Source organism: Moschus berezovskii, chromosome X (assembly GCF_049115385.1).
Source record: "Moschus berezovskii isolate FMDL1 chromosome X, NW_MosBer_1.0, whole genome shotgun sequence".
Lineage (NCBI taxonomy): Eukaryota > Metazoa > Chordata > Mammalia > Artiodactyla > Moschidae > Moschus > Moschus berezovskii.
In genome coordinates this window covers 145,407,916-145,547,808 of record NC_142488.1, presented here as the reverse complement: position 1 = coordinate 145,547,808, position 139,893 = coordinate 145,407,916, and the positions used below count along the sequence as shown (strand labels likewise).

Sequence of the window (139,893 nt, the reverse complement as noted above, 5' to 3'; positions counted from 1 at the left end):
TGGCAGATTACTACAGCAAAACCCAAAGCCTTACCATATACACAAAGCACTATTTAGAAGATGTAATTTAAAAATGCCCCATTCACCACACAAATCCAAAAATTACCTAAGAAGTCTAACAAAATATATAATATCTTAATAGAGGCTACAACACAAATTTGTAGAGAGATATGGGTAAAAAAAAAAAACTCAAATAGTCTCAAATAAAGTCTCTAGCAGTATACCATATTCATTTCTGGGGGAAAACTGTTATAAAGATGTCAAGTCTGCTTAAATTATTTATAGATTTAGTGCTTTACCTGTAGCTCTCAAGATGGTGGTGAAGTGTAGGCTGCTGTCTTCTGTTCCCAAAATCTACCCTGACAAACTAAAGAAGAGAAAATGAAGCAAATGAAAAGCGCAATATCGACCGCAAAAGCTAAACAACAAAACATGAGAAGCCTGTGTAAGAGACTGAATTCTGAGTTGAACAGGATAATAAAATAAAATGCAGGAGGATAGAGTGGGGGAGTTTCTGGTAGCAACAGTGTGAGAGATTCCTGCCCCGTCATCACAGGGTCAACAGCCGCCAGGCCCTGCAAGCTCTGTACTGCCCTTCAGGCGCATCCTGCAGCCCAACACATGGGGCTTCTCACAACAGTTTGCCTCCCAGATGAAAATCTGAGGCTGCGGGACTTGGGCATCTTCACAGGATCACGTGCTAGTGAGGGCTGAAGTGGGCTCAGAGCCCCGGTCTCAGTTCCTCTGGAGCCCCCGCCCTTCCCACCCACCCCAAGCCGTGGCCCATCCTTCCAACTTCTCACACCTTCCTCTTCTCAGTACTACACGATGCCTCTGAGGTGACAAAAAGCAAGCCTGCGGAAGGAAGGGGACAAAGAGAATCAGCAGCACTGTGGAGCTGCTCTGTGGTTTGCTGAGAACTGACTCTGCTGGGGGACAGCATCTCTGTTCAGGCCCAGTGCTTCTATGTGAGGGTGGCGCCCAGTCCCTGCTGCTGCCATGGGGCCTCCTGCTCAATGGAGCCTGCAGGCTGACCAGTTCCTCGCTGCTGCCCCTTCTGAAGGCTGCCCTGGAGGATCTCCTGTTCTTCCCTACAGAGAGCATTCCGACTCCCTGCAGAAGTACTCTGGCTTTCCCAGCCCTCACTCCAGGAGCCCTCCAACACCTACATTCCCTTGGATTTGGATAATAGCCTTTAGACAACTACTTTGCCAACAAAGGTCCGTCTAGTCAAGGCTATGGTTTTTCCAGTGGTCATGTATGGATGTGAGAGTTGGACTGTGAAGAAAGCTGAGGGCCAAATAATTGATGCTTTTGAACTGTGGTGCTGGAGAAGACCCTTGAGAGTCCCTTGGACTGCAAGAAGATCCAACCAGTCCATTCTAAAGGAGATGAGTCCTGGGTGTTCATTGGAAGGACTGATGCTAAAGCTGAAACTGCAATACTTTGGCCACCTCATGCGACGAGTTGACTCACTGGAAAAGAGTCTGATGCTGGGAAGGATTGGGGGCGGGAGGAGAAGGGGATGACAGAGAATGAGATGGCTGGATGGCATCACCGACTCAATGGAGATGAGTTTGAGTGAACTCCGGGAGTTGGTGATGGACAGGGAGGCCTGGCGTGCTGTGACTCATGGGGTTGCAAAGGGTCGGACACGCCTGAGCGACTGAACTGAACTGAACTGAATCCTTCTGGGCAAATTCAACACATTCTCCAAATGGTTTCCTGTTGGGTGTGTGAGTATTCTGATGTGCCAAACAATCAGCAGGTTTTTTGGATATAAACCTAAAGTTAAAGAGAGGGATTTTTATACCTCCCTGACATTTGCACAGCCTTGTCTAACTCAATGAAACTTTGCCATGCCATGTGGGGCCACCCACGATGGGCAGAATGTGGTCCACTGGAGAAGGGAATGGCAAACCACTTTAGTATCCTTGCCTTGAGAACCCCATGAACAGTCAGAAAAGGCAAAATGATAGGATACTGAAAGAGGAACTCCCCAGGTTGGTATGTGCCCAATATGCTACTGGAGATCAGTGGAGAAATAACTCCAGAAAGAATGAAGGGATGGAGCCAGACTAAAAACAATACCCAGTTGTGGATGGGACTGGTGATAGAAGCAAGGTCCAATGAATGTAAAAATCAATGTTGCATAGAAACCTGGAATGTTAGGTCCATGAATCAAGGCAAATTGGAAGTGGTCAAACAGGAGATGGCAAGAGTGAACGTCGACATTCTAGGAATCAGCTAACTAAAATGGACTGGAATGGGTGAATTTAACTCAGATGACCATTATATCTACTACTGTGGGCAGGAATCCCTCAGAAGAAATGGAGTAGCCATTATGGTCAACAAAAGAGTCCAAAACGCAGTACTTGGATGCAATTTCATAAATGACAGCATGATCTCTGTTCGTTTCCAAGGCAAACCATTCAATATCACAGTAATCCAAGCCTATGCCCCAACCAGTAACGCTGAAGAAGCTGAAGTTGAACGGTTATATGAAGACCTAAAAGACCTTGTAGAACTAACACCCTAAAAAGATGTCCTTTTCATTATAGGGGACTGGAATGCAAAAATAGGAAGTCAAAAAAGCACTTGGAGTAACAGGCAAATTTGGCCTTGGAATACCGAATGAGGCAGGGCAAAGACTAATAGAGTTTTGCCAAGAGAACACACTGGTCATAGCAAACACCCTCTTCCAACAACACAAGAGAAGACTCTACACATGGACATCACCAGATGGTCAACACCGAAATCAGATTGATTATATTCTTTGCAGCCAAAAACGGGGAAGCTCTATACGGTCAGCAAAGACAAGCCTGGACGCTGACTGTGGATCAGATCATGAACAGCTTATTGCCAAATTCAGAATTAAATGAAGAAAGTAGGGAAAACCACTAGACCATTCATGTGACCTAAATCAAATCCCTTATGATTATACAGTGGAAGTGAGAAGTAGATTTAATGGGCTAGATCTGATAGACAGAGTGCCTGATGAACTATGGGCTGAGGTTCGTGACATTGTATAGGAGACAGGGATCAAGACCATCCCCATGGAAAAGAAATGCAAAAAATCAAAATGCCTGTCTGAGGAGACCTTACAAATAGCTGTGAAAAGATGACAAGCGAAAAGCAAAGGAGAAAAGGAAAGATATAAGCATCTGAATACAGAGTTCCAAAGAATAGCAAAGAGAGATAAGAAAGCCTTCCTCAGTGATCAATGCAAAGAAATAGAGGAAAACAACAGAATGGGAAAGACTAGAGATCTCTTCAAGAAAATTAGAGATACCAAGGGAACATTTCATGCAAAGATGGGCTCGATAAAGGACAGAAATTGTATGGACCTAACAGAAGCAGAAGATATTAAAAAGAGGTGGCAAGAATACACAGAAGAACTGTACAAGAAAGATCTTCACGACCAAGATAATTACGATGGTGTGATCACTCACCTAGAGCCAGACATCCTGGAATGTGAAGTCAAGTGGTCCTTAGGAAGTATCACTATGAACAAAGCGAGTGGAGGTGATGGAATTCCAGTTGAGCTATTTCAAATCCTGAAAGATGATGCTGTGAAAGTGCTGCACTCATTATGCCAGCAAATTTGGAAAACTCAGCAGTGGCCACAAGACTGGAAAACGTCAGTTTGCATTCCAGTCCGAAAGAAAGGCAATGCCAAAGAATGCTCAAACTACCGCACAATTGCACTCATCTCACATGCTAGTAAAGTAATGCTCAAAATTCTCCAAGCCAGGCTTCAGCAATACGTGAATCGTGAACTTCCAGATGTTCAAGCTGGTTTTAGAAAAGGTAGAGGAACCAGAGATCAAATTGCCAAAATCTTCTGCATCATGGAAAGAGCAAGAGAGTTCCAGAAAAACATCTGTTTGTGCTTCATTGACTATGTCAATGCCTTTTACTGTGCAGATCACAATAAACTGTGGAAAATTCTGAAAGAAATGGGAATACCAGACCACCTGACCTACCTCCTGAGAAACCTATATGCTGGTCAGGAAGCAACAGCTAGAACTGGACATGGAACAACAGACTGGTTCCAAATAGGAAAAGGAGTACATCAAGGCTGTATATTGTCACCCTGCTTATTTAACTTATATGCAGAGTACATCATTAGAAACGCTGGGTTGGAAGAAGCACAAACTGGAATCAAGATTGCCGGGAGAAATGCCAATAACCTCAGATATGCAGATGACACCATCCTTTTCTCAGAAAGTGAAGAGGAACTAAAGAGCCTCTTGATGAAAGTGAAAGAGGAGAGAGAAAAAGTTGGCTTAAAGCTCAACATTCAGAAAACTAAGATCATGGCATCTGGTTCTATCACTTCACAGGAAGTAGATGGGAAACAGTGGAAACAGTGGCTGACTTTATTTTTGGGGGCTTCAAAATCACTGCAGATGGTGAATGCAGCTATAAAATTAAAAGACACTTACTCCTTGGAAGGAAAGTTATGAGTAACCTAGGTAGCATATTAAAAAGCAGAGATATTACTTTGTCAACAAAGTTCCAAGTCAAGGCTATGGTTTTTCCAGTGGTCACATATGGATGTGAGAGTTGGACTATGAAGAAAGCTGATTGCCAAAGAATTGATGCTTTTGAACTGTGGTGTTGGAGAAGACTCGTGAGAGTCTCTTGGACTGCAAAGAGATCCAACCAGTCCATCCTAAGGGAGATCAGTCCTGGATGTTCATTGGAAGGACTGATACTGAAGCTGAAACTCCAATACTTTGGCCACATCATGCGAAGAGTTGACTCATTGGAAAAGACCCTGATGCTGGAAGGGTTTGGGGGCAGGAATAGAAGGGGACGACAGAGGAAGAGATGGCTGGATGGTGTCACCAACTCGATGGCATGAGTTTGGGTAAACACTGGGAGTTGATGATAGACAGGGAGGTCTGGCATGCTGTGATTCATGGGGTTGCAAAGAGTCAAACATGACTGAGGGACTGAACTGAACTGAATAATGAGTAATGTTGAGCATCTTTTTCTGTGTTTTTTAGCCATGTGTATGTCTTCTTTGGAGAAATGTCTGTTTAGTTCTTTTTCCCACTTTTTGATTGTGTTGTTTGTTTTTCTCGTATTGAGTTGTATGAGCTGCTTGTATATACTGGAAATTAATCCTTTGTCGATTGTTTCATTTGCTATTATTTTCTCCCATTCTGAGGATTGTCATTTCTCTGTGTCTATACCTTCCTTTGCTGTGCAAAAGATTTTAAGTTTAATCTGGTCCCGCTTGTTTATTTTCGTTTTTATTTCCATTACTCTAGGAGGTGGAACATAGATGATCTTGCTTTGATTTATGTCATTGAGTGTTCTGCCCATGTTTTACTCTAAGAGTTTTACAGTTTCTGGTCTTACGTTTAGGTCTTTAATCCATTTTTAGTTTCTCTTTGTGTATGGTGTTAAGAAGTGTTTTAACTTCATCTTTTACATGTAGCTGTCCAGTTTTCCCAGCACCATTCATTTTCCCCATTGTATATCTGTTGGGGTCCTTTAATGGACCAGAACCTGGTGGTCCAGAGTCGAGGATAAGAAAGTGAAAGAGAGCAGGAGGGAGGGAGGGAGAGAGAAAGAAAGAAAGAAAGGAAGAAAGAAAGACATGGGGACCCAAGCTCTGATGGAGCAAGGGTGCTTTATTAGCAGAAATGCAGGCTTGTATATCTTTAGTAAGATGATTACTCAGCTATTACACAGGATGAAATTTTATCAATAGCCACAATATGGACGGTCTAATACATACAAGGTCGCTGACATTGAAAAGAGTCACTGCATGTCTCATCCCATGACCTCAGTCCTGAGAACTGCGTGCAGCTTTACTCATTCTTGGAATGGGAACTGATAAGGAACAGAGAACCCTTGAGAAATAGAAAACAGCATGCAGGAATCCTCCTGTTTAATGTTCCCTGACATATATTCTTGCCTCTTTGTCAAAAATAAGGTATCCATAGGTGCGTGGGCTTATTTCTGGGCTTTCTGTCTTGTTCCATTGGTCTATGTTTCTGTTTTTGTGCCAGTATCATACTGTCTTAATGATTATAGCTTTGTAGTAGAACCTGAAGTCAGGAAGGTTGATTCCTCAAGCTCCATTCTTCTTTCTCAAGACTGCTTTGGCTATTCGAGGTCTTTTGTGTTTCCATATGAATTGTGAAATTTTTTGTTCTAATTCTGTGAAAAATGTCATTGGTAATTTGATAGGGATTGCTTTAAATCTGTAGATCGCATTTGGTAGGGTAGTCATTTTCACAATATTGATTCTTCCTATGCAGGAACATGGAATATCGCTCCATCTGTATGTCATCTTTGGTTTCTTTCATTAGTGTCTTATTATTTTCTGTGTACAGTTCGTTTGAGGTCTCCTTAGGTAAGTTTATTCCTAGATACTTAATTCTTTTTGCTGCAGTGGTGAATGGGATTGATTCCTTAATTGCTTTTTCTGATTTTTCATTGTTAGTATATAGAAATGCAAGTGATTTTTGTGTATTGATTTTGTATCCTGCAACTTAGCTAAATTTACTGATTAGCTCTAGTAATTTTCTGATACTATCTTTAGGGTTTTCTATGTACAGTATCATGTCGTCTTCAAAGAGAGAGCTTTGCTTCTTCTTTTCTGATCTGGAATCCTCTTATTTCTTTTTCTTCTCTGATTGCTATAGCTAGGACTTCCAGAACTATGTTGAACAATAGTGGTGAAAGTGGACACCCTAGTCTTATTCCTGATCTTTGGAGAAATGCTTACAGTTTTTCACCATTGAGAATAATGTTTGCTGTTGGCTTATCATATATGGCCTTTACTATGTTGAGATAGGTTTTTCAGGGTTATTAATATGCAAACTAAAAGGCAGAAACAGTAGAAAAGCATTATCTCTGCCCTCTTGTTAGAGATTGAAATTTTATGAGGACTATCTTTTGTCTTGGCAGAATATTATTCTAAATACATACCCAACAGTAACTATGACGAGTCATAAATTCTCTAGTAAATGCTCCAGAAAACAGGCACAAAATTCTGTCATCCCATCTTTCTTTTTCTTCTTACAGAGGATCTCTGCTGCCTTGAAATAAAAATGAAAAAGTGAAGCAGAAAGTAAAGCAGCCTCCTGCAAAGGCCTTCTTTACTGTCTCCTCCTCTAGCATTTTCCCTCTCATACCTGGTCCTGTGATGGTTGGTAATTCTTTGTGGAATTTTAGGATGTAAGCATCAACAGAAATGTTGGGTTTCCACTTGTTTTGTCCCTTCCCAGACTGCTTTCAATCCTTCCCGAAAATGCTTGGCTAGCAGACACTGGGCTACCTGATGACCACCAGTGTGTATGGTGAACTTGCATTCATTTTTAGGTTTATGTCTTGTGGTAGTGGTGCTGGGTTCTAGAAGGAGACCAATTTGTACTAAAATTGGGTTCACTAATGAAACAGCAACACTTTACATTGTGGTGTACATCAACATTAATGCCACTAGGTTATTGGCGCATGGCAGGCCACTCCAGTACTCTTGCCTGGAAAATCCCATGGATGGAGGAGCCTGGTAGGCTGCAGTCCGTGGGGTCGCTACGAGTCAGACATGACCGAGTGACTTCACTTTCACTTCTCACTTTCACACATTGGAGAAGGAAATGGCAACCCACTCCAGTGTTCTTGCCTGGAGAATCCCAGGGACGGGGGAGCCTGGTGGGCTTCCGTCTATGGGGTCACACAGAGTCGGACACGACTGAAGTGACTTAGCAGCAGCAGCAGCAGCAGCAGGTTATTGGCGCAGCTTGTATCTCTTCATCTGTGGTCTGTATGTATACACTCACATTTAGAAATTTAGGCTCAACCCAAGTGCCATGGGTCTTAGAAATTTTGTCATTAGGGTACCTATTTTGAAGAGGAGAACATAACAACCCCCTCCAGTATTATTTTTTTAATATATGTTATTCATGTTAACATACAATGGTTTTATTACTGTCATCTTTACATGAATAAATAATATTTTGATTTCTCATTTTCTTTTTTTTCTTTCTTAATTTATTTTAATTAGAGGCTAATTACTTTACAATATTGTATTGGTTTTGCCATACATTGACATGAATCCGCCCCAGGTGTACATGTGTTCTTCATCTTGAACCCCCCTCCCACCTCCCTCCCCATATCATCCCTCTGGGTCATCTCAGTGTACCAGGCCCGAGCATCCTGTATCTTGCATTGAACCTGGACTGGCGATTCATTTCACATATGATAATATACATGTTTCAATGACATTCTCTTAAATCATCCCACCCTCACCCTCTCCCACAGAGTCCAAAAGACTGTTCTATACATCTGTGTCTCTTTTGCTGTCTCGTATACAAAGTTATCATTATCATCTTTCTAAATTCCATATATATGCATTAATATACTGTATTGGTGTTTTTCTTTCTGGCTTACTCCCCTCTGTATAATAGACTCCAGTTTCATCCACCTCATTAGAACTGATTCAAATGTATTCTTTTTAATGGCTCAGTAGTACTCCATTGTGTATATGTACCACATCTTTCTTATCCATTCGTCTGCAGATGGACATCTAGGTTGCTTCCATGTCCTGGCTATTATAAACAGTGCTGTGATGAACATTGGAATACATGTGACTCTTTCAATTCTGGTTTCTCACTCCAGTATTCTTGCCTGGAGAATCCCGTGGACAGAGGAGCCTGGCGGGCTACTGTTCAAAGGGTCGCACAGTCAGACACGACTGAAACAACTTGGCAGGCACACATGTACCTATTTTGAAAATCTGATGACACCTATGTCTCTTTCATCAACGAAGTATGCAGGAATTTTTCTGTGATTTCAGGAAGTTCCCAGCCCTTTTTGAATATCTGTTGCTCAGACTGAAGAGTAATAATGATATCCTCTCACAAGCCTGTGCTCCTGACTGTGCCTTCATTTTTCTAGGTACTTTACACTTACTCTCTCATGTTTTCTTCACAGGGATCTAATGAGACAGGCTGTTCCTCATTTTGCAAATGATGGAACTGAGGCCAACCCAGTAGCTCGTTCAGCTTCCGCCAGTGCTTCCAAGTCTTTCCTATGATTTCATGGACTCGTGAGTTTATCTTCTCTTCTGATGTCTACACCATCAACAGAGGTCTAAAAACTATCTTGTCCATACAGCCTGAGAGGAACTATTAAGACTTTAAAAACATTAAGACCTGTTGATCCTCTGAGTCTCCCTTGAAAATAAACATGACATTCCATTGTTACCATTGTGCATGGTATCTGCAAACATATTTCAGATTGGCATATTCGAAAAGTAAAACAGTATCAGCTTTTATCTGAAATCATAAGACTACAGTTGCCTGTAATGCCCACCACACAGAGAATAACACTGTAAGTGAGGGGGAACTTGCATGGTATTTAGAATGAATGACATCAGCCAAAGAGGAGTCAAGGATAACAAATATGCATGTAACTTAGTGGACCATAACCAAAACTGGCTCATCCTGAATTGAGTAGAGTCACATTCTTTCAACCTTGACAATGCAGGTTTTGACATTTCATCAGGAATAAAAAGGAACTTTATGACTAACAGCTTTTCCTACTTCTAAATCAATAGACATAAAACAGTACCTGCAGATGAAAGATTTCATTAGCAGCTCTGCTTATAAATTCTTACCCCTGCAAGCATCTCCTCCTTAAGATCTCTTTTCCCTCCTAAGAGACCAGGTCAAAGGGAGAGAACCAGAGGAGTGTCACATTCTAATTTTCTAAGAAAGTTCTTCATTGCTGCTCTTATCAACATTACTACCACTTTTAAGTCAAGGTATTTAGAAATAAAGATTGATCTGTCATAGTGTTTCTCTTAGTTAGGGCTTGACTTCAGACTTTAGAGAAACTAATTGAGGGGATGGCCCAGAAGACATTCACAAAGTTGGTGTGCTTGTAAGAATGTGTCCAAGTTTCTTGTTACTGTCCTATCATACACACACTTGCATGTGTGTATGGGTGGAGATATTTTTTATTCTTTTTCTTTCCTTCTTTTTTTTTTGACTTCATGACTTGCAGTCAGCCTAAGTTTTAGTTCCCAGACCAGGCATCAAGCCTGGGCACTTGGCAGTGAAAGCATGGTGTCCTGTTTAGGACTTCATGGAGATAATTTTGATTAAGTGGCCATTGTGGAATTTTTTAAGTTAGATCAGTTTTAAACATAAAATAGATGAGATTTATTAATGACATATATATATATTACTGTTTGCTTGGTGTTTTCATAGGCATTATTTACCCTAGCCTTCATAACCACCCCACAGACCAGTTTTTATTATTCCCTGTTTTATGGATTAGGAAACAGGCTGAAATAGGCGAAGTGCTTTTGGAAGGTTACAGAGTTAATTAATCAATAAATGTGGCACATGGCCTAGGATTTTGATTCCAGGTTCAATGTTTGTTCTCCTCCCCCACAGCGGTATTCAGAGTAGAGAGGATGAGGAAGTTATGTTTCAGTAGTTGGCAGTAAAGTAGGTGCTTCAGGAATAATGTGTCTAAAGATTTTGGGTTTGTCTAGAGAGGGGATTAGGTGGGGAAAGTTTGTGAAAATTGGGTGTAGACCACCGTTGTTCACCAGGTCATGCGGCTTCCCTGGGCCTCACATGGGATTGATCAACAACCGTATGGAGAGCTATCGGGGACCAGCCTCGATATGGCCCAGGGTATCCTCAGGATGAACGGCGTCGGCGTCAGAGAGAGAGAGAGAAGGAAAGAGAGAGAGAGAGAGACAGGGGCTGATGATTCCTTGGTTTACGCAGGAAACCAATAAAACCCCAGCACGGGGTTTGCTCTGTTTACGTAGGTCGCAGGTGCCCTCTCGAATCACTGGAGGTACGCCACCAGGGCCCCTCCTCGAGTGGGTCTTAGAAGCCCAGGCAGATAAGTAAACGCAGAGGGCCCAGCGCTCCAAGGATCTCAACCAGAAAAAGGAGAATAGAGAAAAGGACGGAAAAAGAGAAAGAACGACACGGGGAGACCAAGCTTCAGTGAGCAAGGCCCCAAAACTTTATTTTTCAGTGCTGCTTTTATACCCTAAGTTGTGCACATAAAAAATAGAGAAAGAGAGGTATAGAGTCACGCCAAAATCACGCGGGGTCAGCAGTCTTGACCCTTATCAGGATCAGGGCTCATTTTTGTATGTCTCATGATATGCAAAAGTTTTGGGTGGTTTACATCATCTTCTGGCCAGGTGGCCTGCTAACAGTTTATGGCCCTGTCTCCTAACAAAGGTTAGTTAGCTAGAAAAAGTCTTATATTCTTTTAAGGTGATTTTCCTAAAGTCAGGTGCTAGACATATGACAAAGTTACATTCCTATAAGGCACAGGTGTAGTGAGCTACAAGAAAGGAATTTATTAACTTAAGATCTGATGTGGTTAAATCAAAGGCTACTACTTATATTCTCTATATGTGATTAATATATTTCCAAGGATACAATAGATAGAGGAAACTTTGCAGCAAGCATTGATTCAACAATGAAATCTTTTTTAGTACTATTCTATTGATTTTAACTTCTTCAACAGATTTCTGTATTTTAGAATATTAGGCTTTCTGTCCTTGCATGGATGGGAGGCTATAAACAGTCACACTCATAGTTGTAAGAGCCCGGACAAACTTGTCATGCAAGTTAGAAAGCTATCAGAGGGGCTTGGATTGGAACACTCCTATTAAGCCGAGGAGAACTTTTTAACTACAGCTCTGAATTAATGTTTTCAGAGAAAGGTGGTTGGGGGGAAGCCCCCGTAAGTATTAGAGGACTTGATAAGAGGTGTAAGATAGTAAGGCAGTCAGACTCTGGTTTTCTTTGGAGTAGATGCTCAGGTAAGTCCAGGGGGTTCCTCGAGTCCTGATTAGCCTTTGCCCGTCAGGCCTCTTCCCCAATTGACCTTTGCCACTGGTAGGATTCCCTCGCTGGCTCCCGGCAGAGAGCTGTAATTTAGGAGGTATTTCTCTGGGTTAGATTCTACATGAAGAGCTTGCCTAATCTTCTCAACAAACTGGTAGTCTTAATAATACATAGAACAGATCATGGAGTCTCAGAGAGGCCAAGCAATTTAAAGACTCTAGAAGGTGGAATAATCTGGGTACAAACTCAGGCCCATCTGATTCCAAAGCATGGGTCCTCTGTTCCACCACCCAGATACCTCTAGTAGCCACCTTTGTGGAAAACCCTAGTTATGTGTCAGTCTGAAATTGGTCTTAACTCAGCAAAGGTAGTTGGGAAGTGGGAGGGCAGAATGCTTTCTTTAGCTTTTTCATATCTCCCTACTTTCTTTCTTTTTTCCTTTCTTTCTTCCTCCTTCTATTCTTTCTATCTTCTTTTTTTTTCTTTTTTTTCCAGCCATGCAGCATGGCTTCTGAGATCTCAGTTCCTTGAGTAGGCATGGAAACTGCATCCCCTTTTCTGGGAGTTTGGAGCCATAACCACTGTACCACCAGGAAAGTCCCTCCCTCCTTTCTTATTATAAGAGACAATTTTTTTTCTGACCGTTTTTTGGTCTTAGGACACCTTTACACCTTTAATTTATTGAGAGTCTTGAAGAGCTTTTCTTTTCCTGAGGGTCATGCCTGTACTTTTACTATTTTAAAACTGAAAAGAGCAAAATAAAAAAAAAACAGTATTAATTCATTTATTAAACGGATTATATGTTAATAGAAATATGTTTTATGAAACATAATGGTTTTCCAAAACAAAACAAAGTTTAGTGAAGAGAATGGCCTTGTTTATATTTTTATTAGTTTCTGTGATGTTTGGCTTAGTAGAAGCTGCTGGAATCTCTTCTCTGTTCCTGCATTCTCTCTGTTGCAGTGTCATGTGGCCATAGCCTCTGAAAACACCAGTGTTTCTCTTGAGAAAATGACAACGAAAAAGACAAATAGCATTTTGAGATTATTAAGAGGATAGTTTTCACCTTATGAAAGTCCTATGAGGGTCTTGAGGATTCCCAGAGTTCCCCAGGCAACTCTTTGAGAACTGCTGCTCTATATAAACACCCAAGTATTCACTAGGGCCAGTGAAAAGACCCAATGTTTGGGTCAGATGAAATATTGCAGGTCACTGAATCCAACCATGCATACTGATGCTACAATCATCTTTCTTCCCTGCTGATCTGAACATGCCACCATCTGGAGTCGATTTATAGCCTCCAACACTCCGGGGGTAATGTATTTTCCTGACACCTTCTAGACTCTGCATCTGCTAAGACCTCTGACTGACTTTCCTCAACCTAGGATGACAGTGTTTGGCTGCTCAGAGTTTTGCTCATTCATTTGTTCATCCACCCAGCATTCATTCATGTGTGCATTGTGTAACATAGCATCTATGATGGGCCAGGCACTGCAATGGACAGTAGAGGGAAATACAAAAATTAGTCATCTCTGCCCTCTGAGGTTTTATAACCTCATCTAGGTCTTATATGCACAAGTGGCCTAGTGGTAAAGTACCTGCATGCCAGTGTAGGATATCTAAGAGACATGGGTCCAATCCCTGGGCTGGGACGATCCCCAGGAGAAGAGCATGGCAACACACTCCAATATTCTTGTCTAGAGAATCACATGGGCAGAGGAGACTGGTGGGCTACAGTCCATGGGGTCGCAAAGATTGGATATGACTGAAGCAACTTAGCATGCATGCATGCAATTCAAATACAAGATTAACTGAGATAAGAAAGATGGTAAAAGTTGATGCATAGTTGTCGGTAAACTCTGAGATTTACCTGAGGAAGAATTAATCCCAATGGGCAGAGCTTGCAAGTTCTCCAGGAAGGGTAATGTTGAATCTGTGCAAGGACAAGTAGATTTCCATAAGCAGAAAGCGGAGATGGGACAAGACTGGCTCAGCTTCCTTGCTGTCTGTTGGTCAAGTTAGGTCTCCTATTGCCTTCTCCTTGTGTCTTCTTGGACATTTGACCACAAAGAATTTTTTTTAACCGGTATCCTCAATACTCAAGGGCCTGGTAAACGTGCATACCTGACCTAAAAAACGAAATTTCTGGCATGATACCAGTTAATGGCATATGAAAAGGCATGAACAGATAGGTTTTGTTTCAAGATTATGAGTGTGCAGAATAGAAGACAAACTTACAAGGACAGGCACCCACCCTAATCAGCTGGTCTCTGGTTGGAGCCACCAATGCAGATAGTATAAGAAAAAAACAAGTCATTCCCAAGGGGAATATTTGCATGATGCACAGCATGTGATATACTACACAAATAATAGCCCAGCATCACACAGGTTTGTCATGAACCCTCTGATGGCAGATAGTCTTATTTGTGATTGTTTAAAACTAAAATAAAATGAGCAAGGCTAAACATTTTTAGGTTTGAAACATGTTTCATTATTTTGTGACTTTGATCTCAATTGCATATTCATTCCATAAGAAAACAGAAAAGTAGTATTAGTATCAAGCACACACTTCTGTGTGACATTCTCAGCAGAGGCAGGGTGAGCAGTCCTGTGTTTCAAGTGCAAGCTCCGCCTCTGATCTCCCACTTCAGCCTTGGTCCTTGAGAAGGTCCCATTCAATGCATCTTGATCATATATGTTAAAGTATTAGCAGGCTTGAATAGAGAAGCAAAACTGTATTCAGATTTTCTATTTCGAATAGCTGGTTAAGAAATGCAAAACATCTTAAATGGAGGAAAAATTAAAACAAGGGATGTTGGGAAGGGATGGGCACCAAGGAGGACTCATCAAAGTCTTGGTAGCTGTGGGGTTAGGAGACTCTATGGCGTATAACAGACATGATGTATATTTATGGGGAGATAAGTAGGTACACAGGGAGGGGGAAAATACAAGGGGAAGCCCAGTTGATAGATGCTTTCCTTGCCATTCTGGATAATCATATGGACCACAAAAATGAAAGGAGTAAAACCAAGGGAGTCATTGCTTCAAATTCCATAAAACAAGGACTGGAAAGTAGCATGGTGTGTGTGTTCCAAGGGCCCAGTGTAGCAAGGGGTGGACTGTCTCTGCTCCTCTCTGTGCTGTGAGCACTCCACCCCAGTTCCATAATTTGCAATCAGATAGTTGGACCCCAGCATCACCATCACTCCTGTCCTTTCTCTTGTGCTCCAGCCCATCCTTTGTTCTTTCTGGTCAGATTTTCACTGGGTGGGGTTGGGGTGGGGAGCTCCTAGTTTAATGAGTTTAGCTGCTGTGTAAACAAAACTCTCAAATCAGCTCCCCCTACCTCCTATCATTTCTAAATCCAGGGCCATTTTTTGAACAAGTAGTGTGTTTTCATGTTAAAAACAAAACACAACAAAATGTTATACTTGAACAAATTCTCCCTTCTTTCCTTTCCTCATGTAGCCAATTCCAACCACTTGCAAGAAACTTCACGTTTCTTCACACACATGCAATAGAAATATAAATTTCCTTTTTTCCATTTTAATTCATAAAGGAGAATAATTTTCAGTTTTCTGAACCATGTGTTTTGGTAATTTATTAGTATGTAGTGTGCATGCATGTTAAGTCACTTGTCTTGTCCAACTCTTTGCAATCCTTTCGAGTGTAGCCTCTGTCTGTCCATGGGAATCTCCAGGCAAGAATACTGGAATGGGTTGCCATGCCCTCCTCCAGGGGATGTTCCTGACCCAGGGATCAAACTTGCATCTGTGTGTAACAAATATCTCTAAATTCAGTGGCTTAAAACAATTGGTTGCTAACTCTTATAGCTGGGTATGTTGGTTGGGCTCAGCTGTTAGTTCTTGCTTTGGCTTCTCACTGTGGTTACGGTCAGGCGTGGGCTATTTCAGGAGTCACGGGAAGGCTTGACTGGATGGGAGGTTCCAAACGGCTTCCAAATGGCTGGGAGTTATGCTGATTGTTGGATGGGAGCTCAGTTGCCAGAGCACTTCTGTATAGACTGGGCTGCTCACAAGAAGCTGGTCTCTGAGTGGGAGCATCCCAAGAGAGTAGAAAGTGAAAGTTACCAGGTCAATGAAGGGCAACTTACAGAACTGGCACTGTTATGTCTGCTGGATTCTATTGTACAAAGTGGTCTCAGGGCTAGCCCAGGTTCAAGGAGATGGAGAAAGAAACCCTGTTCGCTTCATGGGAGAGTAGCAAGATTGTGTTGCAGAAGATCTTGAGTTCAGGAGATACTGTGTTGGTCATCTTGGCAAAATACAATCCGTATCACCATCTGAAGTAACTTTCTACTCCTCCTAACACATGTCCAAGGCCTGAGGAGCTTTCTTTTATAATGTCTAACATCTAACCTCTCCCTGTTTCCACTGACCCCACTCATTCAAACCCACATCCTTTTGTAGATAGGTAAAAGCCAGAGTTTACCTAACTACATCTATTTCTGCTTTATTGACTATGCCAAAGCCTTTGACTGTGTGGATCACAATAAACTGTGGAAAATTCTGAAAGAGATGGGAATACCAGACCACCTGACCTGCCTCTTGAGAAATCTATATGCATGTAAAGAAGCAACAGTTAGAACTGGACATGGAAGAACAGACTGGTTCCAAACAGGAAAAGGAGTGTGTCAAGACTGTATATTGTCACCCTGCTTATTTAACTTTTATTCAGAGTACATCATGAGAAAGGCTTGGCTGAATGAAGCACAAGCTGGAATCAAGATTGCAGGGAGAAATATCAATAACCTCAGATATGCAGATGACACCACCCTTATGGCAGAAAGTGAAGAAGAACTAAAGAGCCTCTTGATGAAAGTGAAAGTGGAGAGTGAAAAAGTTAGCTTAAAGCTCAACATTCAGAAAACTAAGATCATGGCATCTGGTCCCATCACTTCATGGTAAATAGATGGGGAAACAGTGGAAACAATGGCTGACTTTATTTTGGGGGGGCTCCAAATCACGTCAGATGGTGACTGGTGCCATGAAATTAAAAGACGCTGGCTCCTTGGAAGAAAAGTTATGACCAACCTAGACAGCATATTATAAAGCAGAGACATTACTTTGTCAACAAATGTCTGTCTAGTCATGTATGTCCAGTAGTCATGTATGGATGTGAGAGTTAGACTATAAAGAAAGCTGAGCCGCAAAGAATTCATGCTTTTGAACTGTGGTGTTTGAAGAAGACTCTTGAGAGTCGATTTGACAGCAAGGAGATCCAACCAGTCCATCCTAAAGGAGATCAGTCCTGGAAGTTTATTGGAAGGACTGATGTTGAAGCTAAAACTCCAATACTTTGGCCACCTGATGCGAGCTGACTCGACTTAAAAGACCCTGATGCTGGGAAAGATTGAGGGCAGGAGGAGAAGGTGATGGCAGAGGATGAGATAGTTGGATGGCATAACAGACTCAATAGACGTGACTTTGAGTAAACTCTGGGAGTTGGTGATGGACAGGGAGGCCTGGTGTGCTATAGTTCATGGGGTTGCAAAGAGTCAGATACGACTGAGAGACTGAACTGAACTGAAATGCCAGAGTTACCTTCCTGGTATTCCACTTTCTTCACTGCAAATAGGCAATGAAACTTTCTTAATATTGGTATTTACATAAACTTTAGCTTTAATGATGTCACTCTCCTAAGTAAAAATCAGATCTCTTTTCCACAGTAGTTTTGTTTGACCTGTGCAAATTTAGCATATAAAGGATTTGCCTTTTTTTTTTTTTTGGTTTTAACTTCAACTTTGCAAAGTCAGGAGATCCAGATTAAACTCCTTGTGAAAATCTACGTCCTCATATGTAGAAAAATTGGATTCTTTGGCTAATATGTTCGAGATATTGAACAAAGGGAAAATACTTTCAGGATTTTGTGGGATTTAATGGACAATAGGGATAATGGATAAATAAGACAGATAGACTGATGGATGGCAACACTGGAGGGCTAGAAAGCAGACAGAGCAAGGGGCAGATGAGAAGGGCTACAATTTCAAATCATATGGTCATGGATGACCTCACTGAAATAGACACATTTCAGTTAAAACACTTAAGGAGTAGAGGAAGGGTAACGTGGAATTCTAGAACTTTGCTTTCCAATAGAGTAGCCCACAACCATATGTGACTATCTTAACTTGTATTAATTAAAATTAAAGAAAATGTGAAATTCACTTTTTTCAGGCACAGTAGCCACATTTCCAGGGCTCAAAAGTCACCTAGTGGCTACAGAGCAGATAAAGAACATTTCCACCATTACAGAGAGTTCTACTAGACAACATTTCAGAGGTTGTGTATTCCGTGCAGAGGGGACAGCAAGTGCGAAGGTCCTGGGGTGTGTGGGACATTGCTTAATATGAGCTAGACAGTGGCTCTGCTCTTCTGCTGACACATCCTTACTGTGTGTCTTATACCATAGCTAAATGGCAGTTGTCATTTAGTGCCTTACCCCAAGCCCACTTTCCAAAGGTCTTTGTTGACGTTAAGTTTTTTACTTTTGGTCAATGTCACAGAATCTCTGGGGCAAGTGCAAAACTCCCTGGTCTTGCATTGAGAAACTCTGTGAAAGAGCATGAAGTCCAAGGATGTGGACCAGGAGTCAGAATGTGTGTATTCTGTTTTAGAGCAGAGTAGGTTCATGCTGTCATTCAAAGGGTCTTCTCAGCAGTGACATGGCACAAGCATCAACTCACTGGAGAGACTGTAGGGCACAAGTGTCCTGGACTGCCTTTACTGGACCAGGACCAAAGGTCTAGTGGACTTAGTTGGTATTTCAGGATGAAATCTGGAGTATGACATTTTTTTTTTTTTCCTTTAGTCACTAAGTCATGTCCTACTCTTGTGACCCCATGGACTGTAGCCTGCCAGGCTCCTTTGTCTGAGGGATTCTCCAGGCAAGAATACTGGAGTGGATTGCCATTTCCTTCTCCAGGGGATCTTCCTGACGCAGGAATTGAACCTGGGTCTCCTGCATTGCAGGCAGATTCTTTACCAACTGAGATATGAGGAAAGCCCATGACATGAGGGCTCAAGAAGATGCCTAATTACCAGTGAGAGCAGGAGTATTTGAATATTATATAAGCTGGTACACTTTTATATGGTCCATACAAGTGGAATTTCAGCCTTGAATAAATATATGTAATAGGTATTTGGAAACTGTAATGTCTGATAAGTGTTTACTGCAGGGCCCTTTCCAGTAAACACACACAGCTTTCAGTGACAGGATGTAAGGTGTCCAATATGTCACCAGCATCTATTCTGATATTTTGTCCTCCTCCATCACACGATCCTCCTCTCCCACCAGTAGGACACATTCAGGGCCCAATAGGTTCTGTGTCCTACCACCCTGGCATTTTTCTCATGTTTTTTCTTCTTACTTGAAGAACTCGCATCCTCTTTTCTGCCTGATTAACTCTTCTGCCCTCAGCTGGAGGGCGCACCTCAGATTCCCTTCATTGACTTTTCTTTGCCCGTCTCAGGCCAGAAGCATTTCCCTGCTCCTGTGAGCTGCAGTGCTCAGTATTCACACTCACTTGACAATTATCAATACTACAACACAATATCTATGTGTATCTAGTCCTGGGTCATCTTAAGTTTGAACAAACTCTGGGAAATAGTGACGGATAGGGAAGCCTACCGTGCTGCAGTCCATGGGGGTCACAGAGTCAGGCACGACTTAGTGACTGAACAACAACCACAAATCTTAAGATCCTTGAAGGCAGGGGTCCTAGGTCATTCTTCCTTGCATGGCCATATTTCCATATATATTTGCCAAGCGTCTGCCATATGAGGGCTGAGGGAACAGTGGTTAACCAGCAAAGCGCCCTGATCCCCTGTAATCCTTGGTTGTCAACGTTATTGTTTCTAATGTGAGTAAGCTTATTCAGTTCTTGCAGGTCTTAGGCAAAAATAGGGGCCCTGCATCCTACTGACACTGTAAAATCACTGGCTGCCCCTTGCTGAAGACAGAGTGATCTGGGCCGTGAAGATTCACAGCCATCTGGACGTTAAGGCCCTGTTGTAAGAGTCTTCCTGCCAGGGCTCCACTATTCCTGCCTCCTGGAATGGTGTGAACAATGATTCACAGCACGGTAGATCTTTAGGCTTTACCAAGCACATTCATCACATGCATCAGGCTTTCAGGGAAGGTCAGGTTCCAACTTGTTTACAGAGAATCACCTCCAGGTCACCAGATTTGCATCTATTTTGCCCAGCATCTGTCATAATGAACAAAAGTTTTAGAATTTAATGATGAATGTGCTAAAGAGAGGACAGCATGGGGGCAATTCTAGTTCAGTGGTGTTTGACTTGTAGCAGAATATAGAACCTATTTTGAAGTTCTGTGAAAACCATTTCTGGGAATAGTGATTACGATTTGGGGCCAGGCTGGGAAGGGAAGAAAAAAAAAAAAAAACCCTTGTGCTCCCAGGCCGGGTGGTGGTCCCCACTTCCTATCTCACCTGTTCGAAGTTCAGGCCGACCCTGGCATACAGGAAGAGGGGGTGAAGCTGGACGTTTTAGGCTAAAAAGAGTAGACGATGGGCCCAGTCCACAGGCAGAGGCGTGCTGCAGCGAGGGCGGGACCGGGCGCACGCGGGCGGGGAGGGGCGGGGGCGGGGCGCTTGCCAATGGACACCCCGACCCTGATCCGCCATCTCGCCCTTTTGCTGCGCGGTGAAGGCGCGGACGGCGCGCGGAGGCGAGCGCGAGCGCGAGCGCGGGGAAGAGCAGCAGGCGCCACACCCGGCGTCGGGGCAAGAGGAAGGCCGTGGGCTCCCTCAAAATGCAGCCGCCTGGCGAGAGCCCGGCCCATGCCGCGCTGGCGGCCATGGCCGCAGCCCCAGTGCGCGCTAGCAGGGGCGGCAGCAGCTGCCGGTGCCTCCGCGGCCATGGCTGTGGGACCTGCCGGCGCTGCTGCGGAGCGGGCTCGCCCTGCAGAGGAAGCGCGGCGCCGCGGACCGGGTGAGTGGCGGGTCCTGCGCGGCCGGAGTGGGTGTGGGAGGCGCACGTGGATCCCGCGCCCACCCTCAGGGCGGCCGAGGGGGGCATCTGGAAGTTGGGGAGGTGCCGGGGGTGGAGCCCTCGTGCTGGCTTCGGCAGAAGAGGGGCTTGGGAAGTTGGGGTCGTGGCGTGCACCACGCGGAGCGGCGGTTTTCCTCACCGCTAGATGCACTTGACTTAGCCTAAGAGCGCCTGGATGCTCCCATTTTGAAGGTTTTCTTTTTACCTTGCTTAGAGTTTCCTTCGTTGTGCAAAAGCTTTTAAGTTTACTTAGATCCCATTTGTTTATTTTTGCTTTTATTTCCATTACTCCAGGAGGTGGGTCATAGAGGATCCTGCTGTGATTAATGTCAGAGAGTGTTTTGCTTATGTTTTCCTCTAGGAGTTTTATAGTTTCTGGTCTTGCATTTGATCTTTAATCCGTTTTGAGTTTATTTTTGTGTATGGTATTACAAAGTGTTCTAGTTTCATTCTTTTACAAGTGTTTTTCCCACTTGCTGGGACCAGTTTTTCCTGCACCACTTGGTAAAAAGATTGTCTTTTCTCCATTGTATATTCTTGCCTCCCTTGTCAAATATAAGGTGTCCATAAGTGTGTGGATTTATCTCTGGGCTTTCTATTTTGTTCAATTAATCTGTTTCTGTCTTTATGCCAGTACCATACTGTCATAATGACTGTAGCTTTGTAGTACAGTTTGAAGTCAGGTAGGTTGATTCCTCCAGTTCCATTCTTCTTTCTCAAGATTGCTTTGGCCATTCGAGGTTTTTTATTTTCTATACAAACTGTGAACTTACTTGTTCTAGTTCTCTGAAAAATACCATTGGTAGCTTGATCATTTTTTTTTGTTTTGTTTTGTTTAATTGGGGGGAGATTGTGAAATTTTCCAGCATTGGAAACCCATAATTTTCAACTGTTTTCTCTCTTTTGGCTCTGGAACCACCTTTGTGATTGTAGAACCTTCCCACCAAAGGAGTTGGAAAGGGTTTGAAAGAAAGAGAAAACTGGGTGAAATATGTGTTAGTTTGTTCAAGATACCATAACAAAATACCATAGACCTGGTTGCTTCCATAACAGGAACGCATTTTTTCACAGTTTTGGAGGCTGAGAAGTGCAAGATCAAGGTGTCAGCATATCTAGTTTCTGGTGAGAACTTTCTTCCTGGCTGGTATATAGCCACCTTCCGTCTATGTCCTGACGTGACCATTCCTTGGTTCCTGTGGAGGAAAAGAGATCTCCCTCTCTCTCTTTTTTCTTTTTTTAAACTGAAATATATTTGACAAACAACATGATGTTAGTTTCAGGTGTACCACATACTGATTGGTATTTGCGTACGTTGGAAAATGATGGCTGTATGTCTAGATACCATCTGTTCCCATATGAAGTTATTATAGTATTATTGACCATATTCCTTATGCTGTATATGACATCCTCATGGCTTATTTATTTTATAATTGCAGGCTTATACCTCTTAAGCTTGTTCACCTGTTTTGTGCCACCCCAATCACTTGTTTATTCTCTGTATCTTTGTCTAATTTCATTTTGTCTTGGTTTTAGATTCCACATGTAAGTGAGATCATTCATTATGTCTTTCTCTAACATTTCACTTAACATAATACCCTCTATATCCATCCATATTGTCACCAATGGTAAGAACTCATTTTTTTAATGGCCGAGTAATCGTTCATTATATGTATATACCCCATCTTCTTCATCCATTCAGCCATCAGTGGAGACTTCACTTACTTTCATATCTTGGCTATTGTAATAGTGTGGCAGTGAACGTAGGGGTGCATATATCTTTTCCAATTAGGGCTTCTGTTTACTTTGGCTAAATACCCACATGTGAAATTGCTGGATCATATGGTAGTTCTATTGTTAATTTTTTGAGGGACCTCCATACTGTTTTCCATAGTGGCTGTGCCTATTATAACCTTAATCAAGAGTATGGGAGGATTCCCTTTTCTCTATATCCCCACCAGCACTTGTTGTTTGTTGTCTTTTTGATGATAGTCATTCTGACAGGTGTGAGGTGATATCTAATCGTGGTTTTGAATTGTCTTTCCCTGATGATCAGTGATGTTGAGCATCTTTCCTTATGCCTGTTGGCCATCTGCATATCTTCTTTGAAAAAATATCCCTTCAGGTCCTCTGCCCATTTTTTAAAATGGAATTATTTTTGTTTTTGATGTTGAGTTGTATGCGTCTTTTGCATAGTTTAGATTGACTCCTTGTTGGGTATATCATGTGCAAATCATTTACATACTCCCATTCAGTAAGATGCCTTTTCAATTTTTTGATATATTCTTTCACTTTGAAAAAGCCTTTAGGTTGATGTAGTCCCTTTTGCTTATTTTTTCTTTTGTTTCCCTTGCCTGAGGAGTCAGATCCAAAAAAGTATTGCTAAGACTGATTGCAGAGTGTGCTGCCTGTTTTTTTCTAGGAGTTTTATGGTTTCAGATAATATGTTTGTAAGTCCTTAATCTGTTTTGAGTTTGTTTTTGTATATGGTGTGAGAAAGTGGTCCAGTTTGATTCTTTTGCCTGGGGCTTTCTAGTTTTCCCAACACCATTTATTGAAGAGGCTCTCTTTACCCGGTTGTATATTCCTCCTTTGTTATAGATTAATGCACCATATAAGTATGTGTTTCTTTGTGAGTTCCCTATTCTCTTTTTGTGCCAGTACCATACTGTTTTGATATAGGTACTGGCATCTGTGTGTCTGTTTTTGTACCAGTACCAGACGGTTTTGATGACTGTAACTTTGTGATATACATTGTTTGAAATCAAGTTGTGTGATACCTGAAGCTTTGTTCTCTCTCTTAAAACTGCTTTGACTATTTGGAGTCTGTTGTGTTTTCATATACATTTAAACATTTTTTGTTCTGATTTTTTGATCTCTCTCCCTTTTCTTATAAGGCTACTAATTCCATCATGGAGACACCACCCTCATGACCTAGTCTCACCCTTAGTACCTCCCACAGGCCCTTCATATACCATCATCTTGATGCTTATGGCTTCAACATATTAATTTTGGGGGAACACAAATATTCAGTCCATAACAGAAGTGTTTGAAGGAAAGAGAAAAAAACTAGCAGTATGTATCAATCCAGTGGGTGACTTGTAAACACCTGGGGTCATGTGGTTAGCCCCTTGGTTAGGGCAGTGAAACCAATGCAAGTAAATCATGGCTAAGCTCTTTCTGTGGACCTTCAGTTTTGTATGTCATGAGCTGTACTTCCAGATTACAGGTGAGTGATTATAGGGACAAGTTAGCACAGATTCATTACCACTGGTAAGAAAGTAGCTTTGTGCATTACACAAGTTGGTAGGAAAGTTTGCAACTTCTGTATTGACCAAGATCTGATTTAGGAAATCTGTGTGGCCTTACCTCCTTGGGCTCTCACAGATCTTACCCATCTGACATCAACTGTCATCAGACAAGCTCTTTGTGAGTTGTGTTGCCCAACCCAGGTACCTTGTAGTCTGTCTCTTACTGGAAAAAAGTAAGCTGACATTCGGTTTTTACTATAGAACTCCTGGTTCCTTGGTTCAGTCACTTATTGTCATATTGAATTCAGAAAGCAAGCTGATGAAGACTCTTTGCACCTCCTTAGGCTAAGTGGAATGACTAGATTTTTCTTTAGGGGAGGACCTTAATTACCTCCTAACAAAATCACTGGTAAGATAAGACACAGATTGAGTTTACACCAAAACCATTTAATGGTTTTCTTTTAAACTTTGAGTTGTGGACATTATGAGAGAATAATATAATTTCTTCCTACCTTTAGCAGCTATTAACATTGCAACCAATTTTGTTTCACTTATTTCTCTTTTCCCCACTTTTCTTTTGTGGGGGACTGGTATATTTTAAAATCCTAAATATTATGTCATCTCACTCATTAGTGTTTCAGTTTACATCTCTGATAAGGACGTTGTTCCTTAAAAAAAGTTGCATGCCTTTCTTGCTTAAAATTTTTATAATAATTCCTTAACATAATTCCCATATTTAATTTTTCTCAGAGATGTCTTTTCACTTATGATTGGTTGCAACCAGGAATTAAGGTCCACACATTGTATTTGGTTATTAGGTTTTCAAATCTATTTTATTTTATAACAGCCCCTCCCCCTGCTTTCTTTTTTCATGCTTTTGATGCAATGGAGATAACAGGTCATTTGTCAGGTAGAATGTCCACTTCTGGGGTAATTTCTTACTTGTGATGTTGTCTGATTTGTTCATTTATTTTCCATGTTTCCTGTAATCTGGCAGTGAGATTTAGCAGCTTGATTAGATTCAGACTTAAGAGTGAGCATTCTTGGTAGGTGTTACGGTGTATAATATGTTGCATCGCTTTCCTAAAGACGTGATGCCTGAATGTGTCCCTCTTTGAGATACCAAGAGTAATTGGTGGGTTCGGATGGGAACCCATCCCATCCAAACTTTCTAACGTTCACTTAGTGATTGTAGCACCCTTGATTGTTGTAACCTAGGTCCATTTCCTTAGAGGTTGCAAAATGATGATATAAATCTATGATTCCTCTTGGATTTACCAGTTGGAATTCTGTCATAAAGAATTTAGTATCAAAAAGAAAAAAAAATTACCCTCATGAACTACTTGGGTCTTCTGGAAAAAAAGATTGTATTGGAAGGACAGGGGAAAGGCTTGGTTTTTTTTCCCTTTTATCAATTTTCTGAGTTATAATTTAATACCTTAACAACCAGTGAGTTTTTTTTTTTCTTTTTCAAGTATCAATATGATCTTGTAGATCTTAATGTATTTGTTTCAATCCATTGAAGGCAGTATTCTTTTTGATGCTCAGTTTATGTTCATCTCCTGTGTACTGCGTACAAGGCCCTAGTAGTCTCTGATACCTTTCTTGCTTTCCAGCACAAGTTGTTCTAAGTGTATCTTATTCTATTTATTACTCCAGACTCCAAATCAGCCATTTCCCCAAGGAGTTCTGATTATTTTTTCTAAAAACCAGTCATATCCCCCAACTTCTGCCTGTCTTAGTGGTTGAATTTTTTAACTTTCTTTTTAAGCCTTTCATCTTAAGTTTTTGTTTCATTTAAAATTCTTCTCGTCAGGCTCTTTTTAAGACTTATTTTCTCCCTCTAATGATATAACTGGTAGCTACATTTCCTCTTTCTATATATACTGTCAGAGTGCTGGGGCTGCCTTATTTGGGGCTTTGGCTGCCCAAAATTAGGTTATTGTTTTTCAGTGTTCCCCCACTTTCTTCATCTCCATGAAATCTGTTTCATTTACCTCAGTCAGAATGATTCACTGGTTGTGCCAGTTTGACTGTTCATCCAAGTCTTCCTGTGATCCTCAACGTTTGGATCAGTCTTCTCTGCCTTGACTTCTTCCCTTCATTTACCCTTCACTCAGGCATGGTCTCAGTGGTTCTTCAGACTTAAGAAACTGGAAGTTCTTTCTTTTTCATTTACAACCTGTACCCTGATGCATGCCTGTGTGTTCAGTCATGTCCCAGCTCTTTGCGAACACATTGACTGTAGCCTGCCAGGCTCTTCTGTTCATGGGGTTTCCCAGGTAGGAATACCAGAGTGGGTATTTGCCATTTCCTTCTCCAGGGGATCATCCCAACACAGGGATCAAATGCCACCCTGATGAGTCCCTCTTATAGAAGAACGAGGCTGCCCATTTCCTGTGTCTGAGTTGGAATGCTTCAGGCCTGGCTTGACACCCTCCTCTGCTGGAAATAGGACTGTGTTGATTGAGAAACACATTCTGCTCCAGGTTATACCAGTATGGCCAACATATATTTTATATGCATATCTCATAGGCAAAGCACATAATTTTTTTCCTTGTATTTAAATTAATATCAGTGCTAACACTTCATAGCACTTAATTATGTGCCTTGCAGATTCTGGTATAAACTTCTTCTCACTACAAGCCTCTGTGTTAGATGCTATTATTTGCATTCTACAGATGAGGAAAGGGCTTCCTAGGTGGTGGTGCAGTGTGACGAATCTGCATGCAATACAAGAGGTGTGGGTTCAATACCTGCGTTGGGAAGATTCCTAGGGAGGAAGACATGACAACCCACTCCTGTATTCCTGCCTAGAAAACACCATAGACAGAGGAGCCTGGTGGGATAAAGTCCATGGGGTCGAAAAGAATCAGACACAACTGAGTGCACATGTGCACGTGTGCCCGTGTGCATGCACACACACGTATACACTCACAGATGAGGATACTGAAACCTAGAGGTAATTTGCCTAAGATCACTGGGTGGGTGGGAAGAAGGATGTTTGAACCCCACCAGTCTGGTTCCAGAGTCCATGTTCTGAATTGACTCTCAAATGCACTGAGGACCAAGGGTCTCTTTTTCCTAAATGTCCATTGTTGTTGTTGTTCAGTCACTCAGTCATGTCCAACTCTTTGTGACCCCATGGACTGCAGCATGCCAGGCTTCCCTATCCTTCACCATCTCCCTGAGTTTTCTCAAACTTATGTCCATTGATTTGGTGATGCCATCCAATCATTTCGTCCTCTGTTGTCCCCTTTTCTGACTTCAATGTTTCCCAGCATCAGGGTCTTTTCCAATGAATGCCCATAGCCTTTATAGTACCTGCTGGTATGATCTTACCCCTCTTGTGAGTGGTCAGTACATGCTGTTGATAATGCCTCACATTAACTTTTCTTTCATCAGAGCACACAGGGGTTTGTGATCCTCCTTCTGGGACTGAGGTGGAGAGGTCGGGGTCTAGGTGGGAGGGGAAATGCTGTGGTTATAGGTGTGTATGGTAGCTAATAGTCACAAAGATGAAAGGTTGCATTCAGTGTGTCCTACGGAGAAGGCAATGGCAAGCCACTCCAGTACTCTTGCCTGGAAAATCCCATGGATGGAGGAGCCTGGTAGGCTGCAGTCCGTGGGTTCGCTAAGGGTCGGAAACAACTGAGCGACTTCACTTTCACACATTGGAGAAGGAAATGGCAACCCACTCCAGTGTTCTTGCCTGGAGAATCCCAGGGACCGGGGAGCCTGGTGGGCTTCCGTCTATGGGGTCACACAGAGTCGGACACGACTGAAATGACTTAGCAGCAGCAGCAGCAGCAAGCAAAAAACACCCAGGCCCATCTTCATCAATCCAAAAATGTTTGTGAATTTATCCTCCTTACTCTTTTCTTATCTGCTTGTGGTAGCCTGTCAGAAGATAAACGAGGGAGGTGTGCATCTTCCAGGAAAGTTGAGTCAGATGAGATATGACAGCATCTGTTGGTCTTATTTAAGAAACACTGACTTTAGGCCAGGTCCAACTTGAATTGCAGGGCCATTACTCTCTATCCTCGCATGTTATTTTCTGATTTCTTGAAGCCTCATTTTCTTCCACTGTTGTGAGATGCACTGTGGGTCAGGTTTATCCGAGAATAGAGACAATGTCTGGGAAGCTTTACGCACCTTGGAGCTTAAATGTTTCCTTCCCCAGCTGGATGCCTATTCTAAACAAATGGACTTTCATAGACATATTTATGGAAACCTAGGCATAAAAAATTTTGCTCTTGTATGCAGGGTCAGTTTCCAAGATTTTAAAAATCGTGGTGCCCTAACATAGAGTGAATATTTTAGGTAGTGTCTAAATACTGGTACCATAACAAAACAGTCTGAGTTTCACACTTGCACTGTCTTAAAAGTACTTGGCAGTAATTGGTAACTTGTGCAGCTAAAAATAGATGGAAATGTGGGGGGAAAAGTCACTGGGGATGACTCTGAGTGCTTATGACTTATTTACTTATTTTGCCTCAATGTTGCATTTGTCAGCAAAGTAATGTCTCTGCTTTTTAATATGCTGTCTAGATTGGTCATAACTTTTCTTCCAAGGAGCAAGTGTCTTTTAATTTCATGGTTGCAGTCACCATCTGAAACAATCTGTGATTTTGAAGCCCCAAAAAATACAGTTTCTCACTGTTTCCATTGTTTCCCCATCTATTTGCCATGAAGAGATGGGACTGGATGGCACGATCTTCATTTTTTGAATGTTGAGTTTTAAGCCAACTTTTTCACTCTCCTCTTTCACTATCAAGAGGCTCTTTAGTTCTTCTTCGCTTTCTGCCATAAGGGTGATGTCAGCTACATCTCTGAGGTTATTGATATTTCTCCCAGCAATCTTCATTCCAGCTTGTGCTTCATCCATCCCAGTGTTTCTCATGATGTACTCTGCATATAATTTAAATGAGCAGGGTGACAATATGCAGTCTTGACGTACTCCTTTCCCTATGTGGAACCAATCCATTTCTAACTGTTGCTTCCTGACCTGCATACAGGTTTCTCAAGAGGCATGTCAGAGTTTCACAGTTGCACTGTCTTAAATGGACTTGGCAGGGATTGGTAACTTGTGAGCTAAACATAGATGGAAATGTGGGAGAAAATTCACTGGGGATGACTTCAAGTGCTTGTGACTTATTATTATTATTATTATTATTTTTGTCTCATTGTTGCATAACAACCCTGGTTAGGAATTCTGATCATTCTAGTAACAATTGAGGAGTAATTTGTGAGAGGTTATAAGATTTTATGGGAAAACAAAGTAGTTAAAACCAATGGCTTCCCCCCCCCCCCATGGTTAATTATGGTTATGATAAATCAAGTGGGTATGGGAAAGGGAAAGTTCAGAGACAACATTGTGGATTCTGGCACATCTTTACCAGATTGAAACTTCAGTAGTCCTCTAAAAGGAGAAGGTATTTTCAATTGTGACAAAATTACCATCTACAGAGGTTTAATAGTCTTCCATGATCACCCAGCTAAGAAATAGTACAGGCAGAGTGGGGCCTAGGACTATCTGATTCCAATATCTGTGGCCTTCCACAAAACCATAATGTCTTAAGTGTGTGTGTGTGTGTGTGTGCACGCGCATACACATGTGCTCAGTCGGTGGGTCATGAACAACTCTTTGTGACCCCATGGACTGTAGCTTTGCCAGGCTCCTCTGTCCATGGGATTTTCCAGGCAAGAATACTGGAGTGGGTTGCCATTTCCTCCTCGGGGGGAATCTTTCCTACCCACGGATCAAGCCTATGTCTCCTGAATTGGCAGGTGGATTCTTTACCACTGAGCCACTGTACCCTGTTGTTTAAGACATGGACGTAATTATAACATGTGGAGCACTGAAACAGTGGCTGCCCCAAGGAACTCCAGTGGTACCATCCCTTAGTGTGTGGTATTTATATAAAACAAGGGGTGTCCTAGACATTTCAAGTTTAGTGCAAAACATAACTTATTTTCTTTTCGATGTCTTAAGTAAATGGCTTCCAGGATCAGTAATTATTCACCGGCAAGATTTGGATGGCTTAAGCAGCACCTGTCAGTCTTCACCCTGCAATGCTAGCCATTGTTGAAGAAACAGGACAGTTTCAGTTCAGTTTAGTCGCTCAGTTGTGTCCGACTCTTAGCGACCCCATGAACCACAGCACACCAGGCCTCCCTGTCCATCACCAACTCCCGGAGTTCACTCAAACTCATGTCCATCGAGTCGGTGATGCCATCCAGCCACCTCATTCTCTGTCTTCCCCATCTCCTCCTACCCCGAATCGCTCCCAGCATCAGAGACTTTTCCAGTGAGTCAACTCGTCGCATGAGGTGGCCAAAGTATTGCAGTTTCAGCTTAGCATCAGTCCTTCCAATGAACACCCAGGATTGATCTCCTCTAGAATGGACTGGTTGGATCTCCTTGCAGTCCAAGGGACTCTCAAGAGTTCTCCAGCACCACAGTTCAAAAGCATCAATTCTTTGGCGATCAGCTTTCTTCACAGTCCAACTCTCACATCCATACATGACCACTGGAAAAACCATAGCCTTGACTAGACGGACCTTGGTTGGCAAAGTAATGTCCCTGCTCTTTAATATGCTATCTAGGCTGGTCATAACTTTCCTTCCAAGGAGCAAGCGTCTTTTAATTTCATGGCTGCAATCAGCATCCGCAGTGATTTTGGAGCCCAAAAAAATAAAGTCTGACACGGTTTCCACTGTTTCCCCATCTATTTCCCAAGAAGTGATGGGACCAGATGCGATGATCTTCGTTTTCTGAATGTTTAGGATGACTCATTCCAGAAGCCTTTGCTCTGGAGATTTGGAAACTGACTGACTGCATATTGCAAATGAACTTGTATATTTATATAAAGAAAGTAGATTCCTTTACTGGAAGAAGAGGTAGAATGAATTTCTGACAAACCAGGAATTGCATTTCTGATGGTGACTTGTTTGATATTTAAGAAATTTCAGATTATGAAGGGGAAACTGCATACCTATGAAAGTAAAAGAATCCATTTACAGTTGAATCAAGTCATTGAGAATACACAAGTGTCTTTTAGTAAAATTAAGCTTTGGCCTGTTTATCTTTTAATGTATGTGGTTACCTGAAACAAATAGCTCTCAACTTTTTTTTTTCCCTAATGCCAGGCTTTTTCTGGAATCAGATGGCACCCTAGAAAAATGCATGTGCAGGCATAATTTTGCACCCCTTTTCACAGGGCTTGTGGATGTTCTGAAGCCTGGGTCACCACACACCCCTAGTTAAAAGGCCCTTCTAGCAGCAGCAGCACCACAAGTGGGTTTGATGACAAGGATACAGTTGCTGTGATGTCCATTGTAGAGTCCATGTGATGTCATATATAGTGGATGTGATGTCATATCTTTTGGGGTGATGTCATGAATACAGTGGATGTGATGTCATTTAGTGGACATGATGTCATATATAGAGGGTGTGATGTCATGAATACAGTGTAATGGTGTCATAAATAAAGTGGTGTGATGCCATAAAATGGCATGATATGATATCATATACAGTGCATGTGATGTCATACATATAATGGGGGTGATGACTAGATACAGTGCATATGATACCAGATTTTGTGTGTGTAATGTCAGATAAGTGGTTGTGTTCTCATACACACAGTGTGTGTGATGTCATATATAGTGGATATGTCATAAACATAGTGGGTGTGATATCACAGATAAACTGGCTGTGATGTCATATGTATGGTGGATGTCCTGAATAGAGTGGATGTGATGTCATCAATACAGTGGTGTAATATCATAAAGACTGGATATGATGTCATATATAGTTCATAGGATGTCATACCTAATTGGGTGCGATGTCATACATAAATTGGGTGTTTTATCATTGATACAGTGGGTTTGATGACACAGATACAGTGGATGCAATGTCAGATATACTGGGGGGTGATGTCATCAATACTGTGGTTGATGTCATAAAGAGTTAATGCGATGTCATGTATAGGGCATGTCATGTTATATATATATACCCTGTGTGATGTCATAAAGAGTGTGGGTGTGATGTCATCAATAGAACGGGTGTGATGACACAGATACACTGACTGTGATGTTATATGTATAATGGATGTGATGTCATATGCAGTGGATGTGATGTCATATGCAGTGTGTGTGATGTCATGAATACGGTGGATTTGGTGTCATAAATACAGTGTTGTGATGTCATAAATACAGTGTTGTGATATCATAAAGAGTAGATGTGATGTCTTATATAGTGCATATGATGTCATATATATAGTGGGTTGATGTGATACCTACAGTGGATGTGATGTCAGATATAGCAGGTGTGATATCAGATATAGTGGTTGTGTTGTCATACAGTGTATATGATGTCACATATAGTGGATATGATGTCATAAACATAGTTGGTGTGATGTCATAGATGCAGTGTGTGTGATGTCACATGTATAGTCGATGTGATTCATAATCAGTGGAAATGATATCATATAGAGTGGATGTGATGTCATAAATACAGTGGTGTGATATCCTAAAGAGTGGGTGTGATGTAATATATAATGCATAGGCGATCATGCATATAGTGGGTATGATGTCATACATACATTGTGTGTGATATCATCAATATAGTGGCTTTGATGACACAGATTCAGTGAATTTTATGTCAGATATAGTGGGTTTGATGTCATAGATACTGTCATTTGATGTCATAAAGAGTGAATGTGATGTCATGTATAGTGCATGTCACGTTTTACATACACACAGTCTGATGTCATACAGAGTGAGTGTGATCTCATCAATAGAGTGGGTGTGATGACACAGATACACTGGCTGTGATGTCACATCTATAGAGGATGTGATGCCATATGCACTGGATGTGATGGCATATATAGTGGGTGTGATATCATGAATATAGTGGATGTGATATCATAAATATAGTGGATGTGATATAAATACAGTGGTGTGATGTCATAAAGTATAGATGTGATGTCATATATAGTGCATATGATATCATACATTCTGTGTATGTGATACATGTATGTGTGATATACATACAGTGGGTGTGATAACACATATACATTGGATATGATGTCAAATATAGTGGTTGAGTTGTCATATATGTCAAGGCTTTATATTGTCACCCTGTTTATTTAACTTATATGCAGAGTAGAGCATGAGAAACGCTGGGCTGGATGAAGCAAAAGCTGGAATCAGCATTGCTGGGGGAAATATCAATAACCTCAGATATGCAGATGACACCACCCTTATGGCAGAAAGTGAAGAAGAACTAAAGAGCCTCTTGATGAAAGTGAAAGAGGAGAGTGAAAAAGTTGGCTTAAAGCTCAACATTCAGAAAACCAAGATCATGGCATCCGGTCCCATCAGTTCATGGCAACTAGATGGGGAAACAGTGGAAACAGTGACGGACTTTATATTTCTGGGCTCCAAAATCACTGCAGATGATGACTGCAGCCATGAAATTAAAAGACACTTACTCCTTGAAAGGAAAGTTATGAGCAACCTAAAGATGATGCTGTGAAAGTGCTGCACTCAATATGCCAGCAAATTTGGAAAACTCAACAGTGGCCACAGGACTGGAAAAGGTCAGTCTTCATTCCAATCCCAAAGAAAGGCAATGCCAAAGAATGCTCAAACTACCGCACAATTGCACTCATCTCACACGGCAATAAATTCATGCTCAAAATTCTCCAAGCCAGGCTTCGGCAATACTTGAACCACGAACTTCCAGATGTTCATGCTGGTTTTAGAAAAGGCAGAGGAACCAGAGATCCAATTGCCAACATCCGCTGGATCATGGAAAAAGCAAGAGAGTCCCAGAAAAGCATCTATTGCTGCTTTATTGATTATGCCAAAGCCTTGGACTGTGTGGATCTCAACAAACTGTGGAAAATTCTGAAACAGATGGGAATACCAGTCCACCTGACTTGCCTCTTGAGAAACCTGTATGCAGGTCAGGAAACAACAGTTAGAACTGGACATGGAACAACAGACTGGTTCCAAATAGGAAAAGGAGTATGTCAAGGCTGTATATTGTCACCCTGCTTATTTAACATAAATGCAGTGTACATCATGAGGAACGCTGGACTGGAAGAAGCACAAGCTGGAATCAAGATTGCTGGGAGAAATATCAATAACCTCAGATATGCAGATGACACCACCCTTATGGCAGGAAGGGAAGAGGAACTAAAAAGCCTCTTGATGAAAGTGAAAGAGGAGAGTGAAAAGGTTGGTTGAAGCTTAAAATTCAGAAAACTAAGATCATGGTATCTGGTCCCATCACTTCATGGGAAATAGATGGGGAAACAGTGGAAACAGTGTCAGACTTTATTTTTTTGGGCTCCAAAATCACTGTGGATGCTGATTGCAGGCATGAAATTAAAAGACGCTTACTCCTTGGAAGGAAAGTTATGACCAACCTAGATAGCATGTTAAAAAGCAGAGACATTACTTTGCCAGCCAAGGTCCGTCTAGTCAAGGCTATGGTTTTTCCCGTGGCCATTGAGAGTTGGACTGTGAAGGAAGCTTAGCACCGAAGAATTGATGCTTTTGAACTGTGGTGCTGGAGAAGACTCTTGAGAGTCCCTTGGACTGCAAGGAGATCCAACCAGTCCATCCTAAAGGAGATCAATCCTGGATGTTCATTGGAAGGACTGATGTTGAAGCTGAAACACCAATCATTTGGCCACCTGATGCAAAGAGCTGACTCATTTGAAAAGACACTGATCCTGGGAAATATTGAGAACAGGAGCAGAAGGAAATGACAAAGGATGAGATAGTTGGATGGCATGAGTTTGGGTGAACTCCAGGAATTTGTGATGGACAGGGAGAACTGGTGTGCTGCAGTCCATGGGGTCGCAAAGAGTCGGATACTACTGAGCGAACCTGGACTGGTGATTTGTTTCACATATGATAATATACATGTTTCAGTGCCATTCTCCCAAATTGTCCCACCCTCACCTATCTGACCGAGTCCAAAAGAATGTTCTATATACCTGTGTCTCCTCTGCTGTCTTGTATACAGGGTTATCATTACCATCTTTCTAAATTCCATATATATGCGTTAGTATACTGTATCGGTGTTTTTCTTTCTGGCTTACTTCACTTTGTAAAATAGGCTTCAGTTTCATCCACCTCATTAGAACTGATTCAAATGTATTCTTTTTAATGGCTGAGTAATACTCCATTGTGTATATTTACCAAAGCTTTCTTATCCATTTGTCTGCAGATAAAAGCTTCTGCACAGCAAAGGAAACTATAAGCAAAGTGAAAAGACAGCCTTTAGAATGGGAGAAAATAATAGCAAATGAAACAACTGGCAAAGAATTAATCTCCAAAATATACAAGCAGCTCCTGCAGCTCAATTCCAAAAAATAACTCAATCAAAAAAATGGGCCAAAGAACTAAACAGACATTTCTCCAAGGAAGACATTCAGATGGCTAGCAAACACATGAAAAAATGCTCAACATCCCTCATATTCAGTTAACTTAGTAGTAACGTTTTGGAAGTTACAAGTAAAGTTATTGTCAAATCTTATTATTTGTGAACTGTCTGCGTCAGAATAAAGAAAAGTAGAAAACCATAGTGCCAGCATCTATTTTATGAGAAAAGAAGGCTGAACACATTGGTATATGCATGCCTTCTAAAGAAGGATAAGGTTTGTGACAGGTAGAGGAAAGTAAACCGGAAGACATGAACCTAAACATGCAACAAGGTTTTACCTTCGTGTTTGCAAAGAAGCAGTATTTTCACCAGTAGTGAACTGTCCACAAAGTATAGTATGGACAAATATTTAATGGTCCCAAAAGAAAGAATCAATGTGTCATAAAGAACTGCTAAGGGAGAGTCCTGGGAAGGGATGAAGGTCAGAGAGGCAAAGCCTTGGCTGCCCAAAAGTAGCCTTCTGCTCAGTTTACAAACATGCCTGCAGTTAAACTGGCATGAATCCAAAACAAATTGTACTTTCTGTGTGAAGATGACAAAACAGAGAGGAAATTATACCAACATGTGAACAAAGCAGGAGGAAGCAGCAGCAGCTTGCTAGCTCCTATGTGGACTGTGCAGTCCCGCTCAAAGAAATCAGCCAACTACAAGAAAGAGGAACTACCACTGGTGGCGGTTAAGCAAACCATGGTTCCAGGAAATTGAGTCATTACCTTTATTCTTGAGCATAGATGTAATGGCAGGCTCACTTTTTCTAAGCAGCTTAGGGTGCTGCTGCTACTGCCAGGTAATCCTCCGAGGCTTCCAAAGAACTAAGTTACACACTCCGAATTGAAAACTCTGGAGAGATCAGCATGCGGCCATGCTTACCAGCAGCAAAATGGCGACCCAGCTGGTGTCATGGGGTTAACATTGCTTTTGTTACCTCTGACGCTACCAGCCTATTTCCCAAGCACAGTCTCTTCTGCCCTACAGAGCACGTGTAGTCCAAACCAACTGACTTCCTGGTTGAAGGGGAAAAGAAGGCTAGGAAAGGCAAACAAAGGAATAAATGTTGAAAAATTACAATAGGTTTAAATTTTTTTTTTAATTAAAATATAAGAGGTGGTCCTAAGATGGCAGAGGAATGGGACAAGGAGACCAATTTCTCCCCCACAAATTCATCGAAAGAACATTTGAATGCTGAGCAAATTCGATACAACAACTTTTGAAGGCTAGCAGAGGACACCAGGCACCCAGAAGGGCAGCCCATTGTATTCGAAAGGAGGTAGGACAAATAAAAGATAAAAAGAGAGACAAAAGAGTTAGGGATGGAGATCCATCCTGGGGAGGAAGTCGTACAAGAGAAGTTTCCAAATACCAGGAAACGCTCTCACCATCAGGTCTGTGAGGAGTTTTGGAATCTCAGAGGGCAAAATAACTGGGAGGAAAAATAAATAAAACCCACAGATTACGTGCCTAATGGCAACTCCCAGCAGAGAAGTAGCCCAGATGCTCAGTCACAGAAGTAGCCCAGACGCATCTGCCACCAGCAAGCCAGTGCTGAACAGGGAGCCGCGGGCTGCATTGCTTAGGGCAAGGACTGGGCCTGAATGCCCTCAGGGCATTCTGAGGGAGTTAACATGAGAAAGCAACTTAAATTGTGGGATAACCAGAAAACCAGAGGAAAAAACGAACTTTCCCACAAAAAGCCCTGACCGAAGGCACTGCTGGGCCCGCTCACAGAACAAAGGACTGAGTGAATACCAGAGGAGAGCTAGCCAGCTGCAGACCAGCCCATTCCCCACTGGAGACAGAGAGGCAGGTGAGAGGCAGCCAGAGGCAAAAAGGGGCAATCTTGGCCCTAGAGATGGCATCCTGTACCAAACTGTGAGCAGGCTCCAAGTTGCTAACCAAGTCTTCCTGGGATCCTGGATGGGTGACATCTGCTGGGAGGGTCACAGCCAGAGATCAGCTCCTCAGAAGAGGCACACAGCACACCTGAGATGGTGCTCCCGCTGCACACCCAGCAAACCTAGCACTTGGGACATGGAGGTGATAAGACACACCACACCTAGGGAGAGTGTGCTTGCCAAGCACCTGATAGCCTGAGTTTCTTGGACCTGGGAAGGGCACAAAACGCAGGCCCAACTGAATCTGTGCTTTGTGGAGTACCCGAGAACCTGAACCTGAGCGGCTTTGACCTGGAAAGTGCACACAACCCAGAGCCCACTTTAGACAGTTCTCCTGCAGAGCAACCTGGAGCCTGAGCAGTGTAGACTGGGAAGGTACACATGCCATGAGCGGGGGCAAACCCAGTGTGGCCGAGACACTGCGAGCACTCCCCACACATGCCAGTGATATTTGTTTGCAGTGTTCCTCCCTCCCCACAGCATGACTGAACAAGTAAGCCTAAATAAGTGACCACTTTCGCCCCTTTGTGTCAGGGCAGAAATTAGACACTGAAGAGACTTGCAAAACAGAAGAAGCCAAATTAAACAGAAGGATCCACTTTGGAAATGACAGGTGCAACAGATTAAAACCCTGTATTTAGCACCATCTACATTGGAAGGGGCATATAGATCTTGAGAAGCATAAGCTGGAACAAGGAACTATCTGAAACTGAACTGAACTCACACTGCCTGCAAAACTCCAGAGAAATTCCTAGAAATTGTTTTACTATTATAATTTTTTTTAATTTTTATTTTTTTAATTTTTAAGTCCTCTATTACTCCTTTACTTTTCATTTTCATAAACTACTATTTCCTTTCAAATAACAAGACCCTATTTTTAAAGCTAGCTTCATATATATCTTTTATAATTTTTGTGATTTTTTTTAATATTGTATTTTTCAGAGTCCAACCTCTACTCTAGATTTTAAATTTTTGCTTTTTGGTATTTGTTATCAATTTTGTACCTTTAAGAATCCAATCTACAGTACCCATTTTTACTTAGGAGTGTGATTACTGGCTTGATTGCCCTCTCCACCTTTTGAATCTCCTTTTTCTCCCCTAGGTCACCTCTATCTCCTACTTCCTCCTTCTCTTCTCTACCCAACCCTGTGAATCTCCTTGGGTATTCTGGGCTGTGGAGAAGACTTAGGGAACTGATTATGGCTAGATATGTCTCTCTCCTTTTGACCACACCCCTTCTCCTGGTCACCTCTGTCTCCCTTCAACCTCTTCTCTTCTCTATGTAACTTTGTGAACCTCTCTGGGTGTTCCAGGCTGTGGAGAGCACATAGGGAATTGATTACTGGCTAGCTTTTTCTCTTCCCTTTTGATCCCCCCTATTCTCTTCCTGGTCACCTGTATCTCCCTCCTCCCTCTTCTCTTCACCATGTAACTCAGCAAACCTTTCTGGGTGTCCCTCATTGTGGAGAGTCTCAATTCTCCATCAACCCAGATGTTTTATCATTGGTGCTGTATGGATGGAGAAGTCTTGAGGCTACTGTAAGAATAAGATTGAAAACCAGAGGCAGGATGCTTACGTCCAAAACGTGAGAACACCAGAGAACTCCTGACTCCAGGGAATATTAATCGATAAGAGCTCAGCCAAAAGCCTCCATACCTACACTGAAACCAAGCTCCACCCAAGAGCCAACAATTTCCAGAGCAAGACATAGCAAACAAATTGTCCAGCAACGCAGGAGCATAGCCCTGAGCTTTACTATACAGGCTTCCCAAAGTCACACCAAACCCACAGACATCTCAAAACTCACTACTGGACACTTCATTGCACTTCAGAGAGAAGAAATCCAGCTCCACCCACCAGAACATCAACGCAAGCTTCCCTAAACAGGAAACCTTGACAAGCCACTCGTCCAACCCCACCCACAGGGAGGAACCTCCACAATAAAGAGGAACCACAAACTGCCAGAATACAGAAAGGGCACCCCAAACACAGCAGTCAAAATAAAATGAAAAGGCAGAGAAATACTCAGCAGGTAAAGGAACATAATAAATTCATACCAAACCAAAGAGGAGGAGATAGGGAGTGTACCTGAAAAAAATTTCAGAATAATGATAATGAAGATGATCCAAAATCTTGAAAGCAAAATGGAGTTACAGATAAATAGCCTAGAGACAAGGATTGAGAAGATGCAAGAAAAGGTTAACAAGGACCTTGAAGAAATAAAAAAGAGTCAATATATAATGAATAATGCAATAAATGAGGTAAAAAAACACTCTGGAGGGAACCAACAGTAGAATAACGGAGGAAGAAGCTAGGATAAGTGAGGTAGAAGATAGAGTGGTGGAAATGAATGAAGCAGAGAGGGAAAAAAGAATTAAAAGAAATAAGGACAAATTCAGAGAACTCTGGGAAAATGTCTAACACCTCAACATTCAAATCATAGGAATCCCAGAAGATGAAGACAAAATGAAAGGCCATGAGATAATAGTTGAAAACGTCCCTAAAAAGGGGAAGGAAATAGTCACCCAAGTCCAAGAAACCCAGAGAGTTCATACTGGATAAACCCAAGGCAAAACACCCCAAGACACATATTAATCAAATTAACAACGATCAAACACAAAGAACAAATATTAAAAGCAGCAAGAGAAAAACAACAAATAACACACAAGGGGATTCCCATAAGGATAACAGCTGATCTTTCAATAGAAACTCTTCAGGGCAGAAGGGAATGGCAGGACATACTTAAAGTGATGAAAGAGAAAAACCTACAGCCCAGATTACTGTACCCAGCAAGGATCTCATTCAAATATGAAGGAGTAATCAAAAGCTTTACAGACAAGCAAAAGCTGAGAGAATTCAGCATCACCAAACCAGCTCTCCAACAAATGCTAAAGGATCTTATCTAGACAGAAAACACAGAAAAGGTGTATAAACTTGAACCCAAAATACAAAGTAAAAACTTGAACCCAAAAAACAAAGTAAATGGCAATAGGGTCATACTTATCAATTACCTTTAATGTAAATGGGTTGAATGCCCCAACCAAAAGACAGAGACTGGCTGAATGGATACATAAATAAAACCACTATATATGTTGTCGGCCAGACCAACCTCAAAATTCAGGACACATACAGACAAAGTGAAGGGCTGGTAAAAAATATTCCACACAAATAGAGACCACAAGAAAGCAGGAGTAGCAATACTCATCTCAGATAAAATAAACTTTAAAATAAAGGCTGTGAAAAGAGACAAAGAAGGACAGTACATAATGATCAAATATCAATCCAAGAAGAAGATATAACAGTTATAAATATATATTCACCCAACATAGGAGCACCACATTATGCAAGGCAAATGCTAACAAGTGGGAAAGGGGAAACTAACAATAACACAGTAATAGTGGGAGCCTTTAATACCCCAGTCACACTTATGGATAGATCAGCTAAACAGAAAATTAACAAGGAAACGCAAACTTTAAATGATACAATGGACCTGTTAGACCTAATTGATATCTATAGGACGTTTTACCCCAAAATAATGAATTTCACCATTTTCTCAAGTGCACATGGAAGCTTCTCCAGGATAGGTCACATCCTGGGACATAAATTGAGCCTTAGTAAATTCAAAAAAATTGAAATCATTCCAAGCATCTTTTCTGACTACAATGCAGTAAGATTAGATCTCAATTACAGCACGCCAGGCCTCCCTGTTCATCACCAACTCCCAGAGATCACTGAAACTCATGTCCATCAAGTTGGTGATGCCTTCCAGCCATCTCATTCCCTGTCGTCCCCTTCTCCTCCTGCCCCCAATCCCTCCCAGCATCAGTCTTTTCCAGTGAGTCAACTCGTCGCATGAGGTGGCCAAAGTATTGGAGTTTCAGCTTTAGCATCAGTCCTTCCAATGAACACCCAGGATTGATCTCCTTTAGAATGGACTGGTTGGATCTCCTTGCAGTCCAAGGGACTCTCAAGAGTCTTCTTCAACACCACAGTTCAAAAACATCAATTCTTTGGCGATCAGCTTTCTTCACAGTCCAACTCTGACATCCATACATGACCACTGGAAAAACCATAGCCTTGACTAGACCGACCTTGGTGATGGACAGGGAAGTCTGGCGTGCTGTGATTCACAGGGTGGCAAAGAGTCTAACACGACTGAACTGAACGACTGAACTGAACTGAATAGGAGAAATGGCAGAGGAATCATAGATCAAATTGCCAACATTTTCTGGATCGTTGATAAAGCAAGAGAGTTCCAGAAAAACATCTATATCTGCTTTATTGACTATGCCAAAGCCTTTGATTCTGTGGATCACAAGAAACTGTGGAAAATTCTGAAAGAAATGGGAATACCAGACCATCTGACCTGCTTCTTGAGAAACCTGTATGCAGGTCAGGAAGCAACAGTTAGAACTGAACATGGAACAACAGACTGGTTCCAAATAGGAAAAGGAGTACGTCAAGGCTGCATATTGTCACCCTGCTTATTTAACTTATATGCAGAATACATCATGAGAAAGTTGGGCTGGAAGAAGCACAAGCTGGAATCAAGATTGCTGGAAGAAATATCAATAACCTCAGATATTCAGATGACATGAGCCTCTTGATGAAAGTGAAAGAGGAGACGGAAAAAGTTGACTTAAAGCTCAATATTCAGAAAATTAAATTCATGGCATCTGGTCCCATCACTTCATGACAAATAGATGGGGAAACAGTAGAAACAGTGGCTGCCTTTATTTTGGGGGGATCCAAAATCACTGAAGATTGTGATTGCAGCCATGAAATGAAAAGACGCTTACTCCTTGGAAGGAAAACTATGACCAACTTAGAGAGCATATTAAAAAGCAGAGACACCACTTTGTCAACAAAGCTCCGTCTAGTCAAGGCTATGATTTTTCCAATAGTCATGTATGGATGTGACAGTTGGATTATAAAGAAAGCTGAGCACAGAAGAATTTATGCTTTTGAACTGTGGTGTTGGAGAAGACTCTTGAGAGTCCCTTGGACTGCAAGGAGATCCAACCAGTCCATCCTAAAAGAGATCAGTCCTGGGTGTTCATTGGAAGGATTACATCGATGTTCAAGCTGAAACTCCAATATTTTGGCCACCTGATGTGAAGGGCTGACTCATTTGAAAAGACTTTGATGTTGGGAAAGATTGAAGGCAGGAGAAGAAGGAGACAACAGAGGATGAGATGCTTGGATAGAATCACCGCCTCAATGGATATGACTTTGGGTGAACTTTGCGAGATGGTGATGGACAGGGAGGCCTGGCATGCTGCGGTTCATGAGGTGGCAAAGAGTCGGACATGACTGAGTGACTGAACGGAACTGAATATGAGAAAAATTATTAAAAATTCTAACATGTGAAGGCTGAACAACACGCTGCTGAATAACCAACAGATCGGAAGAAATAAAAAAAGAAATCAAAATATGCATAGAAATGAATGAAAATGAAAACACAACAACCCAAAATCTATGGGACACTGTAAAAGCAGTGCTAAGGAGAAGGTTCGTAGCAATACAGGCTTACCTCAAGAAACAAGAACAAAGTCAAATAAATAATCTAACTTTACACGTGAAGCAACTAGAAAAGGAAGAAATGAAGGACCCCAATGTTAGTAGAAGGAAAGAAATCTTAAAAATTAGGGCAGAAATAAATGCAAAACAAACAAAAGAGACCATAGCAAAAATCAGCAAAGCTAAAACCTTGTTCTTGATTAGATCAATAATATTGAGAAACCATTAGCCAGACTCATCAAGAAGCAAAGGGAAAAGAATCAAATGAAAAAAATTAGAAATGAAAATCCAGAAATCACAACAGACAACACAGAAATAGAAATGTCCACAAGAGACTACTATCAGCAACTGTATGCCAATGAAATGGACAACTTGAATGAAATGGACAGATTCTTAGAAAAGTACCTTTTTCCAAAACTGAACCAGGAACAAATAGAAAATCTTAACAGACCCATCACAAGCACAGAAATCGAAACTGTAATCAGAAATCTTCCAGCAAACAAAAGCTCAGGTCCAGATGGCTTCACAGCTGAATTCTACCAAAAAGTTAGAGAAGAGCTAACACCTATCCTACTCCAACTCTTCCAGAAAATTGCAGAGGAAGGTAAACTTCCAAACTCATTCTATGAGGCCACCATCACCCTAATACCAAAACCTGACAAAGATGCCACAAAAATGAAAAGTACAGGCCAATATCAATGATGAACATAGATGCAAAAATCCTTAACAAAATTCTAGCAAACAAAATCCAACAACACATTAAAAGATCAAACATCATGACCAAGTGCGCTTTATCCCAGGGATGCAAGGATTCTTCAATATCCGCAAATCAATCAATGTAATACACCACATTAACAAATTGAAAAATAAAACCATATGATTATCTCAATAGATGCAGAGAAAACCTTTGACAAAATTCAACATCAGTTTATGATAAAAAAACCTCCAGAAAGCCAGAATAGAAGGAACATTCCTCAACATAATAAAAGCTATATATGGCAAACCGACAGCAATCATTATCCTCAATGATGAAAAATTGAAAGTGTTTCCCCTAAAGTCAGGAACAAGACAAGCGTGCCCACTCTCACCACTACTATTCAACACAGTTTGGAAGTGTTCGCCACAGCAGAGCAGGAAAAGAAATAAAAGGAATGTAGATTGGAAAAGAAGAAGTAAAACTGTCACTTTCTGCAGATGACATGTTCCTTTACATAGAAAGCACTAAAAACTCCACCTGAAAATTACTAGAGCTAATCAATGAATGTAGTAAAATTGCAGGAAATAAAATTAACACGCAGAAATCCCTTACATCCTTATACACTAACAATGAGAAACTAGAAAGATAAATTAAGGAAACAGTTCCACTCACAATGGCAACGAAAAGAATAAAATACTTAGGAATATGTCTACCTAAACAAAGAAAGACCTATATATGGCAAACTAGAAAACAATGATGAAAGACATCAAAGAAGAAACAAATAGATGGAGAAATATACCATGTTTGTGGATTGGAAGAATCAATATAGTGAAAATGAGTATTATACACAAGGCAATCTATAGCTTGAATGCAATCCCTATCAAGCTACCAATGGTATTTTTCACAGAACTAGAACAAATTTTTTCACAATTTGTATGGAAATACAAAAAACCTCGAATATCCAAAGCAATCTTGACAAAGAAGAATGCAACTGGAGGAATCAACCTGCCTAACTTCAGGCTCTACTACAAAGCTACAGTCATCAAGACAGTATTGTACTGGCATAAAGACAGAAATATAGCGGAATGGAACGAAATGGAAAGCCCAGAGATAAATCCACACACCTATGGACAACTTATGTTTGACAAAGTAGGCAAAAATATACAATGGAGAAAAGACAATCTCTTTCACAAGTGGCGCTGGGAAAACTGGTCAACCACTTGGAAAAGAATGAAACTAGAACACTTTCTATCACCATACACAAAAATAAACTCGAAATGGATTAAAGATCTAAATGTAAGACAAGAAACTATAAAACTCCTAGAGGAAAACAAGAAAAACAGTCTCCGACATAAACCACAGCAGGATCCTCTATGACCCATCTGCCAGAATAATGGAAATAAAAGCAAAAATAAGCAAATGGGACCTAATTAAACTTAAAAAGATTTTGCACAATGATGGAAACTATAAGCAAGGTTAAAAGAGAGCCTTCACAATGGAAGAAAATAATATCAAACAAAGCAACTGACAAAGAATTAATCTCAAAAATATACAAGCAACTCCTGCAGCTCAACTCCAGAAAAATAAATGACCCAATCAAAAAGTGAACCAAAGAACTAAACTGACATTTCTCCAAAGAAGACATACAAATGGCTAACAAACACATGAAAAGATTCTCAACATCACTCATTATCAGAGAAATGCAAATCAAAACCACAATGAGGTACCATCTCACACTGGTCAGAATAGCTGCCTGCAAAAGTCTACAAACAAAAAATGCTGGAGAGGGTGTGGAGAAAACAGAATGCTCTTACACGGTTGGTGGGAATGCAAACTAGTACAGCCACTAAGGAGAACAGTGTGGAGATTCCTTTAAAAGCTGGAAATAGAACTGCCATAAGACCCAGCAATCCCACTGCTGGGCATACACACCTAGGAAACCAGAACTTAAAGAGACACGTGTTCCCCAATGTTCATCACAGAACTGTTTATGATAGCCAGGACATGGAAGCAACCTAGATGTCCATCAGCAGATGAACAAATAAGAAAGCTGTGGTACTGATACACAATGGAATATTACTTAGCCATTAAAAAGAATACTTTGAATCAGTTCTAATGAGGTGGATAAAACTGGAGCCTATTATACCGAGTGAAGTAAGCCAGAAAGAAGAACACCAATACAGTATACTAACACATTTATATAGATTTTAGAAAGATGGTAACGATAACCCTATATGCAAGACAGCAAAAGAGGCACAGATGTATAGAATAGTCTTTTGGACTCTGTGGGAGAAGGCGAGTGTGGGGATGATTTGAGAGAATCGCATTGATACATGTATATTTTCGTATGTGAAACAGATTACCAGTCCAGTTTTGATGCATGAGACGGGGTGCTCAGGGCTGGTGCACTCAATGACCCCGAGGGATGGGATGGGATGGGGAGGGAGGTGGGAGGGGTGTTCAGGATGGGGAACACATGGCTGATTCATGTCAATGTATGGCAAAACCACTCCAAAATTGTAAAGTATTAGGCTCCAATTAAAATAAATAAATTAAAAAGAAAAAGAATACTGGAGTGGGTTATCATTCCCTCTTCCAGAGGATTTTCCTGATCCAGGGACCGAACCCAAGTCTCCTGCATCTCCTGCATGTCCAGGTGGATTCTTTACCTCTGTGACACCTCGGAAGCCCCATGAATTAGATTAGTGCCCTTACAAAAGAGATTCTGTAGAGCTCCTTCACTCTTTCTGGCCATATAACGATACATAGAGAAGTTGGTGGTCTTCCCATCGGAGGAAATCACCCCAGGTCTCCTGCATTGCAGGTGGATTCTTTACCATGTGAGTCACCAAGGAAATCCACAAAGAAAAGCTGGGAACCTGCAACCAAGAAGAGAATTTTAACCAGAACCCAATCATGTTGGTACCCTGATCTCAGACCTCAAGCCTCCTGGACTAGGAGAGAGAAATTTCTGTTGATTATAAACCATTCAGTTTATCGTATTTTGTTGTAGCAGTACTAAGATGGGAAAATATTCATATCAAAGAAATTTCCTCATTATTGATTAATATTGCAATGATAAACTAGAATGTATACTTATAAAACTTAAGAATTGTGTTTTTTAAAAATAAACAAGAGGAAAAATAAGAATAAAGAACACACACACACAGACACAAAAGCCTGCTAGGATTGGTACCACCCTTTTCAGGAATTTCATATCCTTTCCTGCTTTTCTGTCTGTGAAAATCTTGTCCTTCCTCTGAGGCCCAGGCATCAATCACTTCCCTAACTCTTTTCTTGAATTCATGTTCCCACCCCAACCACAAGAGTTATTTCTCCTATGGCTATAGGAAGAAAGATATGAGGATTTCATATCTCTGCTGCAAATGTCACTAAGCTTCACTGTTATCCAAAGTGAGAATGGAAGCCCACTTCTTTCCAGAAGGCCTCTTGCTGAGAGATTTCGGCACCTGCTTTCAATTTGTTAGTTGTAAAAACAGAAGGTGGAACTCCCCTAGGCTTGACTACCTTGGATGTTAACTCATCTACACTCTACCTGGTGTGTGGACCACATAGCCTTTGGGTCCCTTAGCTGGACTGCATGGTCACAGTGCACAGTGCTTAGGAAAGATGATCTAATGCTAGCACTGTCCTTCCCATGGGAAAGATCATTTAGGAGGGGTTTTGAGGCTTTGTGGTGTGCACAGTGTTATGCAGCAGTCCATGATGTTGCCCTCCCCACTGTGACGGCTAGTTTTATGTGCCAACTTGACTGGTCATGGAGCGTCCAAATTAAACATTATTTCTGGTTGTATCTGTGAGGGTGTTTCTGGTTGAGATGAGCATTTGAATTGGTGACTTAGTAAAATAGAAGGTCTTCCCCAAAGTGGGTAGGCATCATCCAATCCGTTGAGGGCCAAAATAGAAATAAAAGCAGAGAAAGGAAGAATTCTTCCCTTTTATCCCTGTCTCACTGCATGAGATAGAATACTTCCCCTCATTTTCTCCTTTTCTTCAACTAGGATTCACACCACCAGTCCCCCCTGGTTCACAGGCCTTCAGACTGGGACTGAATTACACCACTGGCTTTCCTGGCTTTATACCTTGTAGGAAGGACATTGTGGAATTTCACAGCCTCCATAAATAAGGAACTAAACTCAAGATAAACCTCCTTTAAACCTCCTTTATATATATATGGGCTTCCCTCATAGCTCAGTTGGTAAAGAATATGCCTGCAATGGAAGATACCCAGGTTTGATTCCTGGGTCAGGAAGATCCCCTGGAGAAGGAAATGGCAACCCACTCCACTATTCTTGCCTGGAGAATCCCATGGGCAAAAGAGACTGGAGGACTGTAGTCCGTGGGGTCACAAGAGTCGGACATGACTTATTGACTAAACCAACAGCCAATATATATAGATAGATGTAGATATAAAAATATCTCTTATTGGTTTTCTTTCCTTGAATAACTCTAATAAACCTGGAACATCACAGCCAGCTGCAGCTGTTAGACTTGGCTGTGTAGTCCTCAAATAGAACTCGGAAGAAACAGCAAAATCAAATACATGAAAATTGGTTCCAGACTATGGGTGAGGAACTAAGATACCAGAAACAAACAGCCAGATACTGGCCCAGAGGGGTTTCTTTTCCACCAGATTAGCTGTTCCTTTGTAAGCCCAGAGACAGCTTACAGGTGAGTTCTTCTAGAACTGGGGTTGTTAGGTGAGACTCTGACAAAAATCCAGAGGGCAGGAGAGCTGTTGCAGGCCTTGTCCAGTAATCAGTAAAGGGTGATTAATCCACATGGGGAAGGAAGACAAGTAAGACTGGGGCCATTGATGTGAATCCTGCCCCAGGATCTGCCAAATCTTTCCCATGTGTTACTAGGCTTGTCCCTCTGACTGGCATCAGCAGATGGATACAAGCTGGACCCTCTCAATCCCTGGCATACAATTACTGCTACCACACAGGTCCTATCTTTCAGATTACCAGTGTCTCCTTGACCTGTGGTCACCATTCATTCTTTTTATTTTGTTTTCCTCTTGCCTAACTGCACAGCTCATTGGTTCTTAGTTTTCTGACCAGGGACCGAACCTGGGCCCACAGCATTGAAAACACTGAGTTCAACCACTGGACCACCAGGAAAGTCCTGCCTTTCATTCTTGTCTCATTTATACTTCACTCCATGTTCATGGTCTGTCTGAAGAAAATAACTATTTACCTACTGTGTACAGTAAATGGGCTTGAGGTATGCTCTTGGGATTCATACCACAATTATTCCTCCTACCAGCTGAATATCCTTCATTGTTTTGTGCCTCAGTTTCCTAATCCATAGAGTGAGGATCCTAATAAGAACTGTGTCATCAGGCTGCCATGACCCTTAGTGAGTTCGTGAAAAGCATTTAGATGAGTGACTAACACACACTATAAACTTTCATGTAATGATAACTCAGACTGTTATGTAATCACCATGCATGTTTCTGGTCAAATACAACCTCCTTTCTGAAGACTTTTTCATGCTAGCTCCACCAACACTAATCTACTTTCTCTGTTTCTTTTTCTACTTACTATTCATGTAACATAATCCACATGTATTGACCAGTTTGCCAGTTGTTTTGTTCTACAGTTATTACTTTCATCTATGCTAATGTCTTTGTTAACTTATTAACTTTTGCACGTCTTCATCTATATGTCTTGTTCTTAAAACTTTTATCACCAGTTTCCAATTCATCATCTTAGTAGCTCATTCTCTCCTAGTACAATATAACTCAATATACAGCACAATACATATGAATATTCAATAGCACATATGGGGACACTGAAATAGTACCTTTCATTAGGAGAACTCCCATGATATTCAATATTCCCCATGAGAATGTCATAAACTCCCTTGTCCACTCATTGGTTTTACCAGAAGGCACAGTGCGGGTGGTGCCCTGATAAGAGGAATTGGCAAAAATGTACTGAAGATTTGGTTGACTATATCAGGCCCGTCTGTCAACAAAAGATGCACCAAGCTGAAGTGTGTGTTGCAGGAGAGTTCATGTGGAACATGGGAGAGAGAGGACACAGTTTAAAAGATTAAGGAGGAACAAGTGCACAGGAGCATGAATGTGAAAGAACATGGCCTTCTTGGGGAAGAACGCATGTTCTGGCCTCATGGGAGAAGAGAGTTAATGATGTAAACTGCAAAAGATAAGGGGAAAAAGATAAGTGGCCCATAGCAAGGACACATGGGTTGGATGTGGTAAACTCCATTAAGATCCAATTTACTATTTGGGTGTCAGTGTGCAGAACAGATCAAAACAGGGGGTCAGCAGAAAAAGGGAGATCGCACACCCATCGTGGCCTCACTCCAACATCACATGAGTCTTCTGCGTGCAAGAGCCCACCTTTATGCTGCCCTGTGGGACAGGGCTGTGGACATGGGTGCCAAAGGCCAGGAAGATAGCATAGCTGGACAGGCATAGTACGCAGCCATCGACCACATGTCGAACCAGGCCAATGCCTGCCTGGACCACCTGTAGGAGAGGAATGACTACCTCCCTGGATGCCTCCAAGAGTGCTTGAATCCAACTGGCAGATGCATTTTGAGATCCAGCAGCCGCTCAGGGAGGCCCCAAGCGATTGGCAGCCCCTAATGGAGCCCTCTAAGGGCCCCTGAGTCAGGCCTATACCTAGCCTGCCTGGCTGAGCCAGGTTCTATCCTGAGCCCTCACCACCTGGCTTAGGACTTGCCTCCAGATGTCCTGGGGGATCTGTCTGCCTGGGCCATCCTTCTGCTACTTCCCTTTTGCATGCTGGGCATGCCCCCACCGCCTGTCATCCCTCCTGGGGTCAGGCGTGGGCCTGTGATCCACCCAACTTGCCTAACTGCCTGAATACTGCATGCTCCTCACTCTGCCTAGGCCTTGACTGTTCCCATTAAACTAGTCTCCATCAGCATGCATGTGTGTATGCATGCACACACACACACATACTCACAAACAAAAAGTCATTCACATTCTCAACTTTGAATAATATGTGCAAACCTCCTACAAAAGGTGTCTCCCAAACTTAATCCACCCACAAATGGAATGAAAGTACCTGTTTTCCTGCATTCTGAATGTTAGATTTTCCAACCATCATTTTACATCTTATAGGGGAAAGTCGTGTCTTAATTTCTTTGGTTTGAATAACATTTGAGGGCAGACTGAATAACATTTGAATGAAAATGATATTGAATATTCACTGCACTTCTGTAACTATCCTCTGTAGATTGCCTGATCAAGACCTTGGCCCATCTATCAGTTGGTCAGTGTGAGAGTGTCCCTGGTAAAACCAGACATGTGCCTGGTTTCTGAACTGATTGCATTCTGGCTGAGGACTGTGCCCTTAACCTGTGAAGTGCAGCCTAAATGTGGATGATTAGTGTCAGAGTTGCCACCCTCTTTCCCCTCATTTGATTGGCTCCATGCTGCCAAAAACATAGGGCTCAGCCAGGGTGTAGAAATTGTGGTGGGTCATCTTCTGGGACTTGGGTTAGTCACCAAGAGTAGACCTAACATGTGGAAGCTCAATGGCTGCCCAAAGTTGACCCAGATCACTTGTCCAAATCAGCAGAGAAACTCAGAGCACACACAGAAGGAACTGGACGTTCATGTCTGTGCCGTTGTGGCTAGAGACCAGGACGCAATTGTTGCCTATGTCCCTAGCCTGTGTCCCTGGGATATAGATAGATGGATAGATAGATCACTGGAGGGATATAGATACAGAAAAAAAGAAAAGATTGGGGAGGGAGGAGGAAGGCTGAGAGGACACCAGCACAGGAAGCAAGGCACAGACTAGCCTGCATTTGCTTGTGTCTGGAGAAGACTTGTGCCCTCAGGTCATCCACGATACTCACAGCGTCTCCAGTCTGAGTCCACCCTTGCTGCAGGCCTCACCAGAACCCCTCAGTGCCTGGAGAACCATCCCAAAGGTCATGAGATGACCACCAGTCACTCCCAAAATCTTGGCAGAAAGGTGCTCCATGCCTTTCTAGTCTTGGCATACCTGGGGTGGGGAAAAGAACCAGAACAAAAAGCAGGAAAGGAACCCAGAATGGGCAGGCCCCTACTCATCCTTTTTTCCTGTAGGCTTCCTTTCACCCAGTCATTCACCTCCAAGTTGACACCACATTTAAGGAAAAAAGAGGGTAGAAGGAGGCGGGGACTCCCTGCTCTGAGTCTGTGTGTGGTGGTGGTGGTGGTGGGGGAGAGGGGGAACAATGAGTGTTACTGATTTAAGAGATTCTTGATCTCCACCAAAATAACAGAGCTCTAAAACTGCACACCTGGTCCAGGAGTTATGTGGACTGTTACATGCATGTGCCTGTGCAGTGAGACCCTACTGCTGAGTGCCAGGATAGCCAGTGTTTTGCATACATGCCCATTCAGCATCCTATTTATCCCCACAGCAATAGTTATGAGGGAGACACATACAGCCTGGCCCATAAAAAGCCCTCAATAAATGGAAAAAAATATGCACATTCCTCTCAAGTCTTCCCCAGGTCCAACATCCCTTGTTCTCCTACAAAACACAAAATGTGTCAATTGATTAATTATTTAATTAATACCTGCCAATCCTGTATTCAGAGTACAGATGAGAAGTAGGACCCCCCCCCCCCAAATCTCAGCCTGTTTCTCTCCCGGCTGCTAACTTGGACTTGCATAGCTAAGTCGGGTAGCTCATATCTTAATGGATAAGTCATTCTTTACCACGAGTAGGTCATAATACTGAGATAAAAAAGTAAATTCCATATGTGATGACAGTACAGAGGACTTTCTTTGACCTCCACATCCCAAGGAACCCCTCTTGCAGGAGGTGACACATTGCATAGATGTGTGACAGCCTCTAGTAGAGCCCTCTAAGGGCCCTGGGGCCAGGCCTCAACCCTGCCAGCCTGAACCAGGCTCTAGCCTGAGCCCTCACCACCTGGCTTAGGACTGGCCTCCAGAGGTCCTGGGGATTTGCCTTCCTGGGCCATCCTTCTGGTACTTCCATTTAGGGGACCCCTAGACTTGCCTGGAGAATCCCAGGGACGGGGGAGCCTGGTGGGCTGCCGTCTATGGGGTTGCACAGAGTCGGACATGACTGAAGCGACTTAGCAGCAGCAGCAGACCAAGGTGGGAAGAGGTGAGTGCTGACAGCCGCAGCCTGTAAGATCTTTATGAGTAATCGGGAAGAGACCCAAGCCCACCACTCAGCAGGCACATCTTCAATCAGGACAGACTGTGACAGTCTGCTTTCTTTTCCCCAGGAGGACGATTTCAATGAGCACACAGTTTTAATGATCGCCCTTCGCTCTCCCTACCTTGGCTGTCCGCACACCCAATGTACCGCCTCCCTCTATAGCCATGTGAGCCTTGCGGGTGCAGGAGCCCACCATGTCTGGAGGCCACGTGGAACAGGGTGTGCCTGTGGATGTCCACACAGAAGGCAAGGATGACGGCTTCACCCAGGACCAGGTCAACACCTGCCTGGACCAGCTGGAGGAGAGGAATGGCCACCTCCCTGGCCGCCTCCAGGAGTGCTTGAATCTAACTGGCAGACACATCTTGAGTTCCAGCAGCCACGTACTGAGGCCCCAAGCGATTGGCAGCCTCTAGTGGAGCCCTCTAAGGGCCCTGGGGCCAGGCCTCAACCCTGCCAGTCTGAACCAGGCTCTAGCCTGAGCGCTCACCACCTAGCTTAGGACTGGCCTCCAGAGGTCCTGGGGATCTGCCTGCCTGGGCCTTCCTTCTGGTACTTCCCTTCACCAGCCTGGCATAACCCTACCTCCAGACATCCCCACCTAGGGTCAGGTGTGGCCCTGTGACCCTCCCAACTTGCCTGCCTGCCCAACTCCTGGATGCTCCCCCCCTCTGCCTAGGTTCATTAGACATTGAGAGTTATCTTAACATTCTCTGGAATTAGTATTCCTGCACCATGTTGCCAATTGAATGGCTGTTTCATAAAATGTTGTCTGCAGGCTGCTCTACAAAGGGTTTGTAAATTTACTATTAGAAATTTTACCCAATGTGTATAGAGGTTTTTTTTTAAGCACAAGACAATTCTGCCATTCAGTTACCTTTTTGATTCTGTCCATTCATACTCTGGTAATGAGTGTTACATAGTGAAAAATCCCTAATACTCAAGGGACTGGATCCTAATACAAAATGGACCAGGAGCTTATTGTGTGCTTCCAGATTTTTGTTCCAGTGACTTCTGATGTTCTCCAGAACCATGCTGGGCCATTCCTCATATCCTCATCCTTAGCAGGAACAGGAGATACCCCCACTATCCCCACAATAACCAGGCATGTATCTGCTATCCTCATGAAGTGGCCAGAAGGATCACTTCACCTAGGAAGATGTCAGATTACCTACCATCCTTCTTACCTTAACAAGGGGAGAACTTCAATTCCGGCCTGGAGACCCCTCCCCCTGCCACCCCTTCCCCTCTCATCAATGCCCCAGATTACTGAGCCTAGAGTCTCACTCGGTACGTGATGTGATGCACACACAGAGCCACATCTTCATCGATCATGCTTGGAGTCATCACAAATAATATCTACAAGTGGGAGCTTTTCCATCACACACATTTTATTGAAAAACAAAATTTTACAAATTGAAAATATTTCATGCAATCTTCTGTTCCGCTCTGACAGAGTGGAACAGTACATCTTCCACTTGCCAAGACTGGTGAGATCAGCACAGCAACTGAAACCATCCGTAAACAAGGCCACTGGTTATATTCCCTACTGCAAATGACCACAGGCAACTCTCCATAAGGGCACAGGTATTGGTAAAATATAATCGAGCTGGAGGGTGAACAATGGCTCCTAATTATTCCTTTTCCTTGAGGTACCTTTGGCACAAGTTCCACTGAAGGAAGTTCCCTGCGGACTGAGTTTGGCCAGGGTGCAGCAATCATTTGTGGGGGACAGTCACCCAGGGGCACGTGGTATCTCATGTTAGGATATTGTGGGGCAAATACAAAGTGACATAAGAAACAAAGGTTTAATTATCCCCACTGTAAAGTGAGAGCAGGCTTTCACCCCTCCCTTTGCTTTAGAATGTTTACTTTGGAAAACTTAGTTCTTTCTCTGATTCTTTGCAATATGTGGAAATCGTTTAATTTTTAATATTTTTTAATTAATTTATTTTAATTGGAGACTAATTACTGTACAATATTGTATTGGTTTGGCCATACATTGACATGAATCCACCCCGGGTGTACATGTGTTCCCCATCTTGAACTCCCCTTCCCCCTCCCTTCCCATATCATCCCTCTGGGTCATCCCAGTGCACCAGCCCCAAGCATCCTGTATCAAGCATCGAACCTAGACTGGCAATTCGTATGATAATATACATGATTCACTGCCATTCTCCTAAATCATCCCATCCTTACCCTCTCCCACAGAGTCCGAAAGACTGTTCTATACATCTGTGTCTCTTTTGCTGTCTCCTATACAGGGTTATCGTTACCATTTTTCTAAATTCCATATATATGCGTTAGTATACTTTATTGGTGTTTTTCTTTCTGGCTTACTTCACTCTGTATAATAGGCTCCAGTTTCATCCACCTCATTAGAACTGATTCAAATGTATTCTTTTTAATTGCTGAGTAATACCCCATTGTGTATATGTACCACAGCTTTCTTCTCCATCTGTGGATGGACATCTAGGTTCCTTCCATGTCCTGGCTATTATAAACAGTGCTACAATGAACATTGGAGTTCACATGTGTCTCTTTCAATTCTGTTTTCCTTGGTGTGTATGCCCAGGAGTGGACTTGCTGGGTTGTCTCGCAGTTCTATTTCCAGGTTTTTAAGGAATCTCCACACTCTTCTCTTTAGTCGCATACTAGTTTGCATTCCCACCAACAACGTAAGAGGGTTCCCTTTTCTCCACACCCTCTCCAACATTTATTGCTTGTAGACTTTTGGATAGCAGCCATTCTGACTGGCGTGAAATGGTACATCATTGTCTTTTTGATTTTCATTTCCCTGATTATGAGTGGTGTTGAGCAACTTTTCATGTGTTTGTTAGCCATCTGTAGGTCTTCTTTGGAGAAATGGCTGCTTAGTTCTTTGGCCCATTTTTTCATTGGGTCGTTTATTGTTTTGGAATTAAGCTGCAGGTGTTGCTTGTATAATTTAGGGATTAATTCTTTGTCAGTTGCTTCATTTGCTGTTATTTTCTCCCATTCTGAAGGCTGTCTTTTCAGCTTGCTTATAGTTTCCTTTGCTGTGCAGAAACTTTTGTTTTTGATTAGGTCCCATTTCTTTATTTTTGCTTTTATTTCCAATATTCTGGGAGGTGGGTCATGGAGGATCCTGCTGTGATTTATGTCGGAGAGACTATTGCCTATTTTCTCCTCTAGGAGTTTTATAGTTTCTGGTCTTACATTTAGATCTTTAATCCATTTTGTGTTTATTTTTGTGTATGGTGTTACGGACTCGTTCTAGTTTCATTCTTTTACAAGTGGTTAACCAGTTTACCCAGCATCATTTGTTAGAGATTGTCTTTTATCCATTGAATATTCTTGCCTCCTTTGTCAAAGATAAGGTGTCCATAGGTGCGTGGATTTATCTCTGGGCTTTCTATTTTGTTCCGTTGATCTATATTTCTGTCTTTATGCCAGTACCATACTGTCTTGATGACTGTGGCTTTGTAGTAGAGCCTGAAGTCCGGCAGGTTGATTCCCCCAGTTCCATTCTTCTTTCTCAAGATTGCTTTGTCTTTTCGAGGTTTTTTGTCTTTCCATACAAATTATGAAATTATTTGTTCTAGCTCTGTGAAAAATACCGTTGGTAGCTTGATGGGGATTGCATTAAATCTATAAATTACTTTGGTAGGATACTCATTTTCACAATATTTATTCTTCCAATCCACAAACACGGTATATTTCTCCATTAGTGTCTTCTTTGATTTCTTTCACCAGTGTTTTATAGTTTACTATATATAGTTCTTTTTTTCTTTAGGTAGATATATTCCTAAGTATTTTACTCTTTTCGTTGCCATGGTGAATGGAATTGTTTCCTTAATTTCTCTTTCTATGTTCTCATTATTAGTGTATAGGAATGCAAGGGATTTCTGTGTGTTGATTTTATATCCTGCAACTTTACTATATTCATTGGTTAGCTCTAGTAATTTTCTGGTAGAGTCTTTAGGGTTTTCTGTGTAGAGGATCATGTCATCTCCAACAGTGAGTGTTTTACTTCTTCTTTCCCAATTTGGATTCCTTTTATGTCTTTTTCTGCTCTGATATCTGTGGGCAAAACTTCCAAAACTATGTTGAATAGTAGTGGTGTGAGTGGGCACACTTGTCTTGTTCCTGACTTTAGGGGAAATGCTTTCCATTTTTCACCATTGAGGATAATGTTTGTCATAGATAGCTTTTATTATGTTGAAGAATGTTCCTTCTCTTCCCGCCTTCTGGAGGTTTTTTTTTCATAAATTGGTGTTGAATTTTGTCAAGGCTTTCTCTGCATCTATTGAGATAATCATATGGTTTTTATTTTTCATTTTGTTAATGTGGTGTATTACATTGATTGATTTGAGGATATTGAAGAATCCTTGCATCCCTGGGATAAAGCCCACTTGGTCATGATGTTTGATCTTTTTAATGTGTTGTTGGATTCTGATTGCTAGAGTTTTGTTAAGGAGTTTTGCATCTATGTTCATCAGTGATATTGGCCTGTAGTTCTCTTTTTTTGTGTGATCTTTACCAGTTTTTGGGATTTGGGTGATGGTGGCCTCATAGAATGAGTTTGGCAGTTTATCTTCCTCTGCAATTTTCTGGAAGAGTTTGAGTAGGGTAGGTGTTAGCTCTTCTCTAAATTTTTGGTAGAATTCAGCTCTGAAGCCGTTTGGACCTGGGCTTTTGTTTACTGGAAGATTTCTGATTACAATTTCAATTTCTGTGCTTGTGATGGGTCTGTTAAGATTTCCTATTTCTTCCTGGTTCAGTTTTGGAAAGTTGTACTTTTCAAAGAATTTGTCCATTTCTTCCAAGTTATCCATTTTATTGGCATATAATTGCTGATAGTAATCTTTTATGATCGTTTATATTTCTGTGTTGTCTGTTTTGACCTCTCCATTTTCATTTCTAATTTCATTGATTTGGTTTTTCTCCCTTTGTTTCTTGATGAGTCTGGCTAGTGCTTTGTCAGTTTTATTTACCCTCTCAAAGAACCAGCTTTTGGATTTGTTGATTTTTGCTATGGTCTCTTTTGTTTCTTTTCCATTTATTTCTGCCCTAATTTTTAAGATTTCTTTCCTTCTACTAACCCTGGAGTTCCTGATTTCTTCCTTTTCTAGTTTCTTTAGGTGTCAGTTCAGTCAGTTCAGTTCAGTCACTGAGTCGTGTCCGACTCTTTGCGACCCCATGAATCACAGCATGCCAGGCCTCCCTGTCCATCACCAACTCCCAGACTTCACTCAAACTCATGTCCATCGAGTCGGTGATGCCATCCAGCCATCTCATTCTCTGTTGTCCCCGTCTCCTCTCACCCCCAATCCCTCCTAGCATCAGACTCTTTTCCAGTGAGTCAACTCATCCCATGAGGTGGCCAAAGTATTGGAGTTTCAGCTTTAGCATCAGTCCTTCCAATGAACACCCAGGGTTGATCTCCTCTAGAATGGACTGGTTGGATCTCCTTGCAGTCCAAGGGACTCTCAAGAGTCTTCTCCAGCACCACAGTTCAAAAGCATCAATTCTTCGGCGATCAGCTTTCTTCACAGTCCAACTCTCACATCCATACATGACCATGGGAAAAACCATAGCCTTGATTAGACGGACCTTGTAGAGTTAGGTTATTTAGTTTACTTTTTCCTTGTTTTTTGAGGTATTCCTGTATTGCCATGAACCTTTCTGTTAGCACTGCTTTTACATTGTCCCACAGGTTTTGGGTTGTAGTGTTTTCATTTTCATTCGTTTCTATGTATATTTTGATTTCTTTTTTATTTCTTCTATGATTTGTTGGTTATTCAGCAGCGTGTTGTTCAGCCTCCATATGTTGGATATTTTAATAGTTTTTTTTTTCTGTAATTGAGATGTTATCCTACTGCATTGTGGTCAGAAAAGATGCTTGGAATAATTTCAATTTCTTTGAAATTGGAAAAGATGTTTGGAATGATTTCAATTTTTTTTTGAAATTCCCTCCTGTCACCCCATCCCTCCCCTCTAAGTCGTCAGAAAGCCCAGTTTGAGTTCCCTGAATCATACAGGAAATTCCCACTGGCCATCTGTTTTACATATGGTAGTGTATAAGTTTCCACACTTTTCTCACCATTTCCTTCCTCCCCCCACCCTGCTGCCATATTTCTGTTCTCTATGTGTATGTCTACATTGTTGCCCTGCAAAGGATTTCTTCAGTTCCATTTTCTAGATTCCCTCAGTTCAGTTCAGTTCAGTCGCTCAGTCGTGTCTGACTCTTTGCGACCCCATGAATCACAGCACGCCAGGCCTCCCTGTCCATCACCAACTCCCGGAGATCACTCAAACTCATGTCCATCGAGCCAGTGATGCCATCCAGCCATCTCATTCTCTGTCGTCCCCGTCTCCTCCCACCCCTAATCCTTCCTAGCATCAGACTCTTTTCCAGTGAGTCAACTCGTCGCAGTCAGTCAACTCTTCACATGAGGTGGCCAAAGTATTGGAGTTTCAGCTTTAGCATCAGTCCTTCCAATGAACACCCAGGATTGATCTCCTTTAGAATGGACTGGTTGGATCTCCTTGCAGTCCAAGTGACTCTCAAAAGTCTTCTCCAGCACCACATTTCAAAAGCATCAATTCTTTGGCCCTCAGCTTTCTTCACAGTCCAACTCTCACATCCATACATGAACACGGGAAAAACATGTGTTAATATTTGATATTGATTTATCTCTTTCTGACTTGCTTCACTCACTTTAATAGGCTGCACTTTCGTGTAACTTATTGGCACTGACTCAAATGCATTCCTTTTTATGGCTGAATAATATTCCATTGTATATATGTACCACTGCTTCTTTATCCATTCAGCTGTCAATGGACATCTAGGTTGCTTCCATATCCTAACTATTGTAAATAGTGTTGCAGTGAACATTATGATCCATGTGTCTTTTTAAAATATGGTTTCTCCAGTGACTTTTAATCTCCGTTATTCCATTGTTTATTGTTGATTGTTTATTCTTTAATTCTTCAAGGTCTTTGTTAAAGATTTCTTGCATTTTCTCAATCTGTGTCTCTAGTCTACCCATGCCTCCATTTTATTTCCAGAAATTTGTATCATCTCTACTGTCATTCCTGTGAATTATTTTTCAGGTACATTGCCTTTTTCCTGTTCACTTGTTCAATTCTATGGATTTTGACCATCTTCCTTCATCTGCTGGATGTTTCTCTGTCATTTCATTTTGTTTAATTTACTATGTTTGGGATATCATTTTTGCGGTTTGAAAGGTTGTAGTTCCTCTTACCTATGGAGTCTGCCTCCCCTGAGTGGGGTTGGACCAGTGCCTTGTGAAGGTTTCCTGGTTGGGGGGATTTGTATTTGTGTTCTGGTGGGTGGAGCTAGATCTTGTCTTTCTGAAGGGCAGTGGCTGGGTCCAATAGTGTGGTTTGGGGTGTCTCTGGGTTCAGTATGGCTTTGGGCAGCCTGTCTACCAACATACAAGGCTGTGACCCTATTTGGCTGAAGGATTGGAGAAGGGTATTTGCCACTACAGCTTGCTGGCTTTTGGGTGTTGCTTAGTCTTAGTGTTGAGATGGAGGTTTTGGAGAGGGCACTCGCCTATTAATGTCCTGTGGGGCTGGGAGTTCTCTAGTGATCAGAATTCCTAGTGTCATTAGCCTTCAGCCGTTTCCTTCTCCAGAGGATCTTCCCCACCAAGGGATCAAAGTCAGGTCCCTTGCATTGCAAGAATTCCCAGAGAAGCCACTCAAGTATGCCTCACACAGATTAAATATTCAAAAAATACGTGTTGAAAATGAAGAGTATATTCATGAATAGCAGAGATTGATTATCATGATGATTATTGTTGTTATTTCACAAGTCTTTGTTGTCAGATTATAGCAGGAATGTGTATGATAGGATATAGGAACACAGTACACTTTCCATCTGTGTGTTCATCTGAAAGTTACTACCGATGATGGCAGGTCCTCAATTCCCTTCTAAAGACAGTGACAAGATTTTTTCATTCCTTTGTATTCTCTCTCTTTTTTTAACCTTCCTTCGCTTTCTCATCTACTCATTGTTGTTGAATAGTGGCTAAGTTATGTCATCCTCTTTGCAAAACTATGGACTATGGCCCACCAGGCTCCTCCATCCATGGGATTTCCAACCCCCCTCCCCTGCAAAAAAAGGCCAGGTTTGCGGAAAGAGCACATGAGCAGAGACCTCTGAGGACACAGGGATGGGAAGGCCCACTAGGAGGGGTTGACAGTCAGAAAGCTTCCCATTTACATGTGGTCTGGGTAGGAACCACAGCTCCCAGGCCTTGCCATTGACACTGCCCAGCACACCTTCCCCATACCATCTGTCTTCCCTGCCCCACACTTGCCAGGAGTGCTGGGGTCTAGACTGTGGTACTTGCTGGGCTCTAGACACAGCTGTCTGCTTGCAGATGTATGTGAGGGGTGGAGTGCTCTTAACGACTGGTTACAACTCTGGAAAGTGGTACCAAAAGACTGGGGTTAATCTGACTTCAAGGAGCTGAGGGACCTATATCGGTCCCAGGGCCAGAAGCCAGACTGGAGCTGCTGATGGAGCCCAGAGGATTTCTTGAAAAAGCTGTGAAATTTGTTATTAGGAAGCAGCACTGAGAAGACTACAAACAAAAACCTGATGTAAACTAAAGTGTGAAACAAATGTAAAGTATTGTTGTCACTGGTATTTCATAGAAAGCTGGATTAAATGTATTCTTTAATCAGCACGTTTATCCCAGAAATTGCAGTTGTATTTCCAACACACAGCATCACAACTTCATGGAAGGTATTTTCCATTTTCACAAAAATGAGGGGTGACACTTTGCTGGGAAGTAGGCTTGAACTGGAATGCCCAGCCCAAGGGCACGTGGTGGTTTAGTAGTATTTCTTTCCAAGTCCCTGAAGGCCTGGATCCCACTGGGGAGTCTGGTCTCAGCTGGAACAAAGCAGACGGTAAACGTTTAAAAAGGGTTCAATGCTGGGCACCCTGCCAGGCTCTTTCGAATCTGCCCCAGTTGAGCAGTGGGACCCAAGCCTGGTTAGGCTCCAGGTATGGGGTAGCAGCCCCAGTCAGGGAGGCTGGGGGGAGTAACGTAGGCACTGCTTTTCTTTCCTTCTCTTTAGTATCATGCCTGTGCTATGTTACAATATAGTCCATTTGCAATGCTGTGACTGTTGTCAGCATACAGCCACCTGATTTGGTATGATGAATCTATGGGAGATCTATACCCTTTCCCAGATTTTTGGCCCTAGAAGTCAAGCAGGTGACTGAGTATCAGGTCCTTGTGGATTATGCATGTGAGATTCAGGTTTTGTGTATACAGTGAAATATTATTTCTATGGATGCTCTCCTAGAGTTACACATTTCTGGGTTAGAGATACAGATTTCTGTGTTTATGTAGAAGGAAGGAAGAAAGGGTCCCTGGAAGTTCACTGTGGCCATCCTACAGGTACAGCAGAAAGCGGGCTTCAGGAACCTCGTCCTGGAGCTCAAGGTGTAGGCACAGGCCATCGCCCTTTAGAAGGAGGAGGTGCAGTTCATTAAGGAGCTTTTGGCCTCCAACCTGGACCCCTCAGCACTGAACCTCATGTCCCGCAAGCTGGAGGTAGGTTTGAGAGCTGCAGTTGGGACTCCATCCCACCAGTGCAGACCTTCAGTCACCCTCTGGGAGGGGTGGTCGTGGTTTCCTGGCCAGAGCACCCAGGCCCATGTGCCCTGTTGTCTCCTGGCTCCAGTGTCTTCAAGGTCTCCTCGGCCCCTCCCTGGCCTTCTAGTCGTCCTAGCCCGAGTCCACTGCCCACTGCAGCTTGGCCTCTTAGCCGAGGCCATGGCCGCAGTCTGCCTGGACACTAAAGTGAGCTGGAAGAGGCCACAAGAGCAGAGGCAGGCCCATAGTGGCCTGTGTTGTGGGCACTAGGAAGGCATTTCTGGGCTCAGGTTGAGCATCTGTTCCCTGGTGTGTCCATGGTGGTCTGTGGCATTCCCCTGAGCCAGGCTGTCCTGGTCACTGGGCGCTGCCAGGAAGGAACAGACAAGACCTTGGTACCCAGGAACTAGAAGGCCTGACCGCACCTGGCAAAAAACTTGCCTGGAGCTGGGCCTTGTCCCTCTGCTCTGTGACCTGGGAGATGTCACAGAAAGAGTGGGTATTGTGGACAGGGTTCTCTGGTGTGGCCAGGCCTCGCTCTGGGGTTCTCACCAGCTGGGTGACTGGAGGCAGCCAGCCCCGAGGCTAGGTCCCCTCGGGGTCTGGGTGTGAACACACACCAGGGTCTTGCACTGAGTCCTTCTCATGGCAGTCCCTCCTGTGTGGATGTCCCTGCGATGGAACCAGGCCACGCTTCCCTGGCTCTTTCCTCTCCTTGGAGATTCTAGAATTGATGAACAGCACCATCAAGGACCTGCAGTAAGAGCAGGCCAGGGTCTGCAAGGTGCTGCTAGCCTCCACACCTCCCTCACCCAGGAGGCCCCTGATCGTGACATCTGGGTGCTGATGCAGTCTGGGGCCATCTGTGCCCTCCTGGGTCACTCGGCCTGAGTGTGGCCTGGACTCTGTGCTTCAGCCTCCTGGGGCACGTCTTGCCTGGTGTCCTGGGCGACCCTTGTTCTGGCAGCGTGCTGCTAGCCTGGATTCTGGGGCGGTTGTCAGGGGCATGGGGTCCTCCCTGCTCTCTCAGGTTTACATCCACATCCTTCAAGCAGGGGCAGTTGGGGCTCTGGGCTTTCTCAACCACTCACAGAGACTTTCTGTACAATGCTCTGACCCTAGAACCGTCTGTCTCCTGTACCAAGCGTCCCCAGCTCCACGGCCAAGTCACAGCTCTGTCAGAGCTTGGCCTGTGGGGACACAGATGCAGTGCTGCCTGCAGAGAGCAGGCACCCCACAAGTGTGAGTCAGGCACGAGCCTTGGGTCTTGGTGTCTTGGGTTAAGGCAGTGCTGTCATGGGCCCTCACTCTGTGATGACCCAATCCCCTGGCCTTCCCTGCCCATCAGGCCTCCCTGGTGCTCTGAGAACCCCCATATGTCCTCGCACAAAATTAGAGCCATGAACTGGTTGCATGTGGCTCTCAGGAGAACTTCCATAACCCACATCTGATTGTTGGGAGGACTGAACCCAAGAGAAGGAGAAAGGCTGGGCCCCTGAGTTCTCCTGGAGCCGGCCCTTCACTCCCCCTTCACTCTCAGCTCCCAACACTTTTGTCTTGACTGTGTTGGGGACAAGGGGTCCTTCTGAGCTCTCTTCCTGAGTCAGGCCAGGCTCTCAGCATGTAACGTGCTCTGTTCTTGAAAGCCTTACCACCACCTTGTGAAACGTGCCCTTTGAAAAAGAGTAGGGAGACAGAAATCCTACCTGCATGGGTCTTGCCAGCACTGTTACTCAGATCTCAGCTTTTCTTTGAAGGGGGAATGGAATAGATGGCGACAGACATGGCAGAGAGGGTGGTCCCCAGGAAGGCAGGGATGGTGAGCCTGAGTGACAAATGCCTGAGGGGACCAGGAACTCTGAGTGCACCCCCTCTTCAGCCTCCCCAACCATGAATCAGGGACGTTACCTGAGGTCCCACACGTGATGAAGTGGTTGGGTAGTGAGAGGGTAACAGGCAGGAAGGCCAGGCGCCTCCAAACGGAGGGAATAGGCTGCAGGTGTCAGACATTTTTATCTCTCTTAAGCGGCAGGAGGGAAAAAACCCAGCGATATTTTTTTCCTTCTCTATACAAATTTAAAAGGAGGTTTTTCTTAAAATACTGTGTTGCTATAATGACATCTGGTTTCACCTGAAGTTAACTATTCTCAAACCGTGAGTTAACCAGTGCATTTTTCTTATGGAAATGTTTGTCTTAAGCTATGTTAATGTACTTTGCATTTACCCCAGACTCTGTCTTGGTTCTGCCTAATGGCTCAGAACCTACTTGACAAACCAGTATGTTATACTCAGCTATTGTTTCCCTAATCTATGTAAACGAAACTATTTGTATGGTAATCTGCCCTTCTACAAGATTCAAGTCAATCATTTTATGGCCCTGGATGAATCATCTAGTGCCAATATTATCCCAAAATGCATCTTATGGATGAGGGGCCTGGTGCCATTCTGAGTTTTATGACATTCCTTTCTTTCATTAACAGACTTCTAGTGACTATATAACATCCAACTGAAGACTAGCAGGGGGGATACTCTTTCTGCCCCCTTCTGATGCCTATGTCAGAAGCTTTCTCTATCTCCTTTATACTTTAATAAAACTTTATTACACAAAAGCTCTGAGCAATCAAGCCTCGTCTCTGGCCCTGGATTGAATTTTTCTTCTCTGGAGGCCAAGAATCCTATTGTGGGTCAACAACAACCTTTCATCTTGGGGGCTCTTCTGGGATCCTCCAGGACAAGGTAAAGATGCTTGGAGCTCTAGTTCTTTGTTCTCCTAGCGAACACATTTTCTGCTGTACTTTACTAACTCTACAGTGTGGCTGTGTGAGTGAATGGCATGCCCTGCGTGAAGCAAGTGAGGAGCCCAGGTCTGCAGTTCCACGGTGATCTCATACGGCTTATGGCAGAAACCTGTCGGGGGTTTATACAGACCTGCCAATGCCAAGAGGCAACCAGTGTCTCCTTTGGGGAACGGACCAGAAATGGGCAAAGTGTGTGGCCCGAACTCTCCTTTCTCGTCAAACTTTTCGGTCTCTTTGACCATTTCATAACTCCTTGGGAATTAGAAGTACTAACCTAATATATTCAGATGCTTATATCTTTCCTTTTCTCCTTTTCTTTTCGCTTCTCTTCTTTTCACAGCTATTTGTAAGGCCTCCTCAGACAGCCATTTTGCTTTTTTTGCATTTCTTTCCCATGGGAATGGTCTTGGTCTCTGACTCCTGTACAATGCCATGAACCTCCATCCATAGTTCATCAGGCACTCTTTCAGATCTAGTCCCTTAAATCTATTTCTCAATTCCACTGTATAATCATAAGGGATTTGATTTAGGTCATATCTGAATGGTCTAGTGGTTTTCCCTACTTCAATTTACGTCTGAATTTGGCAATAAGGAGTTCATGATCTGAGCCACAGTCAGCTCCTGGTCTTGTTTTGCTGACTGCAAGAGCTTCTCCATCTTTGGCTGCAAAGAATATAATCAGTCTGATTTCGGTGTTGACCATCTGGTGATGTCCATGTGTAGAGTCCTCTTGTGTTGTTGGAAGAGGGTGTTTGCTATGACCAGTGCGTTCTCTTGGCAAAACTCAATTAGCCTTTGTCCTGCTTCATTCCGTGCTCCATGGCCAAATTTGCCTGTTACTCCAGGTGTTTCTTCACTTCCTACTTTTGCATTCCTGTCCTCTATAATGAAAATGACATCTTTTTTAGGTGTTAGTTCTAAAAGGTCTTGTAGGTCTTCATTGAACCATTCAACTTCAGCTTCTTCAGCGTTACTGGTTGGGCCATAGGCTTGGATTACTGTAATAATGAATGCTTTGTCTTGGAAACGAACAGAAATCATTCTGTCGTTTTTGAGATTGCATCCAAGTACTGCATTTCGGACTCTTTTGTTGACCATGATGTCTACTCCAATTCTTCTAAGGGATTCCTGCCCACAGTAGTAGATATAATGGTCATCTGAGTTAAATTCACCCATTCCGGTCCATTTTAGTTCACTGATTCCTAGAATGTCTATGTTCACTCTTGTCATCTCCTGTTTGTCCACTTCAAATTTGCCTTAATTCATGGACCTAACATTCCAGGTTCCTATGCAGTATTGCTCTTCACAGCATCGGACATTGCTTCTATCACCAGTCACATCCACAACTGGGTATTGTTTTTGCTTTGGCTCCATCCCTTCATTCTTTCTGGAGTTATTTCTCCACTGATCTCCAGTAGCATACTGGGCACCTACAGACCTGGGGAATTCCTCATTCAGTATTCTATCACTTTCCCTTTTGATACTGTTCATGGGGTTCTCAAGGCAAGTATACTGAAGTGGTTTGCCATTCCCTTCTCCAGTGGACCACATTCTGTCAGAGTTCCAAAGAATAGCAAGGAGAGATAAGAAAGCCTTCCTCAGTGAACAGTGCAAAGAAATAGAGGAAAACAACAGAATAGGAAAGACTAGAGATCTCTTCAAGAAAATTAGAGATATCAAGGGAACATTCCATGCAAAGATGGGCTCGATAAAGCACAGAAATGGTATGGACCTAACAGAAGCAGAATATACTAAGAGGAGGTGGCAAGAATACACAGAAGAACTGTACAAAAAAGATCTTCACGACCAACATGATCATGACGGTGTGATCACTGACCTAGAGCCAGACATCTTGGAATGTGAAGTCAAGTGGGCCTTAGAAAGCATCACTACAAACAAAGCTAGTGGAGGTGATGGGGTTTCAGTTGAGCTATTTCAAATCCTGAAAGATGATGCTGTGAAAGTGCTGCTCTCAATATGCCAGAAAATTTGGAAAACTCAGCAGTGGCCACAGCACTGGAAAAAGTCAGTCTTCATCCCAATCCCAAAGAAAGGCAATGCCAACGAATGCTCAAACTACGGCACAATTTCACTCACCTCACATACTATTAAAGTCATGCTCAAAATTCTCCAAGCCAGGCTTCAGCAATATGTGAACAGTGAACTTCCAGATGTTCAAGCTGGTTTTAGAAAAGGCAGAGGCACCAGAGACCAAATTGCCAACATCCTCTGGATCATGGAAAAAGCAAGAGAGTTCCAGAAAAACATCTATTTCTGCTTCATTGACTATGCCAAAGCCTTTGACTGTGTGGATCACAATAAACTGTGGAAAATTCTGAAAGAGATGGGAATACCAGACCACATGACCTGCCTCTTGAGAAACCTACATGCAGGTCAGGAAGCAACAGTTAGAACTGGACATGGAACAAGAGACTGGTTCCACACAGGAAAAGAAGTACGTTAAGGCTGTATATTGTCACCCTGCTTATTTAACTTATATGCAGAGTACATAATGAGGAACGCTGGGCTGGAAGAAGCACAGGCTGGAATCAAGATTGCCAGGAGAAATATCAATAACCTCCGATATGCAGATGACACCACCCTTATGGCAGAAAGTGAAGAGGAACTAAAAAGCCTCTTGATGTAAGTGAAAGAGGAGAGTGAAAAATTTGACTTGAAGCTCAGCATCCAGAAAACTAAGATCATGGCATCTGGCCCCATCACTTCATGGGAAATAGATGGGGAAACAGTGGAAACAGAGTCAGACTTTATTTTTTGGGGCTCCAAAATCACTGTGGATGCTGATTGCAGCCATGAAATTAAAAGACGCTTACTCCTTGGAAGGAAAGTTATGACCAACCTAGATAGAATATTTAAAAAGCAGAGACATTACTTTGCCAACCAAGGTCCGTCTAGTCAAGGCTATGGTTTTTCCCGTGGTCATGTATGGATGTGAGAGTTGGACTGTGAAGAAAGCTGATCACTGAAGAATTGATGCTTTTGAACTGTGGTGTTGGAGAAGACTCTTGAGAGCCCCTTGGACTGCAAGGAGATCCAACCAGTCCATTCTAAAGGAGATCAATCCTGGATGTTCATTGGAGGGACTGATGCTAAAGCTGAAACTGCAATAGTTTGGCCACCTCATGTGATGAGTTGACTCACTGGAAAAGACTCTGATGCTGGGGAAGGTTGGGGGCGGGAGGAGAAGGGGACGACCGAGAATGAGATGGCTGGATGGCATCACTGACTCTGTGGACATGAGTGTGAGTGAACTCCGGGTGTTGGTGATGGACAGGGAGACCTGGCTGCTGTGATTCATGGCGTTGCAAAGAATCGGACACAACTGAGCAACTGAACTGAACTGGACTGAACCTAATCTACTGGATCATAGACTTTCAAGCGACTTGTGATCTATGCTGTTACTGTGTACTATGACTTAGGTCCCAAATTTGGATTGGTAGTCAGGAAGCGAGTAGCCTCGCTAGGAATTGAAAGTTTGGAAGCTAGATGAAACTCTAGCTCCGAGAGCATCTCTGGGGTTAAAGATTACTCAGATTGGAACTACAATGGGTTTTTTCTTTGGCAACGCTGGCTCTTATTGGACCAGAGGAGGCTCTTATGCTGGTGTGGTGATTCTTGGAAGGAACATCTCAGTTTTATGTTCTTACAGGTCTTATTGTGGTCATGAATATACTCAGGGTTGTGCACAGGCACTCAGGTGACAAATGTTTCCCCCAGCAGTTTAGCCTGGGAGGCATTCTGGAAGGTTCCTCTGATTGCACCCCGGGTGGCATCAGAGGCAAGCAAGGTTTTAATGGTGAAGAACTGGACGTCAGTCAGGGATGCCATCAGGTCTACCCCTGGTGCATCCCCACCCCGTCTTGGTGATAGAACTGGGAGGGATGAGTATGATGCCTGTGTCGGTAAGGGACAGACTAAATCTGACCAGGAAGGAAAAGCTTTTGGTGTAAAATTTGTCTACACCCCCATCTAGAGCAGTGAGGGATGCCGCTGGTAGAAAGATGGTGGTTGTCACTTTTTTTCTCTCTTACAGATGGGAGCTAATAATTCCAGACTCACTCCTTTGAACTGTATCCTGAAAAACTGGGATAGATTTGATCCCCGGAGCTTAAAGAAGACACACCTGGTCTTCCTACGTGATACTGCATGACCACCGTACCCACTGGAGGACAGCGAACAGTGGCCAGTTGTAGGGTCTCTTAAATATAATACAGTTTTACAATTAGACCAGTTCTGTAAAGAACGAGGGAAATGGGTAGAGGTAGCATATGTGTTGCCCTTTTTCTCTCAGCAAAATATGCCAGATTTATTCCCTAAGAATATAGATTAGGGTGTGAAACCTTCAGCTCCCTCCTGTCCTCCTACTTTGCCCCCATACTTGGGGCTCCAATCTGAGCAAACTGCAAGCCAGAGAAACCCCCAAGAAAGGTTGCCTTTGTCTCAGTGGAAACCCAAACTGAGGTTCAAACTGCCTTGGTCTCAGTGGAAACCCAAACTGAGGTTCAAACCGCTTTGGTCTCAGTGGAAACCCAAACTGAGATTCAAACTGCCCATGTAGAAGTCCAAACAACTCCTGTCTCAGTACGACCTCAGACTACTCTGGTTTCAGTAAAAACTCAGACCATCGAAGTAAGAGATGAGATGGAGGGCAGGAGACAAAGAGATAAAGAAAAGCAGGTTTCGCCAATCTATCCCAGGGATCATATGCACAGAGCAGCCAGAGAGACTGAGGAACAGCCACACAAGCTGTTGCCCCTCGTGAAGCACCCACCGGGAGAAATAATCAGTCTATGATTGTTAATAAGCCTTTTTCTTATCAAGAAATACAAAGAATCAAAGAGGATCTGAGAGACTATTTAGAGGAAACAGAAAAATATATTTGAGCTTTTAAAGGTGTTACTCTGCTTTATGACCTTATTTGAAAAGATGTGATGAGTATCTTGGGACAAACACTGACTCCCGACTCAAAAAGTCGAGTTTTGGGGAAAGCGGTTGCTTCTGGAGACGAATGGCTTGGTAATGAATCAGTAGGGAAGAGGCAGGACAAGATAACCGCCCTCCCCACTGGGAATCAGGTAGTCCCAACTATAGAACCAAACTGGGGCTACAACACAGCTAAAGGGAGATGGGATCAGAGTCATTTTGTCAGATGTATTATTGAAGGACTCAGTCAGGCACGTGTTAAGCCTTTAAACTATGGCAAATTGGCAAATATAGAACAGGAGGAGAAGGAAGCTCCTGGTAAATTCCTAGATAGACTGAGAGAAGCCCTTCGCAGATTCACTGAGATTGATCCCAAAAGTGAAGAGGGAAAAGTGATCTTAAAGGATAGATTTCTCACTCAGTCAGCTCCAGATATCCACCGTAAGCTATTAACATGGGCGTATGGACCAAATCAGTCTTTAGATACTCTGTTACAGCTGGCTCAGACAGTCTATTATGGTAGGAAGAGAAAGACCAAGGAACAGGCCTTTGCAATGGCTATGAAAACCGTTCTTAAACAGCCTGAGAAAAATGCCCAGAGGGACCCAGGTGAAAAGGGATGGGCTTGCTATTACTGTGGAAAGGAGAGGCACCTCAAGCAGGATTGCCCTCAGGCACCTAAGCTGCCCCCGGCTCCATGTCTGGTCTGCAAAGGACCACACTGGAAGAGAGACTGCCCCCAGAGGCATAGGTCTAAGGGGTCAGACTCTCAAGACTATCAGGACTGAAGGTGCCCAGGGGTCCCCACACAAGCTCCCGTCCTAATTACACCTGAGGAACCCCGGGTATTAATAACTGTGTGGGGCCAATCCGTCGATTTCCTTTTAGATACTGGGGCAACTTACTCCATGCTTACTGAAGCCCCTGGCCCACTTTCTTCCCAATCCACTTCCATAATGAGTTAGTCTGGTCGAGCCAAAACGTATTATTTCAGTTATTCTTTATGTTGTAACTGGGATTCTGTGCTATTTTCACAGGAGTTTTTGATCGTGCCAGAGTCTCCCTCACCACTTTTGGGGATGCATTGGAGAAGGAAATGGCAACCCACTCCAGTGTTCTTGCCTGGAGAATCCCAGGGATGGGGGAGCCTGGTGAGCTTCTGTCTATGGGGTCGCACAGAGTCGGACACGACTGAAGGGACTTAGCAGCAGCAGCAGCAGCAGCATACTGAGCAAGGTCCATGCCTCTGTTTTCATGAATATGGAGCCCTCCCTTTCTCTCCCTTTAGTTGAACAAAATGTAAATCCTAGAGTATGAGCTGATGGAAAATCTGTGGGTCGAGCACAAAATGCTGTTCCTGTGGTTGTCAAGCTCAAAGACTCGCACTTAATTCCACATAAGAAGCAGTATCCACTGAAACCTGAGGTTAAGGAAGGTTTAAACCCATCATCGACAATTTAAAGGAGCAGGGACTATTAGTTCCCTGTAACAGTCCATGCAACACTCCTATTTTGGGTATAAAGAAATCAAATGGTAAATGGAGACTAGATCAAGATTTATGAATAATAAATGAGGCTGTAGTTCCTTTACACCCCGTGGTGCCTAATCCTTATACTCTATTGTCTGAAATTCCTGAATGAGCGAAATATTTCTCAGTAATTGATTTGAAAGATGCTTTCTATTCAGTGCCTTTGGCAGAGGAAAGTCAATTTCTATTTGCCTTTGAAGACCCTACGCAGCCAGCTTTTCAGTTAACCTGGACAGTTTTGGCCCAGGGATTTTGTGACAGTCCTTACTCATTTGGACAAAGTTTGTCATGGCATATACAAAACTTTAGTAGCTCTGAAGCGGTGATGTTACAATATGGAGATGATATATTGCTCTGTGCTGAGGTAGAGGAAGCTTATTCATGAATCTCAGAAGATTTCTTAAAGTTTCTTGCAGGCTGCAGTTACAAGGCATCAAGGGAAAAGGCTCAGCTTTGTCAACAATCTGTTAGATATCTCAGTTCAGTTCAGTTCAGTCACTCAGTCGTGTCCGACTCTTTGCGACCCCATGAATCACAGCACGCCAGGCCTCCCTGTCCATCACCAACTCCCGGAGTTCACTCCAACTCATGTCCATCGAGTCGGTGATGTCATCCAGCCATCTCATTCTCTGTCGTCCCCGTCTCCCCCCACCCCCAATCCCTCCCAGCATCAGACTCTTTTCCAGTGAGTCAACTCGTCGCATGAGGTGGCCAAAGTATTGCAGTTTCAGCTTTAGCATCAGTCCTTCCAATGAACATCCAGGATTGATCTCCTTTAGAATGGACTGGTTGGACTTCCTTGCAGTCCAAGGGACTCTCAAGATTCTTCTCCAGCACCACAGTTCAAAAGCATCAATTCTTCAGCGATCAGCTTTCTTCACAGTCCAACTCTCACATCCATACATGACCACGGGAAAAACCATAGCCTTGACTAGATGGACCTTGTTGGCAAAGCAATGTCTCTGCTTTTTAATATGCTATCTAGGTTGGTCATAACTTTCCTTCCAAGGAGTAAGTGTCTTTTAATTTCATGGATGCAATCAGCATCCACAGTGATTTTGGAACCTAAAAATTAAAGTCTGACTCTGTTTCCACTGTTTCCCCATCTATTTCCCATGAAGTGATGGGACCAGATGCCATGATCTTTCTTTTCTGAATATTGAGCTTCAAGTCAACCTTTTCACTCTCCTCTTTCACTTTCATCAAGAGGCTTTTTAGTTCCTCTTCACTTTCTGCCATAAGGGTGGTGTCATCTGCATATCTGAGGTTATTGATATTTCTCCTGGCAATCTTGATTCCAGCTTGTGCTTCTTCCAGCCCAGCGTTCCTCATTATGTACTCTGCATAGATGTTAAATAAGCAGGGTGACAAGATAGAACCTTGACGTACTCCTTTTCCTGTGTGGAACCAGTCTCTTGTTCCATGTCCAGTTCTAACTGTTGCTTCCTGACCTGCGTACAGGTTTCTCAAGAGGCAGGTCATGTGGTCTGGTATTCCCATCTCTTTCAGAATTTTCCACAGTTTATTGTGATCCACACAGTCAAAGGCTTTCGCATAGTCAATGAAGCAGAAATAGATGTTTTTCTGGAACTCTCTTGCTTTTTCCATGATCCAGAGGATGTTGGCAATTTGGTCTCTGGTGCCTCTGCCTTTTCTAAAACCTGCATGAACATCTGGGAGTTCACGGTTCATATATTGCTGAAGCCTGGCTTGGAGAATTTTGAGCATGACTTTACTAGCGTTTGAGATGAGTGCAATTGTGCCGTAGTTTGAGCATTCTTTGGCATTGCCTTTCTTTGGGGTTGTAATGAAGACTGACCTTTTCCAGTCCTGTAGCCACTGCTGAGTTTTCCAAATTTTCTGGCATATTGAGTGCAGCACCTCAACAGCTTCATCTTTCAAGATTTCAAGTAGCTCAGCTAGAATTCCATCACCTTCACTAGCTTTGTTCATAGCGATGCTTCCTAAGGCCCACTTGAGTTTGCACTCTAGGATGTGTGGCTCTAGGTGAGTGATCAAAATATCATGTTTATCTGGGTCATTAAGATCTTTTTTGTACAGTTCTTCTTTGTATTCTTGCCACCTCTTAGTATTTACTGCTTCTATTAGATCCATACCATTTCTGTCCTTTACTGTGCCCATCTTTGCATGAAATGTTCCTTGGTATCTCTAATTTTCTTTGCACATATTCAGGTATTTTAAGTGGGATGGGTGGAGAATGTTCAGGAGCAGCTAGCCTGGGGATCAGGCAGCATTTTCTTAAAGATACCTCTGTGTGATCCCCCAGCTTCCCACTGAGGACCCTCCTTGTCGGATTGGGGATGGAGTGTGAGGAGTGTGGAGGAGGGGTGGGAGGGTGGAAAGCCTGCTATCTGCACATAAGTCCCCACTCCCGACCAGCTTCTGAATTGCTCATTGGTATAGCAAGCATCCTTTAAAAAAATTATCTATTTTAATCGGAGACTAATTACTTTGCAATATTGTATTGGTTTTGCCATACACTGACATGAACCCATCATGGGTGTACCTTGTTCCCCATCCTGAACCCCGCTCCCACCTCCCTTCCCATCCCATCCCTCTGGGTCATCCCAGTGCACCAGCCTCGAGTATCCTGTATCATGCATTGAACCTGGACGGGCGATTCGTTTCACATATGATCATATACATGTTTCAATGCCATTCTCCCAAATCATCCGACCCTCGCCCTCTCCCACAGAGTCCAAAAGACTGTTCTATACATCTGTGTCTCTTTTGCTCTCGCACATACAGGGTTATCATTTAATGTCACTGTTCACATTGCTCATTAAGAACCCACCAGTTACACAGGTGAAAACCCAATTAGGATCTCATTGGTAGAGCAAGCATCCTAATTGGGTTTTCCCCTGTGTAACTGGTGGGTTCTTAATGAGCAATGTGAACAGTGACATTAAACGTCCTCAGTCAGGACTAGATACTTATTATGCCATATATACAGGTGTAAGAAGCTGGGGAGACGTGTGCAGTCGGTACCCCTAGGTACAGGCTATAGACTTGACCTCTCAACATTCTGGAGTCCAGCCACTGTTTTAGCATTTCTGAGGGTCAGTGTTGACTCTAAGGGTTCCATATTCCAGCCTCCATCTGCGTTTAGTGAGACCCACACTTCTAGGATCCTACAGAGCAGGGCTGTGTGAGTTCTCTGGGCTTCTCTAACAAATGACCACGTTGGGTGGTTTAAAACAATAGGAGTTCATCCTCCTCCAGTCCTGGAGACCAGACACTTGAGATCAAGGTGGTGCAGGGCTGAGGTCCCTCCAGAGGCTCCAGGATAGGGTCCTTCCTGCCTTTTCCAGCATCAGGGGCTCCAGGGGTCGCTGGGCTTGTGGCCCCCTCCCTTGCATCTCTGCCTCCGTCTTCACAAGGCATCTTATCTGTGTCCTCTTTTGTCTCTCGTAAGGACTTTGTCAGTTGGATTGAAGGTCCCCCTAACGCTAGATGACCTTACCTTGAGATCCTTAACTACATCTACAAAGACCATTTTCCCAGATATGGCCCTCATCCCATTTTCTGGGTGGACACATCTTTGGTGGCTACCATTCACTCCATTCTCTTTGTATAAAATAACTCTCATTTTAGGAGACTGCCATAGTCCCATATAGATAGTCATAGACAGCAGCCACACACGTGGATTCTGGAGAAAATGAGGCCCTTGGAGTCATCTGGAATGGATGAAGACCTGGCTTGATCAGGTGAGGGGAATCACATGGAGGAGCATGTCATTGTCTTGTTCAGGCTTCAAAAAGACCACGTTGGGGAGGGATGTGAGAAGCACCGTGGGGGCCAGGGTGTTTGCCGGGGTCTGATGGAGGGATTAGGCTTGGGCCAGGGCCGTGGGTGTCGAGGGGACTTAGTGTGGGGGCTGGCCTTACACCCTGGAGAAGGAGCTGTCAGTCTCTGGGGCACAAGGACCTGGGAACCTGGGGGGCCTCCGTGTTACTGAACCAAATTTGAGTCCACACACCTGAGTGCAGTAAAGCCAGTTGCCTGACACCAGTTGTGGTAAAGGAAAGTGCAGCATTAATTGCAAAGGCACCAGTACGTGAAGGACAGGTAACTCATGCTCTAAACCCTGAAATCCCTGAAGGGTTTCAGGAAAGCAGTTGTACAGGTCACAAGAGGGAGGGACTCACAGAGTATATGATCCGCTGGCGCACGGTTCTCTGGTTGATGAGGTAACAGGCAGCTAACCTCACAAATCCTCAGTCATGGAAACTCCTGGGGTTATGTGTTCATGCTCATCTCGTAGTTAACTTCTTCCACTCAGTGGGTCTTTTAGCATCTGTAAAACAACTCCACGAGTGTGCATCAGATACTGTTATCTCCATACTTCAGAGCGGAGCTACAACAGAGGATACAGGATGAGGTCTGTCCTGGGAAGGCCCAGAGGCTCCTGCTTGGTTACACCAGGTATCTGAGCTTAGCAGCTGGAGAAGTTGGGGCTGCCTCCTGCCAGGGGGGAGCAGCAGGATCGAAGTCCTCGAGGGGCCTCTTAGCCCCAGGGTGAGATGGGGAGGCTGTGGATAGACAGATGCACCTGGCCTGGGAGAGGGGACCAGGATGGAAATGTCTCTGGAACCATCACAGGAAGGAAGGGGAAAGGCCAGGAGAGGGCAGGTGGGTTATAGCACCTACTTGAAGGTGATGGCGATCCTGGTGGCCACAACTCAGAGCCAGAAGGAGTTTCATCCTCTTGTTCTTTGCTTATCTGTAACTTCCCACTCCTGCAACGAGGAGCCTGGCCTCCACCATCTGCATTTGTCAGTTCTTTTCTCCTCTTCAGATAACATGTACATTGGTCTCAGAATTGCTAGCTACTTCACTCTGTTAAGATCTCAGCTTTGTTACTTTGTAGGGTTAGTTCAGGCTGACAGGAGTCTGGTCACCTCAGGACCTGCTGGAGTTTTGGCTTTGGGACATTGTGGGGTCAGTTCAGGGAGATAGGACTGTGGCCCCTCAGGACCTGCTGGGGCTTCAGCTTTGGGACATTGTGGGGTCCAGTCAAGTCTGATGGGAGTCTGGTCTCCTCTGGACCTGCCAGCTTTTTGGTTTTGGAACATTGTGGGTTCAGTTCAGGCTGGTGGAACTCTGGTCTTCTCAGGACCTGCTATGGCTTTGGGACATTGTGGGGTTCAATTGAGGCTGATGGGAGTGTGGTCTACTCAGGACCCACTGGGGGTTCAGCATTGAGACATTGTTGGGTTCCATTCAGGCTGATAGGACCCTGGTTCCCCCAAGACCTGCTGGGGATTCAGTTTTGGGGTTCAGGCTGATGGGACTATGGTCTTCTCAGGACCCACTGGGTGTTTAACTTTGGGACGTGTGGGGTTCAGTTGAGGCTGATGGGAGTCTGGCCTCCTCAGAACCCACTGGGATTTGGGGTATCTTGGGGTTCAGTTCAGAGTGACGGGAGTCTGGCCCCTCAGGATCCACTGAGACTTCAGCTTTGGGACATGTTGAGGTTCTGTTCAGGCTGAGAGGAGTCTAGTCTCCTCTGGACCCACTGGGGCATCAGTTTTGGGATAGTTATTATTATATAGAGAATCACAAATGATCTTGCAGTTCTACTGATTTTCTTTTCTTTTTTTGGCCATGCAACTCAGCATGCTGGATCTTAGTTCCCTGACCAAGGATCAATCCCGTACCCCTGGCAGTGGAAGTGTAGTCTTAACCACTGAACTGCCAGGGACTCCCTGAATTCACTTTTTAGTTCTGACAGTTGTTTTGTGGTTTTTTGTGGAAAAGTCAAATTCAGAAATTTCATGGTTTCAGCTCTATCAGGGTCAGCCACAGCACCCATCACATGGTGGCTACTAATACACTCTTCCTATGGTGCCTTTTAATACCACATGGACTTCTACAAGGCATCACCATTTTTGTTGCATTTGGTCTGGTTAAATCTTGGCCTCTATAGCAATGTTTGATGTCATCTCTGATTTCCTGGCATGTGACTTACATGGTTGTAATGAAAAGTAATTTACTGTCTAGTAAATTTCAAATGTTTCAACTTTAAATAGCAGTGCAAAGTTTTCTACATTCACACCAAATACTGCTGTATGTTTTACCCAAAACTGTCATTTTTTGACTCCAAAATGGAGGATAATTATGGTTTCCACTTTGTAATCCTATCCATGGGACCACTTCAACTTTTACCAGCTGCCTGAGCTTTGTGCAAATATCTTTTTTCATCTAATCCAGGTTTCTTTTCCTGGGGCCACCACTGAGGCTTTCCCTCATGTTAAAAACCTTCATGGATTTAAAGTGTACAAGATGAGTATGATCTGGGTGACTTTTTCTGTATGGTCTCTTTCACTGGGGATATTTTCAGTGATTTGCCATGTTGTAACATGTATTATTTTTTTCATTGTGATTAGCAACATAAAACATTTATCATTTGAATCATTTTAAGTACACACTTGTATAACATTAACTGCAGTCACATTGTAGTAAAAGTGTTCTCACCATTCATCTCCAGAATCTTTTCATTTTCCCCAAGTGACAGTGTAGCCCTTAAACACTAACAACACAATGGGTATTGTGCTAGCTAAGGTGAAATGTGTGTTCAGGATTATCCGAGTTTCCATAAAAAGGATAATGTTCCTTCTAAGGATAATAGGGGCTTCCCTTGTAGTTTAGTCAGTAAAGAATCCGCCTGCAATGCAAGAGATCCTGGTTCAATTCCTGGGTCAGGAAGAACCCCTGGAGAAGGAAATGGCGACCCACTCCAGTATTCTTGCCTGGAGAATCCCATGGACAGAGGAGCCTGGCAGGCTACAGTCCATGCAGTCACAGAGTCTTAGCATGTACGCAGGCAACAGCACTTTTGGAGTTGCTGTTACAAAAAGTGGCCACAAGGTAGCAGCATTTCTTCAGGGCCCAGGTTTTTTTGTTTTTGCTTTTTCCCTCTCTCTGTGCATTCATTGTTATTTTGTATTGGAATAGAGTTGATTTCTGAAACTCTGTTTGTTTCAGGTGTACAGGAACTTGTTTCAGTAATACTCAGATGTTTATCTCTTCTTTCTTTTGGTTCTTGTTCTATATAGGTGATGACAGTGTGTATTCCCCATGCTCTTCAATAAGTCCCTTTGGATCATCTCTTTTATACATAATAATATGTATATTAATAACGTGTATGTGTGCTTCCCGGGTGGTGCTAGAAGTAAAGAACCCACCTGCCAATGCAGAAGATGCAAGAGACGCGGCTTCGATCCCTGAGTCAGAAGATCCCCTGGAGAACGGAATGACAACCCACTCCAGTATTCTTGCCTGGAAAACCCCCATGGACAGAGGAGCCTGGTGAGCTACAGACCGTGGCATCTCAGAGTTGGAAACGACTGAGCGACTCAGCACGCCCCAATATGTGTATATTATTAGCAAACTCTTAATGTATCCCCCATCCCTAACATCTTTTTGATAACCATAAGTTGGTTTTCTAAGTTTGTGAGTGTTTCTAACTGGGTAGAATACTTCATTATCATTAATCTCTAGAATATAATTGTCAATGATACTTTATGACATTTGTCTTTCTCTCTCTGACCTCCTGTGTTTAGTATTGTGATCGGTCTGTCCATCCACGATGCTGTCGGTGGCATTATACCAAATTGAGCTTCTGATTGCTAAGTGTGTGCTAAGTTGCTTCAGTCCTGTCTGACTCTGTGTCTCCATGGGCTGTAGCCTGCCACACTCCTCTGTCCATGGGATTCTCCAGGCTAGAATACTGGTTTGTGTTGCTGTGTCCTCCTCCAGGGGATCTTCTGAACCCAGGGACTTCTGATTATTCTGTCTCTAATAACTCAGGATGATAAGCATCTTGTCATGTGCCTTATGGGAATTTTTATGCCTTCCCTTGATTTCTTGGGTTGCTCTTTTTGTTTCTTTGACATTGAGCTGCACAAACCCTTTCTATGTTTTGGACACGAATTCCTTGTGGTTATGTTCAATTGTAAATATATTTTCGCATTCTGAGAGTCTTTTTGTTTTGTTTTGTTTAGAGTTTCCTCTTCTGTGGAAAGCTTTGAGATTAAGTAGGTCCTGTTTTTTTTATTTTTGATTTATTTTCATTATTCTAAGATCTGGAGCCCAAATGAGTTTCCCATGATGAATGCGAAAGTGTGTCCAAAGTATATTTTCCTCAAGAATGTCATAGTCTCCATCTTCCCATTTAGATCTTTCTCTTTGGAGTGTATTTTTGTGTATGGTGATGGGGACTTTTAAAATTTCATTCTCATTTTCGTTGTTCAAAGAACCCACACACTATTCTCCAGAAGGGCTCTCTCCAACTTGTATTCCCAGCCTCAGAGATGGATTTTGTCCACAGCATCTACAGCACTTGATGGTTTGACAATGGCCATTCTGACCGGCTTGAGGTGACACCTCATTGCAGGGTTGTCAGGCACTTTCCAAATATTTAGCAACGTTGACATCATTTCATGTGATTTTTTTTCCTTAAAGGATGTGAGTTAAAAGTACCTGTTGAACTTGACTCTGTGTTAGTCTGACAGGTTTTGAATTCTTGTTCGTTGACCATCCCTGGGAGACTTCTGGAGGTCAGTTGTTTTTTCACTTACAGCCCCATGGACCTTGTGAATATTAAGTGCCTTGAAAGATTGAAAGCGGGAGGAGAAGGGGACTACGGAGGATGAGATGATTGGTTGGCATCACTGACTTGATGGACACGAGTTTGAGCAAGCTCTAGGAGTTGGTGATGGACAGGGAAGTCTGGCGTGCTGTGATTCATGGGGTCAGACAGGACAGCAATCTGAACTGAACATAGCTGTAGAGTTGCTGTTATAAAAAATGACCACAAGGCGTCAGCATTTCTCCATGTTCCACTTTTTCTTTTTCTGTGCATTCTGTTTTATTTTGGAGTAGGGTTGATTTCCAATACTGTGTTTCTTTCAGGAGTATGGGAGCTTGATTCAGTGATACATAGACGTTTATCAATTTTTTGGGGGGTTCATTTTCCTCAGATAGAGGTTTACAGTGTCTCCAGTACACTGCCCTTTGCTGTTCAACAGATTTTTTCCTGATTCTCTGATGTATATTAATGTCTGTTTGTTCCTTGCAAACTCTTCATTTCTCCCACATCCCTAACATTTTTTTGATAATCAGAAGTTGGTTTTCTAAGTTTTTGAGTCTGTTTCTACTGTGTAATATCCTACATTTGTATTAATTTCAAGAAGATACCTGTCAGTGGTACCTTGTAATATTTGTCTTTCTCTCTCGGCCTTCCTCTACTTACTATGGTAATCACTCTATCCATCCACGCTGTTGTCACTGGCGTTATTTCGTTCTAATTCAGGGCTGGGTAGTATTGCACTGTAGAGGTGCACCATTCTGGCTTCATTTTCCTGTTGATGGATCACTTGGTTGAATTTTTTGCAGGGAGATGGGAAAAAAGGGCTTCTTTGGTGACTCAGCCAATAAAGAATCTGCCTGCCAAAGCAGGAGATGCGGGTTCAATCCCTGAGTGGGGAAGTTCCCCTGGAAAAGGGAAAGGCATCCCACTCCAGTCGTCTTTCCTGGAGAATCCCACGGACAGAGGAGCTTGGCAGGCTACAGTCCATGTTGTAACAAAGTGTTGGACAAGACTGAAGCGATTGAGAACACATGCAAAGGAAAAAAAAAAGGAGTGTTTTTTTATTCTTTCCCTTTTTTGAGAGCAAAAGGGATAAAGAGAACAGTGAGCAGGCCTGAACATTCCTAGTTGTTGTTGTTTTTTTTTTTTTCACTTTAATGCTCCTAACTCTGAATGTCTGTAACTAAGTTTGCTTTTCTGCCCCTAACTCTGCAGGAGCTACAATTAACATTTTTTCCTTGGACTCTATGCTAAATACAACCCCTACCTGGTGTTTACCCTTACAACACCCTTCCCCTTGTACTTTCATATCAGAAAGGAGGCTGCAGAGCCACCCCAACTGCCAGAGTCAATTACTAGGTTACTGACTTAAGCCTATTGACTGTCTTTGAAAAAATGCACGAGGAAGAAATCGAGATCCTATATGCTATGTTCCTCATCACTGACTCCTGACTGTGAGCCCTTGCCTTATATAAGCCCCTAGACACTTCATGGGCAGGGTGGGGGGCACAGTCCTTGAGGCATGACCCTATTGTGTTTCCCTCTTCGTTGTCCTGAGAATAAAAGCTCCCTTCATATTTCCTTCAAACTCTGTCTCTGTATTTTTATTTGGCTTCACTGGGCAAAGAAAGCCAAGTTTTTGGCCAGCAACAATTCTAGTTTGGCCATTGTCAGTCAAGCTGCCCTGAAAACAAGGGTGCATGCTTAACTGTGAGTTCTGATTTTTTCTGGGTCTGAGCCCAGACGTGGGATTTCAGGCCATGTGGTTTCTGGATGTTTAGCTGATAAGGAACCTTCTTGCTGTTTTTGATAGTTCCTGCACCCATTTACACCCCTACCAAGAATGTAGGAGAATTCCATTTTGCCTCCATCTTCTGCAGCCCAAGTTCTCTGTAGATATATAGATAGTGGACGTTCTGACCTGTGGAAGGGGTTTTTCATGGGAGTTTTGATTTGTGTGGGTTTAATACATAGTGCTGCAATTCGAACTAGGGAATTGCAGGACACGACTAAGCAACTGAATTGAATACATAGTGAGCTGCAGGAATTTTCCTGGTACTTTTCGATAATGTACAGTGTGACTGCAGTTTGCCTCTTGAAATTGTCTCCTTGAAAGGTGGCCCTGTTTGAATTCCTGTCTGATGATTTACCCTGGGACATGACTGGACAGGAGGTATCATTTACAGTCCCAAAGGCCTTGTGCATATGAAGAGCCCAACAGCACTAGGTTTAAAGTTGTTGTTCTGGAAGATGGCCCTAAGGAAACAGCATTGCTTCCTGCCCCACTCTGGTCCTCAGGCATTGAGTCTCATGGAAAACTCTGTTCATGGATTGTCAGCTAGAGTGGAATGTGCCAGAAGAAACACCCAAGGTTTGAGTCTCTTCTCCTTCCCCCCTCCCCATTGTCCCCAGGACACATCCTGGTTTTTTGGAACACCACTCTGCAGAGGGCGCTGTCATCTGTAGGTGGGGTGACCCTAAGGATGGAGGCTGGAGGTAGGAACCCCAGCCTAGGGGACATACAGTGACCAGGGGACCTTATAAACCTGTTCCAGACCAGAGGCTCCACCAATTCTTGGGTGACATAGGCTTAGTTTCTCTGCAGGAGGGCCTGCATGCATCTAGAGATTGGGTGCTCATGCAGAGAGCAGGAAGCACCCCAGGTCCATCGTTGGATCACATTTCCTGTCACATGCTCCAAATTTCGTCTGCACTGAGACCCTCCAGTCTAGAGAACAAAACCAGCTCATGCTCCAAGGATGTGACACCGTCTGGGTCACCATGGCCTGAGGGCAATAAAGTCAGCCTTTCTGATTCCTTTTTTGTATTTTTATTCCCTAGTTTGAATTGGTGTGTGTAGTTGAATGACAAGGTTGTGGGCATTTTGTTTTTGTTTTCCTTTTGTATCGACAGCAACTTGATTCACTTGTATGTAGAGTATATATCTTCTCTTCCAAGTTCTTTTCCAGTATAGGATGTTATAGAGTGTTGAATAGGATTCCTGTGTTACACAGTGGTTCCTGGTGGATTCTGTTTATAATATTAGCATCCCTATGTCAGACTGAATCAGCTCATTACTCCCTGTCCCAGTTTTGTGTTTTTCTTTCTGGACCACAGGTTCTTTTCTGAGCCTGTGAGACTGTTTCTCTGTATCCATTTTTACATCCCAGCTACAAGTGATATCTTATGCTAATATCCCTCTCTGTCCCTCTCACCTCACTTGCTATGATCATGTCTACTTTCTTCCCTGAGGCCGCCCATGGCATTCTTTCCTGTTTTCTGTGGCCAAGTGATGGTTCATTGTGTCTGTGTACCCCATCTTCTTTATTCCTTATGGATATCTTTGTAATTTTTTTTTCCATTTTGAGGACTGTCTTTCTGTTTCACATGCAAACACAGTTTCATCAATACAGCTGTGAGGGCAGAGCAAAAAGGGCTGCTGTTCACCTTGTGGGAACCTTGCACTTGTCTTTGGGTTTGGCGTCATGTGTTTGAAAGGCTCTTGGTGGGTGGGGTAAGTGACCCTACTTTCTTCTGAGCATCTTGGGAAGGCCCATGGATCGGGAGATGGAGATGCTCAGCTGCTGATCAGAAACTTGTGGTATCCTTGGGGCATCCTTGAGGAGCACCTTCTGCTTCAGGGTGCATGACTCATGGAAGGTGACACCCCCCATGGACAGAAGCCAAGGCCCAAGAACTAGTCTATCCTGTGCTGGCCTCTGCACTCAACTTGGCAACCACATTCTTTGCCAAGCGTGTAAAATGTTGCTGCTTCAGAAAAAAGGGACCATGGGGACCGGTCCAAAGCCTGCCTGCAGCGTGGGCTTCCAGCCTCACTGGGATCATCCTGTGCCACGTGAACAGCATGGAGAGATAGAAAGAACAAAGACTCGCAGTTCTCGTTTGATTCTTTATTTACTCCAGTGGAGTTCTGCTTTACTTTATTAGACCAGAAATTGACTTTTAATTACAAGAGAGGGATTTTGAGTGTCCCTAGGGATCTGGCAGCTCAAGGATTTTGTTTGTGCTTGAGCAGATGACACCACCCTTATGGCAGAAAGTGAAGAGGAACCAAAAAGCCTCTTGATGAACGTGAAAGAGGAGAGTGAAAAAGTTGGCTTAAAGCTCAACATTCAGGAAACTAAGATCATGGCATCTGATCCCAACACTTCATGGGAAATAAATGGGGAAACAGTGGAAACAGTGGCTGACTTTATTTTTCTGGGCTCCAAAATCACTGAAGATGCTGATTGCAGCCAGGAAATTAAAAGACACTTACTCCTTGGAAGGAAAGTTATGACCAACCTAGATAGCATATTAAAAAGCAGAGTCATTACTTGGCCAACAAAAGTCCATCTAGTTAAGGCTATGGTTTTTCCATTGGTCATGTATGGATTTGAGAGTTGGATTGTGAAGAAAAATGATCGCCGAAGAACTGATGCTTTTGAACTGTGGTGTTGGAGAAGACTCTTGAGAATCCCTTGGACTGCAAGGAGGTCCAGTCAGTCCATCCTAAAGGAGATCAGTCCTGGGTGTTCATTGGAAGGACTGATTCTAAAGCTGAAACTCCAATACTTTGGCCACCTCATGTGAAGAGCTGACTCATTGGAAAAGACCCTGATGCTGGGAGGAACTGGGGGCAGAAGGAGAAGGGGACGGCAGAGGATGAGATGGCTTGATGGCATCACCAACTCAATGGACATGAGTTTGGGTAAACTCCGGGAGTTGGTGATGGACAGGGAGGCCTGGCATGCTGTGATTCATGGGGTCGCAGAGTTGGATATGACTGAGTGACTGAACTGAACTGATTTGAACTGAATGGGACTGGATGCCATGATCCTCATTTTTTGAATGTTGAGTTTTAAGCCAGCTTTTTCACTCCCGTCTTTCACCTTCATCAAGAAACTCTTTTGTTCCTCTTTGCTTTCTACTATTAGGGTGGTGTCATCTACATATCTGAGGTTATTGATATTTCTCCTAGCAATCTGAATTCCAGCTTAAACTGGTACCCAAACAAATATATGTACATACATGTTCCCAGGTGGCTCTAGTGGAAAAATCCCACCTGCCAATACAGGAGGTGTAAGAGACATGGGTTTGTTCCCTGGGTCGAGAAGATTTCCTGGAGGAGAGCATGGCAACCCACTCCAGTACTCTTGCCTGGAGTGTCCCATGGACAAAGGAGCCTGGCGGGTTACCGTCTATGGAGTGGCAAAGAGGCGGACATGAAGGAAGTGACTTAACACACACATGTTCATGCAGCACATCCAAGAGCCAAAAGCAAAATAAGCTGAGATATCCCTGGTGGCTCAGTCAATAAAGAATCCACCTGTAACGAGGGAGATCTGGGATCTTCCCTGACTTGGGAAGATCCCCTGGAGAAGGGAACAGCTACTGACTCCAGTATTCTGGCCTGCAGAATTCCATGGAAATGTATAGTCCATGGGATTGCAAAGAGTAGGACACAACTGTGGAACATTCACTTTCACTGTGCATCTATACATGAACAGATAAATGAATTGTGGAAGATACAAACAACGGACTATTCTGTCGTCATACAAAAAGAATGAAGTACTTTTGAAAGCACCCTACTAGTTGAAAGAATCCAGACACAAAGGGTCATGTATTGTATGGTTCAGTTTCTCTCAAGTATTTGAAATAGATATATCTGTAGAGACAGAATGCAAATTGGTGGTTACCAGGGATTGGGGGAGTGGGGGTGGGTTTCCTTCTGGGATGGTAAAAGTGTTCTGGAAGTAGACAGAGGCGGTTGTTGTACAACAGTTGTGAATGCACTGGATTATTTACTTTAAAATGGTTAATTTAACATTTTGTGAATTTATCTCAATCCTTAAAAAGTAAAAACAAAACAGAATGCAATGGCTTAAAAATTTCACCAAGTTTCTAGAAGCTGCCACAGTGGAGACTGATAAAGTCACAGCCTGGAAAACCTACAAAGGGATTTCAACTAAGGAGGCACAAACTTAGCCTGGACAGACTCCCAACTCCAAGAGAGCAGGTAAGATAGTGAGCACTGTAAGACACGGGACGTAAACCAGAGAGATTAATTGAAGGTTTCTATATGGATGGTAACCTCCCCCAGAAAGCCCCCAAATCAGTCTTTAACCCAAGAATGAAAAAAAAGAAGGGTTCTTCTCTAAAGAAATTGAATAAATTATTTGGGGGGAGGCTAGGAAAGCTGGAGTGAGTGTTGAAACCACTCACACTCACACACACACACAAATCTCTCCATATTATGACACTTTGCAGGACCCCCAACAAAACTATCAGCTCACTGCCTCTTCATCTTAAAACAAAGCCTGCAAATCAATAACTCCCACCTTGTACACAGAGCTGCCAGTCACGCTCATTCTTCAGTGTAATCAGATGGAAAACTCATGGATCAAAGAAGAAAACACAAAGCAATTTAGAAAGTTTTTCAAATGGTATAATAATGAAAATAAAACAGCAAAATTACTGAGAGGCAACAGAAGAAGTGATAAGGAGAAAATTTATTGCTTTAAATGAATATATTATAAAAGAAAGGTATAAAAGCAATGCCCTAAGTTCCCATGTAAAGAAGCTAGAAAAGGAAAAGCAAAGTAAATACAAACTAAGTAGGAAAAAGGAAATAATAGAGACAAGAGCATAAGTCAATGAAACAGAAGACAAACAGTGGAGAAAATTAGCAAAAGATACATTTTAAAAAACCATGGAATGTATAACTGTCACCAAAATTAATCAAGAAATAGAGACAGTACCCCAATCATCAATATTGTAAATGAAAGAGGGATACCACTATAGATCATGTTGTTGCTGTTATTCAGTCCCTAAGTTATATCTGTCTCTTTGTGACCCAATAGACTGCAGCATGCCAGGCTCTTCTGTACTCTGCTGTCTCCAGAGTTTGCTCAAATTTATGTCCACTGAATCAGTGATGCTATCTAACCATCTAATCCTCTGCTTCATCCTTCTCCTTTGCTTTCAATCTTTCCGAGCATCATGGTGTTATCCAATGAGCTGGCTCTTCACATCAGGTGGCTTCAGTTTCAGCAACAGTCTTTTCAATGAATATTCAGGGTTGATTTCCTTTAGGATTGACTGGTTTGACCTCCTTGCAGCCCAAGGGAATCTCAAGAGTCTTCTCCAACACCACAATTCAAAAGCATCAGTTCTTCGGTGCTCAGCCTTCTTTATGGTCTCACACCCATACATGACTACTGGGAAAAGTATCATAGCTTTGACTATATGGACCTTTGTCTGCAAAGTGATATCTCTGCTTTTCACTGCACTGTCTAGGTTTGTCATAGTTTTCCTTCCAAGGAGCAAGCATCTTTTAATTACCTGGCTGCAGACACTGTCCACAGTGATTTTGGAGCCTAAGAAAATAAAGGTGGCTCAGATGGTAAAGAAACTGCCTGCAATGCAGGAGACCCAGGTTCAATCCTTGGGTCAGGAAGATACCCTGGAGAAGGCAATGGCAACTCACTCCCTTATTCTTGCCTAGAAAATTCCGTGGACAGAGGATCCTTGTGGGCTACAATCCATGGGGTCACAAAGAGTTGGATACAACAGAGCAATTAACACAAGAAAATAAAATCTGTCCCTGCTCCCACTTCCCCCCCTCCTATCTGCCACGATATGATGGGACTGGATGCCACGATCTTGGTTTTTTGAATGTTGAGCATCAAGGCAGCTCTTTCACTCTCCTCTTTCACCCTGATCAAGAGGCTCTTTTGTTTCTTTTCACTTTCTGCCATCTACATATCTGACGTTACTGATATTTCTCCCATGAATCTTGATTCCAGCTTGTGTTTCATCCAGTCCAGCATTTTGCATGATGTACTCTGCATATAAGTTAAATAAGCAGGGTGACAATATACAGTCTTGTTGTACTCCTTTCCCAATTTGAAACCAGTCAGTTGTTCCTAGTTTGGTTCTAACTGTTGCTTCTTGACCTGCATACAGGTTTCTCAGGAGCAGGTAAGGTGATCTGGTACTCCCATCTCTTTAAGAATTTTCAACAGTTTGTTGTGATCCACACAGTCAAAGGCTTTCATGCAGTCAAAACAGCCTAAGTGGATGTTTTTCTGGAATTCCTGTGCTTTCTCCATGATTGAACATATGTTGGCAATTTGATCTGTGGTTCCTCTGCCTTTTCTAAACTCAACTTTTACATCTGGAAGGTCATGTACTGCTGAAGCCTAGCTTGAAGGATTTTGAGCATATCTTTGCTAGTATGTTTCTGAAACTTGCAAATCTTGGCAATGGGAGAAACAGCAGCATAAATGGGTTCCAGGTTCATAGTGGATATTTCCTCCTAACAGCCTGAGCTGTAATTCTCCTTGTCACATGCTACATACAGCAAGCATACCAATTCACCCTAAAAGTTTTGGGCACCAGGGGATCTGCTACATCATAAGAGCCAAGAGGCTGACCTACTAGCATGGAGAGCCTGGTTTAGCTGTGGATCCACATTAGCCTGGGTATGGTAGGAATAACAAGTGCTTTTTGAAGTCTTGGATGGTAGCCAAAATCTCTGAAATTCCCATAACGATAAGCTACCCCATTTTACTTCCTCTATTGATAAGGAAGGTGATTTGCTCCTTTTGAACCTCATAGCTCTTTCTCCAGTGGCCAGGGATCATGGGACAGTAGACAGGAGGTGAGAGTCTGTCTCTGCCTGGAAATTTCTGAAGTCAGGAGGCTTCCTGGAGCAGTTTACTCCAGCAGGGTGAGCAGAGACCATTATGTGGTGGATTACGGAAGAAAAGGATGGGGACAAACTTCCACAACCAGCCTTAACTCTGCATCCCTCAGAAGGTACAGAAGATGATTTCAGTGTTTTCAGCGATACAACCAGTTGGAGCACAGATGTTAGAGGAAGCAACAGAACGTTAGGATAGCCTTGACACTTACCTGACACATAGAAATAGATGACCATTCATCACCACATTTATCCTCACAGCAATGGTTGTGAGGGAGACATATGTAGGCTGGCCCATAAAAGTAAGTGAGTGAAGTTGATCAGTCGGGTCCGACTCTTTGTGACCCCATGGACTGTAGCCTACCAGGCTCCTCTGTCCATGGGATTTTCCAGGCAATAGTACTGGAGTGGATTGTCATTTCCTTCTCCAGTGGATCTTCCCGACCCAGGGATCGAACCCAGGTCTCCTGCATTGTAGACAGACGCTTTACCGTCTGAGCCACCAGGGAAGTCCTTGCCCATTAAAAGCCCTCAATAAATGGAAAAAAATTATGCACACTCCTCTCAACTCTTCCCCAGGTCCAAAATCCCTTGATCTCCGATAAAACACAAAGCGTGTCAATTGATTAATTATTTAATTAATACCTGCCGATCCTGTATTAGGAGTACAGGTGAGAAGAAGACCCACTCCGCCACATCCATGGGGGGAGAGAAATCAAGTTTCTTTCCTGACTGCTGACTTGGACTTGCATAGCTAAGTTGGGTAGCTCACATCTTAATGGATAAGTCATTCTTTAATACGAGTAGGTCATAATACTGAGATAAAGAGGTAAACTCCAGCTCTGATGAAAGAACAGAGGACTTAATTTGACATCTGCATCCTGAGGAACACCTCGGGCAGGAGGTGACACGTTGCAGCTTTGGGGACCCCTAGACTGGGATGGTAAGATGTGAGTTGCAGACACCCACAGCCTATAAGATCTTTATGAATAATCGGGGAGAGACCCAAGCCCACCCACCCAGCGGGCACATCTTAAATCAGGACAACTGTGACAGTCTTGCTTTCTTCTCCCAAGGAGGACGATTTCAAAGACCACAAGGTTTTAATGACTGCTCTCCGTCCTCCCTGCTTCCGTGGTCAGCGTGCCCAACTTGTGCTGCCTAGCTCCGTGCCTGTGTGACTAGAACCTGTGTTCCACAACAAGAAACCACTGCAGTGAGAAGCCCATGCACCACAACAAAGTTTCTCTCTGCAACTAGAGAAAGCCCACATGCAGCAATGAAGACCCAGCACAACCAAAAAAACAAAAAAAGTCACTTAAAAAATAGATTATTGAGTCACTGAAGTCAAATATTAGCCATCATCCAAAGTGGCACTGATTTACAGAAGGATTGTAATGCAAATAAACTAGATGATTAAAGGGAGACTGAAGAAGGGGAGGAGATTTGCCTAAGGTCACTCTGGAAGTTAGCAGCAGATATAAGACTAGAACACTAGTATTGGCCTGGGAGAGGCTACAACTCTCCAAATATTTTAGGATGCTAATGAAGAGTAGCAGGGACAAGAAAAAAGGATCTCAAAATGACAGACTTTCAAGAAACATCTCTCTAAATGACCCATCATCAGATATATTTTTAAAAATATGCATTCTTAAAGAATATATCAACAGAGGGATGGCTTGGGAAAACTAGCTGTCTCAGCCGGACATATATCTCTGCCCATCTCAAGATTTAGGAGATGGCACTGTGGGCAGAGTAGGCTCTACAGGAAAGGTACCCCTCACCTCTCCTTTCATAACCTAGACTTCTCTTTCCCTCCGTTCTCCTGTTCCCAGGTCAGACACCTGGCCTGTGAGGAATACACATAAACAGCTCAGCAGATGCTTCATCCGTGGCACTGATTCATGACACTCACTTGACAAAACTGTTGTATGTCAAGACTTAGAGGCATTCAGTAATCATTCAACTTCTCCACCTGTGCAGGCACAGACTAAAACGAAGTCTTAGACTGCCACCTAGGGGTTATTTATCAGTTTAGTTCAGTTCAGTTCAGTCGCTCAGTTGTGTCTAAACTATGTTCAACCCTATGGACTGCAGCACGCCAGGCTTCCCTGTCCAACCCCAACTCCTGGAGCCCGCCCAAACTCATGTCCGTTTAGTCAGTAATGCCATCCAACCATCTCTTCCTCTGTCGTCCCCTTCTCCTCCTGGCTTCAATCTTTCCCAGGATCAGGGTCTTTCCAATGACTCAGTTCTTCACATCAGGTGGTCAAAAGATTGGAGTATCGGTTTCAACATCAGTCCTTCCAATGAATATTCAGGACTGATTTCCTTTAGGATGGACTGGCTGGATCTCCTTGCAGTCTAAGGGACTCTCAAGAGTCTTCTCAAACACCTCAGTTCAAAAGCATCAATTCTTCGGCACTCAATTTATTTATAGTCCAAATCTCACATCCATACATGACCACTGGAAAAACCATACTTTGACTAGATGGACCTTTGTCTGCCAAGTAATGTCTCTGATTTTTAATATGCTGTCTAGGTTGGTCATAGCTAGTTGGTGATAAGGAGCAAGTGTCTTTTAATTTCATGTCTGCAGTCACCATCTGCAGTGATTTTGGAGCCCAAGAAAATAAAGTCTGTCACTGTGTCCATTGTTTCCCCATCTATTTTCCATGAAGTGATAGCACTGGATGCCATGATCTTAGTTTTCTGATTGTTGAGTTTTACGCCAGCTTTTTCACTCTCCCTTTTCACATCCATCAAGAGGTTCTTTAGTTCCTTTTTGCTTTCTCCCATAAGGGTGGTGCCATTTGCATATCTGAGGTTATTGATATTTCTCCCAGCAATCTTTGCCAAGAGAACGCATTGTTCATAGCAACCACCCTCTTCCAACAAAACAAGAGATGACTCTACACATGGACAATACCAGATGGTCAATACTGAAATCAGATTGATGATATTCTTTGCAGCTGAAGATGGAGAAGCTCTACAGCATCAGCAAAAAGAAGACCGGAATCTGACTGTGACTCAGATCATGAATTCCTTATTGCCAAATTCAGACATAAATTGAAAAAAGTAGGGAAAGCAACTAGGCCATTCAGGTATGACCTAAATTAAATCCCTTACGATTATACAGTGGAAGGGACAAAAAAGTTCAAGGGATTAGGTCTGGTAGAGGTACTAAGGGAATATTTCATGCAAAGATGGGCACAATAAAGGACAGAAATAGTATGGACCAAACAGAAGCAGAAGATATTAAGAAGAGGTTGCAAGAATACACAGAAGAACTATGCAAAGAGAGCTTAATGACCCAGATAACCATGATGGTGTTATCACATATCTAGAGCCAGACATTCTGGAATGCAAAGTCAAGTTGACCTTAGGAAGCATCACTACGAACAAAGATAGTGGAGGTGATAGAATTTCAGTTGAGCTATTTCAACTCCTAAATGATGATGGTGTGAAAGTGCTGCATTCAATATGCCAGCAAATTTGGAAAACTCAGCAGTGGCTACAGGACTGGAAAAGGGCAGTTGCCTTCCAATTCCAAAGAAAGGCAATGCCAAAGAATCTTCATACTACTGCACAATTGCATTCATCTCACACAGTAGCAAAGTAAGGCTCAAGATTCTCCAAGCCAGGCTTCAACAGTAAATGAACTATGAACATCCAGAAGTTCAAGTTGGATTTAGAAAAGACAGAGGAACTAGAGAAAAAATTTGCCAACATCCATTGGATCATCAAAATAGCGAGAGAGTTCCAGAAAAAGATCTACCTCTTCTTTATTGACTACGCCAATGCCTTTCACTGTGTGGACCATTACAAAATGTGGGAAATTCTTCAAGAGGTGGGAATACTAGACCACCTCACCAGCTTCTTGAGAAATTTGTATGCAGGTCAAGAGCAACAGTTAGAAACAGACATGGAACAAAAGACTGGTTCAAAATTAGGAAAGGAGTATGTCAAGGCTGTATATTGTTACCCTGCTTCACTTCAGTTCAGTTCAGTCGCTCAGTCATGTCCAACTCCTTGCGACCCCATGAATCACAGCATGCCAGGCCTCCCTGTCCATCACCAACTCCCGGAGTTCACTCAAACTCATGTCCATCGAGTCGGTGATGCCATCCAGCCATCTCATTCTCTGTCGTCCCCTTCTCCCCCTACGCCCAATCGCTCCCAGCATCAGGGTCTTTTCCAATGAGTCAACTCTTCACATGAGGTGGCCAAAGTATTGGAGTTTCAGCCTCAGCATCAGTCCTTCCAATGAATACCCAGGACTGATCTCCTTTAGGATGGACTGGTAGGACCTCCTTGCAGTCCAAGGGACTCTCAAGAGTCTTCTCCATCAATCCTTAGGTGCTCAGCTTTCTTCACAGTCCAACTCTCACATCCATACATAACCATTGGAAAAACAATAGCCTTGACTAGACGGACCTTGGTTGGCAAAGGAATGTCTCTGCTTTTTAATATGCTATCTAGGTTGGTCATAACTTTCCTTCCAAGGAGTAAGCATCTTTTAATTTCATGGTTGCAATCAACATCTGCAGTGATTTTGGAGCTCCCCCCCCCTAAAAAAATGTCTGACATTGTTTCCACTGTTTCCCCATCTATTTCCCATGGAATGATAGGACCAGATACCATGATCTTAGTTTTCTGAATGTTGAACTTTAAGCCAACTTTTTCAATCTCCTCTTTCACTTTCATCAAGAGGGTTTTTAGTTCCTCTTCACTTTCTGCCATAAGGGTGGTGTCACCTGCATATCTGAGGTTATTGATATTTCTCCCGGCAATCTTGATTCCAGCTTGTGCTTCTTCCAGCCCAGCGTTCCTCATGATGTACTCTGCATATAAGTTAAATAAGCAGGGTAACAATATACAACATTGACATACTCCTTTTCCTGTTTGGAACCAGTCTGTTTTTCCATGTCCAGTTTTAACTGTCGCTTCCTGACCCGCATTAGGTTTCTCAAGAGGCAGGTCAGGTGGTCTGGTATTCCCATCTCTCAGAATTTTCCACAGTTTATTGGGATCCACATCGTCAAAGGCTTTGGCATAGTCAATAAAGCAGAAATAGATATTTTTCTGGAACTCTCTTGCTTTTCCCATGATCCAGCGGATGTTGGCAATTTGATCTCTGGTTCCTGTGCCTTTTCTAAAACCAGCTTGATCATCTGGAAGTTCATGGTTCACGTATTGCTGAACCCTGGCTTTGAGAATTTTGACCATGAGTTTACTAGCGTGTGAGATGAGTGCAATTGTGCGGTAGTTTGAGCATTCTTTGGCAATGCCTTTCTTTGGGATTGGAATGAAAACTGACGTTTTCCAGTCCTGTGGCCACTATAGGCAGAGTACATCATGTGAAATGCCGGTCTGGATGAAGCAAAGGCTGGAGTCCCGATTGCTGGGAGAAATATATTAAACCTCAAGGCTTATTTACAGTGGAGGGGAAAATGGTCCAAATATTTGTTTGTGCTCACACTTGGGCAAGCAGTTTCCCTACAAGGATCTTAATTTCCTCGCCTATAACATGAGAGTATTGTCCTGGAATAGTAGTTTCCAAGCTCAGATCCACAAAAATCTGTATGCTTTTATTCATTCATAATCTGGGACAATCTGCCCCTAGATATTCCCGTCGAATAGGTGTGGAGATAGCAAAGTAAAGGCATGGACAGGTATGAAACAGGAACAAAAACAATCCACCAGAGCTTCCACAGGCCCTATGTAAGAAGTCTGTGATGTACATGTTAAAAGGTGCTCCTCCAACAATGGTAAACAGGTTTCCTCACTCTAGGGCTCTGAAAGCCTTTAATAGTCTAATGTAAGTCATGAACTATCAATAGATGTTGATACTATGCAAAATTCTCAAAGGCATTTGACCATAGAACCAACACCTACCTGTTGTCCAGGCACAACAGCATTTTCCAGATCACAGTTAAGAAAACCCTAGATTAGGTGTCTTAGCTCAGATATCAAAACAAAGTATCACAAACTAAGTAGCCTAAACTACAGAAATCTATTTCTCCCAAATTTGGAGGCTGTTAACGCCAAGATTAAGGTGCCAAAATGCCATTGCCTTCTCCCTATGTCCTCACATGGCCTTTCCTCAGTGTGTGTGGGGAGAAAGAAATTTCTCTCTTGCTTTTCCTCTTCTTATAAGGCCATCAATCCTGTTGGATTAAGACTCCCCCCTCATGACCTCTTTTAAACTTATCTCCAAAACTTTCTATTTTCAAATATAATCACATTGGTTTTATGTCTTGAAAAGACGAATTTGGGGTGAGGAGTGGTTACACAAGTCAGGCTATAGCACTAGAAGATATCCAAGGCAACCCTGAGTCTATATCTTAAGATTCTCAGTGAGCCATTTTGTTTTTACGAATCATTGTTCACAATATGAAGGAATTTCCCATGGGAAAATAGTATAGATCACCTCACAGAGGTGTATTTTCAAAGTGTTCCTCGTGCTTCCAATGAAAGATATTACCAAAGAACAAAGTATTACCACAATGACCAATCCTTTGGGGTGGGAGAGGGGAGATTGCCCTTTCCTTTAATACTGGAACCAAAACAAGAACCAATATTCTGAACCTGTTCAGAACTCTAGTCCATATCACATTCCCACTTCTAAATCAGATGGTGCCAAGCCATGCCTTATTTATCATCAAGTCAACACAAATAACCAATAAACGATCTGTAACAGGAATAGAAATAGAAAAGAGTTTTATTTGAACCAAACTGAGGACTATAGCCTAGGGAACAACTTATCAGTAACTCTCAGAAGCTGTGCTGGAGAAGCATGGTTTTCCTCAGTTTTACATCTTTTCAGAACAAAGACCCATCAGACAGAAACATGCAGAGGTACATTCCTTCAAGATTTCAAAAAGGATAACTTAGCACGTACAGAGTGAATCAGCAGGACCTTGGTATCTGGGAAGGAAAACTTATTTTTAAAGGAATACTAGCATAAGCATCATAGGAGAGGGTAGCATTTATCCCTACCTTCAAAGTGGACATATTTTACTTATGGATAATGAATTCTTTTCTTAATGGCTAAAGCAGATGTACACTGCAAGATAAACAGGTCATAAGACAGGCTGTTCTGGTTAGCATAAAGTTCAAGCTAAATCACATACAAGCCAGAATCATTTCCCCATACAACAGTTGTGAAAATTTCTTCCATCAATCACAAAGTTTTATTGATCCCAAACAGTGGTCTAAAACTCTAATCCTGCATCTGAACTTTGCACAACATTCAAGTTGTGGGCTATATGCTTATTTTCTCCTCCACTCTTGTGGAGGTAGAAATGAGATTCCTTTTATTTTCTACTCCTCTTAGGATATGGAGACAGAACACTGAGCTGAAATTCTAACCCCTTGCAAATCCACAGATGTTTCATTTACACCCATTTTTGATTTTGTGTTCACCCTAGGGGATTAGAAGGGATTCATCCACCTTGAGTAAGCACATACCTTACATACTGACTTTGTTTCTATATATTATCTCATGTCTTCTTATGAGTCCATATTCTGCTTATGGGACTCTGCTTCTAGGTATTGGCTCTTATTTCCACACACAGACTATGGTAGACTGACTGAAAAAAAGGCCGCAGCAATTCCTCTTGTCACAGGATGTGCAGCCCTTTGGTTATATGTTGAAGGCAGAGCTGAGGATTTGCTGATGGAGTTAGTGTGGGACATGAAAGAAACAGAGGAGTCAAGGAGAATGCCACGTTGCTTGGCTTAAGCAATAGGAAGAAAAGGACTTTCATTTATCAAGGGGAAGAAGACAGGAAGAACAGATTTGGGAAGGGGATAAAAAAGTCAGTGAGTAAAACCTTCATGAAAAGTACATCTATTCATTTTATTTTATTTTTTTAATTTTTTTGGAGGCAAATTACTTTACATTAATATATTGGTTGATTTTGCCATACATTGACACGAATCCGTCTTGGGTGTACATGTGTTCCCCTTCTTTAACCCCCCTCCCACCTCCCTCTACCCCATATCCTCCCTCCAGGTCATCCCCGTGCACCAGCCCCAAGCATCCTGTATCATGCGTCGAACCTGGACTGGTGATTCATTTCACATATGATAATATACATGCTACAATGCCATTCTCCCAAATCATCCCAACGTCACCCTCTCCCACAGAGTCCCCAAGACTGTTCTATACACCTATGTCTCTTTTGCTGTCTCGTATACAGGGTTAAGGTTACCATCTTTATGAATTCCATATAAATGTGTTAGTATACTGTATTGATATTTTACTTTCTGGCTTACTTCACTCTGTATTCAGTTCAGTTCAGTTCGGTCGCTCAGTTGTGTTCGACTCTCCGCGACCCCATGAATCACAGCACGCCAGGCCTCCCTGTCCATCACCAATTCCCGGAGTACACCCAAACTCATGTCCACAGAGTCGGTGATGCCATCCAGCCATCTCATTCTCCGTCGTCCCCTTCTCCTCCCGCCCCCAACCTTTCCCAGCATCAGAGTCTTTTCCAGTGAGTCAACTCGCCGCATGAGGTGGCCAAAGTATTGCAGTTTCAGCTTTAGCATCAGTCCCTCCAATGAACATCCCGGATTGATCTCCTTTAGAATGGACTGGTTGGATCTCCTTGCAGTATAAGGGACTCTCAGGAGTCTTCTCCAACACCACAGTTCAAAAGCATCAATTCTTTGGCGATCAGCTTTCTTCACAGTCCAACTCTCACATCCATACATGACCACGGGAAAAAAACCATTGCCTTGACTAGACGGACCTTGGTTGGCAAAGTAATGTCTCTGCTTTTTAATATACTATCAAGGCTGGTCATAACTTTCCTTCCAAGGAGCAAGCGTCTTTTAATTTCATGGCTGCAATCAGCATCTGCAGTGATTTTGGAGCCCAAAAAAATAAAGTCTGACACTGTTTCCACTGTTTTTCCATCTATTTCCCATGAAGTGATGGGACCAGATGCCATGATCTTTTTTTTCTGAATGTTGAGCTTCAAGCCAACCTTTTCACTCTCCTCTTTCACTTTCATCAAGAGTATAATAGGCTCCAATTTCATCCACTTCATTAGAACTGATTCAAATGCATTCTTTTTGATGGCTGAAAAATACTCCATTGTGTTTATGTACCAAAGCTTTCATATCCATTCATCTGCAGATGGAAATCTAGGTTGCTTCCACGTCCTCGCTATTATAAACAGTGCTGCAGTGAACATGTGTTTCTTTCAATTCTGGTATACTCGGTGTGTATGCCCAGGAGTGCGATTGCTGGATCATATGGCAGTTCTATTTCCAGTTCTTTGAAGAATCGCCACACTGTTCTCCATAGTGGCTGTAATAGTTTGCATTCCCACCAACAGTGTAAGAGGGTTCCCTTTTCTCCACACCCTCTCCAGCATTTATTGCTTCTAGACTTTTGGATAGCAGCCATTCTGACTGGTGTGAAATGGTATCTTATTGTGGTTTTGATTTGCATTTCTCTGATTATGAGGGAAGTTGAGCATTTTTTCATGTGTTTGTTAGCCATCTTTATGTCTTCTTTGGAGAAATATCTGTTTAGTTCTTTGGCCCATTTTTTGATTGGATCATTTATTTTTCTGGAATTGAGCTGCAGGAGCTGCTTGTATATTTTGGAGATTAATTCTTTGTCAGTTGTTTCATTTGCTATTAATTTCTCCCGTTCTGAAGGCTGTCTTTCCACTTGCTTATAGTTTCCTTTGCTGTGCAGAAGCTTTTGATTTTAATTAGGTCCCATTTGTTTATTTTTGCTTTTATTTCCAATATCTTGGAGGTGGGTCTAGGCGGCTCCTGCTGTGATTTATGTCAGAGTGTGTTTTGCCTACATTCTCCTCTAGGAGTTTTAGAGTTTCTGGACTTACATCTAGCTCTCTAATCCATTTTGAGTTTATTTTGGTGTATGGTGTTAGGAAGTGTTCTAGTTTCATTCTTTTTCAAGTGGCTGACCAGTTTTCCCAGCACCACTTGTTAAAGAGTCTGTCTTTACTCTATTTTATATTCTTGCCTCCTGTGTCAAAGATAAGGTGTCCATAGGTGCATGGATTTATCTCTGGGCTTTCTATTTTGCTCCATTGATCTATATTTCTGTCTTTATGCCAGTACCATACTATCTTGATGACTGTGGCTTTGTAGTAGAGCCTGAAGTCCGGCAGGTTAAATCCCCCAGTTCCATTCTTCTTCCTCAAAATTGCTTTGGCTATTCGAGGTTTTTTGTATTTCCATACAAATTGTGAGATTATTTGTTCTAGTTCTGTGAAATATATCATTGGTAGCTTGATAGGCATGGCACTGAATGTATAAATTACTTTGGGTAGTATACTCATTTTTACAATATTTATTCTTCCAATCCACGAACACGGTATATTTCTCCATCTATTAGTGTCCTCTTAGATTACTTTCACTAGTATTTTATAGTTTTCTATGTCCAAGTCTTTTGTTTCCTTAGGTAGATATATTCCTAAATATTTAATTCTTTTCGTTGCAACAGTGAATGTAATAGTTTCCTTAATTTTTCTCTCTATTTCCTCATTATTAGTGTATAGGAATGCAAGGGATTACTGTGTGTTGATTTTATATCCTGCAGCTTTACTGTATTCATTGATTAGCTCTAGTAGTTTTCTGGTAGAATCTTTAGGGTTTTCTGTGTAGAGGATCATATCATCAGCGAATAGTGAAAATTTTACTTCTTCTTTTCCAATTTGTATTCCTTTTATGTCTTTTTCTTCTCTGATTGCTCTAGCCAAAATTTCCAGAACTATGTTGAATAGTAGTGGCACCCTTGTCTTGTTCCTGACTTTAGGGGAAATGTTTTCAGTTTTTCACCATTGACGATAATGTTTGCTGTGGGTTTGTCATATATAGCTTTTATTATGTTGAGATATGTCCCTTCTATTCCCACTTTCTGGAAGGTTTTTATCATAAATGGATGTGGAATTTTGTCGAAGGCTTTCTCTGCATCTATTGAGATAATCATGATTTTTATTTTTCAGTTTGTTAATGTGGTGTATTACGTTGATTGATTTGCGGATATTGAAGAATCCTTGCATTCCTGGGATAAATTCCACTTGGTCGTGATGTGACCTTAATCTTCTTAATGTGTTGTTGGATTCTGATTGCTCGAATTTTGTCAAGGAGTTTTGCATCTATGTTCATCAGTGATATTGGCCTGTAGTTTTCTTTTTTTGTGGGGTCTTTACCAGGTTTTGGGATTATGGTGATGGTGGCCTCATAGAATGAGTTTGGAAGTTTCCCTTCCTCAGCAAATTTCTGGAAGAGTTTGAGTAGAATAGGTGTTAGCTCTTCAAATTTTTGGTAGAATTTAGCTGTGAAGCCGTCTGGACCTGGGCTTTTGTTTGCTGGAAGATTTCTGATTACATCCTCTAATTCTGTGCATGTGATGGGTCTATTCAGATTTTCTATTTCTTCCTGGTTCAGTTTTGGAAAGTTGTAATTTTCTAAGAATTTGTCCATTTCTTCCAAGTTATTCATTTTATTGCCTTATAATTGCTGATAGTATTCTCTAATAATCCTTTGTATTTCTGTGTTGTCGGTTGTGATCTCTCCATTTTCATTTCTAATTTTATTGATTTGGTTCTTCTCCCTTTGTTTCTTGATGAGTCTGGCTAGTGATTTGTCAATTTTATTTACCGCCTTCAAGAACCAGCTTTTGGCTTTGTTGATTTTTGCTATGGTCTCTTTTGTTTCTTTTGCAATTATCTCTGCTCTAATTTTTACGATTTATTTCCTTCTACTAACCCTGGGGTTCTTCATTTCTTCCTTTTCTAGTTTCTTTAGATGTAGTTAGGTTCTTTAGTTGACTTTTTTCTTGTTTCTTGAGGTGTGCCTGCATTGCTATGAATCTTCCCCTTAGCACGGCTTTTACAGTGTCCCAGAGGTTTTGGGTTGCTGTGTTTTCATTTTCATTCATTTCTATGCACACTTTGATTTCTCTTTTGATTTCCCCTATGATTTGTTCATTATTCAGCAGCGTGTTGCTCGGCCTCCATATGTTGGCATTTTTAATGTTTTTTCTCCTGTAATTGAGATCTAATCTTACTGCATTGTGGTCAGAAAAGATGCTTGGAATGATTTCAATTTTTTTGAATTTACCAAGGCTGGGTGTATGGCCCAGGATGTGATTTATTCTGGAAAAGGTTCCGTGTGCACTTGAGAAAATGGTGAAATTCATTGTTTTGGGGTGAAATATCCTATAGAGATATATTAGGTGTAACTGGTTTGTTGTATGATTTAAAGTTTGTATTTCCTTTTTAATTTTCTGTTTAGTTGATCTCCCCATAGGTGTGAGTGGGGTATTAAAGTCTCCCACTATTATTGTGGTATTGTTAATTTCCCCTTTCATACTTGTTAGTAATTGTCTTACATATTGCGGTGCTCCTATGTTGGGTGCATAAATACTTATAATTGTTATATCTTCTTCTTGGATTGATCCTTTGATCATTATGTAGTTTCCTTCTTTGTCTCTTTTCACAGACTTTGTTTTAAAATCTATTTTATCTGATATGAGTATTGCTATTCCTGCTTTCTTTTGGTCTCTATTTGCTTGGAATATCTTTTTCTAGCCCTTCACTTTTAGTCTGTATGTGTCCCTCGATTTCAGGTGGGCCTCTTGTAGATAACATATATGGGGGTCTTGTTTTTGTATCCGTTCAGCCAGCCTTTGTCTTTTGGTTGGGGCATTCAACCCATTTACGTTTAAGGTGATTATTGATAAGTATGATCCCGTTGCCATTTTCTTTATTGTTTTGGGTTCGAGTTTATATACCTTTTCTGTGTTTCCTGTCTAGAGAAGATCCTTTAGTATTTGTTGAAGAGCTGGTTTGGTGATGCTGAATTCTCTCAGCTTTTGCTTGTCTGTAAAGCTTTTGATTTCTCCTTCATATTTGAATGAGATTCTTGCTGGGTATAGTAATCTGGGCTGTAGGTTACTTTCTTTCATCACTTTAAGTATGTCTTGCCATTCCCGCCTGGCCTGAAGAGTTTCTGTTGGAAAATCAGCTGTTATGCTTTTGGGAATCCCCTTGTGTGTTATTTGTTGGTTTTCCCTTGCTGCTTTTAATATCTGCTCTTTGTGTTTGATCTTTGTTAATTTGATGAATATGTGCCTTGGAGTATTTCGCCTTGGGTTTATCCTGTTGGGGACTCTCTGGGTTTCTTGGACTTGGTTGATTATTCCCTTCCCCATTTTAGGGACATTTTCAACTATTATCTCCTATTATCTCCTCAAGTATTCTCTCATGGTCTTTCTTTTTGTTTTCTTCTTCTGGGACTCCTATGATTCGAATGTTGGGGCATTTAACATTGTCCCAGAGGTCTCTAATATTCTGGGACATTTCTTTTAATTCATTTTTCTTTTTCCATCTCTGTTTCATTCATTTCTACAATTCTATCTTCTAGCTCGCTTATCCTGTCTTCTGCCTCTGTTATTCTACTGTTTGTTCTCTGGAGAGTGTTTCTGATCTCATCTATTGCATTATTGTATATTCACTCTTTTTTATTTCCTCTAGTTCCTTATTAAACATTTCTTACATCTTCTTGATCCTTTTCTCCACTTTATTTATCTGTAAGTCCATTTTGCTTTCCAGATTTTGAATCATTTTCACATTTAAAATTCGAAATTCTTTATCAGGTAAGTTCCCTATGTCTTCCTCTTTTTTTGTGTTGGTGGGCATTTGTCCTGTTCCTTTACTTGCTGGGTATTTCTCTGCCTCTTCATCTTGCTTATATTGCTGTGCTTGGGGTGGCCTTTCCGTCTTCTGGCAGTTTGTGGAGTTCTCTTTATTATGTAGTTACCTCGTTGTGTGTGGGGTTGGATGGGTGACTTGTCAAGGTTCCCTGGTTAGCGAAGCTTGTGTTGGTGTTCTGGTGGGTGGAGCTGGATTTCTTCTCTCTGGAGTGCAGTGAAGTGTCCAGTAATGAGTTTGAGATGTCAGTGTGTTTGGAGTGGCTTTGGGCAGCCTGTATATTGAAGCTCAGTGCTATTCTTCTGTGTTGCTGGAGAATTTGTGTGGTATGTCTTTCACTGAAACTTATTGACCCTTGGGTGGTGCTGGTCTCTTCAGTGTCTAATTCCCGTCCTGACACCAGGGGTCAGTGGTGGACACTTTTTTTCTGGCTCACCTCTTCTGTCATGCTGTGGGGAGGGAGGAATGTTGCTAACAAATATAACTGCTATCTGTGGGGAGTGCTCACAGTGTCTCGACTACTCTGGGAACGCTCCTGCTCGCAGCGTATGTGCTTTCCCTGTTTATGCTTCTCAGGCTCTTGGTTGCTCTGCCAGGAGCTCCCATGGCCGGCGCTGGGTTGCATGCACTTCCCAGGTCTGAGTAGCTCAGTTTCAGGTCCTCGGGTACTCCACAAAGGCGCAAACATGGCTGGGCCTGCGTTTTGTGCCTTCCCCAGTCCGAGCAGCTCAGGTGACCAGGCATTTGGCGAGCGCTGTCGCTGCGACTTGCTGCCTCCCTGGTCCCTGCTGCTCGGTTTTCTGGGTGTACAACTGGCTCACCTTCTCAGGCGGATATCGAACAGCCCGAACCCAAGAAGTCTTGGTTAGCAATGAAGCCTGCCTGCAGCTTGGTATGGGAAGCCTCTCTGGGCCCGTGGTTGCCCCTTCCGGTGCTGGCCACCCACCCTGCCTGTCCCTGTGGAGGCTGTGGGCTGGGCCCTCCGCACCCGGCTCTCTCTGCTCAGTCCTTTGTTCTGTGAGTGGGGCTGGTGGAGTCTTAGGTTGGGGCTTTTCACTGTACAGTCTGCTTATTTGCCTCCCATTAGCACCCTCAGCTTGCCCTCGGGGCGTTCAGGCCTGGTCCTCTCTCTAAGCGCTGCCACTGCGCTTCCCTACCCAGCCCCCGCCTGCTAGTGGGGGGTGCGGGCGTCTGCACACTTGTCTGCTGAGTTTCCTCTGGGCACTTAGTCTGTGGGTTTTAATTATTTATGTCCCTTTCCTCCCAGTTATGTGGCCCTCTGAGGTTCCAAGGCTCGCCACAGACTCGCCCATGTTTCCAGGTGTTTGGAAACTTCTCTTTTTTTTTTTAAAGCCTCCCTTCCCAGGACAGAGCTCCATCCCTCCCTCTTTTGTCTCTCTTTTTATCTTTTATACTATTTCCTACCTCCTTTCGAAGACTATGGGCTGCTTTTCTGGGTGCTTGATGTCCTCTGCCAGTATTCAGAAGTTGTTTTGTGGGATTTACTCAGCGTTCAAATGTTCTTTTGCTGATTTTGTGGGGGAGAAAGTGGTCGCCCCGTCCTATTCCTCCACCATCTTCCCGTGCTTCCCATCTATTCATTTTAAAAAGCAAACTTATAAAATTCATAAAACTAAGATTCCCTTAAATGTTCCGATATATATGAACTATATTAAGTAAGAGTTCAACTAAAATCTCAACTCCAAAAAGGTTAGTTAATTACATATTTTCATTTGGAACAAGAATCACATCCTCTTTGGGTTGAGCTGTTGTGGGTATCCAGAGAGGCTGACCTGTCGCACTGTCTCATAAAACTCATGATTTGTGAAAGAAATTGGAGTGTCATTGCCCTAAGTAAACAGTGAAGTATGTGCATATCTGTGATGATGATGTCAGAGAAAGTAAATGATCTGCGTGGTAATTTGATTTTCTAGTATTGTTAACAGACTAAAAGCAAATGCCTCTGGTAACATCAGATAACCTTTCATTTTTATCTTTTCAAAGCTGATTCAGATGACCAGATGATTATTTTCTTTACTTTTTAATATTTAAAAAAGTGATTTCTTAGCATTCAACCTTCCTTACATTCCCTGGTCACAGTGCACTCTTTGAACATGCTGCTCTGGAGTATGCTGGCTAGTATTTGGGGCTTTCCCATTAATGTTGCAGGTAACATCTGCAGCGTAGGTGCCAATAATCTGTCTAAGAGATGCATGAATAACCAGGAAAATGTGTTCACAGAACCTCATGTAAACCAAGGAACTCAGAAGGACAAGTGAGTGGTGGGCTCAGCAGGGTGGGTGGGCACTTGGCTGACTCCTCTGCTCCAAGTGCAGTGGGCCTCGCCCCCATCCTGTAAGAAGCAGAGTCCTGGGCTCCTTCCCTGGCCCCGGCCCCTCCCCTCACCCACCGACCTCTTGGGGAAACCTAGGCCCCGCCCCTCGTTTCTGATCCCGCCTCCTTATGGCCATTAGCCACGACCCTCCCCAACCTTCTTCCCCTGCCCCTCCAGCCCTAACTTTGCTCCTGGGCACTAGAAACCATCAGTTCTTGAGGGCAGGGCCTACGCAGGAGCCAGTATGACCCAAGGACCTGTCCACCCCTGCCCTGGGCCCGCCTCCATGGAAAGTGCCTCTGGTGAGGCTTGGGAGTGTAAATTAAGATCAGAATGTTAGTGTGATTTCATGGTGTGTGGCAGTCTAAATGCAAATGTCTCAGGTAAAATCATACCCACTGACATGAAATAGGGCCAATGGGAGATGGCTTACAGTCTTACGGGAGACTCATTCTATAGCAGGCGAGGATAATAAAAGGGATATAATGTTCCAGCTGCAACTTTAGAAAAAGAAAAGTGGAGGAGGGAGAAAGATGGTGGAGAAATAGGATGGGGAGACCACTTTCTCCCCCACAAATCCATCAAAAGAACATTTGAATGCTGAGTAAATTTCACAAAACAACTTCTGAATACCCACAGAGGATATCAGGCACCCAGAAAAGCAGCCGATTGTCTTTGAAAGCCGGACATGACTGAGCGACTTCACTTTCACTTTTCACTTTCACACATTGGAGAAGGAAATGGCAACCCACTCCAGTGTTCTTGCCTGGAGAATCCCAGGGATGGGGGAGCCCTGTGGGCTGCCGTCTATGGGGTCACACAGAGTCGGACACGACTGAAGTGACTTAGCAGCAGCAGGGAAAAACACAACAGATTAAAAGAGAGACAAAAGAGGTAGGGACAGAGCTCCGTCCTGGGAAGGGAGGCTTATAAAAGAGAGAAGTTTCGAAACACCAGGAAACACTCTCACTGGAAAGTCTGTGGCGAGCCTTGGAACCTCAGAGGGCCACATAACTGGGAGGAAAAAGAAATAAATATTCAAAACCCACAGATTACGTACCCAATGGTAACTCCCAGCAGAGAAGCAGCACAGACGTCCGCACCCGCCAATAGCAAGTGGGGGCTCGGCAGGGAGGCACTGGCTGCATTGCTTAGAGTGAGTACTGGCCTGAATGATGCGAGGGCAATCTGAGGGAGCTAACGTGAGATAGCAAAGCAGATTGTGGGATAGCTACCCCGTGAAAAAGCGAAAAGCCATAACCTAAGACTCCAGCAGACCCACTCACAGAACAAAGGACAGAGCAGAGCTAGCCGGCTGCGGACGGCTCATGCCCGATCCCCTGCCAAGGCAGGAAGGGGAGGGCAGCCAGAGCCAGAAGGGGGCAACTTGGGCCCCAGAGAGGCATCCGATATTAAACTGCAAGCAGGCTTCATTGGTAACCAAGAATTCTTGGGTTTCTGGTCAGTCGACATCCGCCTGAAAACGTGCACTGGTTGTACACCCAGAAAACTGAGCGGCAGGGACCAGGGAGGCGATAAGTTGCAGCAATCACGCTCGCCAAACACCTGATCACCTGAGCTGTTCAGACCAGCTGCTAAGTCACTTCAGTCGTGTCCGACTCTGTGCGACCCCATAGACGGAAGCCCACCAGGCTGCCCCATCCCTGGGATTCTCCAGGCAAGAACACTGGAGTGGGTTGCCATTTCCTTCTCCAGGGAAGGGCACAAAATGCAGGCCCAACAAAGTCTGCCCCTTTGTGGAGTACCCGAGTACCTGTACCTGAGCGGCTTAGACATGGGATGTGCATGCAACCCAGCGCTGGCCTCATACAGTTCCCAGCAGAGCAACCTAGAGCCTGTGCAGTGTAGATTGGGACAGCACACACGCCGTGAGCGGGGGCAAACCCAGAGTGGCCGAGACACTACGAGCAATCCCCATAGACTCCAGTGATATTTATCCGCAGTGTTCCTCCCTCCCCAAAGCACAACTGAACAAGTGAACCTTAAGAAGTGTCCACCAGGGCCCCCTAGTGTCAGGACGGAAATTAGACACTGAAGAGACCAGCAAACACAAGAAGCTAAAACAGAGGGAACTACCTTGGAAGTGACAGATGGAGAAGTCTTGAGGCTACTGCAAGAATAAGACTGAAAACCAGAGGCAGGTGGCTTAAGTCCAAATCCTGTGAACACCAGAGAACTCTTGACTGCAGGGAACATTAATCGATAGGAGCTCATCAAATGCCTCCATACCTACACTGAAACCAAGCACCACCCAAGGGTCAACAAGTTCCAGAGCAAGATATACCTCACAAAATCTCCAGCAACACAGGAAAATACCCCTGAGCTTCAATATACAGGCTGCCTAATGTCACTCCAAACCCATTGACATCTCATAACTCATTATGGGACACTTCATTGCACTCCAGAGAGAAGAAATCCAGCTCCACCCACCAGAACACCGACACAAGCTTCCCTAACCAGGGAACCTTGACAATCCACCCGTCCAACCTCACCCAGAGCAAGGAAACTCCACAATAAAGAGAAATCCACAAACTGCCAGAAGACGGAAAGGCCACCTCAAACACAGCAATATAAGCAAGATGAAGAGACAGAGAAATACCCAGAAAATAAAGGAACAGGATAAATGCCCTAAGACCAAAACAAAAGAGGAAGAGATAGGGAACCAACCTGATAAAGAATTCCGAATAATGATAGTGAAAATGATCCAAAATCTTGAAAACAAATTGGAGTTACAGATAAATAACCTGCAGACAGGGATTGAGAAGATGCAAGAAAGGTTTAACAGGGATCTAGAAGAAATAAAAAAGAGTCAGTATACAATGAATAATGCAATAGATGAGATCAAAAACACTCTGGAGGTAACCAACAGTAGAATAACGGAGGCAGAAGATAGAATAAGTGAGTTAGAAGATAGAATGGTAGAAAACACTGAAACAGAAAGGAAAAAAGAAAAACGAATTAAAAGAAATGAGGATAATCTCAAAGACCTATGGGACAATGTTAAACGCCCCAACATCTGAAAAATAGGAGTCCCAGAAGAAGAAGACAAAAAGAAAGACCATGAGAAAATACTTGAGGAGATAATAGCAGAAATTTTCCCTAAAATGGGGAAGGGAATAATCAACCAAGTTCAAGAAACCCAGAGAGTCCCAAAAAGGATAAACCCAAGGCGAAATACCATAAGACATATATGAATCAAATTAACAAAGATCAAACACAAAGAACAGATATTAAAAGCAGCAAGGGAAAACCAACAAATAACACACAAGGGGATTCCCAAAAGGATAACAGCTGATCTTTCAATAGAAACTCTTCAGGCCAGGCGGGAATGGCAAGACATACTTAAATTGATTAAAGAAAATAACCTACAGCCAAGATTACTGGACCCAGCAAGGATCTCATTCAAATATGAAGGAGAAATCAAAAGCTTTACAGACAAGCAAAAGCTGAGAGAATTCAGCATCACCAAACCAGCTCTCCAACAAATACTAAAGGATCTTCTCTAGACAGGAAACACAGAAAAGGTATATAAACTCGAACCCAAAACAATAAAGAAAATGGCAACGGAATCATACTTATCAATAATCACCTTAAACGTAAATGGGTTGAATGCCCCAACCAAAAGACAAAGGCTGGCTGAACGGATACAAAAACAAGACCCCCATATATGTTATCTACAAGAGGCCCACCTGAAATCGAGGGACACATACAGACTAAAAGTGAAGGGCTAGAAAAAGATATTCCAAGCAAATAGAGACCAAAAGAAAGCAGGAGTAGCAATACTCATATCAGATGAAATAGATTTTAAAACAAAGTCTGTGAAAAGAGACAAATAAGGACACTACATAATGATCAAAGTGTCAATCCAAGAAGAAGATATAGCAATTATAAATATTTATGCACCCAACATAGGAGCACTGGAATATGTAAGACAATTACTAACAAGTATGAAAGGGGAAATTAAAAACAACGCAATAATAGTGGGAGACTTTAATACCCCACTCACACCTATGGATAGATCTACTAAACAGAAAATTTACAAAAAAACACAAACTTTAAATGATACAATAGACCAGTTAGACCTAATATATCTCTATAGGAAATTTCACCCCAAAACAATGAATTTCACCATTTTCTCAAGTGCACACGGAACCTTTTCCAGGATAGATCACATCCTGGGCCATAAATCTAGCCTTGGTAAATTCAAAAAAATTGAAATCATTCCAAACATCTTTTCTGACCACAGTGCAGTAAGATTAGATCTCAACTACAGGAGAAAAACTATTAAAATTGCCAACATATGGAGGCTGAACAACACGCTGCTGAATAACGAACATATCATAGAAGAAATCAAAAGAGAAATCAAAATGTGCATAGAAATGAATGAAAATGAAAACACAGCAACCCCAAACCTCTGGGACACTGTAAAAGCAGTGCTAAGGGGAAGGTTCATAGCAATACAGGCACAACTCAAGAAACAAGAAAAAAGTAAAATAAGAACCTCACTCCACATCTAAAGAAACTAGAAAAGAAGAGATGAAGACCCCCAGGGTTAGTAGAAGGAAAGAAATCATAAGAATTAGGGCAGAAATAAATGCAAAACAAACAAAAGAGACCATAGCAAAAATCAACAAAGCCAAAAGCTGGTTCTTTGAGAAGGTAAATAAAATTGACAAGCCACTATCCAGACTCATGAAGAAACAAAGGGAGAAGAACCAAATCAATAAAATTAGAAATGAAAACGGAGAGATCACAACCGACAACACAGAAATGCAAAGGATCATAAGGTACTACTATCAGCAACTATATGCCAATAAAATGGACAAGTTTGAAGAAATGGAGAAATTCTTAGAAAAGTACTGTTCAAAACTGAACCAGGAAGAAATGGAAAATCTTAACAGACCCATCACAAGCACGGAAATTGAAACTGTACTCAGAAATCTTCCAGCACACAAAATCCCAAGACCAGATGGCATCACAGGTGAATTCTACCAAAAATTTAGAGAAGAGATATCACCTATCCTACTGAAGCTCTTCCGGAAAATTGCAGAGGAAGGTAAATTTCCAAACTCATTCTATGTGGCCACCATCACCCTAATACCAAAACCTGACAAAGATGCCACAAAAAAAGAAAACTACAGGCCAATAGCACTGATGAACATAGATGCAAACATCCTTAAGAAAATTCTAGCAAACAGAATCCAACAATACATAAAAAGATCACACATCATGACCAAGTGGGCTTTATCCCAGGGATGCAAGGATTCTTCAATATTTGTAAATCAATCAATGTAATACACCAGATTAACACATTGAAAGATAAAAACCGTATGATTATCTCAATAGATGCAGAGAAAGCCTTTGAAAAAAATTCAACATCCATTTATGACAAAAACCCTTCATAAAGCAGGAATAGAAGGAACATACCTCAACATAATAAAAGCTATATATGACAAACCCGAAGCAAACATTAACTCAATGGTGAAAAATTGAAAGAATTTCCCCTAAAGTCAGGAACAAGACAAGTGTGCCCACTCTAACCACTACTATTCAACATAGTTTTGGAAGTTTTGGCCACAGCAATCAGAGCAGAAAAAAATAAATGGAATCCAGATTGGAAAAGAAGTAAAACTCTCACTGTTTGCAGACGACATGATCCTCTACACAGAAAACCCCAAAGACTCCACCAGAAAATCTCTAGAGCTAATCAATCAATATAGTAAAGTTTCAGGATATAAAATCAACACATAGAAATCCCTTGAATTCATATACACTAATAATGAGAAAATAGAAAGAGAAATTAAGTAAACAATTCCATTCACCATTGAAACGAAAAGAATAAAATACTAAGAAATATATCTACCTAAAGAAACAAAATACCTATATATAAAAAACTATAAAACACTGGTGAAAGAAATCAAAGACACAAAGAGATGGCGAAATATACCATGTTCATGGATCGGAAGAATCAATATAGTGAAAATGAGTATACTACACAAAGCAATCTATAGATTCAATGCAATCCCTATCAAGCTACCAACGATATTTTTCAGAGAATTAGAACAAATAATTCCACAATTTGTATGGAAACCTCGAATATCCACAGCAATCTTGAGAAAGAAAAATGGAACTGGGGGAATCAACCCGCACGACTTCAGGCTCTAGTACAAAGCCACAGTCATCAAGACAGTATGGTACTGGCATAAAGACAGAAATATAGATCAATGGAACAAAATAGAAAGCCCAGAGATAAATTCACACACCTATGGACACCTTATCTTTGGCAAAGGAGGCAAGAATATACAATGGAGAAAAGACAATCTCTTTAACAAGTGTTGCTGGGAAAACTGGTCAACCACTTGTAAAAGAATTAAACTAGAACACTCCCTAACACCATATACAAAAGTAAACTCAAATACTAAATACTATAAAACTCCTAGAGGAAAACATAAGCAAAACAGTCTCCGACATAAATCACAGCAGGATCCTCCAAGATCCACCTCCCAGAATATTGAAAATAAAAGCAAAAATAAACAAATGAGACCTAATTAAAATTAAAAGCTTCTGCACAGCAAAGGAAACTATAAGCATGGTGTAAAGACAGCCTTCAGAATGGGAGAAAACAATAGGAAACAAAGCACTGACAAAGAATTAATCTCAAAAATATACAAGCAACTCCTGCAGGTCAATTCCAGAAAAATAAATGACCCAATCAAATAGTGGCCCAAAGAACTAAACAGACATTTCTCCAAAGAAGATTTACTGATGGTTAACAAACACATGAAAAGATGCTCAACATCACTCATAATCAGAGAAATGCAAATCAAAACCACAATGAGGTACCATTTCACACCAGTCAGAATGGCTGCTATCCATAAGTCTACAAGCAATAAATGCTGGAGAGGGTGTGGAGAAAAGAGAACCCTCTTACACTGTTGGTGGGAATGCAAACTAGTACAGCCACTATGGAGAACAGTGTGGAGATTCCTTAAAAACCTGGAAACAGAACTGCCGTATGACCCAGCAATCGCACTCCTGGGCATACACACCAAGGAAATCAGAATTGAAAGAGACACATGTATTCCAATGTTCATCACAGCACTGTTTATAATAACCAGGACATGGAAGCAACCTAGATGTCCATCTGCAGACGAATGGATAAGAAAGCTGTGGTACGTTTACACAATGGAATATTACTCCGCCATTAAAAAGAATACATTTCAATCAGTTCTAATGAAGTGGATGAAACTGGAGCCTTTTATAGAGAGTGAAGTAAGCCAGAAAGAAAAACACCAATACAGTATACTAATTCATATACATGCAATTTAGAAAGATGATAACGATAACCCTGTATGTGAGACAGCAAAAGAGACACAGATGTATAAAACAGTCTTTTGGGCTCTGTGGGAAAGGGCGAGGGCGGGATGCTTTGGGAGAATGGCATTGAAACATGTATATTATCATATGTGAAACGAATTGCCAGTCCAGGTTCGATGCATGATACAGGGTGCTCGGGGCTGGTGTGCTGGGATGACCCAAAGGGATGGGATAGGGAGGGAAGTGGATAGGGAGTTTCAGGATTGGAAGCACATGTATGCCCGTGGCTGATTCATGTCAACGTATGGCAGAACCAGCACAATATTGTAATTAACCTCCCATTAAAATAAATAAATTTATATTTAAAAAACAAAATGCAAAGGGAAATAGCCACCCAAATACACAAAGCCCAGTGAGTCTTGCATAGGATAAACCCAAGGAGAAACACGCCAAGACATTGAACTAACCAAAACACACACACACACACACAAAGCAGCAAGGGAAAAACAACAAATAACACACAAGGGGATCCCCACAAGGCTAACAGCTGATCTTTCTATAGAAACTCTGCACGCCAGAAGGGAATGGCAGAACATACTTAAGTGATGAGTGGAAAATGCCTAGAACCCAGATTACTCTATCCAACAAGGATCTCATTCAGACTCAAAGGAAAAATCAAAAGCTTTACAGATAAGCAAAAGCTAGGAGAATTCTGCACCAAAAAACTAGCTCTTCCACAAATGTTAAAGGAAATTCTGTTGATAAGAAACTCAAAAAAGAGGCCTACAATAACAAACCCAAAACAATAAAGTAAATGGTATCAGGATCATACACATCGGTAATTCCCTTAAATGTAAATGGGCTAAATGCTCCAAATCAAACCAAATAGACTGCCTGAATGGATACAAAAACATGATCCCTATATATGCTGTCTATAATGAACTCATCTGAGACACAGGGAAGCATACAGATTGAAAGTGAGGGACTGGAAAAAGATATTCCATGCAAATGGAAATCAAAAGAAAGAAGGACTATCAATGCTCGTATGAGATGAGATAAAGTAGACTTTAAAGACCACTTCAAGACACAAAGAAGGACACTACATAATGATTAAAGGATCAATCTAAGAAGAAAAGATAACATTTTTCTTTATATAATATTTATAATGTATTATAAATACATATGCACCCAACATAGGAGCATCTCAATACATAAGGCAAATACTATTAAAGGAGAAACTGACAGTAACACAAAAATAGTTCAGTTCAATACACTTCAATCACTCAGTCGAGTCCGACTCTTGCAACCCCATAACCACAGCATGCCCGGCAACCATGTCCATCACCAACTCCCAGAGTTTACCCAAACTCATGTCCATTGAGTCAGTGATGCCATCCAATCATCTCATCCTCTGTCGTCCCCTTCTCCTCCTGCCCTCAATCTTTCCCAGCATCAGGGTCTTTTCAAGTGAGTCAGCTCATTGCATCAGGTGGCCAAAGAATTGGAGTTTCAGCTTCAACATCAGTACTCCCAATGAACACCCAGGACTGATCTCCTTTAGGATGGACTTGTTGGATCTCCTTGCAGTCCAAGGGACTCTCAAGAATCTTCTCCAACACCACAGGTCAAAAGCATCAATTCTTCGGTGTTCAGCTTTCTTTATAATCCAACTCTCACATCCATACATGACTACTGGAAAAAGCATAGCCTTGACTAAACGGTTCTTTCTGGACAAAGTAATGTCTCTGCTTTTTAATATGCTGTCTAAGTTGGTCATAACTTTCTTTCCAAGGAGTAAGCAGCTTCTAATTTCATGGCTGCAATCACCATCTGCAGTGACTTTGGAGCACCCCCCCCAAAAAAAAAAAACAAATTCAGCCACTGTTTACACTGTTTCCCCATCAATTTGCCATGAAATGATGGGACTCGATGCCATGATCTTAGTTTTCTGAATGTTGAGCTTTAAGTCAACATTTTCATTCTCCTCTTTCACTTTCATCAAGAGGCTCTTTAGTTCTTCACTTTCTGCCATAACGGTGGTGCCATCTGCAAATATGAGGTTATTGATATTTCTCCTGGCAATCTTGATTCTACCTTGTGCTTCCACCCACCCAGCATTACTCATGATGTACTCTGCATATAAGTTAAATAAGCAGGGGGATAATATACAGGCTTAACGTACTCCTTTTCCTATTTGGAACCAGTCTGTTGTTCCAAGTCAAGTTCTAACTGTTGCTTCCTGATATGCATACAAGTTTCTCGAGAGGCAGGTCAGGTGGTCTGGGATTCCCATCTCTTTCATAATTCTCCACAGTTTATTGTGATCCACACAGTCAAAGGCATAGTCAATAAAGCAGAGATAGATGTTTCTCTGGAACTCTCTCTCTTTTTCCATGATCCAACAGATTTTGGCAATTTGATTTCTGGTTCCTCTGTCTTTTCTAAAACCAGCTTGACCATCTGGAAGTTCACGGTTCACGTATTGCTGAAGCCTGGCTTGGAGAATTTTAACCATGACTTACTCACGTGTGAGATGAGTGTAACTGTGCGGTAGTTTGAGCATTCTTTGGCATTGACTTTCTTTGGAATTGGAATGAAAACTTGACCTTTGCCAGTCCTGTGGCCATTGCTGAGTTTTCCAAATTTACTGACATAGTGAGTGCAGCACTTTCACAGCATCATCTTTTAGGATTTAAAGTAGCTCAACTGGAATTTCATCACCTCTGCTAGCTTTGTTCATAATGATGCTTCCTAAGGCCCTCTTGACTTCCCATTCCAGTATGTCTGGCTCTAGGTGAGTGATCACACCACCGTGATTACCTGGGTCGTGGAGATCTTATTTTTATAGTTCTTCCATGTATTCCCTGCAATCTCTTCTTAATACCTTCTGCTTCTTAGATCCATCCCATTTCTCTCCTTTATTGAGTCTGTCTTTGCATGAAATGTTCCCGTGGTATCTATAATTTTCTTGAAGAGATCTCTAGTCTTTCCCATTCTATCTATTGTTTTCCTCTAGTTCTTTGCACTGATTGCTGAGTAAGGCTTTGTTATTGCTCCTTGCTATTCTTTGGAACTCTGCATTCAAATGGGTATATCTTTCCTTTTGTCCTTTGCTTTTCGCTTCTCTTCTTTTCATAGTTACTTGTAAGTCCTCCTCAGACAGCAATTTTGCTTTTTTCGCATTTCTTTTTCTTGGGGGTGATCTTGATTCCTGTCTCCTGTACAATGTCATGAACTTCTATCCATAGTTCATCAGGCACTGTCTGTCAGTTCTAGCCCCTAAATCTATTTCTCACTTCCACACTATAGTCAGAAGGGATTTGATTTAGGTCATACCTGAATGTTCTAGTGGTTTTCCCCACTTTCCTCAATTTAAGTCTGAACTTGGAAATAAGGCTTTCATGATCTGAGCCACAGTCAGCTCCCAGCCTTTTTTTTTTTTGCTGACTTTATAGATCTTCTCCATCTTGGCCTGCAAAGAATATGATCAATCTGATTTCGGTGTTGACAATCTGGTGAAGTCCATGTGTAGAGTCTTCTCTTGTGTTGTTGGGAGAGTGTGTTTGCTATGGCCAGTGAATTATCTTGGCAAAACTCTATTAGCCTTTGCCCTGCTTCATTAATAATGGTGGGAGACTTCACAATAATAGTGGGAGACTGTAATACCTTAATCACACCAACAGACAGATCATCCAGACAGATAAGGAAACACAGGTTTTAAATGATACGTTGAACTAGTCAGGCCTAATTGATACCTATAGAGTATTTCATAAAAAAAAAGTACATTTCACTTTTTTCTCAAGTACACACGGAACACTCTCTAGGCCAGATCACATACTGGGCCACAAATCAAGCCTTGGTAAATTTTTTCAATACTGAAATCTTTTCAAGAATCTTCTGTGACCACAACTCTGTAAGATTATACATCAACTACAGAAAAAAAAAACACAAACACATGGAGGCTAAGCAACGTGCTTCTGAATATCCAACAGGCCACTGAAGAATTCACAAAGGAAACCAAAATATGCCTAAAAATAAATGACAATGAAAACACAACAAGGCAAAACCTATGGGATGCAGTAAAAGCTGTGCTAAGAATGAACTTTACAGCAATACAAACCTACCTCAAGAAACTATCAAATAATCTAATCTTACACCTAAAGCAACTGGAAGAAGGACAACAACAACAAATCTTAAGTACAAGTAAATAAATCATCAAGATTTATGAGCAGAGAGAAACAAAAAAGAAACATAGCAGAAATAAATGAAAAAGAAACAGAGACAATAGCAAAGATCAATAAAACTAAAAGCTGGGGCTTTGAGAAGATATACAGAATTGACAATCTTAGCTAGACTCACCAAGAAAAAAAAAAGAGAAAATTCAAATCAATAAAGCTAGAACTGAAAAAGAAGTTGCAACAACAACAAAAACAGAAATACAGAGGATCATAAGAGACTAATATGAGCCAATAAAATGGACAACCTGGGTAAAAAAGGGACACATCTTTAAAAAGTACCACCTTACAAAACTTAACCAAGAATAAATAGAAAAAATGAACAGATCAACCAGAAACATGGAAATTGAAAACTGTAATCAAAAATCTTCCAACAAACAAAGCCCAGGACCACATGGCTTCACAGATGAATTCTACCAAAAGATGAGAGAAGAGCTAACATCTATTCTACCAAAACGCTTCAGGAAAATTGCAAAGGAAGGAAATCTCCCAAACTCGTTTTATGATACCAAAAGTGGACAAAGATACCACACACACAAAAAGAGAGTTACAGGCCAGTATCACTGATGAACAAAGATGCAAAAGTCCTCAACAAAATTTTAGCAAACAGAACCCAACACATTAAAAAGATGATACATCATGATCAAATGGGATTTATCCCAGGGATGCAAGGATTCTTCCATTTGCACAAATCAATCAGTGTGATACATCATATGAACATACTGAAAGCTAGAAAGAGATGCAGTGAAAGCTTTTGACAAAATTTAACATCCATTTATGATTAAAAAAAAAAACTCCTCCAGAAAGTGGGCATAGAAGGTATATACCTCAACATAACAAAGGCCATATTCAATAAACCCACAGCAGACATTAATCTCAATGGTGAAAAATTACAAGCATTTCCTCTAAAATCAGGAACAAGATAAGGGTATCCCATTGTAACCACGATTCCACATAGTTTTGGAAGTCCTAGCCACAGCAATCAGAGAAGAAAAAGAAATTAAAGGAATCCAGATTGCAAAAGAAGTCAAACTCTCACTGTTTGTACATGACATGATTCTTGACATAGAAAACCTTAAAGATGCCACCAGAAAATTACAAGCACTAATCAATGAATTTTCCAAAGTTGTAGGATATAAAATTAATAGACAGAAATCCCTTGCATTCCTATACACTAACAATGAAAACTCAGAAAGAAAAATTAAGGAAACATTCTCATTCACTGTTGCAACAAGAAGAATAAATAATTAGGAGTGAACTTACTTAAAGAGATGAAAGACCTGTATGCAGAAAACTGTAAGACACTGATGAAAAAAATCAAAGACGACATGGACAGATACACCACGTTCTTGGATTGGAAGAATCAATATTGTGAAAATGACTATACTACCCAAAGCAATCTATAGCTTCAATGCAATCCCTATCAAAGTACCAATGGTATTTTTTTCATAGAACTACAACAAATAATTCCACAGTCTTCATGGAAACACGAAAGACTCTGAATAGTCAAAGCAATCTTGAAAAAAGAAGAACGGAGCTGGAGGAATTGACCATCACAATCTGCCACCACAATCAACCAAAGTCTACAGTCCTGACTTCAGAATTTACTACAATACTACAGAACTCCAGTCATCGAGACAGTATGGTACTGGCACAAAAATAGAAATATAGACCAAGGGAACAAAATAGAAAGCCTGGAGATAAATCCACACACCTATGGGCACCTTATCTTTGACAAGGGGAACAAAGTAGAAAGCCTGGACATAAATGCACACACCTCATCTTTGACAAACGAGACAAAAGTATACAATGGAGAAAAGACAGTCCCTTCAGTGAGTGGTTCTGGGAAAACTGGGCAGCTACATGTAAAAGAATGAAATTAGAACACTTTCTAACACCATACAATAAAGTAAGCTCAAAATGGATTAAAGATTTAAATGTAAGACCAGAAACTATAAAACTCTTAGAGGAAAACATAGAATACTCTTTGACATCAATGATAGCAAGATCCTCTACAACCCATCTCCAAGGGTAAGGAAAATAAACAAATGGGACCTAAATAACTTGAAAGTTTTTGCACAACAAAGCAAACTATAAGTAAGGTGAAAAGACAGCCCTTAGTATGGGAGAAAATGATAGCAAATGAAACAACTGACAAAGAACTGATCTCCAAAATATACAAGCAGCTCATGCAGCTGAATAACAGAAAAACAATCCAATCAACAGTGGACAGAAGACCTAAATAGACATTTCTCCAAAGAAGACATACAGATGGCTAAAACACACATGAAAAGATGCTCAACATCACTCATAATCAGAGAAATACAAATCAAAACTATAGTCAGGTGCCATCCAACAGAGGTCAGAATGGCCATCATTAAACGGTCCACAAACAATAAATGCTAGAGAGGGTGTGAAGAAAGGGGAATCCTTTTGCACTCTTGGTGGGAATACAGACTGATACAGCCACTGTGGAGAACAGTATGGCGATTCCTTCAAAAACTAGGAAGAAAACCACCATATGACACAACAATTCTACTACTGCACATATACCCTGAGGAAACCATAACCAAAAAAGGCACAAGTACCTCATGGTTCACTGAAGCAGCATTTACAATAGCTAGAACATGGAAGAGACGCCAGCCCCGGCACAAACGACCACGCAAAGAAGCGCGGCCTTGAGGAGCTACCCCATGCCTGAGGCCAGGGCCGGCGGCTGAGAGGAGCTACCCCACGTCCAATAGGCAGAGGCTGCGTGGGCGCAGGAGGGCCGAGAGGAGCTACTCCACGTTCAAGGCCAGGAGGCGCGGCCTTGAGGAGATACCCCTCATCCAAGGTAAGGTGCAGTGGCTGCACTTTCTTAGAGCAGCTGTGAAGAGATATTCCACGCCCAAGGTAAGAGAAACCCAAATAAGACGGTAGGTATTGTGAGGGGGCATCAGAGGGCAGACACACTGAAATCATAATCACAGGAAACTAGTCAATCTGATCACATGGACCACAGCCGAATGTGGTCCACTGGAGAAGGGAATGGCAAACCACTTCAGTATACTTGCCTTGAGAACCCCATGAACAGTATCAAAGGGCAAATGGTAGGATACTGAATGAGGAATTCCCCAGGTCGGTAGGTGCCCAGTATGCCACTGGAGATCAGTGGAGAAATAACTCTAGAAAGAATAAAGGGATGGAGCAAAAGCAAAACCTACACCCAGTTGTGGATGTGACCGGTGATAGAAGCAAGGTCCGGTGCTGTAAAGAGCAATATTGCATAGGAACCTGGAATGTTAGGTCCATGAATCAAGGCAAATTGGAAGTGGTCAAACAGGAGATGGCAAGAATGAACATAGACATTCTAGGAATCAGTGAATTAAAATGGACCAGAATGGGTGAATTTAACTCAGATGACCATTATGTCTACTACTGTGGGCAGGAATCCCTTAGAAGAAATGGAGTAGCCATCATGGTCAACAAAAGAGTCCGAAATGCAGTACTTGGATGCAATCTTAAAAACGACAGAATGATTTCTGTTAGTTTCCAAGGCAAACCATTCAATATTACAGTAATCCAGGCCTATGCCCCAACCAGTAACGCTGAAGAAGCCGAAATTGAATGGTTCTATGAAGACCTACAAGACCTTTTAGAACTAACACCCAAAAAGATGTCCTTTTCATTACAGGGGACAGGAATGCAAAAGTAGGAAGTCAAGAAACACCTGGAGTAACAGGCAAATTTGGCCTTGGAGCACAGAATGAAGCAGGGCAAAGGCTAATAGAGTTTTGCCAAGAGAATGCACTGGTCATAGCAAACACCCTCTTCCAACAACACAAGAGAAGACTCTACACATGGACATCACCAGATGGTCAACACCGAAATCAGATTGATTATATTCTTTGCAGCCAAAGATGGAGAAGCTCTATACAGTCAACAAAAACAAGACCAGGAGCTGACTGTGGCTCAGATCATGAACTCCTTATTGCCAAATTCAGGCTTAAATTGAAGAAAGCAGGGAAAACCACTAGACCATTCAGATATGACGTAAATCAAATCCCTTATGATTATACAGTGGAAGTGAGAAATAGATTTAAGGGACTAGATCTGATAGACAGAGTGCCTGATGAACTCTGGACGGAGGTTCGTGACATTGTACAGTAGACAGGGACCAAGATCATCCCCATGGAAAAGAAATGCAAAAAAGCAAAATGGCTGTCTGAGGAGGCCTTACAAATATCTGTAAAAAGTAGAGACGCGAAAAGCAAAGGAGAAAAGGAAGGATATAAGCATCTGAATGCAGAGTTCCAAAGAATAGCAAGGAGAGATAAGAAAGCCTTCCTCAGTGATCATGCAAAGAAATAGAGGAAAACAACAGAATAGGAAAAACAAGAGATCTCTTCAAGAAAATTAGAGATTCCAAGGGAACATTTCATGCAAAGATGGGCTCCATAAAGGACAGAAATGGTATGGACCTAACAGAAGCAGAAGATATTAAGAAGAAGTGGCAAGAATACACAGAAGAACTGTACAAAAAAGATCTTCATGACCAAGATAGTCACGATAACGTGATCACTGACCTAGAGTCAGACATCTTGGAATGTGAAGTCAAGTGGGCCTTAGAAAGCAACACTACGAACAAAGCTAGTGGAGGTGATGGAATTCCAGTTGAGTTATTTAAAATCTTGAAAGATGACGCTGTGAAAGTGCTGCACTCAATATGCCAGCAAATTTGGAAAACTCAGCAGTGGCCACAGGACTGGAAAAAGTCAGTCTTCATTCCAATCCCAAAGAAAGGCAATGCCAAAGAATGCTCAAACTACCGCACAATTGCACTCATCTCACATGCTAGTAAAGCCATGCTCAAAATTCTCCAAGCCAGGCTTCAGCAATATGTGAACCGTGAACTCCCAGATGTTCAAGCAGGTTTTAGGAAAGGCAGAGGCACCAGAGATCAAATTGCCAACATCCGCTGGATCATGGAGAAAGCAAGAGAGTTCCAGAAAAACATCTATTTCTGCTTCATTGACTATGCCAAAGCCTTTGACTGTGTGGATCACAATCAACTGTGGAACATTCTGAAAGAGATGGGAATCCCAGACCACCTGACCTGTCTCTTGAGAAACCTGTATGCAGGTCAGGAAGCAACAGTTAGAACTGTGTATGGAACAACAGACTGGTTCCAAATAGGAAAAGGAGAACGTCAAGGCTGTATATTGTCACCTTGCTTATTTAACTTATATGCAGAGTACATCATGAGGAACGCTGGGCTGGAAGAAGCACAAGCTGGAATCAAGATTGCTGGGAGAAATATCAATAACCTCACATATGCAGATGACACTACCCTTATGGCAGAAAGTGAAGAGGAACTAAGAAGCCTCTTGATGAAAGTGAAAAAGGAGAGTGAAAAGGTTGGCTTGAAGCTCAACATTCAGAAAACAAAGATCATGGCATCTGGTCCCATCACTTCATGGGAAATAGATGGAAAAACAGTGGAAACAGTGTCAGACTTTATTTTTGGGGGCTCCAAAATAACTGCAGATGTTGATTGCAGCCATGAAATTAAAAGACGCTTACTCCTTGGAAGGAAAGTTATGACCAACCTTGATAGTACATTAAAAAGCAGAGACATTACTTTGCCAACAAAGGTCCATCTAGTCAAGGCTATGGTTTTTCCCGTGGTCATGTATGGATGTGAGAGTTGGACTGTGAAGAAAGCTGATCGCCAAAGAATTGATGCTTTTGAACTCTGGTGTTGGAGAAGACTCTTGAGAGTCCCTTGGAATGCAAGGAGATCCAACCAGTCCATTCTAAAGGAGATCAATCCTGGGTGTTCACTGGAAGGACTGATGCTAAAACTGAAACTGCAATACTTTGGCCACCTTATGCGATGAGTTGACTCATTGGAAAAGATTCTGATGCTGGGAAAGATTGGGGGCGGGAGGAGAAGGGGACGACAGAGAATGAGATGGCTGGATGTCATCACCGACTCTGTGAACTTGAGTTTGAGTGTACTCCGGGATTTGGTGATGGAGAAGGAGGCTTGGCGTGCTGTGATTCATGGGGTTGCGGAGAGTCGGACACGACTGAGCGACTGAACTGAACTGAGAACTTGGAAGCGACCTAGATGTCCATCAATAGATGAATGGATAAAGAAGCTGTGGTACATATTTGCAATGGAATATTACTCAGCCATAAAAAGAAACACATTTGAGTCCCTGTTAATGAAGTAGATGAACCTATAGGCTACTACATAAAGTGAAGTAAATCATAAAGAGAAAGACAAATATTGTATATTAGCATATATATAGGAAACTAGGAGGATGGCTCTGATGAACCTACTTGCAGGGCAGCAATGAAGATGGAGACATAGAGATATAGAGATGCAGACACAGTGCAGAAAGGAGGGTGTGGGATGAATTGAGAGATTAGCATGGAAACACACAGCCTACCACATGTAAAATAGATAGCCAGTGGGAATTTGCTGTATGACACAGCGACCCCATTTGTGACACCTAGAGGTGTAGGATGGGGAGGAAGTTTGGAGGGAGGTTTTTAACAGGGAGGGGACATGTGTATACCTATGGCTGATTCATGTTGATGTATAGCAGAAACCATCAAGTATTGTGAAGGAATTATCCTCCAATTAAAATTGAAATAAAACTCTATTAAAAAAACCCCACAAACGACAGGTATAAAGTATGTTCCACTTACTGATTTCTGGATCTATTCCAAGCTACACTGCATCAACCACTAGGAGAATAAGAAATCTCAAGAGAACATCTCATAATGGCTTTGCAAGGTGCACATTAGAGTAAATGAATGGACCAATATGTGGCACTAATGCAGTTTCAGCATTGAACTGGACAGGCTTTCCCAAGGGCTTGCCAGTCAGACCCACTAAACCTCCCTGAACAAGGAGCAAGGCATAGAGCCAAGGCATGGAGCTTCCTAAGGATAATGCAAGTCACTGCAAAAATAGTTTTGATGCTCTCATTTTAAGAAAATGAGAGAGTGACCCGCTGCAAATTAGTACTCAATTCACATACACATAAAGCTGGTCTCTCATTTACAAAGGGCAAGGGTTCCAGCAGAAAAATCAAACCCACCTCTGATAGCTTAAGGTGAACAATGTCGGATTCATGATCTCCGAAGATGACTTGGCTTCGGGAACAAGGACCAAGCTTGATCACTCAAGAGCTTTCATGTAGCAGTTTTATTAAAGTAAGAAAAGGGACAGAGAAAGCTTCTGACATAAACATCAAAAGGGTGATGGAGAATGCCCCCTTCCTAGTGTTAGCAAGCAAGTTACATAATTTTTTAATTAGTTATTACAATAAATCAAAAGAATGTCTCAAGGCTGTAAAGATCTTACTAGACCCACTCCCATAATTTACATTTTAAGATAACAGGATTAGCCAGAAGGTTTTCAGAAAGAAGAAACTGTCCTCAAGAAGGATACATTGTTGTTATATAATCCCAAGTACAAAGTTGAAACTGAGTTGTTTGTTGCTTATCATCAGTTCCAGACTTAAAGAAAAAAATGTTTTATGTGTCAAAGACTAAGGAATGCAGAGGGGGAAAAAAGCAAAACACAAACAAACAAACAAAAAACACATTTGTCCTTTCCTCCTCGTTGAGAACTGGCTTTGAGAGCCCCAGACTCTGTTCTCCTCTTCTGGGAACCGAACTTCTTGTCAAGCTGGTTACAAATTGACTCTCACCACCAAGTATATGCCTCCTCCTTAACTGATCATTAATCTGCTCACCCACCCACCAGCCAAGCACAGCTCAACTCTGTCGCTTAGGAACACACAGATTGGTCCCACCAGAGCTCCATCCCTGCCAGGTCACCACTCAGACCACTCCATTTCAATCCATGCAAGGTCAGCAAACAGAACACTCTACCTCCATCTATGCCAGGTCAACACACAGACCACCCCAGCTTCATCCATGCCAGATCAGCACACAGACAAAAACACGTCTATCCATGCCAGGTCAGCACATAGACCACCACACCTCCATCCATGCCAGGTCAACTCACAGACAACCCCACCTCCTTAGATGTCAGATCGAGACACAGACCACCCCACCTCCATCCACGCCAGGTCAGCTCACAACTACCCAAATTCCATCCATGCCAGGTCAACTCACAGACAACCCCACCTCCTTAGTTGTCAGGTCGAGACACAGACCACCCAACCTCCATCTATGCCAGGTCAGTACACAGACCACCCAACCTCCATCTATACCAGGTCAGTACACGGACACGACCACTCCATAGATGTCAGGACAGTACACACAACCCCAACTCCATCCATGCCAGGTCAGCACACAGACCACCACACCTCTATCCATGCCAGGTCAGCACACAAAACACCCAAGCTCCATCCATGCCAGATCAGCACACAGACCACCCCACCTCCATCCATGCCAGGTCAGCACACAGATCATCCCAGCTCCATCCATGCCAGGACACCACTCAGACCACCCCACCTCCATCCATACCAGGTCAGGAAACAAACCACCCCACATCCATCCATCCCAGGTCAGTACACAGACCACCCCACATCCATCCATCCCAGGTCAGTACACAGACCATCCCACCTCCATCTATGCCAGGTCAGCACACAGACCATCCCTGCTCCATCCATGCCAGGACACCACTCAGACCACCCTACTTCCATCCATGCCAGATCAGCAGAGAAACACTCCACCTCCATCCGTGACAGGTAAAGACACAGACCACCAACCCCATAGATGCCAGGTGAGCACACAGACCACCCCACCTCCATCCTTGTCAGCTCACCACTCAGACCACCCCACCTCCATCCATGCCAGGTCAGCACACAGACCACCCCAGAAACATCCATGCCAGGTCAACACACAGATCTCACCATCTCCATCCATGCCAGGTCAGCACACACCCACCCCACCTCCAGCCAGCCAGCCGGGTTAGCACACAGACCACAACATCTCCATCCATGCCAGGTCAGCACACAGACGACCCCACCTCCATCCAGAAAGGTCAGTTCACAGACCACCACACCACTATCCCTCTGACTGATAAGGATAAGAGGCTTATGGAAGCTTCCTCATGGGAGAGACTGACTGTGGGGGAAACAGGGTCTTGTTCTGATAGGCAGGGTCATGCTTAGTAAATCTTTAATCCAAAGTGACAAAATGGCAGAGTAGAAGGATATGTGCTCAACTTCTCCCGTGAGACTCCAAAATACAACTCACTGCTGAACAACCATCGACAGGAGAATGTTGGATCCCACTAAAAAAGATACCCCACATTCAAGTGCAAAGGAGAAACCCCAGCAAGATGGTAAGAGGGGTGAAATAGTGTTTAGAATCAAAACCCATACCTGCCAGAGACACTCAGAGGGCTCAAACAAAACCTTGTGTGACCAGGAGACCCCACAGAGACTGACCAGACCTGCCTTTGAGTGTTTGAGCATCTCCTGTGGAGGTGCAGGTCAGCAGTGGCCTGCTGCAGGGCTAGGGGCTTTGGGTGCAGGAGACTTGTGTGTGGCATAAGCCCTCTGGAGGAGGTCGCCATTAACCCCACCATAGAGACCCTGAGCAGACGACCCACAAACTGCAGAACAATTACACCAAAGAAATTTTTGCACTGTTAAGAAAGTTCTAGGACCCACATTTCCCAGATTTTCCAACCTGGGGATCTGGCAAATGGACTGAGAACCTCAAGGGAATTATACTTTGGAGGCCAGTGGGATTTGATTACAGAACTGCCACAGGACTGGGGAAAAAGACTCTTGGAGGGCACAAACAGAACCTTGTGTTCACCAGGACACAGGAGAAAGGAGCAATGTCCCCAAAAGAGACTGAACCAGACTTGCCCATGAGTGCCATGAGTCTCTGGCAGAGGCGTGGGTCGGCGGTGGCCTGCTGAAGGCTCAGTGGCACTGAATGCAGCAGCGCATGCACGGGATATTTAGAAGGAGGTCACCATTGTCTTCATTACCTCCACCATAGTTTGGTCTCAGGTCTAACAACAGGGAGAGCCATAGCACCCATCAACAGAAAAGCGTGTTGATGGGCATTAAATATGCACAAGGTCCAAGGGTTTCTAAGTAAACAACAGCTGATCTCCTGGAGTCTCCTGAAGGGGTCATCACAAAAGAATTCATAACTGAGTATACTGCCACAAAGCCAATTTTAACAGGTACCTTTAACTCACACATTAAAAAAAAAAGAATCCCATGAAAAGATGTCAGCATTGCTCAATATTAGGGAAGGGCCTTCAGTCTCACCTCACACCACCAATCAGAATGGTGACTGTCAAGCAGTCTACGAAGGTTAAATCCGCCACATGCCATGAAGAAAAGGGGAACGCTCCACCTCTGTTGCTGGAAATGAAAATAGGTGAAAGCCTCTATGGAGGAGTGTGGACGTGCATCAACAATGAAATGAGAGTGAAATTAGAATATCCCTCAAACCATACACAAAAATAAACTTCAAAGAAAATAAAGATCTAAAGGTAGGGTGGATACTATGCAAATTTGAGGACAATATGGGGGGGGGCAGGCTGTAACCCCCACGCAGGAGGGGTCATAGTCAGCACAACTCTGTTCTTTCCTCTTGGGCTACTGGGTTCTGCCGCCTCACAGACGAGCCACCACATGTTGACAGCATATTTTACTGTGTTTTAGAATTATTTTCTAAACCAACTTTTATTTCCAAAAGTAAATCAAAAGGTTCAAAGGTAGAAAGCCTTAAAGAAGAATCAACAGAAACCCTCCTCCCACCCAGGTGCCCCATCTTTCCACATCAAAGAAAAGTGAAAGTGTTAGTTGCTCAGTCATTTGGGACTCTATGCAACCCCATGGGCTACAGCCCACCAGGCTCCTCATTCCATGGGATTTTCCAGCCAAGGATACTGTAGTGGGTTGCCATTTCCTTCTCCAGGGGATCTTCCCAACCCAGGGATCCAACCCGGTGTCTCCTGTATTCCAGGCAGATTCTTTACTGTCTGAGCCACCAGGGAAGCCCAGATCTGCATCAAATGTCCTTACAAAATATGTACCTTTCTATTTCGTCCCTTCCTTCCTTCCTCTTATGTTTCCCTCCAGAGACTGTTTTTTTTAATAATGCACATACAGCATTTTCTAGAAACCTATTTTCTCTCATCCCGATTTTTTGCACAAATAGTAAAATATTCTATGTACTATTCTATACTTTTTTTGCTTAAGAATATGTCCTAGAGAGCTTGCCAGATCAGTAGAAAACTGCATTTTTTCCTTCTAGCCAAACAGCATTTTATTAGAGGACCATTGTTTGCTGGACATTTCAAGCGGCTGCTTCCAATCTTTTGCAATTACAACGTGGCGGTGAGTCATCTTGTGTCACACAGCTGTAACAGGTATCACTTGTGGGATGATTGCCCCACAGTGGAGAACTGCCAGGTCAGAGGGTATCAGGCTGTTACTGACAGGCAGTGCCAGTCTGCCCTCCAGAAGGGCTATGGCAAATTTAATTTAAATAACCTCTGTGGTTCTTGTTAATTAAAAACAAATACATTCAATTTCCTTAAGAATATTTCAACCTCACAGAAACAGAGGCTACAGAGGGCAAAGAACCACTGTGAACAGCCCAGTGAACAGCCTCCATAAACTCTCTGGAAGGACCTTGTTTAGGTCTAAAAGGCCTTGTCACATTCTCCCCAGCCACCCCTCTCTGCTTGTCTGCTTCCCTCCACCTCACCCTCCAGGCTGGAGCTGCATGTCCTCCACCAGAGTGACTGACTGACATCCCCACTGGAGATGGAGGAAGGGGCGAGCCTTCATAGGCACGGCAACCTGACTCAAAAGGCCCAGTGCTCAGGGCATCAGAGCACGGCATTTGACGCATGGAGCTGGTGTCTACTCTCAACCATGACACGTGAGGCCTGGCAAGGTCTCGGCCAGCAGGGATGCACAGAAGACAGAGGCAATGCCAGGACAAGGTTGAGGGTAAAGACGGTGCTGGTCACAGTAGAAAGGGCAGCTGTGATCTAGATGCTCACACCTCCGTCCCTCTCCTTCCAGCTCGGGGTCTTGCCTGGGTCATGCTAGAAATATGCCCCCAACACTGGAAAAACAGGAGAGTTCAGAGAAAAATCTGGATGTTTCGTTCCTTGCAAAAACACCTGCTGACCCTGGGCCCACAGATTCAAGGCAGCCGGGTTCCCTGGCCCCACAGCCCCTGGGCCTCACCACGTAGCCACTGTACCCTGGCTTGCCTTGGATATATCTCAGCATGCCACTGGGCATTGACCTAAGGCTCTGGACACTTCCTCCTCCCATATGCCCTCTGTTATCCCTCGGCCGAACAGCCATCTGAGTGTTTCCCTGTGTCAGGCAGGACACCATGGCAACAAACCCCATGTAACCTCTGCCTGCTCTGGTGCCACTGTCCAAAAGCAAGCAGCTCAGCTCCCAGGGCTGCTGATTTACAAACCCGGGCCACAACCCAGCACCCCCCATGCGACACCTCGCTCCACGAGGGAGGAGGCAGGTGCTCGCTGAGTGAGGACCATTAGCAGCTCAGTCAACCAGGGTGTGCAAGGCCAGCGCTGGGGTCTCCTCCCCACACCTGGGGGACTGTCTTTAGTGATAATGTTTGGTGAAACCAGAGAGCTGACATGGTCTGCAGAATCAGAGCCTCCATGCCGGGCAAAGGCAGTACCTCACTCAACGAGGAGAGTCCACAAAGCTTTAGGCTGAAGACTGCCTGGACTGAACCAGGACAGTCAAGAAAAGGTACCTGTCCCTTCCATGACCCACTGTGATGCCACACGCACACTTCCCATCTTCGTGGCCTGCTGGCTTTCCGTTCAGCTGTGCCCATGACTTTGGTCCACCTGGAGCTGAATTTGTATTCTGAAAAAAGGAAAGGAAGGGCCAGGCCAATGGGCTGTTGTCCACAACCCGACTATGTTGGAGCAAGGTGCCACAAGGCTACACTGCTGTACCAACTACCACCAGCCGGGCAGGACCCAACCACACGTGCTTGCCACATAGCCTTCTGCTCAGAGAGCAGCCCGGGCTCAGGACCACTGGCCACATGACAGATGTGGAGCAGACCAGAGGGCAAGCAGCCAACCCAGGGTCATACCCTGAAACACATGCCCCACAGAGCTCCTCTGTCTTGCTCCAGGGACAAGACCAAATTCCAACTCTAGTGCGTGCCTGAAAAACTGTGCCGCTGCAAAAAGAACACATGTGTGGGAAAGCTGACATGCCTGCTGTGTCGCTGGCCAGCCCAGTATCTCTTCCCATGGCTACTGTCATCTTCCAAGGCCCTACTCTGCAAGCCCAGCCTTCCACTCCCCCCTCATCTGGGCTTGCCGGCTTGGCACACCTTTGCTGAAAGCTTCCTACATGCAGGCCAGTTGCCAGGCACACTGGGGTCACCTGGGTCAGACACTCAGCTAGGGAAGGAGGACCAGGACTTGTCCCCACCCTGCCTGGGTCCAAAGCCCCTTCAGGTCCCCAGCCACTGAGCTCAGCTGCCTCTGCCAGCAACATGCCTTAACAACTGAAGGTAAAGATACACAAAACCGAGCTGACACAGCGAGATATCTCATAATTCACTGTACTGGATCCCAGATCTAATAATACCCTCCTCTCATCCTCCCCCCACTGCCACCTCCACACACACTCAGGGCAGATGGTGGTCTCTCCAGCTTCAGAAGCAGAGCTGACCAGGAGCAGCCCATTTATCACAGACTTGCCCCGAGTGGCCTGGAATGCCCACAGACCCTGGTGGGGCTGAAGAGCTGGGGGTGGGGGGGTGGTCCCCCAGGCCAGGAGGCAGAGGCCCCAGGTCACTGCTATCCCACACCCACCCCTTGGAACCTGCAGTCACAGGACCCCTGGCCCTTACCCACAAAGGGCACTAAATGTAAGGAGAAGACCTATGGGACCAGTTGAGGAAGGCTTGATTACTATACCCAGAATCAAACTGCCTCTGAGATGAGGTTTCAAAGCTGGAAAACACTGGGAGTCTCTTCCCTTCACCATCTCTGCAGGACAGGAAAACCAGGAAGCGCCAGACACAGGGGCCACAGGTTGACTCCAGGACAGGGCCTGACCTGACCCCCAACAGTCCCACAGCATCCGTTCTCCCCAGGAGGCCAGGCCCTCCATGGCGGGGACACAGCAAGTTCATTTCTAACAGGCTCGCAGAGCCAGCTCCGACATAGAGCCAGGGGTGTAGAAACAACCAAGGCCCCTTAACTGCACTCGGTTTCAAATCTGGGCAAGAGACACAAACTCCACACTACCCACTAATCCACAGGTCCCAGTGGACTTAGGCCGGTGAACATGGAGTCTCACAGACATGAGGAGTTTCTTCTTCTTCTTTTCCTTTGATTTAAATCACAGTTCAGTGTTGACTGGAGGAGGGTGTCCCTCTGGCAAAGTTGTGAATGTTCCCCACAGAGTGGTTCTTTTCAAGAGAGCCAGCAAGTATCTGTCCAGATTTCTAGCTACCAGCTGCTGGCTCCTGTAACCCACAGATGCTGATGGACCAAGTACAATACGAGCTCTTGATTAAATCATGCCTTTCTGTTTAGAGAGGTGTCTGAAATGCATTGACAAATGAAGGATTAGAGCTCAGTAGTCCACAAAGCATGTTCTGAGAAACACTGGTCCCCAGAGATAGTCTGCTAAAAGACATTTCCAAGGACAAGTAAATTTGGGGAGTGCAGTCCACAGTGTCCTTCCCCTGGAGACCCATAGGACACATCAGCATACTGAAGACACAGAGAGAAAGTGTGACACGAAGAAAACCCAGTGAAGGAGTCTGCTTTGCTTTGTTTTCCAAACTCACCAGGCTGTTGAACCTCCTGTGGCCTAACGCTTGAAGTCTTACGACTCTCGCTTCTGGGGAGACACAAGGAGCCCTGATCTAGCATGCAGCTGCCCAAGTGACTCACCTAGAGCTAAGCCAACAGGAATCCAACTAGGCAGCCACATTCTATCCTGGGTCTGGGGTCTTTCTTGTAAGTCAGTCTTCAGTTTGTCCTCTGGAACAGGCAGGTCATGTGGAGCCACGCTTCCCAGTGATGGGGTCCCTAGCATCTACCTCCTGACTGATCAACTGTGTTGGCTTCTGCAAATTGGAGACAGATATCTGCAAACCCAGCTGTGGCAGCAACTCTGGTGGCTGAGAGGCCGTCGCACCGGAACTGGACACAGGCAAGACACACGTGAGGATCAGACAGGCCATGGCCTCTGGGTCCTTCCACATTCCGACTTTGTCTGGCAGATAAAAATACCTCCCCCTGGCAGACTCCTAAGCTGGCCAAGAGAACGAGAAACTGGACAACATGTGAGGTCTGCTCACCGACCCCTAACAGGATGGCCAGTCCTCTGCCTTCCTGCAGAGCCTTCTACCTGCAAAGACTGGAAGCTCACTGTGAACAGCAAATGGGTGAACAACAAAGTGATGGAGGATCTGCCATGAGGGTGGCAACAACAGTGGGTGGAGGGGCCCCCGACTCTCACTCCTGACCAAGGGTTCACAGCTCCTCAGGGGCTGACCACTCTGAAACAGGAGACGTTTTTTAGCCTTCTGTTGGTTTATGAAAAAAGTATATATGCTGAAGGTAACAATAACCTCATACAGCACAGAATGTGTCACCATCTCATCCTCCAGAGAGAAACTCAAGCAGATTTTTCTACACACGTCAGCATAGTATTTTTTAACACAATGGGCTAACAACACGCATACACCTCAGTAACTTGTGTTTTACTCAGTCCCCAACATCTTTCTATGACAACACACGTGGATCCACCGCTTTCTTCTAATGACACAGGTGGATGGCCTAGAATGTGCCAATCTCCAGATTCTCTTCCATGACAGATAAAACCACAATGGACTTCTCTGTGCACTTCTCTGTGCACACTGTCTGTAAGCAGTCCTGCAATCTAAGTTTTCAGAACTGGGACAGCTGGATTGAAAGACGTTTTAAAGTTTACAGGACTCTGTGGGGCTGCCCTTCACCAAAGGTGCCTTATTTTTTGAGTGATCAACACGAAAGGGCTCTGTAGGAAGTTTTCTGCCGATTTGAAGCCGTCCGGTCACTCTTTCTTTTCAACCTTCTATCCGACAAGCTTCAAAGATGGCAGTGAGTCCCTAGCCAAAACCCGACCCAGTGCTGGTGGCTCATCTGTAAGCTGAAGCCAAATTCTATGCAAATCCAAGGTTTACTCAACCCAGTCATCACCACACGTGAAGGCCAGGGACGCTCCTCTCACATCACCACCTGAAATAGACACTTCCATGTGACGTCACTTCTGGGTTCTCCAAACACGGAGTCCTAGCAGGTGAGTGACCCCCGCACTCTGCCACCTCCCTGACCACCAGGGAGGGGAAAGCAGAGACGCAGTACCGGCATCTGCTGCCACCACCAACGCTCTTCACCTGTTGCCGGCAAACAAGCTTCAGCACACTGGCCTCATTCAAGTTGCCTGATGCTATGCCGATGGTGCGTTGCTGCTGCTGCTGCTAAGTCACTTCAGTCGTATCCGACTCTGTGTGACCCCATAGACGGAAGCCCACCAGGCTCCCCCGTCCCTGGGATTCTCCAGGCAAGAACACTGGAGTGGGTTGCCATTTCCTTCTCCAATGTGTGAAAGTGAAAAGTGAAAGTGAAGTTGTTCAGTCATGTCCGACCCCTAGCGACCCCATGGACTGCAGCCCACCAGGCTCCTCCATCCATGGGATTTTCTAGGCAATAGTACTGGAGTGGCTTGCCATTGCCTTCTCCGGATGGTGCGTTAAGACTGGATAAAAGAGGGAGCAAGGTTTTGTCCTCTCTCTCTAGAACTAGCAGTAGCAGGGGCATTTCACTGCTTACATGGAAATATGTAGCATCAGTTTCATTATAGGCTGCAGTGTCTATGACGGACAGGAATGATGAGAGTAACACAGTAACATCTGCCACCCACCAGGACCTGTGCCAGGCCTGGACCAAGCACATGACCAGGTCCTCTCATCCATTTCCTGTAGCCACCCCTGGAGCCAAGGGTTACTTGTACTTCACAGGAGGACACTGATGGTCAGAATTCAAATGGTTCCCCAGCTTCCACAAAGCTAATAAACAGCTTGGCTAGAAATCACACAGCAGTGTCTGATTCTACAAGTCACACTATGCCATGAATCGCGACAATCCTTACAAAGACTGTTAGGAAATGTTTACAATTTTTGGTTATTACTGATTGATCACCTGGCTGAATAATCTGTTCATTCTCTACATCTTGTCTGAAGTAACTACAGGAAGCTTTGGGCCATTTTCAATTAGAGTAAAGGACCCTGGTTGGCAGGCCACGATCTGGGCCACGTTCACCTGCTGGGTCCCGAGTATCAGCAGCTGGACCTCAAGGAAGCAGGCACAAAGGTGGTCGAGGCCAGACTGCTCCGTTTCCACTGTCTTCACACAGCCTCTCTGTGTGTGTTTTCATGGCTTTCTTATAAACGTGCCAGTCATTGGATTACGGCCACCATAACGCAGTGTGACTTCATTTTAACTAATTATATCTACAAAATCCTAATTCCAAATCAAGTCACATCCACAGGCTCCAGGTGTTGGGACTTCAACATCTTTTTCGCGGGGACACAATCCAACCCACAGCCACCCTCCACCGCCTCCCAATTCACTCTGAGCACAAGCCCTCAGCATGTCCCCTGAGGCCTACACATCCAGTCCCTATCAGCTCTTGGCCCCCTGTCCTGCTGCTCTCCTCTTCACCCACTCTGCTCCAGCCACACCAGTCACCTCACGCTCCCAAACTTCCCTCAAGTCCTCAGTCTCTGCTTCACAACAAAGCTGATCCAGACAGCCTGGTTGAAAATGGAAAACCACTCCTTCAAGCAATCCCTCTCTTTTCTCCTGCTGCACTTCCTACCAGAATTCTCACCACCTTTCCATAGGCTACCTAGTGTTATTGTTTTTTTGTTTCTTGACAGTCACTCCCGGCTGGGCTGGAACCTCCATGGAGGACTGGAAATGTTCAAAAAGGACTTTGAAGAATTCCCTCTGTCACACTCACTCAAAACCATTCACCTGTCATAATTTTAAACTCTCTGAGAAACTCATTCTATCATACACTGTCTTTCCTTCATACTTCTGTCACTTTCTTGTCATACGTATTACTTGTCATTGTCATTATAATTTTCCTTTGCAGATCTCACAATTCAGACCCAACCTAAGTCCCGTGCCTGACGGAGCACTGCAGTCATCAGTTTTGAGAAAGGGAGAAACCAATATACACAAGACTTTGAGCCGCTGGTGTTTGTGAATGAGTAGGTGTGTGTGATTTGTTGGGAGGAGAGCTGCATCACGGGAATCAGGATACTGACATGGCTATACTGTCTGAAAACTGATTTGATGGAGGAACACATGGAAAGCACATGAAACAGTGCATGGACTGTAGCAAGTGCTAGCTATCACTATGGATGAGGAGCACAGGTACAGATGTTGAGTAGGCAAAGGGAAGACGCTGGTGGGTCGTGTGTCTTGGCCCCTTGGCCTCTAGTCCATCGTAGTCTAGTGCCCCCTTCTACAGCACGACTATCCTTACAAATGTACCCCCAATCTGACAGTGTGCCCCTGAGGGAGAGATGTGTCCAGGCTCCCCACTGGGGTCCTCTTGGCCACAGAGCAGGGGACAGACACGGGCAGTAGTCCAGGTCTTCACACACCCTAAAACTGACTGGGAACCAGAATCGACAGAAACTGGGAGGGTGGGAAGGTGGGATAGGGATGCTCCACCCACAGGTAAGGGTCAGCCACTGCTGGTGCCTCTCACCCTCCACTGGGGTTTGGGGAAGGCTGCTGGCCTTGGATTTGGAGGCCCAGGAGGATTCTCCGGCCAGGGGGTGGGGCTCAGGGGCCAGATTGAAGTATAACCCCTGATGCAGTCACCTCCCATGGCACCAGTGGTCCCTGAAAAATGCACCCCACCCCCAGGCAGTGCTGCCTCAGCCCCGTTGTCACTACTGGCTGTACCTTGCCTGTTGACTTGATCCCCTTCCAGACCCAGAAGTAGACCAGCACCCAGCAAGCCAGCAGAAACAGGGTCACCTCCCAGTTGAGGGCCCCTGGTGCCTCCAGCCCTCCGGAGAGCCTCTAGTCTGTTCCTGGAGAGGGAAAGCCCATGAGCATTGAGCAAGCAGAGGGCAAGAGACTGGGCAATTTCCAGAGTAACATGGCCCTTCCCTCAGCCGTTGAGTCTAACCAGTTCCTCCGATGCTTCTGAGGGGCCTGGGGAACGCCCACAACCTGGAGTCCCTGCAGTCTGTGTGTGTGGACCCTCAGGCGGCCCTATCCCATGCTATCCCCAGTGGACCCAACATCAGTCCCCACTTTCCTCCTCATGTGGGCAGGCACAGCCTGCTCTGCATCCTTGGTCTCAGGACTCCAGGGCCAGACCCCAGCGCACACCCTTGTGCATGTACCTTTTTGCCAGCTGACTGCTGAAGATCTTGACCAGCTCCGAATTTCCATCATCTCCTGTCTCAAGCAGCTTTTCCTGTTGCTTGGGATCAACCAACCAATTACAGGGTACTTTGTGCCCCTGGTTACCCCTAAGCCTAGGCCAAGAAAGAGTGCCCAAGGTTAAGCTATGCAGTGCATCCTTCCCCAGGGCATTGATTTCTACACTGGTTGCTGATTTATTATGGGGGCTTAACTGTTTGCTTATATTGGCCTTTGGGCACTCTTGGCCCTGTTGTTTTCCTCTGACTGGAGGAGGAGGGTGTTTCAATATTTCTTATAGCAAAAAATAAAGTGAACTATAATTCTGTGTCTGAATATATTTTCAAATACTGCGCCTCCACAGTTTTCTGCCTTTTCCCTTGGTTTCAAGGGAAGGTTCTGGGCTTCAGATAATCTAGTAGTACAGTGTAATTGAAGACAACTTAAGAAATGGGAGAAATTTAAAATGTATTATGTCCTGTCATTCAGCATTAACTGCTGTCAGTATTTTGGAACATTTTCTTAGTTTATAGTGGCATTTATATATAACAATAATTAATTTTTGCTATTTCAGGATGAACTTTTTCATGAATTATTTTTATTTAACATATAAGTATTTTTCATAAAATTCTTTCATAAAAGAACTAGTACTTCGATGCATAAAAGAAGTTCTATAATTAAGTGTTACACATTTAATGTTTCCATTTTTCCCTATTAATGATTCAGTGTGATTCTTCTGTATAAGCCTCTGCCTGACTGGTTATGTCCTCAAGATAGATTGCAAAGAGTAGAGTGACTGAGTTAAAATTCACTTTTCTATTGACTTTTTAAAAAGTCTATTGGTTTACAGTAGGTGGTTGCTACTCAAAAGTGTGCCATCCCACCAGAATTCTAGTTTGCCCACAACTTTTACAGGTATTTCTGATTCCTCCCAAAGTAAAAAACTTAGCTTGCAAAAGACCAAACAATTCAGAAACACTAGAAGAGTAACTATATGGCCTACTGATTTTGTTTCAGATTAGTGTAGAAAAGCTTAGGGACAATAAGTTAGGTTTTGGGGGGAGGATTTAGCTCCCTCCAATGTTTAGTGTTTCTTGCTACTTAACCAAATCTGCTGATAGTTTTAGTAGTTCTGTGAGCTATATTATATTTTCTACATATATAATCAGGTTCTCCCTTGGAGAAGGGAAAGACTATCCACTCCAGTATTCTGGCCTGGAGAATTACATGGACTGTATACTCCAAGGGTTCATAAACAACAGTATGAAAAGGCAAAAAGATACGACACTGAAAGATGAAATCCCCAGGTGGTTAGGTGGCAAATATGCTACTGGAAATCAGTGGGGAAATAACTCCAGAAAGAATGAAGGGAAGGAGCCAAAGAAAAAACAACACCCAGTTCTGGATGCGACTGCTGTTGGAAGCAAGGTATGATGCTGTAAAGAGCAATATTGCATAGGAACCTGGAATGTTAGGTTCATGAATCAAGGAAAATTGGAAGTGGTCAAACAGGAGATGGCAAGAGTGAACATCGACATTCTAGGAATCAGCGCACTGAAATGTATCGGAATGGGTGAATTTAACTCAGATGACCATTATATCTACTACTGTGAGCAGGAATCCCTTAGAAGAAATGGAGTAGCCATCATAGTCAACAACAGTCCGAAATTCAGTACTGGGATGCAGTCTCAAAAATGAAAAAATGATCTCTGTTGGTTTCCAAGGCAAACCATTCAATATCATAGTAATCCAAGTCTATGCCCTGACCAGTGACGTGGAAGAAGCTGAGGTTGAACAGTTCTATGAAGACGTACAAGACCTTTTAGAACTAACACCCCCAAAAAGATGTCATTTTCAATACAGGATACTGGAATACAAATGTAGGAAGTCAAGAAACACCTGGGGTAACAGGCAAATGTGGCCTTAGAGTACAGAATGAAAGAGGGAAAAGCTAACAGTTTTGCCAATGGAATGCACTGGTCAGAGCAAACAAACTCTTCCAACAACACAAGAGAAGACACTACAAATGGACATCAACAGATGATCAATATCAAAATCAGATTGATTATATTTTTTGCAGCCAAAGATGGAGAAGCTCTATACAGTCAGTAAAAACAAGACTGGGAGCTGACTGTGACTCAGATCATGAACTCCTTATTGCCAAATTCAGACTTAATCTGAAGAAAGTGGGGAAAACCAGTAGGCCATTCAGATATGACCTATATCAAATCCCTTAAGATATATAGTGGAATTGACAAATATATTTAAAGGATTAGATCTCGTAGACAGAGTGTCTGATGAACTATGGACAGAGCTTAGTGACATTGTAGAGAAGACAGTGATCCAAGAACATTCTTTAGAAAAAGAAATGCAAAAAAGCAAAATGGCTGTCTGAGGAAGCCCTATAAAGAGCTCTGAAAAGTAGAGAAGTGAAAAGTAGAAAAAGACACAAAAGGAATCCAAATTGGAAAAGAAGAAGCATAACTTTCACTGTTTGCAAATGACATGATCGTCTACACATAAATCCCTAAAGACTCTACCAGAAAATTACTAGAGCTAATCAATGAATACAGTAAAGTTGAAAGATATAAAATCAACACACAGAAATCCCTTGATTCCTATACACTAATAATGAGAAAACAGAAAGAGAAATTAAGGAAACAATTCCATTCACCGTTGCAACGAAAAGAATGAAATACTTAAGATTATATCTACCTAAATAAACAAAAGACCTATATATCGAAAACTATAAAACACTGGTGAAAGAAATCAGAGAGGACAATAATAGATGGAGAAATATACCATGTTCCTGGATTGGAAGAATCAATATTGTGAAAATGAGTATATTACCCAAAGTAATTTATAGGTTCAATGCAATCCCTACCAAGTTACCGTGGTATTTTTCACAGAGCTAGAACAAATGATTTCACAATTTGTATGGAAAGACAAAAAACCTCGAATAGCCAAAGCAATTTTGAGAAAGAAGAATGGAACTGGGGGAAACAACCTGCCGGACTTCAGGATTTACAACAAAGCCACAGTCATCGAGACACTATGGTACTGGCAAAAAGACAGAAATATAGATCAATGGAACAAAATAGAAAGCCCAGAAATAAATCCATGCACCTATGGACACCAACAACACAAGACTCTACACATGGACATCAACAGATGGTCAACGCCGAAATCAGACTGACTATATTCTTTGCAGCCAAAGATGGAGAAGCTCTATACAGTTAGCAAAACACAAGACCAGGAGCTGACTGTGGCTCAGATCATGAACTCCTTATTGCCAAATTCAGACTTAAATTGAAGAAAGTAGGGAAAACCAATAGACCATTCAGATATGACCTAAATCAAATCCCTTATGATTATACAGTGGAAGTAAGAAATAGATTTAAGGGTCTAGATCTGATAGATAGAGTGCCTGATGAACTCTGGACGTTGGTTCGTGACATTGTACAGGAGACAGGGACCAAGACCACTCCCATGGAAAAGAAATGCAAAAAAGCAAAATGGCCGTCTGAGGAGGCCTTACAAATATCTGTGAAAAGAAGAGACGCGAAGAGCAAAGGAGAAAAGGAAAGATATAAGCATCTGAATGCAGAGTTCCAAAGAATAGCAAGGAGAGATAAGAAAGCCTTCCTCAGCGATC

At 43.1% G+C, this 139,893-nt stretch overlaps 1 protein-coding gene and 1 pseudogene across 1 annotated transcript; both read left to right on the top strand.

Moving 5' to 3' along the window:
- The first annotated feature begins 20,403 nt into the window (after nt 1-20,403).
- LOC148773528 (uncharacterized) lies at nt 20,404-75,426 on the top strand. Its single transcript, XM_088834325.1, has 2 exons — nt 20,404-20,827; nt 69,400-75,426. Exons 1-2 carry the CDS (start codon nt 20,404-20,406, stop codon nt 69,408-69,410), a joined length of 435 nt encoding a protein of 144 aa, XP_088690451.1. The 3' UTR covers nt 69,411-75,426.
- Nucleotides 49,981-69,390, top strand: LOC148773529 (bublin coiled-coil protein pseudogene; annotated as a pseudogene).
- Nucleotides 75,427-139,893: the final 64,467 nt, after the last annotated feature.

What these genes read in the sequence shown, in the direction of transcription:
- LOC148773528 (XM_088834325.1), top strand. Translation starts at nt 20,404, where the DNA reads ATGGGCCCAGTCCACAGGCAGAGGCGTGCTGCAGCGAGGGCGGGACCG.